A 144,179-nucleotide genomic window follows, 5' to 3' on the forward strand; every position below is an offset into this window, starting at 1 on the left:
GGTGCACCAACATCTCCCCAAGAGGAGAAGGGACTAGGATTTCCTCCAAGGGGAACTCCTTGGTTGGTCGACTCCATTTTTATCAACCTAAGACCAACGTAGGAAAGGTGGTGTTTGTTCCGATTAAAATAAATTTTAGATGCTTTGACACAACTTGTTTTTTCAATTTTTAAGAGTCGAGAAAAAACAAAAGATGACTCTAGTCGCCTTCGATTTTTAATGAGCCTGAAGTGACAAGTGCTCAGATGGACCTTTTCCTTTAAGGAGTCTGAAAAGGAACGAAAGGGACTGCTCTGGAAATCTAGATAGAGGGATTACCAAACCAATTGCAATACTGCAGAATACTTTTTATGATACGGCAGTCAATCTTCCCAAATGTTGTGTTCAGTGCATTGCGATCAATAGGGTGACAGACACGGCTTCCTATGGATAGAGGATAAAGCCTATTGTGGTCTCCCAATATATACTTGACAGTACGTGGGAGCACAAGTCTGTACTGGCACTTATTGTCTCAGAGTGGAGGAATCACCCAACCAACAGTGAAAACAACAGTTACCAAGCTTTACGACGCCGGAATACGTCTCTAGCCTAGACTTCTAAATGTTGTGTGTTAGGTTCCAAAGCGTTTTTAGATTCATTAAATTTATCTTATAGTTGATCTTGCTTAAGAAATTTTCCTTCCAAGTTCACCGTGTGATGTAGATGTACAATTCCTAAAACGTAATCTAAGATGATAAACAATCGTTTAATCTTCTTTTTGCAATGAAAATCCTAGCTACTAAGGAAAGAGAGATGGCATTATTTCAACAAAGAGTAGAGAGCACACACTATATGCACTTGTCCTAAATCAAACCAACAAACAGTCTAAATGCAAATGCACATGCATGTATTTGTTTTCAGCCTTCTTAATGTGTGAATGATAAAAATAAAGCTAAGCGCAAATCTGAATTATTTTTCAAAGCGACATTACTAACAAGTTTCTTTTCAAGACAAAATGAGGACAATGACGACACTTTGCTATTCGGAATTGAAAACTTGCTTTCGACACTTGAAAAACTACTAATTCAAATCAAATACAAGAGTAACAGTGTAATCGACTATCAAGAACAATCAGATTCTCTCCTATGACTGAAAATGACACTTGCAACACTTTCAAATCAAGAAATGACAGTTCAATTACGCTACTTCTTTGTAAAGGAGAACTGAAAATGACTCAAAATCACATAAAAACATTTACAGTTGTTTGCACAATGGAGGTGGAATAATGACAAGGAAGGGGGTTTCAATAGAGGTGTACTGGCTACAGGCAGCAAAACTCCTGAATAGAGCTAAAAAGAATGAACACAGAAGCCAAAATCTAAGAGCAGAAGAGGTTTGATCAGCACACCTGTAGCATAGGGAAATTGAAATGCAACACACCTACTACACTCGGGAAGTGCGATGCATTCAGGTTTCAAAGAAGACACAGTACGATGAACTAGGGATGAGACTTTAGCTGGGTTCCCGGTCACAGTTTGCAGCTCAGTTCAGGGATTTAGGCCGGGCAAGTGGTAATCAGTAAATCAATCACAGGGGTAGATCTAAGGAGGTTACTAGAGCCACCACAAGGGCAATTAGAGAGCTTGTAAATCAACTGTTTAATTCATAAACAAAACCTAGAGATAGACTGAAGTAGCATTGATCTACTTTGCACTTGCATAGAAAATGCAGTTTGAAGGCTAGCTGGCTTGACTTCAGGCTCCATCTGTAAGTTTATAAAGTAAACAAATGTAGATAAATAAACAATCTATTTTCTCCCCAGTCGAGTCTCCATTTTCTTATCGGGAAAACTAGTGTCTATGCAGAGCTGCTAGTCCCACTAAGGCTGGTAGCTACCTTAGAAACAAACCAACTAAAAATACTTTCGTTTTCCTTTATGAGAAATAGATAAGAGGGGAATAAGGAGACCAACCTCTGTCTTGCGCTTGGTTCCTTGCTCGATTCCTCTCCCTTCTGATAGATCTTTGCTACTCGCTTCCTTGTCTACTCAGCTTCAAAGAGCACCTGTAGAATCAAAGCAGCATAATACTATCCAGGAACATAGATCTATTATCATAAACAATATAGGACCAGATATATATTGACCACACAAATGCATATAACATCAATCATGCAAGAATGTGGAGGAAAACTTGAATAGCTTTATTAATAATCAAGAAAGAGCAAAGAGGATTACAACCAATTATTCTGACCCAACATCATCCTCTCAACAAGAAAGCCCTTCTTCACCTCATGAAAAGCTTAGATCACCCAGCACTATGATGTTGCACCAAGAAACCAACAACACTTCCTTACAAGATACAAAATTCCAGCCTCTGGATCTCTGGGATGAGGGATCCATATATAGATGTTTGCAAGGGTAATGAGTCAGCTTTTGAGATTTTATTAATGTCCTCTCTCTGATAGTTCTTGATTCCACTTGGAGACTGATGATCTCTTACTCATCTCTGGGCGAATGCAGAGAGGCAAGTGTCACAGGAGAAGTTTCTGGAAGATTCCATGATCCTCCACCTTGCGGATTGACCCTGCCATTTGTCTACTCTCGCCCATCACACCCCATAGAAGGGCTTTTCAACATGCATCGCACCTACTGTGTGTATTCAGGTGGGATGCAACGCACTTTGACCATGGAGCAAGTGAAATGGTCCAGTTTTGACCAGTTCTGAGTAGTTTTTCATGGAGAACTTCTAGGAGATGCTATAATCAATGACCTTGTTCTTTTAGGGGTTGGAACAACACCTTTAGGGACTTATGAGCCCTTGTTTTATGGACATTTATGATCGGGGTTACAGTGCCCAAAAATGTTTATAACACCCCCTCCTGTTGCCTTAATGTGAAACATTGGAGGGGATATGAAACCTCTCCCTGTCATTGATCTATGCGGGGAGTAGATCAACCTTCAGATCATGCACCTTGGTTATTCGAACCTACGAGCTCTTTTGTCGTTTATTGCTAGGGTCAAATCAAACTTTCACATTACAATATAATTGAAATGCCAAAGTTTTTTAATCAAATAATTAATCTCGGTTAAGGAACTAATTATATATTAACATAATTTGACATTTTCTAATGTGGTGCATTTTGACTAGTAGCCTTCGCATTTATAAAAATATGAAATGAAGCCTTTCTTTTCTTTTTGTTTCCCTAACATTTTATCTTTCTTTTGCCTTCTTTGTCTAGGGAAGCTAAAATCTATCATTGTATTGATATGGATGCCTATAAAACATTAAATTGTCCTATTATTTTAACTTTTCTTTCTTTTACATCCATATCCTAACTTATCATTTTAAAATTATTTTTTACTAATATACTAACTTACCAAAACCAAATTATGTTACAACAAGAACTAAAAGTGCTAGATAACAATGTTGTCAAGAGTGCCAACAAGTCCTCCACTATCAAAAAAACATCTCCACAAGCTACAACACCTCTGCCAGACATGAAATACTCTGTAGCCCATCTCCATCATCAACCATAAGGCCATTACACTGCAAAAATTCATCTCCATGAGCATAATCATGAAGACCTATATGAAGTCCTAATTTCCAACTCGACAAGTTTGTCAACCCAAAAATATGGACACCACTAGCACATGATAAACCATCTACCACACCAATGCCATCAAGGACCATCATTAAAGAGGATAAAATCAAGAGTTTATATCAATGCCAACATAACCATCTCAATTCCAACTCAACTAGATGTAACCATTCTATAATGAAGACATCAAAACATCATCTAGTTTACAAGGGTTAACCTCAATGTCAACATGAGCTAGTTGCCATCATGAACAAATGGCAACATTAGCTAGATGGATCCATGCACACCACAATGCCAACAATTTCTAACTCTAAAAATTTTCAAGTTGTCAAAATTATTGATGAAGAAGTCCTTAAAACCATATGGTCCCTTGATGCTAACAAATCTCCTGGCCCAGACAATTTTCCCATCTGTTACTATCGTTCTTGTTGGAATCTCATCAATAGGAATTTACTTTGAATGACAAAATCATCCAAAGATAAAGGGAAGTGAGGTTGGAATACCAATTCATATTTTTGATCCCTCATTCTCACATAATCTAAGCAAACCATGTTTTCCTATTTTTAGCCCATCTCACTATGAATCCCCTCCTATAAAATTGTGACCAAAGTCATCGCCAACAAGATGAAATCCATTATCCCTTTTATTATGTCAGAAAATCAGGGGAGTTTCCTAAATAACAAAAAAATTATGGATAACATCATTCTCGTTCAAGAAGAAATTCACTTGAGCAAGAATTCTGGTGAAACTGACATGGTTATTAAGCTAGTGATGGTTAATTCTTTTGATGTTTACCACTCTTTTTTGCTTGAAATTATGGAGAATTTTGATTTTGGAAAGGAATTCATAATTGGGTGAAATCCTTCTTTGCAAATCCCTATATTTCCCCTCTCATCAATGGTCACCCCTATCATTTCTTCCCTTCCTCTAAACGGTTGTGATAGTGATGCCCCTTATCTCCCCTTCTATATATCCTGGTGGTGGAAAACCTTAGCAGAAGTTTAGAAATTTCTAGATCTAAAGGAACACTAAAGGCCTCCATATTTCTCTAAACATTAATGAAATCAACCATTCTCAGTTTGTTGGTGACACTCTCTTAATGGGTGGTGCCTCAAAGCATATAGCGATAATATTCAAAAGGATCTTTGACCACTACCTAGATTTATTGAGGGGTCTCATCAATAAATAAAAAAAGAGTCAATTATATGGTTGGAACTATCCTCTACTAACCTTACATGAGATTAGATAAGTATTGGAGTATTCTCTGGAGCAAGAATGAAATTTTTTCCAATCCCTTGTGGTCCCAATTTACTTGGGGAAATCCAATTTGGAATGCTGGGAAGACATCCAGAATAAGTTCAAAAAGAAAATCAATGCTTGGAGCACCCAATGGCACTCTCTAGCTAGAAGGGGTATTTTTTAAATCAATTATTTCTTCTCTCCCCCTATATCTATGTTCACGAAAACTTTCTCCAAAGTTGGTTATCATACAAATGAGTCTCGTTATTAGAAGATTCCTCTGGCAGGTGGGGAAATAATTAAAGGAAGTTTCATCTTGTTCAGTGGAACTGTTGGGTTGTTTTATATTCTTTCCATGACTAGCACACCTATATTAGGTTGGGTGGACCTACCTATGGTTTTGTGCATGGTTTTCACATATGGTTTTGGGCGCGGTAGTTTTTGTTCCATAGTATTGGATGCTTCAGCATGTATATATATGTATTGTAACATTGAAAGGAATATAATGAAAAATCAATATGGTAGTCCCAGTTTTTGGATCTATGGGAAAATATTTGCGTATATGTGTTTTATGTGTTATGCTCTCGCATTGTTTATTTTTTTTGTTTTAGAATTCGTATGTAGGTAATTTTTGTACGGGGTTAAAATCTACAGGAACATCATTCGATTACCCAAATTTAATGGTGGTGTGGTTGTTAGGGATCCATTGTATATGAATTTGGACCTTGGAGCTAAAATTATTTGGAGGCTTATCTCATATTCCTCTTAATTGTGGAAAACAATATTTATTCACAAATATTTCAAGAGAATCTTGTTATTAAGGGAAGAATTTATTTTTTGGGCAGTCCCTAGCTCAAAAATATGGCCTCTATATAAGTATTTTGTGCCCCTTATTGTTAAGAACCTCAGTTGGAGTGCTGGAAATGGAGTGCAAATAAATAGATGGACTGATAATGTTTCCCCTTAGAGCCCCCTTGGGGAATTGGAATCTCTTAGCGAATTAGCCCCTTGGATGAAGGAAAAAGGTCTCTGAAAGTTGAATAGTATTTCAAAGTGGGAAAATGGGATTCGTTGGCTAGGTTGGTTTAGGCCTAACCTTCTGCCCGACCTTGAAAAATAATGGAATATTTTAATTTACTCTATGAAAGGAATGGCCCCTAAATCAATGGACATAAAATATCATCTGATTTGGAATGTGAGTAAAAAAAAAGTATTATACAATTAGGTTGGAATATTATTTACTTGCTGAGAGTATTCCTCACCCCCCTATTAGCAAGGTTTGGGAAATATGTTGGGGCATCGATGGTATCCTAAGGGTCAATTTTTTTGGTTGGTCCTTAGTCCATGGGAATATCCCAACAACAAAGAATCTGGAAAAGACAAATATCACAGGTGTGTCAAGATGTGTATTACACTGCAAAAAAGAATAATATATTTCTCATCTATTTTGGTTTTTCCCCTTTGTTATGGAGACTTGGAAATTTTCCTTTTTCCACATCCTCAACATTGTTTCCATTCCTATTTCCTTGGAGGATATGTTGGCTTTATGGAGGACGAGATATGCATAGCTCAGGAAATCCTCCTCGGTGAAAATTGGATATTCGATATCCTTACCAAAGTTTCTATCTCTATCGATATGGATAGATCAAAACAAAATCATCTTTAAGAATGGATCCTCCACTCCTTTCCAAGTTACAACCAAAGCCAAGTCATTTCTCTCTGAGGCAATATCTGCATGCAATTTCAATCCAAATGAGGTTAATAATATAATTTTAAAGGAGAAGGAATGGATCAAAGAAGGACTAGTTTATCACTCTCTTACCAAGCAAAATTATCATCCTGATATCAGCAGGACCCCTTGAATTCATATGAATCAAGTGTATTTTAAGACTTCGACACAGGGTATTCCCAGCTATCACTTATTTTTTACGGAGAATCTAGAGGAAATCCTAAGGAGGTAGGATGGGGAGGGGTCATATTTGACCCTGGAAGAAAAAAGATGTTGTAATATGTGTGGGGCCTTAGAAAAGAAAAAAACAACTACGTGGAGTACCTTTCTCTCTGGAAAGGCCTGGAGATTGCTTTAGAATAATGAATTATGTAGGTTATAATCTTTGGGAACTCTCAATTAGTCATTTTCCAATTCTCTTTGGCAAAGGAAAACTACTAATTCCCTATCTTCTCCCTTGATCCTTACGGTTCATGCTTCTTTAAAAAAAAATGAACATTTGAAATTCTATCACATATATAGAGACCTAAATTCCAATGTGACGATATACCATAAAGAGGAGCCAATATGAGTCAAGGGATATTAGATGTCAATGAAAAAATATGCCCATCTCTAGTTCCATAAATGTGTCCAAATGATTACATTCTAAGGTTTGTTGGGGAGTGATCTATAATCTTCATTCCCCAAGTTTTGAACATGCTTATATTCTCCAAAAGATCTTACCTTTGCATCAGTTGAAATCGTTGGGCCCATCTCTGACATCTCCCTTGCATGGTTTTTCATACCTATATATTTGCGGCAAATATGTGGCTCGTGCTCTTAGCTATTCTCACTCTCTACTATCATTTATATTTATTTCTCCCTACCTTTGCATTATTTTTGTCCCTCTAAACTATGCCATCCTCCTTGGAAAGTATGAGGATGGAGTTAATACCTCTATCCCACGTGATATTTTCAATACGATGCCAGATTAAGGACCTTAGTTCGGCTCGTTCCATGGTTTGATTTTCAATTACATATGGTTACTCAAAGGTATTTTACATCATTAAGGGAATTCCCAAGTCTTAGGAATTAGTAATTGGAATTCCATCCCCATTGATTTTGCCGCTTTGTTGTTTCCTTCTTCCAGTCCTCCTATGAAGTTTGGCACTCTTCTACTCTCCTCCTTTTGTGTTCTATGGATGGAATGGATAATAGTGCAGATATGCACACTAATATATGTGCCTCATAGATTATAGATAATCTTCTGGACTCCACACAGGCTTTGGTTTCCATAATTAACAACCTAGAAAATCACATTGAGGTACAACATTGTTCTTTTTCAGTTATTTGTGGAAGCTAAACTCTTGGTCAAGCATGCAGACATGGAGGAATCATTGGACATTCTCAGTGAGGATGTTCAAAAACTCAATGCCTAGGTGGCAGTTCTAGAAATATCGTCTTCTCATATGGGACTAGTTGGTGAGGAGACAACATAGGTGGGTCTTGTGTTGGGCATTAGAGGTCTCGTCAAGTTCACGACTTGAGATAAAATGGTCATGGTATGTCTTGATTCTCCCTCTCAATTGAAGAGGTAGTTTTTCTTGGTCTATAGTTTATGCTAACCTTGTTCAATCTCATCATTTCAGTCTCACACTAGTACAAAATGCCTAATTAGTTACTAAAAAAACAACTAATATTTGCATATAAATGACCATTTTTCAGTTGGTGACCATTAGTAGTTAATTTACACTATCTTATAACGCAACCAAATCTTAGTAATTTTTAGCCTAGCCATTAATTGGTTTCTTCAATTTTACCATCTAGTAGTATATTTAGTTATAACTTTGGTCATTAATTATCGCAATTAATGACCAAATATACAACAAAAATATATTACTAGATGAATCCTCGATAAAACCAATTAATGACCAAAGAAATATGACCAAAATGTTGGTTGTGTTATAAGATACTGTAAATTAGCTACTAACAGTCATATATTTGTAAATTTAGTTATCATTTAAAACCAATTAATGACCAAAGAAATATGACTAAATTTTAGTCATGCTATAAGATAGTGTAAATTAGCTACTAATAGTCATATATATGCAAAAGTTAGTCATCATTTTAATAAAAAATTTATCATTTGCAGTAGTCATTTATCGTTTTTTTGGTATTTTCATATTCATTATATAAACGACTAATTTAGTAGTTTCTATTCATTTCATTTAATTTCATTCATAATCATTATAAACAACTAATTTAGTCATATATTCATGTTCATCATTAATTAATGTAAACTACTAATTTAGTAGTTTTAGATTGATTTTATGTCTTTATTATTAATCAACATAAATTAATTAGTATGATTTTACGAATAAATTTAAAAAAATGTCATACAATGTGCATGTTTATCTAATATGATAATGCAAATTTACATATGTTAATTACAAGACTAAATAATATCAAGTGCAAATAAAAATAATTTCAACCATATAAATTTTATTATATAAAATATCAAGTATCACAATATGATTTTCCAACTTAATACAGTTGGACTAGAATTTACACATGGAATATTGTTTCATCATTTCAAAACATTATCACTGTTTTTCCAAAGCATTGAAAGTGAATTCACCAACTCTGAAGGCTTGACCATAAGTCTCTATGAGTGTGTCTTATGCAAGATATTCTAAGGGTATCACTTGATAGATTCTCTTCTCTCTCTCATTTTGCATCTGTCCCTCTAGTTTTATTATTCTCTTCTTTCTTCAATTACTACTTACCATTAATATTGAGTTCCTCTCCTGAAAATGAAAGATACGCAATGAAGAGTATAAGACATGAAATATGATGAATACTTAAATATAAAATAAAGTAGACTATAAAATATTTATACGTCATATACCTCAACATTTAATAGTGGCAACTATGCGGCTAGATGACTTGCATAAACAGAGCAAATAAAACATCATCATAGAAAATAACACCTTAGGAACATAGTATTCAAACTTCAAGAAAACCTTAGGCACAATCATGCCAACTAAGTTACATGTTAAAAATATTAGGCAATAGATAACTTGTGAAAATAAAAGGAAGAAAAAAAATCAATGTAAAAAATATCCTTATTGCTTGTTCTAAAAGAGTCATGTTCCTTAAATTTGGATATTCTTTTGCCCATAGTAAAAGTTCCTCGCTATTATGACCTTTGTTGTTAGGATCATGAGATTGATCCAACATAATATTGGATTGTGGAGACAAAATGATTCAACTTTCCAAGATGAGTACCTCACTTGGTTGAATGAAGGTGCTAGTTGGGAGTAGTGTCAAAACCTTAGGGAAGTAGGACACTAATGCCTAAGAAAATATATCACCACATTTCCACTGAAATAAAAAATTTCAATCCCACAATGGTCATTGGGAGTACATTTCGTTGGATGGATACCACACTATGAGAGATTATTGTGTAATACAATGAGAAGTGTACATATATTGTCACAATGCCCCTCACAGTTAGACCCTATAGTTGTGTCCTATAATATTGATCATAATATACTATTTAATTATAAATTATGACTATCAAATAATTATTAGTTTGAATAATTAGTCTAAAATTGTGTTTTTAGTATTTATTTATACATGAAAATAATCAGAACAAAAAAAAGGTACTTTTTGTGACTAGTTAATTTCGAGTGAAACTAAATACACAAGAAATTATGGTGCCTCAGTGTTTCTATAGTAGTTATCTGCTCATTGCAACAATTGCTCCCATGTCCTCTACTGCTTTTGGTGAATTCCTCTTTGATGATGTTCAATGCCAATGCAGTGGACATTTATCCTCAATGTTTTTCTAAGCCAAAGGGAAGCTCCACAAGTAACAACCAAAACATAGCCACAAATATATTATTGGGGGCCAAAATGCAGTAATTATATGACAAGCCAAGAAAGACTACATGTTAATCATCACCCATTTAATATTGATTAATAATTTTTTTGCAGGATCATGTAATACTATAGTGTCAAGTAGGGACATTTAAAGTCATTCATCCATCGATATCACCTTGGAGAGTGCTTAGTAGTTAATACTTCCTATTACACAGACGTTAGATCACCAAATTCAATGATAGCAATATAAACACAACAAAAATGAAATTAAAAGAAATGCTAGGAAGTCAAATGCAACTAACCTTGAGTCAAGAAAATACCAAGCCCTTCACATTAGCAAGGCATTCTTAGGCACTAAAACAGAAAATCCTTCCATTGCATCATTTTCACCTTTTCTTTAATTTCTTTAATTGAGAACAGAACTTTCAGAAAATAACTATCAAAATAATAAAAAATGCTTGAGTGATTGTCGTATAAATTAATTAGAAAGGCAATCATTTCATATGTTAACTTGTTGAATATGTTGAAGAATATGAAACTTTCTCATCCCTTGCTCCTAATCAAATTGTAACATGTGGGTTCCAATCAAGTAATCAATTTCCCTCCAAGATTGTTTAAGATATCACTTTGGAGAAGGACTTCTAGAAGCATTGGGATAGTAGAAATGGAATTAACTAGGAGGAAAATGAAGCACTTTAGTGGGTGCTCCAAAATATTTGAATGCAACTGAAAATTATTTTACACTCAATCCACACATTTTAAAACATAAACCATTTAGCTGCATCTCATTTATTTTCCACCTTTCTGTAATACATAATTCTTTGAGCAAGAATAGAGCATTCATAAATATTTTCATGAAAGAGGACTCTTCATAATCCTAATAAGTTGGTCTCTAACAAATAACAATTTCATGTAGTGAATAAATATTGCATGGTAGATTTCAGTGATTAAAATGACAACTTTGTTCTTAATCTCATTCCAAAAGCAATAAATTCAACCATAACTAGTTGGGATCTAACAAATCAAGAATTCCATGTAGTAAAGTAAACTTACATGGTAGATCCCAATTATTTCCAATGACAACTTTATTCTTGATCTTATTACAACATAGATAAATTCAAGAGTACATACAAATTTCCTTATCTAAGACAAACCTTGAAAAAATTATGACATTTCGTAGAAACATAATGATATGATTTACCTGTAAGACATGCGAAAACTATCTAGATCTAGCACCGGTCACTGGACAATAGTGTTATTGAGACACCATCTCATGGCAGTAGAATCATGTGGATAGATAGTGTTATGGAGATACCTTGCAACACCTATTCAACACTACCTTCAATATTTAAATTCATCAATTGATTTACTTCTGTAGCAAATTATAGTGGGATTTCATTAAATACAACCCGACAAAATCCATTTATGATAGCTGTCATTTTCTTCTCTGGATCTATCCCCCTCTGGAAATAGAATAATTGATATTCCCAAATTTTTTAGGTACTTGCTTCATGTTCAACATGGGCTATTTGGTTCTTCGCATGGAAAAGGTTGCAAATATTAGACATATAATGGAAACAAGCATACAATTGAAGGTTGATCCTAAAGTCCCTTGGGTGAATTATAAAACACCATGTACTTAAAACATGATATATGGTAGTAATGAAAACGTACCCAAGATCGCACTTAAGAATTCAAAATGTCTTAAACAACATCAACTATTTAATTGTATATTGACACTAAAATAAACAAATCTTTAAAATGTTGAAAAGTATGAAAATCATGAAGTTGGAATATTATAGTTAAGTCAGGGTAGATATAGATATGTAAAATGTAACTTCTATCTAAAACACGTAAATGTAAATTCTGTAGCTACATAAAATGTAACTTCTATATTAGAAAATTTGAGTTGGAATATTATAGTTATGTCAAGGTAGATATAGCTACATGAAATGTGACTTCTATATAACATTCTAAATATCCTTTTTTAGTCATTTAAGAGACTAACATTTTTTTTTATCTTCAGCTAATAACATAATACTCCACCAAAAATAACATTGAATTGGTTCTTAAGCAACCAAGGGGAAATTTTAAAATAATATGAAAATGCTTACTCATTCCCCTGCCATATTTCTGATATTTTATTTGTGTGTGGATTTAAGTTATATAATTAACATATCCATAATAAGATACATTATGCATGAATTATAAGTAATATGATGTTTACATGTTATATCAAGACAAACTTTTTCTCATCTCATTAACTCTTATCTTATAGTTGGTGATGGATATAGCCTTTAAAATTATGAACCATCCTTGTCATATCTTATATTTAATGAAGGATATAGGTTTTAAAAGCATCAACCTTGTTTGTTATACTATCTACGATCAATTTAAATGGAAGTGCTCATAATTTTATTCGATATTATCTTGTACAACTGGAAATAAAATGATGTGGGGATGGTTTTTCTATTGATTTTCAAACTTGTTTTAATTACCTAAATTTATCTTTTTAAAAATAAATAGGGTTGTTGTTTCTTGTGATTTTCCAACTTGTTTTAATTACCTAAATTTAGCCTATTTAAAGTAAATAGTTGCATTGACCATCTTATCTTCAAGTCAGTGACTTTTCTTGAGGGAATCTTCATGGAATCCACTATGTCTCAAAAATTATGAAATATTAGTAGTATCTTTCACTAAATAGACAACGTTGGCATATAATATTTTATTGTCTTTTTTACTCAATGTCACACATTTATTGCTATTTTATGATTCCTGGTTTCGATTTCCATGCTAGGACTAGATTTATCATGAATGCTAGGATTTTTAGTTGTGCACACATCATATTTCTCACTTCTAATTGTATCAAAAACAGAGATTATGCACAATGACATGTAGTGTCATGTGGGTGTCTATTTTACTCAATGATATGTTTGATTTTTTAACCCATTCAAATTCTACCACAATGAAATTAAGAGAGGTAAGGACACAAGAAGGACTATCAATAAATGAAATTAGAGACATTAGAATGCAACTCAATTATACCTGAATCTAACGCAAAGTATTTTCATCTTCCTAGTCATCGATGAGCATCGAATCAGACTGTGAAAATTTCCTTGCATTATGAGGATTTGTTTGCACTAGAACTAATCCTTTGTAGTAGTTCCTTAACTTGCCTATAGATATAATTTTAGAAACAGTCCTACTCAAACAATTCTTCCCTATATGGATCATCTTTCTCCCCCCTGTTGATAATTATTTTTCAAGGCAACATAATAGAACTCTCCAATTGCATCATCACCTTTCAAAACAATGCATGAGTATTTCCAGGTGATTGTTGAACCAACCTCTACTCAAGTCCAAGAAATCCTTGATTTTTCTCCATCGCACAAACCTCTTTTCGTAATAAAATTATAAATCCCACATCTTCATTCCTCATCCCCAAAATACCAATTATTTATAGTGGAATACTTTATCATTGCTCCCTCAGTGCAATAAAGATCCACTACTCTGGCATGGAGATGATTGGTGTCATAAAATGGTGCAGTTTGTCCTTAAATATATGTCACATAACTCCTCTCACCTCATAGAACTCCTGTCATCTACAACAATAAGAATCCTCTGAAATTGTCTATTCTCCATCTCATTCATCCTAAATTAAGTGGATATTTCCAAGGGTGACAAAGTGTGCTTGCGGATTTAATAGAAGGAGCTATCACTAAAAAAATTACAATGCAACATAATAGTTATCAGCAAGAGGAACAACCTTGCTAAGCTACTTCCTAACTAGATAAAGATAATCTCGAATTACCTCTTATAATGAACAAAAGATATGTTGGCATTATGGCACAGGTTTGGCACTATGGCATAGGTGTTGTCCTTGATGGCAACTCACTCAAAGGGCAGATCACAGTTCAAGCTCTTAGAATGAAATAAAATGAGCTATACGCAGGTTCATCTTAACAAAATCGCATATACACACGGGTGTACCGATCAAAAGGCGCGTATATGTATGCACACACTTTCATGCAAAGAAAAGCGTGTACATGTGGGAAAACTTATGGTTGGTCCATGGTATTTAGTCTGTCATATTTGAACCTATGGTTTTGGTCCTTGGTATTGCATCCAAAGTGTTGAACCTAGGTATTGAGTCCCTAGTATTAGATCTCTATGGTTTTGGACCATGGTGTGAGTAAGGCCTAAGTCTATAAAAAGGGAAGGAGATCATTTGGCATGAGATGAACTGAAGTATTGAATATCTTATGAAGAGCAAGATCGAGAATACTGTCATTGGGTTATGGTGCATAACTAGATCTAAATCAAGGAGGAACCTGAGCGCAAGGAGAAGGATAAGTTCTATTGATGGGTCAAGATCTTAAGGCAGTTTGAAGAGAAGTATCTTTGTGAAATCTTTGATCTGTTATATTTGACGCATGACGTGATCTATAAATATGATAATCTGGGTATAACTAATGTCTGAATAAGTAAAAAGATAAATTATCTTTTATAGATCTGTACGCAGGTTCAGCGCAGTAGAGGTGCATATACATGCCAGTTCGCTAACATAAAACAATGTATATGCTGGATGGCCTTGATACAGAAGCGTATGCACGCAGGTTCCATATATTGAAGTAGCGTATATCTCATGAAATATGTTTTAGCTGCTTCTGTTTATTGCTGCAGTATTCTGGGTTTAGGATTGGTGTTTGGTTACTGGTACTGTTTTTTGGTTACAACATCCTAAAAAGTTATTGGTTGATTCAGTATTTGTTTGTACAAAGGAGGTTGGTTAATGCAGATATACTTGATGTTTGATTGATATACATGGATCCAGTCTGAAAATTTATGAAACGAGGTCCTTGGAAGAAAAGAAAAGGTTGTAGCCTTCTGTAGGTTAGCACCTACGTACTAGTACCTCAGCTAGTACAAGAGCTAAGGGGGTTGTAGCTCCCTTCCAGGAGGAGCTGGAGAATGAGAGAAGGTTGTAGCCTTCTGCAGGTAGCAGCCTGTGTACTGGTATGATACTGCACCAGTACAAAAAAATTGTAAAAAGAAGTTTCTAATTGAAAGAAGATAGAGACGAATTGCAGCAGGTGGTTTTCACCCACATTGGGTTACCACCTTATATCTTGTGTTCTTATGTGTGATTGCCTGTTTTGTTTTACTGTACCTGGTTATTATTCATATGGTTTGATGCACAGATTAATGATCAACATCTGAAGAATAATTTAAATTACAAGTATGCTCATATACGCTTGTTTTCTTAACTGAAGTTGCGTACATCTGCGGTATTTACTAATTGAAGTAGCGTATACAAATCTGATTGTAAAATGAAAAATAATTGACCTGATAATACTGATTCACCCCCCCTCTCAGTATTATTTCCAACAATTGGTATCAGAGCAAGTCCTTTAGAAGAAGCTTGATCACTTGAAGGAAGATTTATCATCATGAGCAACTACGAAAAAGAAGCATCAATCAAGCCACCAATTTTTGATGGAAGAAACTTCGTCTATTGGAAGGTAAGAATCAATGCCTATCTTCAATCTCTTGGTATAGAAGTTTGGGATATTGTGGAAACAGGATACACTTTTCCATCAGCAACTCCTATAGATACAGTTGGTACGAAGTAGTATGAAACAAATGCAAAGGGTGTCAATACTCTATTAGGGAGCCTATCTCAATCAGAATTCGTCAAGGTTATGCAGCTAAAAACCGCAAAAGAAATATGGGACAAGATTGTTCAGAGCTATGAAGGAGATGAACAGGTAAAACGAGAAAAACTACAAACTCTCAGAATTCAATATGAAAATATCAGAATGTACAATGATGAAAGTGTGGCTAACTATTTCCTACGTATAGATGAGATTGTTAATTGTATGAAAAGTTTGGGTGAAGAAATAAAAGAATTTGTTTTGGTTGAAAAGGTTCTAAGATCTTTGTCTTCTAAGTTTGAATCAAAAGTTTTTTCCATAGAAGAAAAACAGAATCTACAGAGCCTTACCATGTCATAGCTACATGGAATCCTAACCTCTTATGAAATGAGAAAAGGGGGACCATCAGACAAGAGAGAAGCCGCATTCAAAGCCTCAGGAAAACGAGATTACAATGACTCGGGACATATGTCGGAAGAAGAGGAAGAATCAAATTTTGTCAAGAACCTTCAACGGGGTTCTGGAAGATTCAGAGATAAGCTATCTTTCAAATGTTTTTCTTGTGGAAGAGTCGGTCACTACGCTGCCAAGTGTCCTCATAAAGATAAGCTTGACAAAGGTAAGGAACCAGTTAGATGGAACAGAAAACAGAATGTAAGTAAGAAGAGCTATTACACACATGAAGATAGTGATGGACTTTCAAATAGCGATGAAGATGAACAAGGTAATGATTATAGACTTTTGATGGCTTTTGAAGATGATGATTTCTTGGATGCTATAGATGAAGAAAGTCTTTATGAAGAAATTTCTAAACTCAAAATTTGCTTAGAAGAGAAAAATATGATTATAGATACTCTGACATTCCAACTTGCTGAAATGGAGAAACACAATGAAAAGTTAGAATGTGAAATTGTGGGACTTAGAAAGGACATTGAGAAAACGAAAGCTCTTAATCTTAGATTTGCTAAAGGATTTGAAACTTTAGATGAGATTATCAAAGTGCAACATTCTCCTCTAATCAAGACAGGTCTTGGGTATACTAAAGAAACATCTCAAGCACAGAAGCCATCTACCTCCAAAAGTTATCTTGAAGCTGCAAGGAAAAGTGAGCAGGTTGACAATCGACAGCAAAGGCCCAATGGAGATCACCAGGTAAATCAGGGACAATTTACTTCAAGAATGAACAGAAATCACCAAGTAAATCGAGGGCAATCTATTTCAAGGATGAACAAAAGCTACAACCAACCACAGGTAAATCATTCTCAGTTTACTTCAAGAATGAATGGCTATTACAATGGAAAGTTTGATGATCGCAGGAATTTCTTCAATGGCCAATGTTTCTCTTGTCATAACTTTGGACATAAAGCAACTCAATGTGTTTCCTACAAGACCATCATGACTAGAGAAGCACAAAATCAAAGGAGTGTGACTGGAATCATGAAAAGAACCTACAACAACTTTTCTGCTCTTGAAAATGAAATAGAATGTTCTATCTGTAACAACTTTGGTCATGAAGATTCTAAATGCAGGAGTAGGTTTCGGCAAACAACTCAAAAGGAGCAAGCTTCATTGATCCCCAAAACATGGAGGAAGAAAGAACCAGAAAGATGTGGTATAGCCTTATATGGGGAAGGATAGGAAAATCAATGGTACATCGACAGTGGATGCTCGAAACATATGACAAGTGATAAAGAAAAACTTCAATCATATAGCGCCTTAGAAAAGGAAAAGAAGGTCTCATTTGGAAATGACACCCCTACATTCATAAAAGGTAAAGGTTCAGTTCTTTTAAAAGAAAAGGTCAAAGCTGGAAATGTTGTGTATGTTGATGGCTTAAATCATAATCTATTAAGTGTCAGTCGAATGTGTGATCAAGGAAATGAGGTAATATTTTGATCAAATGGATGTATTGTTCGTGAGCCTGATACAGGAGAAACAATGATCAAAGGCATAAGAACTCCAAATAATTTATACATACTCAAGGGAGGACAACAACAATTCTATCTTAGCAAGAATAATGAACATTGGCTATGGCATAGAATATTGGGGCATCTAAGCTTCTCTCAGATAAGGAAAGCATGTAAATATCAGGCGGTTTGTGATCTCCCTGACATCAGAATTCTAGACAATACAATATGCAAATCATGTCAGTTTGGTAACCAAAACAGAACTAATTTCCTAGAGAAGGAAGGATTGGCTAGCAGGCCACTTGAACTTGTCCATACTGATGTATGTGGACCATCCAAGAAAAGGTCACCTCGAGGAGAAGAATACTTTATATTGCTCATTGACGACTTTTCCAGGATGTGTTGGTTAGGACTTATGAAGCATAAAGACGAAGCTTTCAAAAAGTTCAAAGCATTCAAAGCCTTAGTTGAAAACGAATCAGATTGCAGAATCAAATGCCTCAGGTCTGATAGAGGTGGGGAATTTACCTTGAATGAGTTTTTCAATTTTTGTGAAGAACATGGACTAAGAAGGGAATTCTCTACTGCAAGGACTCCTCAACAAAATGGAGTAGTGGAAAGGATGAATAGAACGATTCAACAAATGGCTCGTGCTATGCTTGATGAGTCTGGAACTCCTGCAACCTTTTGGGGTGAAGCTGCATTTGCTGCAGTTACTATTCTCAACAATACAAATGTCTGGGTAAATAGCACTCAGACTCCTCACGAACTTTGGTATGGTAAGACTCCCACGGTAAAATACTTCAAAATTTTTGGGAGCAAATGCTACATCAAAAGGACCGATGAAAACCTTGGCAAGTTTGAATGTAGAGTAGATGAAGGCATTCTCCTTGGTTACTCTCCCCACAGCAAAGCATATAAGTGTTACAATAAAAGACTTGGAAAAATTGTTGAAAGTATTGATGTAGTGGTTGATGAAGAAGGCAACATTCCAAGGCAAGTAAAATTTGAAGAGTTCGAAGATGATGAGGACTATCCTTCTACAACAAATTAGACTAATGATGAAGAAGAAATCCATGAGGCACTAGAAGAATAGATAAGGATAGAAGAAAATGCTCCATCCAGATACATTCAGAAGAATCATCCAGAAACTCAAATTTTGGGGCAAAAGGAGGCAGTTGTACAAACAATAAGAACCATTTCAGAAGCTTCAAGTTATCTAGCATTACTCTCCTCCACTGAACCACAAAATGTAAGAGAGGCATGCAAAGATGAATGCTGGGTAAAGGCCATGGAGGAAGAACTTGAGCAGATTGAAAAGAATAACACTTGGGAGTTGGTCCCTAGATACAAAAGATAAGAATGTCATAGGAACAAAATGGATATTCAAAAATAAGCTAAATGAAAATGGAGATGTGATTAGAAATAAGGCTAGACTTTTTTGTAAAGGGTATGCTCAACAGGAAGGCATAGACTTTGAAGAAACTTTTGCACCAGTTGCCAGACTTGAGGCCATAAGGATGTTCCTTGCTCTTTCTAGCTTTCAGAAGTTCAAAGTATTTCAAATGGACGTGAAGTCTGTTTTTCTTAATGGAGACTTGGATGAAGAAGTGTATATTGAGCAACCAAATGGGTTTATCTTTGGAAATGATCCAAAGCTTGTATGCATACTCAAAAAGGCTCTCTATGGCCTTAAACAGGCTCCAAGGGCTTGGTATTATCACTTGGATAAGTACCTCCATCAACAAGGTTTTACAAAAGGTTCCACAGATATAGCAATCTATACATAAAATTTGACAATGATAAGTTGCTAATAATTGTTTTGTATGTTTATGATATCATCTTTGGTAGCAACGAAGAAGACATGAGTCAAAATTTTGCCTTGGTAATGCAAAAAGAGTTTGAAATGTCCATGCTTGGTGAGTTCACATATTTTCTTGGTTTACAAGTCCAACAAAACAAAGACGACATTTTTCTATCACAAACCAAGTATCTCAAGCAGATCTTGAAGAAATATGGGATGGAGGATTCGAAACCAGTATGTACCCCTATGGTAACAGGATGCAGCCTCAATGCAAATTATGAATCAGCAATAGTGCATCAACCAACCTATAGATCTATGATTGGTAGTTTTCTCTATCTAACAGGTACCCAACCAGATATTATGCATGCAGTGGGAATAGTTGGAAGGTTTCAGTCAAATCCAAAGGAAACTCATCTTCAGGCAGTTAAGAGAATTTTTAAGTATCTTCAAGGAACTCAAAACTATGGCTTATGGTATCCTAGAAGTACAGATCTCACACTTCATGCATATACAGATGCAGATTGGGCAGGAAGTGTGGATGACAGAAAAAGCACTATTGGTGGTGCATTCTTCATGGATCCTAGGTTAGTATCTTGGTTCAGCAAGAAACAGAGTTCAATTGCATTATCTACAGCTAAAGCAGAATATGTAGCTGCTGCATATTGCTGCACACAACTCCTCTGGATGATGCAAACATTACAAGACATGCAAATCACTTGTAATCCACCTATCCCCATTATATGTGATAATACAAGTGCAATCAGCATTTCAAAAAATCCAGTCATGCATTCTAAGACCAAGAACATACCTATCAAATATCATTTTCTCCGAGAACAAGTGCTTGAACAAAAGGTCAAGTTGGAGTATGTTCCCTCTAAGGAATAGGTTGTTGATATACTCACCAAACCACTGCCCAGGGATACATTTGAATACCTCAAACAGAAGCTGGGAGTAGTTGATGCATCATCTTGCTTTTGAAACTTGTTTGTTCTAGAGAAAAGTGCTTGTACGCGAGTTTAATGAGGAGGATCCACGTACATATGCTGGTTTATGTGAATACAGTCATGTATATGATTGTTTGAAGGAAAGCAGTGTGGTCAGACTCAGGTTGGAAAGAGTTTGATATAGGTCTGGCAGAGACTTTCTGGCACAGGTTCAGGGGGAGCATATATTCTTCTAATAATGCATTGTTGGCATTATCTTAGAAGATCTTGGTTTACATTCTTAGTTGTTTTGGTTTCAGGTGGAGAGGGAGATTATGGTTGCTAATCTAAATGATGATTGACAGATGCTGCTAATGACTTTCATAGAATTGTTATAGATATTTCGTCTCTATGTCATGTATATCTTTTCTTATCAAGGTCATGTAACGACCTATTTTGGTTTCCCCACTATGCTTAGGATGAATGATGTAATGTACTTATCTGTCATGTGTAAACTTCTGGTGTATCCCCACTTGGTTGGTTGGATGAGTCAATTTTGTTATATCCCCACTTGGTTGGGAAATGGATGTATGTATGAGTCTTTGGTGATAGGAAGGTCTTTTATAATGTATAAAGTCATGTTTCTTGTGTAGATCATCTTCTTGCAGACCTTGCCTATAGTCAGCGGGAGCTTGGACAGCACAGCAGAATAGAGGATTCAGCATGTATTCAAGGGGAGCATAACCCTTTTCCCTTGATGTCAAAGCGGGAGAATGTTTTTGAGTGACTTGGGGTTGCCATCAAGTTGAAAGGGGGAGATTGTTGGCATTATGGCATAGGTTTGACACTATGGCACAGGTGTTGTCCTTGATGGAAACTCACTCAAAAGGCAGATCATAGTTCAGGCTCTCACAATGAAAGAAAATGAGGCATACACAGGTTGATCTAAACAAAATCACGTATACGCGTGGGTGTACCGATCAAAAGGCACGTATACATATGCACGCTCTTTCATGCAAAGAAAAGCGCATACATGTGGGAAAACTTACAGTTGGTCCATGGTATTTAGTCCATCATATTTGAACCTATGGTTTTGGTCCTTGGTATTGCATCCAAAGTGTTGAACCCAGGTATTGAGTCCCTAGTATTGGATCTCTATGGTTTTGGACCATGGTGTGAGTAAGGCCTAAGTCTATAAAAAGGGAAGGAGATCATTTGGCATGAGATGAACTGAAGTATTAAATATCTTATGAAGAGCAAGATCGAGAATACTGTCATTAGGTTATGGTGCATAACTAGATCTGAATCAAGGAGGAACCTGAGCGCAAGGAGAAGGATAAGTTCTATTGATGGGTCAAGATCTTAAGGCGGTTTGAAGAGAAGCATCTTTGCGAAATCTTTGATCTGTTATATTTGATGCATGACGTGATCTATAAATATGATAATCTAGGTATAACTAATTTTTGAATAAGTAAGAAGATAAATTATCTTTTATAGATATGTACGCAAGTTCAGCGCAGCAGAGGTGCGTATACACGTCGGTTCGCTAACATAAAATAGCGTATACGCTGGATGTCCTTGATACAAAAGCGTATGCACGCAGGTTCCATATATTGAAGTAGTGTATATCTCATGAAATATGTTTTAGCTGCTTCTGTTTATTGCTACAGTATTATGGGTTCAAGATTGGTGTTTGGTTACTAGTACTATTTTCTGGTTACAACATTCTGAGAAGTTGTTCTTTGATTAAGCATTTTTTTGTACAAAAGAGGTTGGTTAGTGCAGATATACTTGATGTTTGATTGATATACATGGATCTAGTTTGAAAATTTATGAAATGATGTCCCTAGAAGAAAATAAAAGGTTGTAGCCTTCTGTAGGTCAGCACCTATGTACTAGTAACTCAGCTAGTACAAGAGCTAAGGGGGTTGTAGCTCCCTTCCAGGAGAAGCTGGAGAACGAGGGAAGGTTGTAGCCTTCTGTAGGTAGCAACTTGCGTACTAGTATAAGACTGCACCAGTACAGAAACATTGTAAAAATAAGTTTCTAATTGAAAGAAGATAGAGACGAATTGTAGCAGGTGGTTTTCACCCACATTGGGTTTCCACCTTATATCTTGTGTTCTTATGTGTGATTGCCTGTTCTGTTTTACTGTACCTGGTTACTGTTCATATGGTTTGATGCGCAGATTAATGATCAACATATTATGAATAATTTAAATTACAAGTCTGCTCATATACGCTTGTTTTCTTAACTAAAGTTGCGTACATGCGCAGTATTTACTAACTGAAGTAGTGTATACAAATATGATTGTGAAATGAAAAATAATTGACCTGATAATACTGATTCACCCCCCCTCTCAGTATTATTTCCAACAAGATAACCTCAACTACCTATAGAGTCTAACTATGCATGGTAAGAATGAAAACACTGTAAAAAACAACATCTACAACAATGTTGGTCAATCTCTTCTTCTAGTCAACGGCATGCTCAACTTTTGAAAAGTATCAAGAAAGTTAGGGTCCACCCCATCTAGACTCCTCTGTTGGCATTAGGATGAATGTGTTGTACTTGATGGCAACCCTCTTGTAGCAGAAAAACTCACTTATACATGGTAACTAGATGAATCTACATAAGAGATACTAGATGTGACAGAATGCATGACAGTAGTATTTGCAAGGCAGCTTCAAGGAATCGGTTTAGATGACAACTCACTCAGATGATAGTTCAGGCTCTCAGAATGAAGGAAAAGATATATACACAGGTTACCCTTGACCAAGCCGCATATACACGCAGGTTAGCAATACAGAAAGCGTGTATGTGTATACATGCACTTTCATGTAAGGAAAGGCGCGTACATTTGGCTTTGGTCAATGGTATTGGTTTTGGACTGTGGTATTTGGACCATGGTATTGTGATCCATGGTATTGGTCCAAGGTATCTTGTCCGAGGTGTTGACCCCAAGTATTTGGTCCAAGGTATTAGTTCTAAGTGGTTTTGGACCATGGTATTGAGTAAGGTCTAAGACTATAAAAGGAGGAGAAGATCATTAGGCAAAGGAACTCAAAAAGTCTAAAATATCTGATGAAGTGTGAGATCCAGTATGCAGGTTATGGGTTTATAATGCTTTACTTGATTTGAGCCAAGGAGGAATCTCAGCAGTTGATGGAGGACAAGATCTAATGATGGATCAGGATCTTATGGCTTGGAATGAATCATCTCTATATGGTTTGATCATGCTTATTCTAGATTTGTATACTGACGCATGTAATGTTCTGTAAATATTATGATCTAGGTATAACTCAAGTTTGGAATAGCTGCAAATCATGAATGAATGTATGCATTGGTTGACTTTGATAAAAGCGTGTACATATGCAAGTTAGATACATCTAAATAGCATATACCATATAAACTATGATTTTTGAAGTTATAGGTGGTTCTGGCTGTTGATTGAAAGTTCTGAGTTTTGGTGACTGATTACTGGTGTTGGTATTCTGCATATTCAGATTGGTTGACTGTGTTTAGCTTCAGTGTTGATGGATGAGATCTAATAATGGATCAGGATCATAATGACTTATCTTTATGTGATCTAATGGACTAGATCTGGTTGCTAACACACATATTATCCTTTTGTATGTAATGATATGGGTATGTCTAAAGTCTGGAAGTGCAGCGAAGTTATAAGTAAGTATTTGATCACATATACGTTGGTTCACCTTGGTGAAGTTGCGTATACACACTGGTTCAGCTCTTCCAAGTAGTGTACGCATTCTGATGCATGATTTCTGATGATACAGTTGGCTCTAAATATTGTTGCAGAGATCTGTGTTCTGCTCTATGTTTCGGTGACTGTATTTTGTTGATAGGGTATTGATTGATGATGCAAGTGGTGATTGATTTTGTGCTTCAATGATATTGATGGGTCCAATATGAAAATTGGATGAAACGTGGCCTTCAGATTATGATGTTGTGTTCCATGAGTATCCAGTCTGAAAATTTATGAAACATGGTACCTGGAGGGAGAAAGAAGGTTGTAGCCTTCTATACGCCAGCACCTACATACTAGTACATCAGCTAATACAAGAGCTAAGGGGGGTGTAACTCCCTTCCAGGAGAAGTTGGAGAACGAGAGAAGGTTGTAACCTTTTGCAGGTAGAAGCCTGCGTACTGGTATAAGATTGCACTAGTACAGAAATATTGTAAAAAGTTTCTTGTTAAAAGATGATAGAGATGAATTGCAGCAGATGGTTTTCACCCACATTGGGTTTCCAGCTTACATCATGGTGTTCATGTGTGCTTCTTATGTGTGATGATCTATTCTATTTTACTACACCTGTTTACTGTTCATATAATGAAGTTCTGATGCACTGAGTAAATATCAACATTTAATGGATTAATTGAATCATAATTTTACTAGACATATGCTAGTTGCATTAAACAAAGTTGCATGTACATGTAGGTTCCCTTAACTGAAGTAGCGTACATGAATATAAGTATAAAAAAGAAAAAGATTGTTGATTTGCTAATACTGATTCACCCCCCCCTCTCAATATTATTTCCAACATCATCTTGCTCTTCTACTCTCTTTGTTTCATTTCAGAATAATAGCAAAGGTCTTGGAAATTGATGAGCAGGTAAAAGTTATAAGACCATTTGGGTTCTTCCATTTTTAATCATTATCTGTGAGCATTGAATCTAAATTGCAAAATCCATTTAGGTTCCTTCTTTTTAGTTGAAAGTAACCTAAGCTTTGGAGAGTTCTAAGGTTTAATGGATCTAAGTATATTTTACTTAAAATATAGTAACATGGTTTTAAATTGTAGCCATTGAGATTAAAATCTAATGATGAAACAAAAATGGTTTTATGTTCATGATTACAAAAAAAATAATTTCTAGCATTTTGCATCCTACCAGAAAATTATCATGCATCACTCGAGCCCTTTGAATTTGGGCATGGTAGTTTCCATTACAAAAATAATCAACCACTAAAAAAACATAAAAGAAAAAATAAAATTTCATGCATTCTGACCCTAGAAATGTTAGGGAGCATCGAACTGATCTGTAAAATAAGGACATGAAAAATGATTACTTGTCCATTGCCTTTTGATGAATTGTTGGCCGCAATCAAGGTCTACATTATCATGATCATTAAACCCTCAAATCTAGATAAAATTTATGCTTTGATCATATAAACCCTCGAAATTGTTTACCCATAAGAAAAAAATCATCTTTAGTAAAAGGGAAGAACTCTTGAGAGTCCAAATTCATAGCCATGTACAAATTACCAAAATCTCCACACCCAATGACCTTTCCCTTCCTCCATCCCTCCTAAGGTGCTTTCCATGAAAACTCCATTTTCGGTTTGAATCCCACTCCTAATGTGTTTCCCATTCAAAATATATCTCGGGTTCGAATCCCATGAAATCCATAGATCACGTTGATGGTCATTCTTCTTCTGGGATTTCCACGCAGATATAGACAAGGCAAAGAAAAGTGCACTGCTACAATGTGACATTTTAATCTCTGAATATTTTATTTGAACCTAGGGCTAAACTAGAAATGAAAAAGAAAAGAAATATTAATAATGGAAAAAATAAAACAAAAATTAATAGAATAAAATAAAGTATATAAATTGTAATTGGGTTAAATGATTTACTTTTAATAAGAATTTGTTATTTTTGCGTAACACAAAGAATAAGAAGAAGTTAAAAATGATATTGGGATGAGTGTAAACATTTAAATATGACCTCAATTAATAATAAAAAGTTAAATTAATAAAAATAATAAAATTCAATTTGTTATATTTTGATTTTGTTATTAAATTGTGAATAGGCTTTGTTACAATACCATGGCTTATCAATACTACAAGTCCAAAAACCATAACTTATTTCACAACCAAAATATTTTATAACAATATGACAAGATTCTTAATGGTGGATATTCACCCCCACTTTATGGTAGATATTATTAACTTGTAAAAAAATAGCCTTTGTTAGAATACCATGGGTCAATACCATGGATTATCAATACCACATGCCCAAAAAACACAAATGATTTCACAATCAAAATATTTTATAACAATATGACAAGATTGTTAGCCATGGATATTCACGCTCACTTTACCATGGATATTAACTTATAAATCAGCGTTGTTACAATACCATGGGGCAATACCATGGCTCATCAATACTGCATGCCAAAAAACCATAACTTATTTCATAGTAAAAATATTTTAATTTAATTTAATTTTACAACATTTTTTTAATTGAATCTAAAAGGAAAAATGTTACAATTTGAGATATATCTAAACCCTCTATCCTCACGACTACTAAAAATATTCCCATAGAAATTAAATTAAGGTTTTAATAAAATTAATTTAAGATGGATCTATGTAGGTTCTATATATATCTATATATATATATATATATATATATATATATATATATATATAAAGAACCAACATAGATCCATCTTAGCTAAGGATCCAAGGGATGAGAGCAAGCAAATTGACTAATTATAATAGGTTAAATATAATGCATGATTTTTTAAAGTTCATCATTATTTTATTTTATTTGACATGATTGATCCAAAACATAGGTTTAGTATTTTATAACCAATTAAGCTTTTTAATTTAGATAATTTCTTAAACACAATACAATGTGATCAAATTTAAGATAGAGTTAGGGAGGGGGTGGAGATAGGGAGGGAGATAGTGAAAAAGTTAAAGGATAGGGAGAGAGAGAAAGAGAGGGCGATGGGGGAAGAGAGAGGGAGTGAGAGGAAGGAAGAGAGAGGAGATAGAGAAAGAGAGATGGAGTTGGAGTGGGAGAGAGAGGGATGAAAGAACAAATACATAGAGAAATAGAGGTGGAGAGAGAGAGGAGTGAGAAGGGAGGGATGGAGAGAGAGCTAGGGAGAGAGGAGAAGAGGGAAGAGAAATAAGAGGAGAGGATAGAGATAGGGAGAGAAGGGGAAGGGAGAGAGATGGAGACATAGAGATGGAGAAGGACAAGGAGGGGGGGAGATAGTGATAGAGTTGGAAGGAAGAGAGAGAGAGAGGGAGAGTGGTTTGGGAGGGCTAGATAGAGGGAGGTGGGCGATAATGGATAGAGAGGAAAGAAGATAGAGATCACGATAGAAAGATGTAATTGGAGGGGGCAGGATAGGGAGGGAACAAGAAAAAAATAGAGGGAGAAAGGTGGAGAGAGAAAGGGGGTGACAAGGGAGTCATTGAGAGGGAGTGAGGGGGAGAGGAGAGAAGGAGGGAATAGATAGAAGGATATAGATAGAGAGGGAGAGGAGGGGAAGAGAGAGATAGAAAGAGAAGGGGAAGAGAGGGAGAGACAGTGTGTGTATGTTTGGGGGGTGAGATAGAGAGGGGAAAACAAAGAGACACAAATAAAAACAGATAATAAAAACAATGTTTACCCTTTAGAAAATCTCTTTTGTTAATGATGCAAGATGTAAGGGTACTGGCCCAGAATTTGAACTTTTATTAATGTAAATCTATCTATCCATTTTTTTTAAAGAAAGATAATAGCCATTAAATATAAGAAATTAGAGAATGGGGATACAAAAACTCCAGGATCTATAGTGAAAAATACATAAGTATGTATAAAGGATTGTGTATGAGATTTGAGTTTAGTTAGGTTATGTACATATGAAACGAGCTTTCAGAACCAATGTAACCATGATCATCGCTTCAACAATACTACCTTATAAGTGATGTGAGTACATCTTTGTTTGCTACACCAATTACTTAGAGAAAATTATATTGAATATAGTAAAACATTAACTATTATTTGTCCAAAGTGCATGAATTATGTGCATTGTTCGTATTGCATCCAATCTAGTTACTACCTAATAATTTGTATATTTGTATTTGTGTCAATATTGAAATTTGTGTACATTATAGAAATATAACAGTTATGTATTAATTGTTCTTTTTTCATTGCAATTCTTCCTAGAACTATTGAAATAAATGCAATTCGCAAACCATGTAGATTTATTATGCATACTCTACCTTGAAAATAGAAAATTAGTAAAACAAGTTGAATTTTGTTATTGGATTTTAGCAAATTGAAAGGAATGCCAAAATGTGCGAATGAATGCATAAATAGTTTTAAAAACACCTTTATTTCCATATTCAAATAAATCTATTTACTTAAAGAAAAAATAATTTGATAAATTGTATTATTAATCTTTGTGAAAAACCAAAAACATCTAAATGATATGTCAGGCAATGCGTGGATCGCAACTTGTAATGTGACACATAACCATTACATTAGTAAATATGGGAAGGAAGCTTTAATTGTGCAAAAGAATATTTCATTGTGCACATGAAGTTTTCATGATGTAGAGTGAGGAGTACAAAGGTGCCAAAGAAATTTCTCAACATTTATTCGATATGAATTTAAGGGCTCCACACAATGTATGAATCCACAACTTCTTTCTTAACAGAATGTATCAACGATAGCAGTGGCAAGTGATGATATGAAAATCTTAATATTTCGTTTGGATTTTTGGGAAGCCACATGTGGAGTGCAGGAGTGTGGATATTGCATTCATTATGCACAATGTGAAATTGCAGAGGCAAAAATAACAATAGATGATGAAAATGATTATCGAAATGAAGCATTTTCAAATAAGAACAAAACACAAACATCATATTTCCTTAATCAATTAATCCTGCATCTCCACACTCTGAACTTTACAATGTGAGACATAACCATTTCATTATTATCCATTAAGCTACAAAAATATATATGTTAATCATAATATTAAGCGTTAACTAATTTTTTAATAAATGTAAATCCATGCTCTGGGAAGTTGATATGTGTGGACGGGTAATGTACGAGGAGGTGTAAGAAATAGTAACAATGGTTTAGCCACACATATCATTCTTTTGTATAGTCTTCTAGTCTACTAGAATGGATACTAGTTATGGAGCCATGTTTATGCATGCATTTGTTGAATAAATGCCGAAAATACTATTTTATAATAAAGGTCAATTTGTTAAAATGTAGTAGTCATTCTACAATGCGTTAGATTAAATTAAATTGATCATGTAAGTGATATTCTTATTATGCGTTGATTCACCAAATAAACGCTTACATTAACTAGAAAGGGAAATAGAGAAATAGACAAAATAAATTAGGGAAATGTTTTTTGGCTTGCGAAAAGATGGGGAAAATACGTTTTTACACTTGTTGGTGGGTAACACTTAAATTAGTGATGATATACATTGACATAGGGTATAACCAACGAATTAAATAGAGGTATCAAAATACATGTTACCCATGGGAATTAAACGTTATTTATTCAAAAAATATAATAAAATGTTATTTTGTTGTTTTTGAACTCCATAATGAGGTAACGTGCAATGCTTCTATGTTTTGATTTCTTTTGATAATTGTTGTTGTATTTCAAGGGTTGTTTTAATATTTTCTATTATTATTGATTGGCATTCTATAAAGTTTCTTTTGTGGTTTGTGACTATTGATTTAAACTGTTTCTTTTGGGACTATGTCTTGGTTCACTATAGTGCAAGTCTAGGTGGGTTGTTGTTGTCTTCAACTGAGTTATTCTATTTAATGTAAAAGCTTTTTTTAGTTTAGTCGGTCTATAGAATTATTGTATTCAAGTCTTTTATTTTTTCTGGTGAAATACAAGATGTCACGTGAACGAGGTAGAGAAAGTAACAAAATTGGTGAACAAGGAGAGTCAAGTACTCATTACCTGCAGAGAATTGGTCATAAGGGGGCTATAGATCATAGACCTATCAATATAGCTATTTTTAACAACCCTTAATTTGATCAACAAAACTTTGGTAACGAGCTTGCATATATCAAGATACTTCTAGAACAACACATAAGAAATAGATGTGATGACTGAAATATGATTATCTCATACAAGAATTATCTCTAACACAAATAGTGGTAGATGTAGGATAAATTAGCAAATCTGTAAAGGGGTCAAGAGAATTTAGAGGAAAAACTAGATCACTTTGAAGGAAGATTGGCTCACATGATGAAACATGTATAGAATCAGTTTCAACTTCCATCATCAATAGGTTCAAGAACAGAGAATTGTGTTTGATAACTACCCCTCATAGTTAATAGCTTTTGGGTGTGTGCTAATCCAGAAACTTTTATGGATCTATGTTTATTTTATTTTTTTAGTAGTCAAGCAATTTTTTTCTAGTTGTTCTGACATTGTTGTTGCTACAATGCCCTCCAAAATTTTCCTACATTCAAATTTTGGAGCCTACCTCTTATCATGTGAAGTGTCTCTTTCTGTCAACGAGTGTCATTGCATGTTTTCACACATGCTTCAAGTGTCCATATTCCTTCCTAAGTGTAATTGGAACATTAGAGGTGGAAATTTCACACTTTGGAGTCATAGTACACTTTGTAGGCACAAAATGATGCTTCTGTGTAGAAACTACTCATACCTTGTCTGTTGTACTTGGAGAAGTTTGTGAACTAGAATTTTGATGTATAATTCTTATACTTGGGTCCTATATAAGTTTTACTGATGAGTTGAGATGTGTCGCGCTTGATTTTTCTCCTAACTTGGTGTGCTTTTCCATGTGTTATCCTTCCATACTTGGACAATTTTATGACATTGCAAACCTACCATCTAGGAAATGAAGAGTGAAAAATATAGTTCTATGGCCCAATAGACACCCTCCATATTAGTTGGAACTATGCCCTATGCGCAAAAGCCTCCTCTCTAGAACACAACACATTCCCAATCATCAGAACCTCCTTCTTAATTCTTTTCTTTGCACCCTATGTCAGCCATAACCTATGTCTCCCAGTTGAGAACACTACACACTTGCAGTTGGAAATGATGCCTTCCCTTGTGCCTTGTTCCTGCACCCTACACCCTCCCTATGGCTCTGACTCTCCCTCCCAACACATAATGAATCCTTAGTGGACATCCATGTTGCTTTATCCCTTAGAACTATGCCTTGTACCCTTCATCACTGATCCTAACTTAAATAAGAATGAAACAAATTATAGATATAACCATAAATACAAAGATGCAAAAAAAATAACACTTCATTTCATTAATATCAAATACTGAAATATGGTTACAAACAAAATGGAAATAAAATAGCTTAGCCGATGGTATCTTGTCTCTGAGAAGAAATGTGGAGGCTACATGCCTATGAACTATGTTGCAATGAGACTCAAGGGCTTATTTAATATTGAACATCAAGGGAAAAAACCTAAAAAACCAAAACCATAACTCCAGGAGATGAAACGCTAAGAGTTTTCAGGCCTTGTTCAGGTTAGTTAAGCAACCAACTTCCGGGGGTCGTAACTTGGTCATATTATCTCTGTTTGGCATGTACGATACTTTTTTGGAATGATTTCTTTAAGTATTACAGAATTTGAAGTAGGCATTTTACTATGGATATAGGCCTTCTTCAGACCTCCAAAAAATGTCGTTTAGGGGATCAAAACTGCTCTTGAAGTTCAGGGCCTGAAAAAATGCTAAAAATAGTAAATGTTGCAATAAATAAGGAAATGGATGAAACTGACTGGAGGTCAAGTGGAATAGGTGGGTGGCCACCAATATCCACCTAGATCATTCCTCCATCCTTAGGAAGCAATGGCCCCCATTATGTGCAGAGCCTCCATGAGGTGAGGAAATGCTTGTTGAACATGCTCCTTAGTGAACCACTTGCCTTAGTGAAGGAGTTGGCCTGATTTGACAACTTGAAATAGCTAGATCCTCTATTGGTGATTTTTATTGATCTACATGTCCATGATCTAATTATTTGTGACCTATTCCATGTATTCTGGGTTTATCTCTTTTGGTGTGAGTTGTTCTTCTATGTCGGATGTGTCCAACATTGGTATAAATTATGGCCAATGGTTGTCTACATTGAACACTAGGTGCAGACCAAGGAATGGTGGAATGTTCAGCTTGAAGGAATTGTCCCTTATAGCCTTGGTGATGGTGTGTGGCCCATATTGGAGTGGGTGAAGCTTGCTGTGGGGTCCAGTTGGTCTCTCCTTCTGCAAATGTAGCCAAACTTTGTCTCCTACTTAGAACTTATGCAGCACTTTGTGTTGATCATGATGCTACTTGTACTTAGCATTGGCTTTGTCCAATATATCATGGACCCACTGGAGGATGTGCTGAATTTTCTTAATGAAGTCCTTAGCCCTATCAACTTCAAGCTGGACATGAGTCGAATTACCCAAAGTAGTTGCAAATGGTATGGCCACATCAATGGGACATAATGGGTCAAATCCCAACCCTACCTGAAAGGGGTTGTAGCCAATTGAGCTATGGAGAGCTCTGATGTAGTTGTGCTAGACATAGGGGAGGCTTTCATCCCATGTGCGTGGATGCTTCGAGTTGTACATGTGTAAAATTTGCACAATCATCCTGTTGACAACCTCTATTTGGGCATCAGTTTTGGGGTGGAAAGTCATGGACTTAGTAATTTTGGTATCTAGCATGGACCATAGACTTGACCAAAATGCACTCAAGAATATTATATCCTGATTTGAGACAATGGAATTTGGGATCCCAAAGTTTACCCACAATCGCTCAAAGAAGATCTTAGCAGAAGCCTCTGTTGTGATACTCTTCTTGCAGGCCACCATAGTGGCCATCTTAGAGAATCTATCAACGACCATGAAAACAAAGTCATTATCGTGCTGAGTATAAGGAAGGTGTAATGTGTAATCCATGGAGATGGATTCCCAAGGTCAACTAGGAGTAGGTAGAGGAGTATATAGGCCTTGATTCTTGATGGTTGGTTTGGGAATGGCATAGACAGTGCAGGATCTAATGTAATTCCCAACATCTTGATGAAGGCTCGGCAAATAATTTTTTTTTTTCAATACTGTTACTTTTTTCTCTACTCTAAATTGATTAGTGACCTGACTATAGTGCTCCTCCAAAATCATATTGAAACACACTTGAAGGAACATAGATGTGTCCCAAGTGGCATAACAGTGCATCCTGGAGGTGAAAATTTGGAACTTGTTTTCCTTCCAAGAGTGTCTGGCATGTGCTACTAAATTTTAGATCACCCTTCTAAATATCTTACCACCTCAAAGTCTCATTCCCACAGAAGTCAATCATAGTGATTAGTGCCATGAATGGTAGTCGGCTGATGTAGTCTTCAAAATTATTGGTGCTACCCTTCTTGTACTTAATGTTCAAAAGGATATGTTGTAGGTATGTAGACCATTTCTAATGGTGATCACTTTGCAACTTCCCTTGTGTCTATATGAACTGTAGGGGTCGATGGTTTACGTGGATCACTCTTTCCTTCCTCAGAATGTAATGCTTCCATTAATGGAAGACCTCAATATTGGAATACATTTCTTTGTTGTAGGTGGGATACTTTCAGATTGTGTCTGAAGGTGTCTCACTATGGTAAGCCATCGTATGCCCCTACTAAGTAAGAACTGCACCAATGGCATAGTTAGAGCCATCTGCCTCAATCTCAAATGCTTTTTGTAGCTTTGTTAATGTGAACACTGGTGCAGAGTGTTAGCCTCCTGTTGCAACAGGTTTCATATTTCATGATTGACATTTTTACAGGCCAAATATGTCATCTTTCTTGCAGCAAGGTTCCATATTTCCAGAGAAGAAAACCAGAGAAGAAGTAATAAAGTATGCCAATTCAAATGTTACTGCTGTTTCCAATTTTGATGAGTTGTTCCAGTTTTGAAGAAGTTCTTAAAGGGAGGTCCAGACCGTTTAACCCTGGCTTCCCTAGGTTTCAATTTCCTATTTTAGAATATAGAGAATGACATCTGTCCAAACAGCTTAATCTTGGCAGATTTGTAGATAGGTAGAGAATCAAAGGGACCCAACTGTTTAATCTGGGCCCTGGCAGAAATAAGTGCAGATCTAGATAGGAAAATTCAAAAGAAAAATTGTGAATCTGGGTCTGCAAGTCTAAGTGCACCCAAAACAAAAAGAAGAAAAAATGTTAGGACAGTAGGCTGGGTAGGTAGCTTTGGTGTGGCAGAATCATGACTAGTGATCAATTTTGTATTCCACAATGTCTTATCTTTTCTGATCACAGTTATCAGGCAGTTTTGCAGTTTCATGAAGGTACTCAGGCTGAGATTCACTAACCTCCCCTTTCTTCTCATCACCCCAAAGTCACTTACTAACATCCCCCAAGAGGTCAAGATCTGCTTGAGCCTCTCAGTTTCATCATCCCCATGACATTTGCCTTAGTGAGGATCTCCTTCACTCAAGGATTGCTCACTCATCATCTGTGAGCCTTCTTTTCCCAGAAATGGCATAAGGTCTCACACCTTAGCGCCCTCTCTTCATCTCCATATTAACTTTTAACTTTATTATATAACTCCCTTTCGGTTTTCCTTTCCCCTATTAAAATCATGTATATAACACTCCCCTATGTAAATATCCCATCCCTGGCATTATAGCCATAATTCTACTAAGTCAGGGAAATCACAGTCCATCTGGGACTGTTTTTAGCCCATCCGAGTCATTGAGGAACTAGTTTGACATCTGGTCAGCTAGTAACCTCTCCCTTAACCCTAAAGACCCCCAAAAAACCCATGATTTCACCTTTCCCCGTGAAAAATTTCACCCCACCGCTGTAAAAACCCACATTCCGCCCCTAACCCAAAGTTCCTGTGCATAAATATTAACCCGCGCCTTTATTTAACCCCGTAAACCCATTTTCCTAAGTTTATAACCCATCCGCCACGCATATTAAATTCAGAATATTCCTGCGAATATTCCCACCCGTTAACCCCCTATCCCGCCGCGTCCGCCGCCAGCTGTCCGATCCACAGCCCCGCAGATCTACGGCTGGCGGGCATCCTCATCCCCGACGCGCCTGGCCTTTAACATCCGGGAGTTCGGCGGTTTTGCCGCCGTACTCCCGCCACGCGTCAGGCGCCGGGCTGTGGCGGAGCCCCTCCCTCCGAAACCGCCATCCCCCATAAGCGGTGCGCCACATACCACTTACCGCCCTGCCCAGTGACGTCATGCCTACGTCACCCCTTGCACAGTCATGCCCATGTCACCCCTTGCCCAGTCACCCGATGAGTCACCTGCCTGCGTGGCCTCCTGCCACGTCACTGCTACGTGTCCCCGCCACTGTACCTGCCACGTCATCGACTGTATGTGATGATGTCATGCTGACATCATCTTGCCACGTTGCCATGCTGACGTCACCTGCCGTACAATGCTGATGTCACGCTGACGTCATCAACATTTTTTGGGCACAAAGGCGCAAAAATCGCACTTCGGAGCCCCGGAATCGAATTCTGAGGCAGTTTAGAATCTTTAGGGAATCTTTAAGGAATCTTCGCTCCATGCAGCCCCAGGAAGCCCGAAAAGGCGCAGAAATGATCCGTTTTCTTCACAGAGCATGCCGAAAGGATCAGAAAACAATTTCAAAGGTGCAGAGGCCGAACAGCGGCCATTAATTCGTGATTAGACCCGCAGTACATCAGATCAGCAGCCCAGATTTTGTCAAAGAGTATCAGCCGAAGATATTTTAGTGGCTCGAAGCAGCTAAGAATTAATGAGCCCATCAGGAAGTCAAATCAGGCAGCTAGGGCCCATTCCTGCACTCAAATCACAGCTTAAACTTAAATGCAGGCAGACTTCGAGGAACAGGAACCCATGCATATTTATTTCAGAAGACACTACAGCAAGCCACCAAGGACCACATCATTCACTTATTTCTGATACGGCGACCCTCAGCGCCGCTCAAGAGATTTTTGCATTTAATGCCAGATAGAGTTAGGTCAATAAATGATGTTTTATGACCTGATTAGGTCAAGATGTAATAAAAGCAGTAGATAGAAAGTTTTTCCCTATATATACCACCCTCTGTATAGTTTTAAGGGTGGGTCAATTGAGAATTTCAGTGGAGACTCGCATTGTATACCTGAGTTTTTCCATAATCAAAGATTGCTGAAAGCTCGGAGAACGAACTGTCTGTTGTTGATGAATGGTTTGAAGAGTTGAGGATGGAATTCCTGCACTGCGGCCTGAAGCAATAAGTGCCTCTTATCTCTGTTTATGTGTTTGCCATTATCTAAATAGCAGGAAGAAAGAATAGCCTAGAATTAGTTTAAATACTCTCTATGCTCAATTCTTGTTGTTTCTTGATGTTTTCTTCTGAATGAATTGGTTATGAACATTGAATTCCTTCTGGCTCATGTTTGCCCCAGTTCACCTGTGCTGGCCAATTACTTAGGGATTCTTAACTGCCCCTAGGTAGCGCCTTGTTGTCTCCTCTGCTAATCTGTTGGAGAGATTCTTAACTGCCTCTCTTTCTTTAGCATTCTTGCCATCCCTTGAACCTGAAAGTTGCTTCTGCTTCAGTTATCTTGCTCCATTTTCCCCTCACTGTTATTAAGGAAAGACACCAGCAGTTCCCCTCCTTGACTCTACGCCCAATGGTTCGAGAAACTTAGACTATGCACTGCCTCTCCACCTGAAGAATCAATTTTCCCACCAAAACAAAACAAAGAACCCCCTGAGCCCAAGACCTAGCCTAAAATCACCCCCTTCAACAAAGTTAAATCTAAAAGAGAGAGCCCTCTCTGATTGCAAGTTGGCTAGAACCTGCAATCCAAAGTTGGTTTGTGGTTACCTCGGCCGTATCCCTTTCTTAACCTTCAGGGACAACCTGAGTGATAACATAATGGCGACTCCACTGGGGAAATTCCTCAGTTAATTTTACAAAGTTTCACGAAAAAGGTTAAAAAATCCCTTGTAGAAATTGATTTTCTAATTGTTGTATATTTCCTAAAACTACAGATGAAGCCTGAATGTCAGCCAGGAAGCCTTTGAAACTGTTTTTGTTTTACATTAACAGGTTTAGATAAAAGCTGCTTCAGTGAATCTTCATGCTAGTTTTAATATATATACAGTCATTCCAAAATCTTATCTGGCCCCTGTAAATACAAAAATATTCCAAAAATATACCCAAAAAACAAGTTCGGAAGCTGGCTCCCAAGAAAAATCCGCGATATACAAGGTCAAACCCAGACCCAGATCCTCCAACTGTTCTTCAAAACCCTAACATAATCCCTAAAATCCTTAGGAAGCAACAAGGACAGGAAAATTTTGCTGATTTGAGTCCCGAAACAACTTACCCTAGCTCTGTTCCAACTCCTGTCAAGGTTTTATTCCGGTCCACCCCTGCTTCCCCTAGTTCATCATCTACATCTCAAAGCCCTCCCTTCACACCTTCATTCACTGCACATATTCCCATTACAACCACTGTTGTTTCTACCGTTCCTATCACCCCTGTTGTACCAGTCGTTCCTGTTGTCCCGGTAATCCCTGTTGTTCCTATTATCCCCACCAATATGGCTAATAGATATGCACCCCTGCAGTTGCCTACTAACGCTGCAGCTTTACCTCAGGACTACCAATCCAAAATCACATATTTTGATTCCACTGGCCCTTTCACAGCTATTCAGCATGCCAAAAAGATGCAAGACCATTTTGAGAACTATGAAATAGATGATGACAGCGTGAGAATGAGAATTTTTGTTCAGAGCCTGACAGGTGATGTAAGAACTTGGTTCAGATCACTTGCTGCAAATTCCATAACCACTCCTGATGAGCTTTACCTAGCCTTTATCAACAGATGGGAGAAAAAGAAAGATCCTTTGCACATACTAGCTGAATATGATACAATCAAACGAGGTCCTCAAGAGACCGTTTTGGAGTACTGTGCAAGATTCAACAATGTATATAACGCGATACCACAGAATTTAAGACCTCCACCCGATTTAGCCTTGTACAAATTTCCCGACGGTTTTGACCCTGATATGGCATATCAGTTGAAAGAAAGAGCTCCCGCAACCCTTGAAGACGCGCAAAAGGTTGCTGTCACGGTAGAAGCCAACTTAATTGCCAAAAGAAACAGAGCGAGAATGGAAAAGAGAACCACCTTTAAGGAAGAACCCTCAGCCTTTGACCAGAAACTTGACGCTATCATTAATGGCCTGCAAAGACTAGGAGAAAGAGTAGAACATGTTGAGAGAAAAGCATCATGGGAAGGGCAGCAGTCCAACACTATAAGAAACCCGAATTTTAGGAAAACACAGAACATAAATGCTGGTAGGCCTAACCAAGACCAAGATATTAGACCCCATTTTCAAGATAACTACGTAGAAGGATCCACATCCAGTCAGCCCATAGAAGACGATCACATAAATGTAATGGATCTAAAGGGTGAACATCAAACTTTCCTGACACAAGAAGACCAAAATGAACATGATGGTAGTCAATTTCAAACTAAAACTGGCGAATCTTTTGATTTTAAACAAGGTTATGATACTGTTGTATATGAAGTACACAAACAGTATAAGCTCAGAACTAGGACCATCGACATCTCTGAGCCCAGCAAGACAAAGGAAACCAAACAGCCCAACAAGATTAAAAACACAGCTGTTATAACCCAACCAGCCGACACGACTGCCTCAAACTCAAGTCAAGTGACTGTAGAGGACATAACAGACATGCAGCCTACTGTTGAGCAGCCTTTGACACCTCCTTTCTCAAAACAAAACTCAAACAGCGTCCCAAAAAGTACTCCTAAAATTGCCAAACCGCAAGCAAATACATCCCATAGCATTGATAAACAAGAGCAAGTTGCTGAGAATTCAAATGAAGAGGGAAAAACTGCCAATGCCAATACCAAGACTCCCCTGGAGAAGCCTTTTAGTTTAGAAACAGAGATTGGAAAACTCAAGATAGCCATTCCTCTTTCAGAATTGGCTAAACACGATGTGTATAGGCAACAAATTCAAAGATCATTGCAAATGCCAGAAAATAAAGATGATGTAAATGTTTTGGATGATTCCCCTGAACTGCTATTTGGCCCAGAAGTTAATGGAAAATCTACCTATGGACCTGTCCCACCCTTTTATGTCAGCTTGCATATACATGACAAAGTTTTGCACAACGCTATGTTTGACTCAGGGGCATCACACAATCTTATGCCCAAAGCAGTGATGGAAAAACTGAACCTCGACATTACAAGACCTTACAAAGATTTATACTCATTTGACTCAAGTCAAGTGAAATGTCTAGGTCTCATCAAAGATCTATGTGTTTCCCTAGTCCAATATCCGAACAAGACCATTCTCATGGATGTAGTGGTCGCTGATATTCCTCCCAAGTACGGTATGCTCCTGTCAAGATCATGGGGAGCGAAGCTTCAAGGATCCCTTCAACTAGACCTTTCCTATGCTACCATTTCAGTCTTTGGGCAACCAAAGAGACTGTACAGAGAAACGCTCATGAAATATGTAGTGAGTAGTGAAAGCAAGCCTGAAAATTTTCCCATTTATTCAATCCATTCCGATATGGATTCTTTCATTTTATTTAATGATGATTTGGATCTGCCCACCAATAAGGAGCCTTTCGCTCTAGAACAACAAGTGCACCTCAATGAAGAAGCGGTTACCCACAATAAAAAGATTGCCAAAACAGTAAATGCAACCAGCATGTTACAAGAACCTCCCCAAACAGAAATTCTAAATATGCCCAATCCTAAAAAAGCTCAATCCCTTGATACTGATCACAAGCAAGAAATCACATGGTTTTTAGAGTTTGATGGCTCTGTTAACAAGTTAGGAGCAGGGGCAGGTGTTTAGATTCACAATACATATGATAACCATGCAGAAGGACATGCCTATAGACTGAATTTCAAATGCACAAATAACATGGCAGAGTATGAGGCTCTGCTATTAGGCCTTAAACTGCTGAAAACTCTAGGTGCTGTAAAAATATCTATCTTAGGTGACTCTGATCTAGTCATACAACAGATAAAAGGTAATTTTGTTACCAATGACAATAGAATGAGAGCCTACAGAACAGCTGCTACTGACATACTCCAGTCATTCACTGAATTCAAGCTTGACAAGATTTCCAGAAATCACAACATTCATGCACACAGCCTAGCCACCTTCGCGAGTACATGCAAGCTCCCTTTTGACCCAAATCATCACTTCACAGCCGAAATAAAACATAGACCCACCGTCCCAAATAATGTAAGAGATTGGCAAGTATTCGAGAATGATGCCCAGATTAACAATTTCCTTACCCTTGCGCACGAATTCTCAAATATCCGTATTGACACGGATGCCATAACAGATTCTGAACAGCAGAGAAATGAAAGTCAGCAAGCTTTAGATGCTGCAACAGCCAAACTGATTCTGAAGCCAACCATTTTTTACAATGAAAACATCGAATAGCTAAGACAAACACAGGCAGAAGAAATAGACAAAACAGAAGTAGAAATCATTGACCTAAAGGATAATTTTATGCCTGTTGGGCTCACCCCACTAGAAGACATGTTTGACTCTAATGACGTTCCCAGAAAACCAAAATTGCAACCAATAAACACGGAAATTGAAGAACACAACATTGGGACACCAGAGAATCCAAAAATGATCAAACTGTCCAAAAACTTGCCACCCGATCAAAAGCCCAAGTACATTGACTTATTCAAAGAATTTCAAGATGTATTTGCTTGGAGCTATGAGGATTTGAAGTCCTATGATACATCAGTGATTCAACACACAATCCCATTGAAGCCCAATCAGAAGCCCTTCAAACAGAAATTGAGAAGAATCAACCCCGTGCTGCTTCCCCCGATTGAAAAAGAAGTAAAAAGGATGTGGGAAGCAGGCATTATAGCACCTATCAGATTCTCTGAGTGGGTGTCCAATCTTGTTCCTACAAGAAAAAAGACAGGAGAAATCAGACTTTGTGTAGACCTCATAAATTTAAATCAAGTCTCCTTAAAAGACCACTGCCCTTTGCCCAAAATGGACCACATATTACAGAGAGTAGTGGGATAATCTAGAATCTCTTTACTAGATGGATTTTCGGGTTTTAACCAGATACTTGTTCACCCAGATGACCAAGACAAAACAGCTTTTACCACACCCTGGGGAACATTTAAGTATGTAAAAATGCCATTCGGACTTAAAAACGCAGGTGCTACTTTTCAACGAGCAATGGATATTGCATTTGCAAAAGAAATACACGATTTTTTAGTTGTGTACCTCGATGACTTAACCCCATTTTCCAAATCTGATGAAGAACATCTCAAGCATCTTAGGCAAATTTTCATAACATGCAGAAAATATGGAATTTCTTTAAATCCTAAGAAGTCCCTGTTTGGCCTGGAAGAAGGAAAATTACTTGGCCACATCATATCAAAAGACGGGATCAGAATTGATCCTGAGAGAATACAAGCCATCCTCCAAATCCCATACCCCAGAAACATAAAAGAGTTACAAGCATTCCTTGGTAAAATCAACTTCTTGAGAAGATTCATTCCAAATCTGGCTGAATTAATAAGACTGTTAAGCAACATGTTAAAGAAAGATGCCAAGGTAAGATGGTCCCTGGAAGCTAAGCAAGCATTTGACAGTATCAAATCTGCCTTAACTCAAACCCCTGTCCTAACCAGTCCACAGTTCGATAAAGATTTCATCATATTTTCGTTTGCATCCGAGCATACGATAGCTGTTGTCCTGCTGCAGAAGGATGAACAGGGAGCTGAAAAGCCAATTGCTTTTTTCAGCCGAGCCTTAAGAGACGCCCCATTGAAGTACCCGATAATGGAAAAACAGGCCTACGCACTTATCAAGGCCATCAAGGATTTTAGAGTGTATATACTGTATTCACACGTGATTGCCTACGTCCCACACGCTGCTGTAAAAGACATACTGACTCAAGACGGATTAGAAGGCAAAAGAGGTAAGTGGATTGCAAGTATCCTCGAATACGACATTGAAATAAAACCAACCAAGCTGATAAAGGGACAAGGTTTAGCTAAACTGATGTCCGAAACAAACTTTCAGGTCTTAGACATTAACCAGCTGGACAATGAACCGGAGCTGGCGACTCCACAGATCAGTGAAATATTTCTGCAATGCCCCTGGTACACTGATATTTGCTTTGTATTGTTAAACCTGTGTGCTCCCCCAGGATTGTCCAGAACAAAGAAAAGATTTTTGAAGATGAAAGCTTTGAGATTTTGTGTTGTTGATGGTGCATTATTTTGGAGAAATCATGAAGGTATATTGTTAAATTGCTTAACCATGAATGAAACCAACAATGTCATGAAAGAATTCCATGCAGGTGATTGTGGAGGACATCTCTACTGGAAGTCCACAGCAGACAAAATCCTGAGGGCTGGTTTCTACTGGCCCACTCTTTTTGCAGATGTTAAAAAATTTTCCACAACATGTCATAAGTGCCAAATTTTTGAAGGCAAGAGAAAATTATTGCCCCTGCCCCTTAAACCAATCTCCACCGAAAAACCTTTTCAACAATGGGGTCTTGACTTCATTGGAGAAATCCATCCCTCTTCCTCAGGCCAACACAAATGGATCCTAACAGCCACAGATTACTTCACCAAGTGGATTGAAGCCATTCCCTGTAGACAAGCCAATGATACCATCATTATCCAATTCCTCGAATGCAACATCCTCTCTAGATTTGGCTGTCCTGAGAAAATCATCACTGATAATGCCGCTGCCTTTAAGTCCAAAAAGATGATCAGTTTCTGCCATAAGTTTCACATTATCCTGGGCCACTCTACAGCATATTATCCTCAAGGCAATGGATTGGCCAAATCATCTAACAAAAGCCTCATCAACATCATAAAGAAGATGCTAGAAGAAAACAAGAAAAACTGGCACAAAAAGCTGGTGAATGCCCTATGGGCAGACAGACTTTCAAACAAAAGATCAATTGGAATGAGCCCTTATGAGCTGGTATATGGCATGGAGGCTAGATTTCCTTCATCCCTGGGCATTCCCACCATCAAGCTGTTACAAGAGATTCAGGCGGAACCAAATGACATTCAAAGAAGAATTAATCAGACGATCCATCTCCAGCAAACCAGAGAACAAGTATATGACAGAGCACAGATTTTGCAAGAAAAGCTCAAAAAGATGTTTGATAAGAGAGCTAAAGCTGAAGATTTCAGAATTGATGACAAAGTTTTAAAGTGGGACTCAAGAAGAGAAGACAAAGGCAAGCATGCGAAGTTTGATTTCCTGTGGAAAGGCCCATTTATTATATCTGCAGTTCAAGGAAACAACACCTATTTTCTCAAATCTATGGAGGACAGCACTGTTGAAGAAGGCCCTGTGAATGGCAGGATGTTGAAACATTATCACGATCCTTGTTGTTAAAACAATGAAAGTCCTGTAAATATCTTTGTACAGTTATATTGTGTATATATGAGCACTGTTTTTAATTCATTTTGATAAGCAGGCCGATTATTGAAGGAACAGTAGTAAATTCATGGAGGCACAGCCGGTGCTGATTGTCCAGTTTTCAAAGACCCATCTCTGTATCAATCTCAGCAAGGCAGCAAGAGTAACAACGTCACAACAGCAATTCGGGTCAGAGAGAAGCTGTTTTGCACTTGCAATTTTCAGGCAAGAAAAGGCTAACAAAAGAGGAAAGATTTCAGCAATTTATTTCACACCTAAGCTGAAGGAAGTACATCAATTTGCAATCCATGTTTTCAAAGATATATTCTCAGGCAGGATTGTACATAGTAATACAGCACGCAGAAGAAAGCAGGCATTGCCGAGCAGTTCACAAAGATTCAATTGAGGAGAAGGTCGTTTTGTCACAAAGTTTCATATTTCTAATAGCCAGAGCAAAGAAGTCTTTTCAGTTTACAGTGACAGCAGAGATCAAGGTAGTCTGACTTGCTGTTCTTGACTTTTCACAAGGAAAAGCCATCCCCAAGTGTTGCCACTGTTAGCCTCCTGTTGCAACAGGTTTCATATTTCATGATTGACATTTTTACAGGCCAAATATGTCATCTTTCTTGCAACAAGGTTCCATATTTCCAGAGAAGAAAACCAGAGAAGAAGTAATAAAGTATGCCAATTCAAATGTTATTGCTATTTCCAATTTTGATGAGTTTTTCTAGTTTTGAAGAAGTTCTTAAAGGGAGGTCCAGACCGTTTAATCCTGGCTTCCCTAGGTTTCAATTTCCTGTTTTAGAATATAGAGAATGACATCTGTCCAAATAGCTTAATCTTGGCAGACTTGTAGATAGGTAGAGAATCAAAGGGACCCAACTGTTTAATCTGGGCCCTAGCAGAAATAAGTGCAGATCTAGATAGGAAAATTCAAAAGAAAAATTGTGAATCTGGGTCTGCAAGTCTAAGTGCACCCAAAACAAAAAGAAGAAAAAATGTTAGGACAGTAGAATGGGTAGGTAGCTTTGGTGTGGCAAAATCATGACTAGTGATCAATTTTGTATTCCACAATGTCTTATCTTTTCTGATCACAGTTATCAGGCAGTTTTGCAGTTTCATGAAGGTACTCAGGCTGATATTCACTAACCTCCCCTTTCTTTTCATCACCCCAAAGTCACTTACTAACATCCCCCAAGAGGTCAAGATCTGCTTGAGCCACTCAGTTTCATCATCCCCGTGACATTTGCCTTAGTAAGGATCTCCTTCACTCAAGGATTGCTCACTCATCATCTGTGAGCCTTCTTTTCCCAGAAATGGCATAAGGTCTCACACCTTAGCGCCCTCTCTTCATCTCCATATTAACTTTTAACTTTATTATATAACTCCCTTTCAGTTTTCCTTTCCCCTATTAAAATCATGTATATAACACTCCCCTATGTAAATATCCCATCCCTGGCATTATAGCCATAATTCTACTAAGTCAGGGAAATCACAGTCCATCTGGGACTGTTTTTAGCCCATCCGAGTCATTGAGGAACTAGTTTGACATCTGGTCAGCTAGTAACCTCTCCCTTAACCCCAAAGACCCCCAAAAATCCCATGATTTCACCTTTCCTCGTGAAAAATTTCACCCCACCGCTGTAAAAACCCACATTCCGCCCCTAACCCAAAGTTCCTGTGCATAAATATTAACCCGCGCCTTTATTTAACCCTGTAAACCCATTTTCCTAAGTTTATAACCCATCCGCCGTGGATATTAAATTCGAAATATTCCTTCGAATATTCCCGCCCGTTAACCCCCTATCCCGCTGCGTCCGCCGCCAGCCGTCCGATCCATAGCCCCGCAGATCTACGGCTGGCGGGCATCCTCATCCCCGACGCGCCTGGCCTTTAACGTCCGGGAGTTCGGCGGTTTTGCCGCCGTACTCCCGCCACGCGTCAGGCGTCGGGCTGTGGCGGAGCCCCTCCCTCCGAAACCGCCATCCCCCATAAGTGGTGCGCCACATACCGCTTACCGCCCTGCCCAGTGACGTCATGCCTACGTCACCCCTTGCACAGTCATGCCCACGTCACCCCTTGCCCAATCACCCAATGAGTCACCTGCCTGCATGGCCTCCTGCCACGTCACTGCTACGTGTCCCCGCCACCGTACCTGCCACGTCATCGATCGTATGTGATGACGTCATCCTGCCACATTGCCATGTTGACGTCATGCTGACGTCACCCGCCGTACAATGCTGACGTCATCAACATTTTTTTGGCACAGAGGTGCAAAAATCGCACTTCGGAGCCCCGGAATCGAATTCTGAGGCAGTTTTTGATGAGCGATTTGCGCCTCATCGTAGGATTTTTTGGGCCAAAATGGAGAATCTTCAGGGAATCTTTAAGGAATCTTCGCTCCATGCAGCCCTAGGAAGCCCGAAAAGGTGCAGAAATGATCCTTTTTCTTCACAGAGCATGCCGAAAGGATCAGAAAACAATTTCAAAGGTGCAGAGGCCGAACAGCGGCCATTAATTCGTGATTAGACCTGCGGTACATCAGATCAGCAGCCCAGATTTTGTCAAAGAGTATCAGCTGAAGATATTTTAGTGGCTCGAAGCAGCTAAGAATTAATGAGCCCATCAGGAAGTCAAATCAGGCAGCTAGGGCCCATTCCTACACTCAAATCACAGCTTAAACTTAAATGCAGGCAGACTTTGAGGAACAGGAACCCATGCATATTTATTTCAGAAGACACTACAGCAAGCCACCAAGGACCACATCATTCACTTATTTCTGATACGGCGACCCTCAGCGTCGCTCAAGAGATTTTTGCATTTAATGCCAGATAGAGTTAGGTCAATAAATGATGTTTTATGACCTGATTAGGTCAAGATGTAATAAAAGCAGTAGATAGAAAGGTTTGCCCTATATATACCACCCTCTGTATAGTTTTAAGGGTGGGTCAATTGAGAATTTCAGTAGAGACTCACATTGTATACCTGAGTTTTTCCATAATCAAAGATTGTTGAAAGCTCGGAGAACGAACTGTCTGTTGTTGATGAATGTTTTGAAGAGTTGAGGATGGAATTCCTGCGCTGCGGCCTAAAGCAATAAGTGCCTCTTATCTCTGTTTATGTGTTTGCCATTATCTAAATAGCAGGAAGAAAGAATAGCCTAGAATTAGTTTATATACTCTCTATGCTCAATTCCTGTTGTTTCTTGATGTTTTCTTCTGAATGAATTGGTTATGAACATTGAATTCCTTCTGGCTCATGTTTGCCCCAGTTCACATGTGCTGGCCAATTACTTAGGGATTCTTAACTGCCCCTGGGTAGCGCCTTTTTGTCTCCTCTACTAATCTGTTGGAGAGATTCTTAACTGCCTCTCTTTCTTTAGCATTCTTGCCATCCCTTGAACCTAAAAGTTGCTTCTGCTTCAGTTATCTTGCTTCATTTTCCCCTCACTGTTATTAAGGAAAGACACCAGCAGTTCCCCTCCTTGACTCCACGCCCAATGGTTCGAGAAACTTAGACTATGCACTGCCTCTCCACCTGAAGAATCAATTTTCCCACCAAAACAAAACAAAGAACCCCCTGAGCCCAAGACCTAGCCTAAAATCACCCCCTTCAACAAAGTTAAATCTAAAAGAGAGAGCCCTCTCTGATTGCGAGTTGGCTAGAACGTGCAATCTAAAGTTGGTTTGTGGTTACCTCGGCCGTATCCCTTTCTTAACCTTCAGGGACAACCTGAGTGATAACACAGAGCAGAGGTGATGCTTCAACTCAACAAACACATTCTATTGGGTTTCAGACCAAAAGAACTTGTATTTCTCTTCACCCTTGGTGACTTGACTTAAAGGTGAAGTGATATGAGAGAACCCCAACACAAAGGTCCTACAGTAGAAACTGGAAAGACCCAAAAAGTTGAAGAACTTTATTAGAGTGGTTGGGGTTTCCCAATCCCAAATGACTTGTATCTTTGGGTCAATTAACTATCTTATTCATTGTAAGATAGCCAAGGAATTGAATTGCTTCCTATATCCAACACCATAGTGTCAAGCGATGGTTGCAAGTCGAGGAGCCATAATTTTTTTTGGAAAGTGCCATAATATCAAGTTATCCATTGGAGAACATGTTTTGAATATTCCAATGCTTTCCATTCTAATGGGTGGTGTTGATGTTGTACTAGGAGTCCAATGGCTACAATCTTTGGGCACAATAACTTTTAAGTTTCAAGAACTCTTCTTGAAATATTTTTCAAAAGGAAAGGAAGTTGAATTAAGGGGTATCAGATGGAAACCGGGAAAGATAATCATCTTTGACAACATGACAAAGCTTGTAAAGGAAGAACAACATGGCGTAATTGCACAATTATGTTCGCTAGAGGTTCCCACATGAAATCATCTATTTCTCTAGAGCACCAAAAAGTCTTGGAAAATCATTCCAAGGTATTGGAGACTCCCAAAGGCCTCCCACCTATTTGTGATCATGATCATTCTATTGATTTTCTAGGAAGTTTTCCTCCAAACATTAGGCTTTACAGATATCCCTTTGCAAAAAAAAGAGTGAAATTGAACATATGGTTGTAGAAATGCTAGACGTTGGTATAATTCAACCTAGTCAAAGTTCTTTCTCTGCTCGAGTAGTATTGGTGCACTAGAAGGATGTATCATGGTGCATGTTTCTAGATTATAGGGAGCTCAATGAGCTCACTATTAGAGATAAATTTCCCATTTCTCTCATTGATGAATTATTTGATGAATTGCATGGAGAAATTTACTTTAGCAAGTTGGACCTTCATGCAGGATGTCATCAAATCATAACGAAGATTGAAGACATTACGGAAACAAAATTTATAACTCATGAGCATCATTATGAAATTTTGGTTGTGCCTTTTGGCCTTACCAATGCACCTTCTACATTTCAACATTTGATGAATTCCATTTTGAAACCCTTCCTTACAAAATTTGTGTTAGTATTTTTTGATGATATACTAATCTACAACAAGTCTTGGAAGGATCATGTTCAACATGTTGATAGATTGCTCATATTATTCTAGGAGAAACAATTATATGCCAAAACCTCCAAATGATTCTTTGGACTACAAGAGCTAGAATACTTGGCTCATATTGTATCTCATGATGGTGTTAAGGTAGACCCTCAACAAAAACAAGTACTCCAACTCTTAAAGGGTAAGCTCACTTTGGCACATAATATAATGAAAAACCAGGCATATCAACATTGCAACGAAATAAGTTTTCATGTAGGCAACTGGTTATTTCTATAGCTACAACCATAAAAGAAAATGTCCCTCAAGCAAGCTAAGAAGGATAATAAATTCTCACCAAAGTATTATGGTCCTTACAAGGTGTTGCAAAATATTGGTATTATGGCATATATATTGTAGCTTCATCCATCTTCCCAGGTGCCTCCAGCTCTTGATGTTTCATGCTTAAAGAAGGTTATAGGTGACAAGCTCCCAATTCAAACAATATTTCCAAAACTTGACGAGGAAGGAAAAATCATATTGGAACCTGAAGAAATCATGAAAACAAGAACCTGACAGCTATGAAATCAATCAATTTCAAAGTATCTCATAAAGTGGAAGAACTTACCCACTAAAGATTCCACATGGGAGGTGATAATTTTATACAGAAACATCCAGAACTATTGAAGCATTGAGGACAACACTTTTTGGAGTGGGGCATGTTAGGTCCCTATACTACTAGTGTAGCCCCTTATTGTTATTAGTGAAACACCCTTATTGTATTGGTGTGCCCATGTAGTCCCCATGTTTTTATTATTGTGCCCCATAGAAGCCCACTATTGTTATTGTTGTGCCCCTACAATATTATTGTTATGCAGGCTCTGACTATATTTGGACCACTTAGACTCCTATATATAGAAAGGAGTTATTTTCATTTGATAATCCAAGAATTGTTCATTTGTATAATGTAAAGGAGGTTGCCCCCTCGAAGAGGCTGATTTATAAGGTGTTGACCTATCTTCTCTATATTTTTGTGAGCTAGTTTCCTAACAGTCAATTTTAGGAGCGCTTAGAGCTTTGGGTGCCTCAAAGGGTTTTGAATGAAGATCCTCTCCTACAACATCATATGTGTTCCCAATCCCTCTAAAACCCTTGGCATTCAATGTTTGATTCTCTCTCTCTTTCCTCAATTTATTTTTCTGTAGGAAATAATGATGGATGGTCCCGAGGTTGTAGCGGCACTTTCCTTCCTTGTCCCATCGTGGTCCTTCCACTACACAAAGAGTTGTGGGAAATTAGGGAGCTTATTTACTAGTTGGTTTAACATAAATATGCTTTGCTCGCTAGCATGGACATGTCACTTCTTCCTTGTAACTTCCTTCTCCCACAACATTTCTGATCTCTCATTTGTTTGTGCAAATGTTTATAGGCCCTATGTCGATCAAAAACCTTATTAGAAAAACTTATTCAAGCTACCTTGTTTCGATGTAGAAAAGATTGTTGTTGTTGGTGATTTAAACTTCACAATAGGTCATTCTGAAATTTGAGAACGTTCAACCTGACTAGAGAACTTGGCTTATTTCTTTATGGAGTGTGTTGATTTAGATGGACTGGTCAAACCCCTCCTTATTAAATTCCTCCATACTTGGTCAAATAAGAGGATGGGAGATGACTATGTGGAAAACTGAATGGATAAATATTTGATTTTGGAAAAATTTCTGAAACACCCTTATAGATTGAGCAATGGACCAACTTGAGGGTGTTTATATCATAGGCCCATCATATTGGATTTGGAAGGTCACCCCTCAAATCTAATGTCCCCTTTTGAGCTAAATCACACCAATCTAGAATACCCTCCCTCTTGGAAAATTTGAAAATGGATTGGATCCCCTTAAACATTCATTTTGGAATTTATCCCCCTTTACAATTGTAGGAGAACCTTAAAAAGTAAAAAATGTCATTTCTCAATGGGAAAAAGAGAAAAATACAATGGATGAAAAAAAAATGTATGAGGTTGAAATAAAATTATAATATTTGTTGTTAAACTCAAACCACTCGTCCTTCTCTTAAGACTAAATTTTTTTATCAAAATATATGGAGAAAAAAATAAGGAACATCCTACTTGAGAAAACAAATGGAGACTAAAATGTACAACATTATGGCTATAATTAGGAGATGAGAACACAAATACTTCCACGGGATAACAAATCATAGAAAAGTAGTAAAAGCCATTTGGGAAATCAAGAGGGAGTATGGATGTAGGGCAACAACTTTCAACAATATTGCAAAGGAAGGATGTGTATACTTCCTATATATATTGAAAAAGGAGAACAAAGGAAATATAGATAAATATTGCACATAGTCAGTTTCATTTCCTCACTTTATCAATGAGGAAGAAAATCAGGACCTAATGAGAGAAGAATCCAAGGTTGAACTTGAAATAGTCCTTCAAAGCTTCCAAAAGGACAAAAATTATGGGCCAGATGGCCTCCCTATTGAATTATATCAAGCTTAATATGATTTCATGTTGGATGAATTATTGGATGTCATTGAATATTCTGGAATCCATGTGATAATCTTAGCCCTTTTCAATTCTACTTTTCTAGCCCTTATCCCAAAATCTAATAATCCCTCTAGTTTTGATCAATTTCTTCCCATATTACTCAATAATAGTATTGATAAGACCATTTCGAAGATTATTTCTCTCATATTAAAAGTAATCCTCTCTGAAAATATCTCAGTTGAGTAATTTGGGTTCCTAAGAGATAGATAGATCCATGAGGTCATTGGGCTTTCTCAATAAAGTCTTCATTCTCTTCACACTCAAAATAATAAGGTGATACTATATAAAGTTGATCTATCCAAAGAATTTGATAGAGTGGATTGGATCTATATTAGACTTCTCATTATTCGCTTGGGTTTTAACCCTTCTTTCATGGATTAGATATATAGTTGTAGTAGTTCTTCATTAATGGATTTTCTAATAAATTGTTCTATCTCTTCCTTATTCAACCCCCAATGAGGTCTAAGGCAAGGCTATCCATTGTCCCTCCCCTAATATTTCTTTTAGTTGTTGAGGTTTTAAGTAAGGGTTTTCTTGATGTTAGAAGGAGAATTTCTTTGAAAGGAATTGAAATATACATGACATTCTCTCTATCACATCATTTATTTGTGGTTGATATCATATTTTTTCCCACGCTCGACTATGGAATTATATAGGTATTGAAGTTTATTTTAGACACCTTCTTAGATGCCATGGGCATGATTATAAATCAAGAGAAGTTGTCCTATATGGTAATGTTCTTGACCTTCAAGATTCAAATCTTGTTCAACGAATTCTCCATAATCCCCTCTCCTGTTTAGGGAATCCTTTGAAATTTTTGTGGATTTTTCTAAAACCCAATAACTACAAAAAGGAAGACTCAGCTTAGATTATAGCAAACATTGAGACTAGAATAGATATCTAATAGATGGTTGTCAAGGGTAGGTAGGCTTGTTGTGTGTAAGGTTGTTCTAGAGGCCATTTTGATTTACTAGGCCTTGCTAACCTAGATCCCCAAGGGTATAAAAAAAATACTATAGATAATCTCAATGATATTCCTTTGGATATGAAAATATAGAAGAAACACTTTGCTTTAAATTCTTGGATATCCATTTCTTTTCCAAAATCTTTGGGAGGTTAGGGCTTCAAATACATTTCTTCCTTTTCAAAATCCCTATAAGATAAAGGAGCATGAAAAATAATTAAGGAATAGGGCCTATTGTAACGAACCCCTACTAACCCCAACATATAACAAAGGATAGAAAGAGGTCATTGTTTTTTTGACCTGAGATCTAAGGTAGTGTTATGGAAATGGGGTCTAAAAATTTTGATATTCTATCAACTTCCTCAAACCTCAAGTGGATATATCATCATGTTTGTCTCATCGAGATGATTCCATCGATATAAATTTTGTCTCGATCTGAGATCTAGATCGAAAGAGGTGACCATTTGAAGCTAACAAATAAATAGTGCCAAGTCATCAATTTTCCATGTGGCACCTATGTGTTACAAATGCGGTTCCCACATGGTTGTCTTAGTCAGCCTCCTCATTGCCACCTAGAAATGTTGTATTAGTTCCAAATACTATCTTATTAACCCCCTAATAACCCAACTCATAGGAATTCCATTGTGAAAAGAAACCTTCTCAGAGAAAACAATCTCAAAGGTTTTAGTGGGGAAATGATGCAAGAACTTCCAACATTAGAGATTCTCAGATATTGAAGAAAACCCATCTCAAAGAGGACCCATCTCAAAAAAAAAATCAATCTTGCGAGAAACTCACCTTGGGGAGAAAACCTCTCTGAAAAACTCCATCTTAAAGAAAACTCCTTCTCGGTGAAAACTTCTTCTCCAAGGAAACTCCTTGGAAGAAACTCTGAAAGAATAAGTGCTTACTCAGTGAGGTCAAGAATTGTTTTGTCAACAAATGATGGAATATTTTTTCTTTAGGTAACAAAAATACTTTTGATCTAGGGTTCTTGATGATTTAGATCATGGTGACAAAATATAAAGCACGCCAAATGACAAGAACCCTTTTTTTTCTCTTCTCGGAACATAATTCTTAGAAAAGACAATCTTGGAGGTTTATGAGAAATGACACTACGAGGACTTCCCATATGTAAGATTTACAAGTCTCCGTCACAAGGGAAGGTCATATGAGTTAGATTCTAAAACTTTTTGAGGGATAATACCATAGGGATAGTGCCTGCATAAGTTAATTGTTGCGTTTATAGAGACTTAGTCTATGACTCAACTACGATGGTTCTAAAAATGTTTGATCTTGCTCCAAGGATCGGCCTGATGGCCTTAAGGATATTATATGGCCCACTTGGACCTATCTCTCTTGTGATTTCAACAAGAGTTGTCCCCCCTGAGCTTAGAAATAATGAAAGAATGTCAACATAATATACAAGACAAGAACTTATCCATTCAATTTCAATGAGACCATTAAGAAATTATTGACCCATAACAACTTAGAGGTATAATAGCCTCTTAGGTTAATATTAATAAGACAAAAAGCTCATAAAGACCAATACGATACCACGCAGTACCCAAATTCCTACAAGAAAATCATTGTTTCATGGGCAGATAGGAAACATCATTTCCAATTCAACTCATAGACATAAACCACATGCCTTAGCACTAACATCACCATAGTCCATTAGCCAACATAGTGAACACATTTTATACATTTAAGTGCAAGAGCTATAGAAACACTTATCTTATACATTTCAATAGCGTTTCGACTAAGAGTGGGACTTCAACTCTCCACCCAACCATAGACAAGCTATAGTCACTTTTACTTGTATCTTTCACCCTCGAGCCAAATTCAAAATCTTGAGGTGGAGTGCTTTCAGAGGATTTTTAACCCAAAAAAGAATTAATAAAAGATAACATAAGGAACACTTCCTTTAACCACCATCTACACACATTATCACTTGAACAATCCAAACATACTCACATTCATGCCAGGATTTCACCATGCATGGAACTTTCACTCACTTTTAGGAGAAGAGAGTGCACAATAAGGAAGTTTCATTGTGGATAATTTGTTGATGGTTAAATAAATCATTCTCCAGTTGGTTTATCAGTGACTCAAGCACTAGAGTTTCAACCCCAAGGAAACTCCTTATGGTTCATTAGACCTCACAAGCACCTGAGTGACTCTTCCCAGTCCAATAGATTCATCAATCCACAAGCTTTCAATGGGTTCTTTAGCCTTATAAACAAGAACTACTCTCTGTGATGTATATTCCTAATAATCCTCTAAGATGGCTATTCAGTTAGTTTTTAAATTTCCTCTAGAGCTTAAAAACAATGACTATGGACTCTTTCACAAAAAAAATCTAGATGCTTCTTTTCTACACTCTTCCATAACTTCTATGTGGGATGGAGTTCATTCTCTTTGTGTATGCATGTTTATGTTTTCTAGAAAGAGAGTGAGAGAGAACATGTATCCATGGTTTCACCTGTATGAAGGTCCTCCTTCCCCTTTTTCAAACAAACTAACTTCCCACTCTTTTCCATGATTACATCGGAATCAACCTCATGGAATGTGCAAACCATTATGCCTTAATGTTTATTGTCTTATTCTTGCTTGTGGTTAGATTTAAAGGACATATACCCACATCCCTTCTTCTTTCAATTACTTCATGGAATAGTCAACCCACTCAAACAACCAGGAATGATATTTAAAACAACAATTCCCTCAAGTAATCTCCTTCCTCAAGCAATGGAATATGTGTCCTTCTATTAGCCCTTTTTAAAATAATTACAATTATTTACAATAGTGAAATATTAACCAGGGGATGCCACACCTATGGGAGTAGGTAATGATAAAAAAATACATCTTCCCTCTGTAATGGATTGGATTAGGGAGCCAAGGAAAACATCCAATAATGGCTCTATTGTCAGGAAGCAAATCATTAATTCTATAGAAATAATTATGAGAGGACTTTTATGGAGAATCAAATATGCCTCTAGATTTATTATGTGTAGGGACCTTTGGATAGGCACCAAAGATAAACACTTTCTATCAAGAAACCTTATACAATTCCTCAATCAAAGATGATATTTCTATTTTCAAAAAATTTCCACAAGAAGGGAACTCTTTAGCCCTCAAACATGGTTAAGGTTTAAGTATATTAATTTAGAGGGTGCACATGTCAAGGAATGGAAAATATATATTACAATTTTTATTCAAATATTAGTCTTTATATCACCTACAAAGGACCATCTGATATGGTCTTTAGCTCCCTCTAGTATGTATGGTCCAAGACATGGATACCTCTCCATGAAAATGTCTCCTGATGATTTCCCCCTCCATGGTGGGAAAAGAAATTATGGAAACTCAAAATCCCACAAAAATTATAACTTTTCATGTGGATACTTCTAGGGAATAAGGCCCCCACCTAAGATTTCCACCAAAAGTGACCCTTCTATGGTCCTAGTATATTTTCACTCTATTTTTCAGATAGTGAATCAATGTCACAAATTTTTATTCACTATCCTTTCTCCAAATGCGTATGGAAATAAATTCATAAATGTATTAGACACAACTACAAATGGGATGGTCCCTCAATTGTGGACTATCTAAAGGCTTAGCTTGATAAAAAAAGCCAAACATGTATTAAAAGTTCTCCCCCTAGTCATCTATTAGGGCATATGACTAGAAATAAATGGAGTTGTCTTCAAGGACAAAGAAAAATCATATATTCATGTGGTATGCAATATTTTAGCATTGCAAGACTCCATACCTAGGAAGCTTACACGTCAAGACAACCATTTCCATGTATCACTCTCAATCTCTAAAGATAGACCTTGGGCATTTTTCGATATCACTACTCAACTCACCCCCTCCATAAGGTGAGTATCGGGTATAATTTATCTCTCTCATTCACACTTTTGCTTATTTTCCTGCAATGTTAGGGAAGCAACAAATAATCTCGTTGAGTTATTCACCTTGAAACTTCTTGTGCAATTGGTTGAATACCTTGATATCACAAATCTGAATATATATGGAGATTCTATGAATGTGGTGAAATGGATGAATGGGAAATCAAACTTGAAAAACCACACACTTCTTCCTCTATAGTAAAACATTGTGCACAAATCAAGGAAATTTACTTACATATCTTTCTCTCATGTCTACAAGGAATAAAACCAAGAAGCTTAGGCACTTTTTGAAAAGAGGGTTGGCACTAGCTCAAGGCTAGTGGGAAGTCGAAGAAACCTATAACAACCCCTAGTTGACTTTTCATGTAAATAAACTAAAACAAAGGTCATGGGACACATATTCCAAGTTGAATGGTGGGTAAAAACTGTAGTAGGAATCACCTAAAGTTTATTAATGTCTATGGAAATTGTCAAAGGAATTGGCAAAGGAAAAGAGGCAATAAATGGCATTTGATATAAGAAATCAAATAAAATAGGAGAAAATGGAGATGAAGTGACACAAATATGCATACAAGGGAAATTAGAGAGAACTTAGAGGAAAATTAAAGAAAAAGGAAAAAGGAAAGGAATAGACTAGACACCAATGTTAAAAAGGTATCCAAGAAAAGGTTCAAAACTTTTAATATGTTCATAGATTTTGACATTTTTTGGCTTTTCTCTTGTCCATTCTAGCTCCCTTATACACTTGCAAACTTATAACATTCTTGGTGCATGTCAGCAATCACTTGGACTTGAAGAGGAGCAAGTAAACGACAAGCAAAGGAATTGTGGGCAGTGGAAAAAAGGTTGGATCAAAAGCTAAAGATGGAGTTCATTGCAGGTAACAGGTTGCATGTATGATTTCCTTGCTGAAATTTGGATGCATGGTACATGCATGTGGTTCTTTGGTTATTTTGTTGTTATTGGCATGGGATTTTCCTAGATTAATAGTGGTTTGAGCCTTCACTTGTCATTTCCTGGATACCCATGATGTAGTGGGTTCTCTATTTTTATTAAGCTTTGGATGGCTTGTAGGCTTGGATCTTAGTTAAGGTGATCTCAGGAAAATTTCCAAGGTTCAAGGATGGAGATGGGATTTTTGTTAGAACTATTGATAGATGGGTGGAGATAGGAAAATCCTCTGAAGTTGGTGAAGCAAGATGGAGGCATCCAATCTTGTTTTGATATTTGTGATTTCTAGACTACTTCAGGTGAATCACTATGGTTAAGGGTTGAGGTGTTTGGCCTTTTCAAGCCCTAATTAGTTCTATTTTGGTTTAACCCATATGATCCCACATTCATTTTGGAATATGGCATGGGCGTGATTGACTAAAAGAGAGATTTTGTTTAGCCCAATCTATGGTCGAGTGGTACATGAAAGTCCATAACTTGGTCAACATTTGCATATGATTAATATGTGATATTTTCTTATTATGATTAATGAGCAAATGTACTAGTTATTATATTGATGTTATGGTCAGTTTATCATGAATTTTATTAGAGTTATATGATTGTTATAGTCATGGTTCAATGATGTGCCCTTACTATGGATCTTGTTCATGATTTTATTAGTTATGGAATAGTTAATGTATGCATGTGCTAACAAGTGTTATTGTAGCTAGATTGAGAGGGAATTGATCTTTCTTGATGATTCTCTGATGAAGTTAAGAAGATCATGATCAGATATGCATTGATGACCTACAGCTACTATGTTTACTAAATTTTAATGAAATGTTTAAAATGTTATTGGCGTCTTTGAGTAAGTTCTAGCCTTAGTATTCATTATAAATACTTATTTTCATTCTAGAATGAGTTATGGAAAGTTGTGGGTTTTTATGGGCATTGGCCTATAAGCCAACTCTTAAAAACTCGCGCTAATCACATAGTCACACACTCTAAACTACAGAATTTCAGTTATAACTGCATGCATGAAGGATGATGATTACAGTTGGTGACTTCCACTCACATGCATAATTTATCAAGCCTTTAGTTGGGGTGTAAAGTGTGAGAAGGGAAAGTTTCATCTCAAGGATTGATCACCAGTGGTTCTTGTTAAACACTTGGGTGATCTGATGCCCCTGAGGAGAGCTCATATGTTTCCAGTTAGTAGACCCCACTTCCATAACTAGAACTTGAGGGTTGGTTCAGGTCATAGTAACTCCTATATCATGTTTTATCTATAGAGATTGTAAAAGAGGGTAAATGTGGGATAGAGTGGTTACAAGGTGGTATCAAAGCGAGGTTGCAACACTAGACCTCGAGGTACATGCAGATGGTTATGGTTATCATGTGTGAAATTATTGTTACAGTTTTATATTATTATCATGCATACATCATGATGGTTATATGTGTGTCTATTATAATATATATCATGCTAATATAGACTGAGTTGTGCACATGTCATAGTCTCCCATGAGATACACTGAGGTACAATTTTTTATTATATCTTCTATTTGGTTTATCTAACGTGGTATGTTTGCAAGAAATAGAATATCATAGATGAAGAGTAGAATGGTGGACTAAAGTTCACATGAATCCCCATACAGGCCTGATGTGAAATCAATGGAACGAGAAAACTCAGTTGAGCAGCAAGGAGAAGAGTATTCTCCTTATCTAGTAGGTACACTGAGGAGTCTAAGTGTAGAGATTAGAAGTTGTAAGGTAGATAATAATAGGTTGATTGAGGCATAGGAAAGCCTTGAAATGGTTTAGGAAATGCAAGCCGAGGTTAATGCAGTGATTCTTTAGAGCCTTTTATATTTTCAAAATCAAGGACAGTTGGGGATCAGCCAGGGATAAGAGGAAAAGACAAATGGGGCATATCGTAACAAGGATCAAGGAAGACACATTACGGATATAGATGATTTAGTCAGAGGTGGCAAATATTTGGATACACCTGAGAGGAGGGTTAGTACTCATGGAATTTATTATAGCCCTAATTCTGGGAGACACCATCATCATTACTGCCAACATACTTATAGGAGTAATAGGGGGTACTTTCTAGATGAGTTCAAGAAAGCCAAGCGTCCTATTTTTTATGGGGAAGTGAATAAATCAAAATATGCAAAAGTGTGGCTACATGGGATGAAGAAATCATTCATATTGCATAATTATTTGGAGAACATGAAAGACAATATAATTAGCTTCGGTATCAATGGAAAAGTAGATATCTAGTGCGAAGATGTTAAGCATGTCAGAGGCATTCAGGAAGAAGTACTATCCTGAGTGATATTATAAAGGGAAGTCTAAGGAATTCTATGAGCTCACAATGGGTTCCATAATAGATGAATATTACACAACCAAATTACTAGAGTTGTTGAGGTATGTGCCCTATCTTAAGATGAGAAAAAAAAGGTCCATAAGTTCATTGGTGGATTTCCTTTAGCATTTAAAGATCATATTGAGTATGATGAGCCATGGTTATTAGAAAGTAGAAGCATTTTTATGAGTAGTCTAAGTGTAAGCCTGAGTTTAAGCATGATTAGAAAGGTAATGATAAGACTAAAGGAAAATGTCCTAAGAAGTGAGGAAGACCTCAAGATGAAGGTGACAAGGAAAATGTGGGACCTCATAGGAAGTTCAATGTAGCTAAGGGAGGACATGGATATCAACATGAAGAGAAGCAGAATAAATATGATGGTAGGAAACCTTGAGGTGTTGGATTTTTTTTGTAGAGAATCATATGAGGGATTGTACATTACATCAGGGTGATAGGCCTCAGGTTTAAAATACTGAGGAGGAACAAATAGTTGAATATGTAAGCTAGATTATTTCCTAGGTTTATGTAGTTGTGGGTAATAGGTACGAAAATCACCAGGAATCCATTGTCGAGATGCAAGGTAAGCATTTTGATTAAGATGTTTCTATGTTGATTGATCCTATATCTAATTATAGCTATATTAGTTCTAACTTGGTGGATCAATGTTGGTTGAGTAAATAAGTGCATCAAAAATCTTCGTTGGTGAAATTGGATAAAATAACCAAGAGAATAGTTCATCATTGGGTGAGATCTTGTGCATTTGATCTTAGTGGCATGCCTACATCATCACATCTAAATGGGCTTCCTTTGGGTTCATATAGCATGCTTTTGGGCATAGAATGGTTTTTCATTCACAGGACCAAGGTAGACTATTATGATAAGGTCATTGAGTGTCTGGATGATTATGGGGAAAGGATAATCTTGTATGGAAAGAAGAATCATACATCAATGAGGATGGTTACATCTATGCAGGAAAAGCATAGTCACAGGAAGGGACGTGTATTATTTGCAGTTCATATTTCCAGTGAAAAAAGGAAAGAGGGTGAGGATGATGAAGTCCTAAGGAGGTATCCTATCTTGCATCATTTTTAGGGTGTGTTTCCTATAGATATTCTATAGTTTCCTCCTCATAGAGAGGTGGAATCTTCTATCAAGTTGGTGTCGGGAGTAGCACCAACATCTAAGGCAATGTAAATGGTGCGTATTTTGGAGTTGGTGGAACTGAACTTGCAACTTGAGGAGATGTTGGATAAGGGATACATTAGGCTAAGTGTATCTCCTTGGGGTGCACCAATGTCGTTTGTAAATAAGAAGGATGATACTCTTATATTGTGCATTGACTACAAGTAGTTGAACAAGGTGACTATCAAGAACAGGTACCCATTGTCATGGATTAATGACTTGTTTGATTAGTTGAATGGACCTACAATGCATTTGAAGATTGATCTAAGATCAAGATATCATCAGGTGCCCATCAAAGAATAAGACATCTACAAGACTACATTTCGTACAAGGTATGGGAACTATGAGTTTGTGGTGGTTTCTTTTGGTCTTACGAATGATCCAGTCACATTCATGTGTTAGATGAAAATTGTGTTACACCCTTACCTGGATAAGTTTGTGATAGTATTTGTTACGACATATTGGTATATTCAAAGAATGAGGAGTAGCATGGAGAGCACCTGACATCAGTGATGAGTTGTTGAGAGAGCATCAATTGTATTTCAAGCTAATAAAGTGTAATTTATTTCAAACTCAGATTCATTACTTAGGACATGTTGTTTCCAAGAAAGGGATAGAAATGGACCTGCAAAATATTGAAGCTAACATGGAGTGGATAGATCTAAGGAATTTGGATGAGGTCAGATCATTCATAGGATTAACAAGTTATTACAGACAATTCATTAAGAACCTCACAAAGTGTAACACCCTCCTCCGACATCTAATCAAATAATCGACTAACCAAGGTAAACATGTGACAAGAAGTTACTATGATATGATTCGACCTCCTAAGTCACCTTAAGGAAGTGGAATAGATGGAAGCACTAGATACAGACCTTCCACATCAGTAAAAAGACTCCCAAGAACCATCCCAACCTCTCAAGTAACCAATTGTTGGGTCCCACTGAGTTTTTAGACCATTTAACTCCCGTACACTCCCTTGATATGGGTATGCATGCATCCAAGAGGGTTTAGATGCTCCCAAAACATGGGTATGCATGCATATAGGGATTTTTCTCCTTAGACCTATGCTTGCAACTCTGGAATTTGTGCCACTTTTTAAGGCCTAGAGCCGACATCACTACCTAAAACTCAATGACACTTTCGGAAATCAATTTACACAACAAAATGATGATGCATTTACAAAAGCAATGGCAAGGTCTAGACTAGACCCCTACTAGCTATGACAAGGATTTTGTTAAACATATCACAAATATGTAATCTACAGGTTTAAAGAATGACTCTGTGCATATGGGTCTCATACTTATCTGGGAATCACGAAAAAGAATTGTTCCCTTATATCATTAGCCACTTTATGATCTATCAAGTCATAGATAAATTATCCATTCATTTACAAATCAAAACATAAGGAGATCCATACATCCTCATTGTCATAATACATGCTTGCAACCAGCATAATAACATGGAAATATCAAGGATGCATCATCCATAGAACCCACATATATACTAATACATTTACACATAAGATACCAAGGAAAGAACCTCTTATTAATGAATGAAAAATCCAACTAGGATGGGAATACCACGTTCCATCCAACTAGAGAATGGATGAGCCAATTCTCTCTTCATCCATTCATCCTTGTGCCATATTCCAACCATGAATGTCAGACTTTTTAACATGATGGACCCACCAGCATTCAGGGGATCTCCCTAGTATGAAGTCCCAACTAGACCTCACATCGTTTGGTGTGGGAGTCCCATCCGGCTTGCTGGCCTAGTTACCATTGTCTTAAAGGTTTGCCTTAGCTCTTACTTGTCATCAAGTGAGAGTGGTCTTCTTTGTCTTCGAACAATGAGGTTCTCATACCTATTGAGTGCTTAGTGTTACTTGTGTCAAGGTTCTTTCACCACAGAGGGAGAGGATGGAAGTGAGTCTCAAGTCAAAAGGGAATAGTCCCAACTCTACTAGAGACACACAACATAACAAGACATGCTCAACTTCCGGTGGAGTAGTCCACACAAATGTGGCAGTCACAAGCACACAGTGAATGGATAGCAAATACAACACCCAGCGGAATAGTCCACATGAATGCGACCATCATTATAACAAGTTTATGAGAATGGTCGTGTCAAGTGTTTAGCGGGATATCCCACATCGGTGAGACATCGTTAACAACTTATACAACACATTTTCATAATAATATGTATTAAAACAACCAAAATAGTTCAACTATCTTAATACGGGTTAAAGAAATGTGCATTACAAGTGTCCAAAGAATAGTCTTACAAACAAATACAATACATGTGTGAAAACATGCTAGCCTATTATCAGGCTTTTGAATTAAGCGAAAGTTCCAAGACACATCAGTACACCATTACTTCACTAATGCCGATAGTAGGGTGTTGGAGCCACTGCTCACTCCTCAAAGAAAAGACTATAGACTCTCAAGGCTATGTGGGAGGAGTCAAGGTGAAAAGTCTTTTTCATGTACAAATGAGGGGTATGTTCGCATTATGATACAAGTGTTGTCCTTGATGGCAACTCACTCAGAAGCAGGTATAAGTGATGGCAACTTAATCAGAGGACAGATCTTAGTACAGCAGGACAAGAAAGAGATATACGCAGGTTCATTAAGGAAAATCAGCGTATACACGCAGGTTGGCTTCAGTAAAAGCGCGTACATGTGAAAACGTACCTTTGGTCCGTGGCAGTTAGTCCTTGGAAGTTGTGCCTATGGTTTTTGACCATGGTGTCTCGACAGACGTGTCGATCCCTAGTTTTGAAGTTGATGGTTTTGTGTTACTATGGTTTTGGACCGTGGTATTGTGAAGGGCCTAAGGCTATATAAGGAGAAGATCATTAGGCAAATGGGCAAGCAATGTGTGTCTGATGAAGTGAGAAAATCTGGTATTGCTGGTTATCTGTTCGGGATGCTTGGCAAGGGTCGGATCTGACAGTGAAGGTATAAGTAATTATTTCTAGATCTGCACGTGGGTTGCCTTTGGAGAAAGTGCGTATACACGCGGTTTTGGTATAGCGAAGTAGCGTATGCATAATAAGATTTGATATTTCAGGTTGTTGTTGATTCTGGTGGTTGTTGCAGAGTTCTGGGCTCTGGTTTGTGTTCTGTGTTCTTGATGACAGGGTTTCAGTGATTCAGTATTGGGTGATTATGATGCAAGTATAAGTTGATGATTGTATTGAAGCAATGTTTGTTTTGTACTCATGGATCCAGTCTGAAAATTGATGAAACGTGGTCCCTGAAGGAAAGTAGGTTGTAGCCTTCTGTAGGGTCAGCACCTACGTACTAGTAAATGGATCGGCTAGTACAAGAGCTGAGGGGGTTGTAGATCCCTTCCAGAAGTAGCTGGAAAATGAGAGAGGGTTGTAGCCCTCTGCAGGTTGTAGCCTGCGTACTAGTATAAGGCTGCACCAGTACAAAAGATTGTAAACTAAAGTTTCTTATTAAAGAAAGAAAGAGACGACTTGCAACAGGTGGTTTTCACCCACATTGGGTTTCCACCTTATATCATGGTGTTCATGTGTGTGGTTTTTGTGTGATGATCTGTTCTGTTATACTGCACCTGTTTACTATTAATATGGTTAATAATGTCCTGATGCATTTACTGAAGATAAGCTAACTGAATCATAAGATTTCTGGTTATACGCTGGTTGCTTTAGACACAGTAGTGTGTACATGTTGGTTCACTTAACTGAAGTAGTGTATATGTTTCTGAGTATGAAATTGGAAAGGTTTTACTGATCTGATAATACTAATTCACCCCCCCCTCTCAGTATTATTTCCAACAATTGGTATCAGAGCAGGTCCTTCAGAGGAAGCTTGATCGCTTGAAGGAAAAGATCCATGAGAATGGCTAATCCAGAAAGAGAGGCACACATCAGGCCACCAGTCTTTGATGGGAACAATTTTACCCACTGGAAGATAAGAACCACTGCATATCTACAATCACTTGGAGCAGAAGTTTGGGGAATCGTAGAAGGAGGATACAAATTCCCAATAGCAACTCCTACAGATCCAGCAGAGAAAAAGCAATATGAGCTCAATGCCAAAGCTGTTACTGTCCTATTGAGTAGTTTGACACAATCAGAATTTATGAAGATCATGCATTTCAAATCTGCTAAGGAAATATGGGACAAGATCGTTACAAGCTACGAAGGAGATGATCAGGTAAAAAGAGCAAAGCTTCAAACTCTCAGAATCCGGTATGAAACTCTTAAGATGCATAGTAATGAAAGCATAGCTAATTATTTCCTGCGTATGGATGAGATTGTAAATTGTATGAGGGATCTGAGTGAAGAATTTGAGGAAGTTGTCTTAGTTGAAAAGGTTTTGAGATCTCTGTCTGCTAAATTTGATTCTAAAGTATTTGCCATAGAAGAAAAGGAGAATGTGCAGAAAATCACCATGTCACAGCTTCACGGGATCTTAACTGCTTTTGAAATAAGACAAGAGGTACCATCAGAAGCCGCATTCGAAGCGTCAGAGGAAGAATATGAGGTAAATTTTGTCAAGAATCTTGAACGGGGAACTGGACGGTTCAAAGGTAAGCTACCTTTCAAATGTTTTCTATGTGGTAGAGTTGGTTACTATGCTGCTAGATGCCCTCATAACAAAGGAAAGATATCTGAAGAAGATGGTAGAAGCTATTATACCCATATTAAAATTTCATTCAATGATAGTGAAGATATTAGAAGTCTCATGGCACATGAAAAGAAGAATGCTTCATCCAATAATAGTGAAGATATTAGAAGTCTCATGGCACATGAAAAGGAGAATGCAGAAACTGAAGAAGTTACCAAATTAAATGAACAATTGGAGACAGAAACCAGGGTAAGAGAGCAATTGCAGGATATAGTAAAGGAGTAGAGCATAACAATTCAGAGACTTGAATCAAAGATCCTCTCTCTAAAAGAAGATCTTAAAAAATCAAGAGAACAGAACAGAGAAGCTCTTGAAGATCAAGAACATGAAGTGATCAAACTAAAGCGACAAGTGGAAGAAGGAAGAAAAGTTGAAGAAGACCTAAGGAATCAGTATCTGGAAAAGGAAGAACAACATCAAGTTGAGGTAAATATCTTGAAAGGTAAACTAGAAGAAAAGGATAAGCTTTTACGATTTCAAGATAGTACTAAAGTCTTGGATGATATTCTTAATAGTCAAAGGTCTCCTGCTATCAAAACTGGTCTTGGTTTTCATGAATATGTTGAAGGTGAATCTAGTTCACAAGGTGAGGAAAGAAACTCTAATGAGAAATCTAAAATGCTCAACAAGGAACAACCAAGGAAAGAAATTCCTCAAGGAAGATCCTTTACTCCTAACTATGGACGTGATAGACGATTATTTCCTCCACTGAATAATGTTGAATGTTATGTATGTCATAATCTTGGACATGTTGCAGCCAGATGTAGAAGTAGAATGGTTCAAGACCATTACAAAAGATCATCGCATCCCAGGTATTTCAGAGGATATTGCTTTGCCTGCAATGCATATGGACACAAAGCAATTGATTGCGATAGAAGGAACATGAAATATGTAAGATGTTATACATGCAACAAATATGGGCATAAAGCAAGGGAATGTGGGAGCAGATTTCAAAATTCAAAACAAGATGACCATACATCATCACAGTTCCAGGAATTGAAGAAGATAGAGACAGAAAGGTGTGGCATAACTCAGTCAGCTGACATAACAGACACAGGGGAATCTGAAAGTGATGAATTTCAGTATTCTATCTTGCATACGCTGATATAATGAAGACAAGTCACGTATATACGCGAATTACAGGCTGCAAAGTCACGTATATGTAGAAAGGGCAGCAGAACAGACCCAGGAAATGGTTCAGTCATGGTTGGCTCAAGCTCAGGGGGAGCATAAAGGGCAGCAGAACAGACTCAGGAAATGGTTCAGTCATGGTTGGCTCACGCTCAGGGGGAGCATATAATTCAAATAATTCATTGTTGGCATTATGGTTAGAAGTTGCTGATGAAACTAAATGATACATCTTGTTGTTTGATCAAAGGAATGGTATTGCAGGCTTATGTGTATGGTACAGATCATATATGATAAATGATAGTTATTGCTAGTCTTAGAACCTGCATCTGCTCAGGGGGAGCATGGATGGATTGATACAACTTGGCATATACAAAGGGGAGCCAAATCAGAAACTTCAGCATGTACTCAGGGGGAGTATGGACAGCAGAAGGTATACCAAAGAAGAGAATATCTTGGTCCGCCCTTTGCCCTTGATGTCAAAGGGGGAGAGTGACTTGGTGTGGTGGTTGCCATCAAGTCCAAAGGGGGAGATTGTTGGCATTATGATACAAGTGTTGTCCTTGATGGCAACTCACTCAGAAGCAGGTACAAGTGATGGCAACTTAATCAGAGGACAGATCTTAGTACAGCAGGACAAGAAAGAGATATACGCAGGTTCATTAAGGAAAATCAGCGTATACACACAAGTTGGCTTCAGTAAAAGTGCGTACATGTGAAAACGTACCTTTGGTCCGTGGCGGTTAGTCCTTGGAAGTTGTGCCTATGGTTTTTGACCATGGTGTCTCGACAGACGTGTCGATCCCTAGTTTTGAAGTTGATGGTTTTGTGTTACTATGGTTTTGGACCGTGGTATTGTGAAGGGCCTAAGGCTATATAAGGAGAAGATCATTAGGCAAATGGGCAAGCAATGTGTGTCTGATGAAGTGAGAAGATTTGGTATTGCTGGTTATCTGTTCGAGACGCTTGGCAAGGGTCGGATCTGACAGCGAAGGTATAAGTAATTATTTCTAGATCTGCACGCGGGTTGCCTTTGGAGAAAGTGTGTATACACGCGGTTTTGGTATAGCGAAGTAGCGTATGCATAATAAGATTTGATATTTCAGGTTGCTGTTGATTCTGGTGGTTGTTGCAAAGTTCTGGGCTCTGGTTTGTGTTTTGTGTTCTTGATGACAGGGTTTCAGTGATTCAGTATTGGGTGATTATGATGCAAGTATAAGTTGATGATTGTATTGAAGCAGTGTTTGTTTTGTACTCATGGATCCAGTCTGAAAATTGATGAAACGTGGTCCCTGAAGGAAAGTAGGTTGTAGCCTTCTGTAGGGTCAGCACCTACGTACTAGTAAATGGATCAGCTAGTACAAGAGCTGAGGGGGTTGTAGCTCCCTTCCAGAAGTAGCTGGAAAATGAGAGAGGGTTGTAGCCCTCTGCAGGTTGTAGCCTGTGTACTGGTATAAGGCTGCACCAGTACAAAAGATTGTAAACTGAAGTTTCTTATTAAAGAAAGAAAGAGACGACTTGCAGCAGGTGGTTTTCACCCACATTGGGTTTCCACCTTATATCATGGTGTTCATGTGTGTGGTTTTTGTGTGATGATCTGTTCTGTTATACTGCACCTGTTTACTATTAATATGGTTAATAATGTCCTAATGCATTTACTGAAGATAAGCTAACTGAATCATAAGATTTCTGGTTATACGGTGGTTGCTTTAGACACAGTAGCGTGTACACGCTGGTTCACTTAACTGAAGTAGCGTATATGTTTCTGAGTATGAAATTGGAAAGGTTTTACTGATCTGATAATACTGATTCACCCCCCCCCTCTCAGTATTATTTCCAACAGGGTATATATAGCCAAGGGTGAAACTGACCCTTGTGATTGTTCAACTTTACTAATCACTGTTTGACTTACATGATTCTTCAACCTTACATGTGGGTCCCTTGGACTTCCATGTTATGTTACATTGCTTACAATAGTATGGCCTAGAGTAATGATATGTCCAAGATGACTCATAACATGATTTGACACGACAACATTGGTATGTCCATGTTCTTGATGGTGTCCACAATGAGCTGTAGTTCTATTAAGTGATGAATATGCTCTTGGTGTGTCATAGCTTCACCTCCACATGACATGCTGTGCAGAGTCTTTGATGGTGTTGGTGTTCACTTCATGTTTCACATGCATGTCTCTCCTTCGCTTGTACTTCACATGTTCCATGTGTTCATCCATTCGTGAATAAGTCTCCTAACTTGCACTCCTTGTTCATCATGTTCATCGTCGTGACATGTCTCATCCATGTACCTAGATTTGCAATCACTCATGATGAGACTAAATCAGATCCAAAACTCCCCTTATCTACCATCATGCGTTATCTTTCACTTGCAGGTGCAGGTGACCAAGAGAGAGGACAAGGCTCTGAAAGTTGAAGAGCACATTTTAGGACGGGATGCCACTGCCCATCCAAGTGTCTGACTCAGACACTGGGATGGGGAAAACTTGTGAATTTTTCGAGGGAGACAATGCAGGCGCAAGGGGACACTGATAGTGAAAACAACACAGATTCTCTGAGGAGGCTGGCAGCAAGCTCCGAGAGGCTTCTGGCCAAAACTGCACAGAGCTAGAAGGCTAGCCTGCAGGACATCCCTACATAGTTTCTGGGTTGAGAGGGATGTTGGGAAGCTAGGATACAACCCATGAACACTATGCATTTTTCAGGCGTAGTAGCAGGTCGGCTCACAGGGTGACTGGATGACAAAACTGTGCAATTATTGAGGATAGTGCAGTGATAGGAAGTGGGTGTCTATCCAGCATGTGTACACAATTTCTTTAGTTAGCAGAAGGGGGCATGCTTGGCAGCTTCTGCATACAATGTTTTGGAGGAGTGAGGCCCGACATCACTACCCAGTCAAACTCTCCAGTTGACCAGCTAGAGGCTTGATAGATTTGCTTGCGGGAAACACATATTGAGATGGATTGTTGAGAAATGTCTGCGTTGTTATGGGTGATAGTCAGTGGGGTCGACTCGAGGATTGCATAGTCGAGACTACCTAGGAGGTAGCATCAAGCTCTATGCAGTTATGGGCGGCAGCAAATGATCACTGAGGGCTAATATTGCGTAGTGAAACCTAGTGAACATCTCACTATTGCAGTGTGGTTTGGTCGACAGAGCTTCAGCAAAATGCCTAAGTGTGTCAGCGATTGAAATTATTCATACATGACCTTGCAAACATAGACTCAACATGGCTGGATGACAAGGCACCTCGACTCAACAAGACAACGCACACTTAGTGTGACTAACAGATGGTGTGAGCGAAAAGCGTGACACTTGCGATAGATCATTAAACGACTGTGATGACACTTTCACGACATTTCATACAACTTTGAGTGTTAGTGCGATGGATGCTTACATAGCAAATATAACTTGTGCAGATGAAGATAGTCATGAACATAGCGAGAACACGACTACAAGCATGACATTGTGACCAACATGCTAAAAGATATTCAGTGAACGGTCAACCGAGGAGGGTGCAAAGACTCAACACGAGCTCATGGGATGAGCCCAAGTGCTTGCAAGCTGTTGGGAATGGGTTCCCCCAAGAGCCATTTTTGGGGCTAAAATCCCATGTTTGGGGCAGAATGCCAAAATTTTGTAATAAATATGTAAAGTCTTTATATTTTGTGGTCGCGAAGCATGAGGAGGAAAAAGGCTTGTCCTCGTTTTTTGAAGGGTCATGTTGGCTATAAAGATCTGTCCATGGTCCGCAGACCATGGGATTGTATAAAAAGGGAGTCTTAGGAGAGTCTATGAAAAAAGAAGTAATGGAAAGAAGGGTTTTGGGTAAGAAGTTCTAATTGTTCTCGAGTCTTAGCGTAGGTACAAGCCTAGGGTGGAAGTCCGCAGTTGGGTGTGCGGATCCCTGCAGTTGTGTGTGCAGGGCAGATAGATTCTGTACTGAACTTCAGATATCAATAAAAATAATTATTCTGCAATCACCGTGTATTTTTTATTTGTTTCATGTATCCAATTATATTATGTTACGATCTAGGTTTACATTATAATGCTTATTTGATGCGCAAATGTATCTGATTATATCTGTTAATTTAACGCAAGCAAGAGTAAAGGTTTATGCGAAGGTATCTGTAAATGCAAGGTAGATTAGGGAACCACTTAAGATAACTTGGGAACTTATACAGTAATGCAGTCACACCGGTGCGCAAGTGCCTGGACCTTAGGTTAGGGCTGCGAGAAGATCAATCGAGTAATTTCACAGAGGTACTGAAGGATGGAAGAGAAGGAACACCGATAAGCCCTAAAGACTTATCAATTTGCACGAAGGCAGGATCAAGAAGTATATACGGACATCACAACCATCTCAGGGTACGGAAACTTGGTTCCTGCATCCCTTCATACTGCTTCAAGTGAGACTTCAGTCCAAGCTCCATGGGTTGATGTTGAAAGGGCCAGTAGTGTAGGGATTTGCTTGGTTGGCTAATGTTGAACCTCGGTCAAGGGCCATCAAGCCAAAAAATGGTTCCATTGTCGGGACCGGGATCTACATAACGATATGTGTGATGTCGTATCAATGGAATCCAATGAAGAAAGAAATTGAAACCTGGTTGGATAGAAAGATCCATGAATTCACGGCACAAGAAAACAAGAGCCCATGATTGGCAAAAGAACAGTGGTTGGACAGATATTTGTACATAGAAATACATGAAATCTTCTTATCTTCCTTCACGGTTGAGTTATACGAGTGGATCATGAAGTTGGCAGATGGTTAAGGAAGGTGGAGGCTTGACAAGCCGATTGTTTGGATGTTGGAGCTAGTAAGGAGGTTAGAATCTTCTAAAGATAAGATGATGCATGTTGTCAACCATTGGTTCAACCGCATCATAGGAGGACTTTTGACCAAGTTTGCAGTTGATACCTCTATTAGTTACAACGAAGAAGAGCGCCTCTTCTTCAAAGGATTGTGAGGTAAGTATTTAAAATCACTTAATACTTGGATTACGATGCTCTTGTGTGAACAATGAGTTATGTGATTACCTTGATGTTTGGAGCTACGTGAAGTGGAAACCTTTCAAGGATCGAGGAAGAAAAGGTCCTGAGTATAGCCCACTGATCGGAATCCCTTTAAGTGACGACAAAGGGACACTATAGATCCCTCCCCTTAGCGTTATTTAGTTGATAATACGAGGGTTCTCGTGAATACCTACATCGCATCTACCTTCATTACATCCATCCAAACCACCTCCATCCTCTCCTTCAACACTCACCCCATCACCCACACCACTGCCACCTCCACTATTCAATATGGAAAACTTTATAAAACTTCATGTCTTTAAGGGCATAGGGAATGAGTACGTGGACCAATTTTGGTTCATCATAAAGGCTGTATGGGAAGCTCAGGGCATTGTAGATGATCACATGAAGAAGGCAATGTTAGTTAGTGCTTTGCAGGATCACACACTAACCTGGTACATCAAGTACTCTAATGACAACTAGGCAGCTACACTAGTAGAGATTCAGACCACGTTGAATAAGGAATTCAGTAGGCCTAAGTCTGAAGTGTAGTTGATTGTGGGATTCAAAGAAATCACAATGAAACCAAGTTAGACCCCTTAGGAGTTAGATCAAAGATTGAAGTGTAAAATCCATGAAGCTAATATGAATTTGATGGATGGGCAACATCGCGAGTTGTTCATGGATTCACTCTTGCCTCACTTGAGGGTTGCATTATCACAACATAAGGTTACAACTCAGACGGAAGCCTTAGACATTGCAATGAGACTGCATGAAACGTTTATGTAAGATCTGAATCTAGGGTTTTAGAAGATTCATGCTTAGTTGTAAAACCTCTGTCTCGAAATGCAAAGTCTGAAGCAGGACATAAGTGCTTAGCAAGAGGCACGTGAAGAGGTTTGATGCATGAAATGAAAGGGTAAGGGGCATGACAAGGATCAATGCCTAGTGTTCATGAACTATGTTGCAGCCGGAGGACCAATGCCTCTATGATTGGAGGCCACAGCAGGGCCAAGTGTAGGTCCTGCGCTATGGTGTACTATATATCAGGTAGCAGGGAAACACATGACTAATAATTTCCATTTTCTACAGAAATTTGTTCAAACACCACAACAACTGTTCTTCAATTTTTGTCAATCAGTAGGCCATGACAACCACAATTGCCGAAGTTAAGAGTTGATGATGGATAGGACACCTGCATATAGAATGCAGAGGTAAATGCGGCCTTCAGACCAAGGTGTTGGGGGAACGAGAGGTGAATATTAGGGACGCGGCTGAGGCAGATGTGGAGGAGGGCTTGGGAGAGGTTGAGGATAGCTAATTTGTTATAATTGCGGAGGCCCAGGACACTACGCGAGGCACTGTCTGAATTCGACGCGATTGTCATGTTGCTAAGGATTGCCCAATATGTTGGATAAGATTCACGAAAATAGTGCCGAACCTCCACAATCGATTCCAAACCTCCAGATGATGAGGGCTAAGCCTCATAAGGAAGACCCTAAGCTAAAAATTATGCTGCGGAGTGGAACCATGACTGGGGAGGATAAAGGGAAGTAGCCTGCAGAAGGTGCATGGGTCCGCAAAGCACTAGAAAAGGAGATTGAGTTTGATTTTGAGCGTGCAAAAGAAACATTTATGGAAGTAAAGAAAAGATTCGTTGAGGCCCTTACCTCCGGGAGTGAGGAGAAACTAGTTCAAGAAATGGACCCATCCATGCTTACCATGTTCTTGGAGACCTACATGAAGCTGCTCCATGATAGTAAGGCTGTGAAGGGCCTGTAGGAAATGATCAATATGTGCACTGGTAAGGATGGAGTTATAGGTGAACCACGCATGGTCAGGAAGCTTGGCAAGCACAAGCTAAGGACCGGACGGGAGATGAGACTCACCACACAGGTAGGGGAATACGAGATTGACCAATTTATCTTGGATATGGGGTTCGACGTAAATGTTTTTCCAAAACAGACTTATGAGAGAATGGGGAGAGCTTCGCTCCAGTGGTCTCCTATAAAATTAAGAATGGTGAATCAATAGAAAATTATCACAATGGGGAGGCTGCAAGCGGTCACAGTTGACATTGAGGGTGCAAGCATGCTGGTGGATTTTGAGGTAATAGAGATTGTGGATGATAGAAATACCTACCCTGCACTCCTTGGAATCTATTGGGCCATTGACATGAATGGGGTAATCAACCTAAAGAAGCAGAATATGATATTTGAAAACAATTTGCTCTACGTAGTGGTGCCACTCGATGCTACGGAGGGACCATGCTATACAAAACTAGTCCGAGATTAAGAAAGTGATGATGATCTAGACCAAATTTACAAGATAATGACATGAGACCAGGATTGGGTGAATCCAACAGCGAATGAACACATTGCATGGGATCGTGAAAGCTCCTGCACATCATACTCAGATGAGGAATTGGAGCATTGGCAGAACCAGCTGCATGAAGTCTCGACGTTGCGTTGTAATATGATGACCAAATCGCTTTGTTGTGTGTCATCCAAGGTCAGGAATCTGCCTCATTATGATGGGCTAACTGATGTTGATTGCTTTTTGGATGCATTTGAAAGAGTACTAGAGAAACATCGTTTCCAAGCCTCGAAATGGGTACTACGCGCTATGCCTGCAAGATGGTGTGGTACGCACAAGGATAGTTTTAGTGATTGGTGCAACTATAGGAGGATGATGAGAACACGTTTTGGGTAGCCAAAATTATGGATGACAGATAATTATAATGGATGAGATGACCCGTGCAATCACCTGGCTAAATGGAATAATGATTATGGTGGGGAGCCCCACCCTGAATTGGTGCATCTATTTTGTCATACCCTGGGTGTTGTTAGTGCTCAAATCTGCCTCAGGATGAAGAAGGAAAAACTTGAGGCAACATCAAACCAAGCTCAGCCTCGTAGTTTGCCCTACGAGGACAGGAGAGGGCTCTCTACAGTCAATCTCGATAAAATGAGCAATAGGGTGCGAGATGACTTAAAATGGGAACTGATTTTAGGCTAGTAAATGAAATTGAATGAGGGATATTTGATTTAATGACTAAGTTGCTGGGCTGTATGGGACAAGGACAGCATGAGCAGAGAGATTAAATCCGAGACATAGATTATCTTAGGAGGCAAGACAGACAATAAAATTTAGCATTCAATTTTGAAATTATATGGAATGAAAAGACTCCTGAGAGGTTGACAAGGGCAATAGAGGAATCCTTATCAAACAGAAGAAAACACAGAACATGAATACCTTCCCAGGGCAGAGCAGTAAACTAGATTCTGCCCTTCTCACTTAAAAGTATTCATTTAGAAATGATTATGAAATGAAATGTAAAACATAACAAGCTACATATGAAACAAAAGAAAAGACAAATGCTAAATTCACGCCACGAGAATCTCAAGAGTCAGAGCTGTATCTTTTCATTAAATCCCTATCAAAAACTGTACAGTGAAGTTTTCCTTCACACCTCTCCCAGAACTCAGAACTTCGAACCCTTAACACATAATTTTTCATACAATAAATAGACTCAGGAATGTGAAAACAGATCGATTGAGAATAGGGGTCGTTTCACCTAAAATCATGAGAATAGGAATGGTCTACTCTGAAGAGGAGCAGCATCACATTTTGCTTGTTGATGACCAATTTAAAAGACAGAATCTGGAGCATAGACCCTCCTCATTTGTAACTGAAGCCGAAATAGAACATCGAACCATATTCCTTTGCCACCGTGGATATATACGTTTAAATTCAGCTTTTCGGTTTAGGACTTTTCACCTTCCCTTGGGTAGAAATGCGAGCATAACTGATTTGCACATATCAAGAACATAGTGGTGCGACTGTACATCCAAGAAAAGGGGTGGCACCATGCTCACGGCCTCTTGTCGAGTTAGGTTCCCAACCTCGTTTTCTGGCTTTAAGAATTCATGAATCTTTTCGAGCATTTGGTTTTTCCTTAGTAACCTGCGAGAAAATTTCAAGTACCAAGCAGGTTTGCTATGATACCATAGTAAAGGCTTAATATGTTCAACCACATTGCCAATTCCTCTGCTGCCTACATATTTTTGAATTACTTCACTCAGTACTGGATATTCTGACAATATTGAATTATACCGCCAGACTAGATTCTGAAATTTCTTTGATTCATGGAGACTTTCCTATCTTTGCCCAATGCCTGCTAGATCAGACCAAACTGCTATATCAACGACAAATAAACTATACCCAACCAAAAAATTCCACAGTGACAGATACATGATTTTTCAAATTCAGCTCCAGCCTGAAAAACATTGGCGTATTCCAAATCATTCATCAATCTGAGTTGTTGCAAATGCATCACAGAATACATCTATGGCAATTGCATCGAGATCCTTTCATGATCAATACTTGCACCGAGATTATGACTTCATTTATTTCATCTTCGATATGTCGAGACAGAGTACGCTTGCGCATAAATCATGATTCCATTCCATATGTTTTAAGACACAGTATGTTGCACCAAGATCATGACTTCCTGTATTAAAGTATGCTAAGGTCTACAATATATGGAGTGAAAGATTTTATGCCTTGATAAAATTTCTTGTTTTGGATGGACTTGGTGAATAATGTACACTAGGATTCTATAATCTTCAATATTAAGCCATCAATCCTCATCAATCTCAGTGCAATCTGCTACCATTTGGGCTTAAGTAGAGTGGTTTCCTCTCAAACGTAATTCATCAATTTCTATCCTTAGTAGAGGATCACATATTAGTTGTCAGCTGTAAGCATTTTCGGGCACCCTGCAGCAGCGCATTTGCAACCACGCCTTTTTGCATATATATGCTTGCACTCCGTGCTGCGCATGGGATTTTCAAGTTCAATGACAGGTTTCCCAGTCAATGGACAAGTCATGTTTACCAGGCTGCACTGACTGCTAGTCATAATAATTTCGTCCTGCTCCTCTCCAGGCATTGTCTCATCTGCATGATGAACCCTCCAATGCATTATTGAAAAACGATTTCTGGACTTCGCTCGTTCCCTTATTGAACGTCTCTTTTCTCTGGCAATCAAAGAAACTTGGTCCAATCCCGGTGCTCATAATATATACAAGAGAACACATATGAAACTTGTTCGAGGATTTCTACTGGCTTAATGAAAGATCTAGAGATGATGTATAAAGAGGGGGACGATCCATACAGTTGCTGCCCAATTATTTTCTGTGGCTCTGTGTTGTTTCTGCCATTGAAGACCCGAGTGTAAGCTCTAGTCCCAAATTCCTCTCATATGTCAATTATGTTCTCATGATATTATTATCTACCCAATTATTATCGTTTTGCTGAAATAAATTTTGAAGTCGACATTCACTTATCCCTTCAGATAGGGTCCAGGTCTCTCGATTCTCAATTGGATTACAGTCAGATTTCGCACTCTCAAACGCTGTTTTCAGACGAATTAAATCATTAGAGTCACTGCTGGAATCGGTTGATAAGAAATTGTTCACTGGTTGTGCATTGATTAATTGGAATTCCTTGGGATAACATCTCCTCCAATGTAGATTATAGGCCTGAGACCCCGTTAGAATGTCTGCCGCATTTTCATTTTTCAGTGCATGTATATTGAGATTCTTAATGTCTCTGGAGGGTTTTCTGTACAAATGGCACTTGAATCGACCCTGAGACCTCACATTCCGAAGCTTGTCTGCAACCGCTTCCATTGACTGTGATGCTGCAGCAACAGGAGGCGGTGAAGCAATTTCCAGTGAATTAAGCGGGTGTAAAGGCTGTAAAGGATATCCCTTCAGGACACTCTCTACTGCAGTAGGCATTTTTCGTTTAATTTGGCGCGCTTTGACTTGGCAATTTGCATTTGTTATTTAAATAAAAATTAACCTTTAATAAACATAGCGTTTTGAATGGAGATTTCGCCTTTGATGACGGGAATCAAGATACCGTTTATTTGCCAACAAACTTTGCCTATCATTTTAGCAATGACAAGTGCAGTCTTTGGGTTTGCTTGAGACTTTGCCAAGTTAGTAGCCTTCTTCATCATATCTTGAAGTGTTGTCATTTTATCTGGATCACTGAACACAACCATCAGCTCTAGATCATTCAAGATTTTACTCATATCAACATCACCACGCATTCTGCCTGGGAAGCCACTAGTAGCCCCCCGTGATTTACACGTGGACGTTTTCTCTTGCTTTTTGCTTTTTCATATGCCGCCTAAGATTTCAGTACGTCTGCATTGCCTTTCACGTTCTTTCTTTCTCTCATATTTTACCCTACATAGGTGCGCTTCATTATAAAATCTGTCCATTGGAATATTAACGAAATAAAGGTTCGTTGTTGACAATGGATGCTTGAATCAAGCATGGGGCTACGTTTGTTTGCTCTTCAAGGTGTTTCATCTGTGCTAGCACATCTGCCAATTCATCTTTGAGCTACTGGTTGTCTCCTTGTAATTTGGTATAAGCATGGTGGACATTTTCCAATTCCACTTCCAACTCTTTGACTCGACCATTGTGCTGATTAGATTCGGCCTGCATCTAGCCCCAAGGAATGAATTTGTTTCAGCATTGTCTGGAATCTTCTGTCAAGGTCATTTTGGTCTTCTTTCCAGCAATAAAGTTCTTGCTGTAGTGCATTCCTCTGGTCCACTCGAAATGTGACTTCATTTAACAAACTATTCTTATCTTTTTCCAGTTTATAGACTTCCTTTTCTAAATTATTAATAGAAACAACTACAGATGATGATTTATCGTTAAGATTGCAATTATCTTCTTGTAAATGACTAATCTCTTCCTCTAAAACCTTTATTCGTTTATCATCATCCTTCAGCCTCTCGCTCCTGGCTTTGGAGTTCAATTGACAACATTTTTTGGTGTTCTTGCAATTGACTCATTGACTGTTGGTAGTTTTTAAGAACAGCATCAAACTTCAACATTTGTGCAGACTCATCTTGAAGTTTAATGCCAACATCCTGTTCCTCATTATATTTTGTTATGGGTCCATCTTGTAAAGAAGTTGTCCTCTGAATTCTGTGCCAAATATCCTGTTGAAAAGCATTTTTCTCTTTCTCCAAGTTCTGTGTTCTTTCCTCTTTAATATTCAAGCAAAGAACTCCATCTGCAATTTCATCCTTGATTCTTTTGTTTTCTTCATTTAGATGGGCCATTTTAATCTGCAGGTCCTTTGCCCTATTTTCAACAGACTCATGCAACTTCAGGCTTTGTTGATACTGAAAAATCATGATGTCATTTTCTCTTTGTGATTTTAAAAGAGCCTGCCGCAAGTTCTAGATTTCTTCATCGGCTTTTTGCAACTGCTGGACCCCTGTCATAACCTGTACCTTGAGATTGTGTTTCTCAAGATGAAACTTGAAAAGTTATTCTTGTAAATTAGCAAGGGCTTGCCCATTATTTCTGTGTTCAGGAGTAGAGCATTCATACTGAAGTTCTGTCTGGATGTTTTGTCTCTCTGATTCCAATTTTGCTTCCAAGCTCAGAATTTTTAAGACAATTTTATCATTCTCTTGAGTTTCATATTTTGGCTTTTGACTCAAAGCCTTTCCTTCCTCGATATGTTCATTTTTATGCTTCTTCAGTCTGCACAATTGACCCTCAAGTTCACTGATTCTCTGGACCCCTGTCATAACCTGTACCTTGAGATTGTGTTTCTCAAGATGAAACTTAAAAAGTTATTCTTGTAAATTAGCAAGGGCTTGCCCATTATTTCTGTGTTCAGGAGTAGAGCATTCATACTGAAGTTCTGTCTAGATATTTTGTCTCTCTGATTCCAATTTTGCTTCCAAGCTCAGAATTTTTAAGACAAGTTTATCATTCTCTTGAGTTTCAGATTTTGGCTTTTGACTCAAAGCCTTTCCTTCCTCAATATGTTCATTTTTCTGCTTCTTCAGTATGCACAATTGACCCTCAAGTTCACTGATTCATGCAACATGTGATGATGAATCCTCATCGGGCTTGTGGTTCTCTTCATTTCATCTTCTAACATTCTCGCAGAGTACTTGGTTTAGCTCCTGCAAATCCTCTGTTGTAGCTTGCTCCACTTCCATGCTACAGAGAGGCATAGAGAAGCTTACATCATGTTTCTTTAGAAAAGCTCGAAGCCCACGAGTGGATCTTGTGAGATATGCAGCACATGTATTCTCCATTTTCGCATTTAATTTACCTCCCACAAACATGACTATAAATTTTTGAATGCAAAAATAAAAGATATCATCTGTCTTTTTCCTAAACAGGTAATATACGGAACGAAATGAATCTTCCCAAGCTGATTGTTGTTTTGATAGGAACTCACTCTCTGCAACACTGCCACGAGCAGCGGATAATGCCATAGTAGAAATAAGAGATGATGGTAACATAGATTGTGGGTACACCCACGAGCGCAATGCTTTCCAAAAGGAAATCTCCTTCTGTTGGGAGAACTGTGAGCAAGAATTATAGTTTGCATGTACTTTATCCTGTGAATAATCAAACCGAAACATGAATTCTTTCATCCCCATGTACTTACTAGTATTATTCAACATATGGCACCAGTTAAGTGAAGAGGAAGAAATTAGGTGCATATTAACTTTCAAGCTTAAATCCAAAGGTACTCTATCTCCAGCTATTGGCAAATCATGTCCAAAACTGTTAGCATGAAACCATTGCATCATTGGACTTCTCTCCAGTAATTAGAGCAACAGATGCTTCGTTCGATATCATACGCAAATATTTAAACTGTTCTCCAATCTACTGCTTTATCATGGACCACATCTGCATAGGCAACTCGGTGTTTGAATGCCTGCAAAGCAGACATGAAATGAAGATCGCCTCAGTCATTCACCATGCGATGAAGCAATGGTAATTTCCACTCACATTGTCTGTGAGAAATAGGTAGCGACCTGATCTTCCATAAAACCAGCTTGTAGCAGGAAATTTGAGTCATTTCGGAAATGTGAGAAAGAAATGGTGAAAATTTTCTTTGGAGGCTCTGTGCGCCGTGCACACAACCTAGTGCACTGCACGGGCTATGTGCGTCGTGCCCATGCAATTTTGCACTGCGGAAAAGGCCCCTGTGTGGTACGCGCGCCCATTGCATCGCGCCACTCACCCTAAGCGCTGCGCCGGCAAACTCAAGCACATTTTTTTTTTTTGCATAGTTTACCTCTAATCACTGATTTTGCTCCAGATTCATTTGTCCCCACAATTATCTTTGAGTACATGCTCCTTATTTTCTTTCCCCGATCTGAACCACATGATCATTATCACTAAATGCTCCTTCCATTTCTGCATTTGCAAGTGATGAGTCTTTCCATGTTTGTCGAGGCCATTCATAGTTTCAATTTATGCTATATGGGTAATATCAAAGTTTGCTCCTTTTAGTGTCCTTCTTGATTAAAATGATGACTCTTCTGTTGATTCTTTGCAGGGATAGGAGCTGTTGAACCTAGCAGGATGGGTAAGGCTGCCTAAAGAACTGTAAAATCTTATCAATCATGTATTAAATGAACTTAATAATTTCTTCTTCAAAATAGAGTTTTGAAGAAGAAATGTCCTTCAGCATTATTAATAATGTGAATCTTGAAGTGAAACTTACTGAACCTCCCTCTGGCCTGCAAGTGTTATTTCACACTCTAGGAGACAAAACCCTGGACTCAAGAATTAAAATGACTCTTTTAACCAAAATGGCATTTGATGACTGCAAATGATGAGAAATGAACCTTGGTGAATTTGATTCTGACAGAGGACTGACAAGACTGAGTCTAACATTGGCTCTAATTGGGATGGCAGCTGCCGCTCCGTGGAGGTGCCAAGAACAGCAGATCTCTGGAAGAGCTAGACAATGCCTTCGTCCATTGGGCTATGGAGTCCATTATTCCGACAAGCCAACATGACTCAATTTATTGACTGAAACTTAACTCAAACTGACTCGATGCAAACTGAAATGACTGAAAAACTTGACTCTAACAAACTAACTCAAAATGGCAAAGACCTGGACTTAAAACTTAAAGCTTGGTGGCAGTACATGGCCACCTGTGTTTCTTACAAGACAATATATCATCAAACTATATCAAAATTCCAATGCAACCAATCAAGAATATGGCTTCTTGACTGATTCTTCCTATCAGATCTTCTGGTCAACAGTAGATGCTTGTAACTGGGTCTCCAAAAAGTTGATTTACCATGATGTCCTTCATCACTGAACACTGCAATAATTGACTTCAATGCTGGCTGCAACAAACTTGCCAGAGGATCTTGAAAAACATGAAGATTTGCCATTGCCACCTCCTATTGAGAAAACGAGATGTCTTTTTGTCTTGATTCTGATTTTTCTTCATAAATAAGAGCACGTTCCTGGTCTTCAAAAAATTTTGAACAAGTAGATGAGCAAATTTCCTCTTCAAAGAACGTTTCAAAACACGAAACGTATGAAGAAGAATCTGAAATGGAATCCATAATGGTCTGGTCGGCTATAGTCTGAATATATTTCTGATCATCTTGGCATGATATGACAGCCAGATTCTCATTACATTCATCAATCATGAGAAAAGCAACTTCAAATGATTCTTGAAACTCAAGCATGACATCTCTATCATCTATTATAAATTCATCCAGAGAAACTTTTTCACCTACTTGAACAAAGATATCCTCTTGCTGTTCATGAATTCATTGGATTACCTTGGTAGGAAGGCTGTGTTCTGATGAGATGAGGGCAGTTAGGCCTGTAACTATGTCTTCTTCATTTGAGGTAGCCTCAACAATGCAATTCTCTTCTATGAGATCCAGAACACCATGTTTTTCCTGATCACAATCCATCTCTCGATCTGGTTTATCATCATCATTTTCAGAGATTGGAACATCGTTTTCCTACGTATCCTCATTTATTTCAACTAGATCTGAAATAGTACTTCTTTTTCATCATTTTCAGTCATATGGAAATCTTTAACCTGCTGATTTTGATCCTGCTGCAAAGTTTCCTCTAAGAGTTTTGTAGGTTGCTGAAATGGATTTTCATACAATGCTTCCATGATTTCTTTGTCCATAAAATTATCATCCTCATAGTATTTTTCAAGGCTCTCAATAAAATCATAAGCATGCTTGCAACAATCCTGAACTAAATCTAATGATGGATAAGATTGTTTATACTTCTGAAAGAATATTGAATGAAAATCCTTTAGACAATAAATGGAAGCAGGTGGAAAACTTTCATACCAAGATCAGGCTTCGTCTTCCAGGGTAGCCATAAACATTTTCATCAAACAATCTTTAGGAAAATCGATCTTTAATTTATGCACGTGAATATGAAATTTCACCAGATGAAGAGCAGCATCATTATCTTCCTCATTTCTAAACACAGGAAAATTCTTTGACCAATCTACCTTGGGCATTTTATTTGGAAAACCTGGGATGTGATCTTGGCTCATGGGAGCGTATCTTCTTGCAATCCGATCCATCTTGAAAATCTTACCACTACTGATCTCTCTACAGTGGAGTCACCATGAAGCACCGATTGCTGGATTCTTCAGTGAATGGAGTCGCCAGGTGAATGATTCCAGCCATCTTCTTTATGTCTGATTTTTGTTCACCATCAACAATCAGATCAGAACTTGAGATATGAACTAGGGTAAGACAATCTACAAGTAAACTTCCTCCCTAGTATGGTCGCCACTATGTTAGCACTCGAATCTGCCTCAGGCTGAAGAAGGCAAAACTCAAGGAAACATCAAACCAAGCTCAGCCTCGTAGCTAGCCCTACAAGGACAGGAGAGGGCTCTCTCCAGTCAATCTCGATAAAATGAGCAATAGGGTGCGAGATGACTTAAAATGGGAACTGATTTTAGACTAGTAAATGAATTTGAATGAGGGATATTTGATTTAATGACTAAGTTGCTGGGTTGTATGGGACAAGGACAGCATGAGCAGAGAGATTAAATCCGAGACAAAGATTATCTCAGGACGCAAGACAGGCAATAAAATTTAGCATTCAATTTTGAAATTATATGGAATGAAAACACTGTTGAGAGGTTGACAAGAGCAATAGAGGAATCCTTATCAAACAGAAGAAAACACAGAACATGAATACCTTCCCAGGGCAGAGAAGTAAACTGGATTCTGCCCTTCTTACTTAAAATTATTCATTTAGAAATTATTATGAAATGAAATGTAAAACATAACAAGCTACATATGAAAGAAAAGAAAAGACAAATGCTAAATTCATGCCATGAGAATCTCAGGAGTCGGAGTTGTATCTTTTCATTAAATCCTTGTCAAACACTGTACAGTGAAGTTTTCCTTCACACCTCTCCCAGAACTCATAACTGCGAACCCTTAACACATAATTTTTCATACAATAAATAGACTCAGGAATGGGAAAATAGATCGATTGAGAATAGGGGCCGTTTCACCTAAAATCATGAGAATAGGAACGGTCTGCTCTAAAGAGGAGTATCGTTACATTTTGCTTGTTGATGACCAATTTAAAAGACAGAATCTGGAGCGTAGACCCTCCTGAGTTGTAACTGAAGCCGAAATAGAACATCGAACCATATTCCTTTGCCACTGTGGATATATACGTTTAAATTTAGCTTTTCGTTTTAGTACTTTTCACCTTCTCTTGGGTAGAAATGCGAGCATAACTGATTTGCGCATATCAAGAACATAGTGGTGCGACTATACATCCAAGAAAAGGGGTGGCATCATGCTCACGACATCTTGTCGAGTTAGCTTCCCAACCTCATTTTCTGGCTTTAAGAATTCATGAATCTTTTCGAGCATTTGGTTTTTCCTTAGTAACCTGAGAGAAAATTTCAAGTGCCAAGCAGGTTTGCTAGGATACCATAGTAAAGGCTTAATATGTCCAACCACATTTCCAATTCCTCTACTACCTACATATTTTTGAATTACTTCACTTAGTACTAGATATTCTGACAATATTTGAATTATACCGCCAGACTAGATTCTGAAATTTCTTTGATTCACGGAGACTTTCCTATCTTTGCCCAGTGCCTGCTAGATCAGACCAAACTACTATATCAGCGACAAATAAACTATACCCAACCACAAAAGTCCGCAGTGATAGATACATGATTTTTCAAATTCAGCTCCAGCCTAAAAAACATTTGCGTATTCCAAATCATTCATCAATCTGAGTTGTTGCAAACGCATCATGGAATACATCTATGGCAATTACATTGAGATCCTTTCATGATCAATACTTGCACCGAAATTATGACTTCATTCATTTCATATTCGATATGTCGAGACAGAGTACACTTGTGCAGAAATCATGATTCCATTCCATATGTTTTGAGACATAGTATGTTGCACCAAGATCATGACTTCCTGTATTAAAGTATGCTAAGGTCTATAATATGGAGTAAAAGATTTTATGCCTTGATAAAATTGCTTGTTTTGGATGGACTGGGTGAATAATGTACTCTAGGATTCTATAATCTTCAATATTAAGCCATCAATCCTCATCAATCTCAGTGCAATCTGCTACCATTTGGGCTTAAGTAGAGCGGTTTCCTCTCAAACGTAATTCATCAATTTCTATCCTTAGTAGAGGATCACATATTAGTTGTCAGTTGTAAGCATTTTCGGGCACCCTGCAGCAGTGCATTTGCAACCACACCTTTTTGCATATATATGCTTGCACTCTATGCTATGCATGGGATTTTCAAGTTCAATGACAGGTTTCCCAGTCAATGGACAAGTCATGTTTACCAGGCTGCACTGACTGCTAGTCATAATAATTCCGTCCTGCTCCTCTCTAGGCATTGGCTCATCTGCATGATGAACCCTCCAATGCATTATTGAAAAATGATTTCTGGACTTCGCTCGTTCCCTTATTGAACGTCTCTTTTCTCTGGCAATCAAAGAAACTTGGTACAATCCCGGTGCTCATAATATATACAGGAGAACACATATGAAACTTGTTCGAGGATTTCTACTGGCTTAATGAAAGATCTAGAGATGATGTATAAAGAGGGGGACGATCCATACAGTTGCTGCCCAATTGTTTTCTGTGACTCTGTGTTGTTTCCACCATTGAAGACCCAAGCATCAGCTCTAGTCCCAAATTCCTCTCATCTGTCAATTCTGTTCTCATGATATTATTCTCTACCCAATTATTATCATTCTGCTGAAATAAATTTTGAAGTGGGCATTCACTTATCCCTTCAGATAGGGTCCGGGTCTCTCGATTCTCAATTGGATTACAGTCAGATTTCGCACTCTCAAACCCTATTTTCAGATGAATTAAATCATCAGAGTCACTGCTGGAATTGGTTGATAAGAAATTGTTCACTGGTTGTGCATTGATTAATTGGAATTCCTTGGGATAACATCTCCTCCAACGTAGATTATAGGCTTGAGACCCTGTTAGAATGCCTGCCGCATTTTCATCTTTCAGTGCATGTAGATTGAGATTCTTAACGTCTCTGGAGGGTTTTCTGTACAAACGGCACTTGAATCGACCCTGAGACCTCACATTCTGAAGCTTGTCTGCAACCGCTTCCATTGACTGTGATGTTGCAGCAACAGGAGGCGGTGAAGAAATTTCCAGTGAATTAAGCGGGTGTAAAGGCTGTAAAGGATATCCCTTCAGGACACTCTCTACTGTAGTAGGAATTTTTCATTTAATTTGGCATGATTTGACTTGGCAATTTGCATTTGTTATTTAAATAAAAATTAACCTTTAATAAACACAGCGTTTTGAATGGAGATTTCACCTCTGATGACGGGAATCAAGATACCTTTTATTTGCCAACAAACTTTGCCTATCATTTTCGCAATGACAAGTGCAGTCTTTGGGTTTGCTTGAGACTTTTCCAAGTTAGTAGCCTTCTTCATCATATCCTGAAGTGCTGTCATTATATCTAGATCACTGAACGCAGCCATCAGCTCTGGATCATTCAATATTTTACTCATATCAACATCACCATGCGTTCTGCCTGGGAAGCCACTAGTAGCCCCTCATGATTTACACGTGGAGGTTTTCTCTTGCTTTTTGCTTTTTCATATGCCGCCTAAGCTTTCAGCACATCTGCGTTGCCTTTCACGTTCTTTCTTTCTCTCATCTTTTTCCCTACGTAGACGCGCTTCATCATAAAATCTGTTCATTGGCATATTAACGAAATAAAGGTTTGTTGTTGAAAATGGATGCTTGAATCAAGCATGGGGCTGCATTTGTTTGCTCTTCAAGGTGTTTCATATGTACAAGTGCATCTGCCAATTCGTCTTTGAGCTGCTGGTTGTCTCCTTGTAATTTGGTATAAGCATGGTGGACATTTTCCAATTCCGCTTCCAACTCTTTGACTCGACCATTGTGCTGATTAGATTCGGCCTGCATTTAGCCCCAGGGAATGAATTTGTTTCAGCATTGTCTGAAATATTCTGTCAAGGTCATTTTGGTCTTATTTCCAGCAATAAAGTTCTTGCTGTAGTGCATTCCTCTGGTCCACTCGAAATGTGACCTCATTTAACAAACTATTCTTGTCTTTTTCCAGTCTATAGAATTCCTTTTCTAAATTCTTAATAGAAACAACTACAGATGATGATTTCTCCTTAAGATTGCAATTATCTTATTGTAAATGACTAATCTCTTCCTCTAAAACCTTTATTCATTTATCAACATCCTTCACCCTCTTTCTCCTGCCTTTGGAGTTCAATTGACAACATTTTTTGGTGTTCTTGCAATTGACTCATTGACTGTTGGTAGTTTTTAAGAACAGTATCAAACTTCAACATTTGTGCAGACTCATCTTGAAGTTTAAGGCCAACATCCTGTTCCTCATTATATTTTTTTATGGGTCCATCTTGTAAAGAAGTTGTCCTCTAAATTCTGTGCCAAATATCTTGTTGAAAAGCATTTTTCTCTTTCTCCAAGTTGTGTGTTCTTTCCTCTTTCATATTCAAGCAAAGAACTCCATCAGCAATTTCATCCTTGATTATTTTGTTTTCTTCGTTTAGATGGGCTATTTTAATCTGCAGGTCCTTTGCCCTATTTTCAGTAGACCCATGCAACTTCAGGCTTTGTTGATACTGAAAAATCATGATGTCATTTTCTGCTTGTGATTTTAAAAGAGCCTGCCGTTCTTCATCGGCTTTTTGCAACTGCTGGACCCCTATCATAACCTGTACCTTGAGATTGTGTTTCTCAAGATGAAACTTGAAAAGTTATTCTTGTAAATTAGCAAGGGCTTGCCCATTATTTCTGTGTTCAGGAGTAGAGCATTCATACTGAAGTTCTGTCTGGATGTTTTGTCTCTCTGATTCCAATTTTGCTTCCAAGCTCAGAATTTTTAAGACAAGTTTATCATTCTCTTGAGTTTCAGATTTTGGCTTTTGACTCAAAGCCTTTCCTTCCTCGATATGTTCATTTTTATGCTTCTTTAGTATGCACAATTGACCCTCAAGTTCACTGATTCGTGCAGCATGTGATGATGAATCCTCATTGAGCTTGTGGTTCTCTTCATTTTATCTTCTAACTTCTCTCAGAGTACTTGGTTTAGCTCCTGCAAATCCTCTGTTGTAGCTTGCTCCACTTCCATGCTATAGAGAGGCATAGAGAAGCTTACATCATGTTTCTTTAGGAAAGCTTGAAGCCCACGAGTGGATCTTGTGAGATATGCAACACATCTATTCTCCATTTTCGCATTTAATTTACCTCCCACAAACATGACTATAAATTTTTGAATGCAAAAATAAAAGATATCATCTGTCTTTTTCCTAAACAGGTAATATACAAAATGAAATGAATCTTCCCAAGCTAATTGTTGTTTTGATAGGAACTCACTCTCTGCAACAATGCCACGAGCAGCAGATAATGCCATAGTAGAAATAAGAGATGATGGTAACATAGACTGTGGGTACACCCACGAGCACAATGCTTTCCAAAAGGAAATCTCCTTCTATTGGGAGAACTGTGAGAAAGAATTATAGTTTGCATGTACTTTATCCTGTGAATAATCAAACCGAAACATGAATTCTTTCATCCCCATGTACTTACTAGTATTATTCAACATATGGCACATGTTAAGTGAAGAGGAAGAAATTAGGCACATATTAAATTTCAAGCTTAAATCCAAAGGTACTCTATCTCCAGCTATTGGAAAATCTTGTCCAAAACTGATAGCATGAAACCATTGCATCATTGGAATTCTCTCCAGCAATTAGAGCAACAGATGCTTCGTTCGACATCATACGCAAATATTTAAATTGTTCTCCAATCTACTGTTTTATCGTGGACCACATCTGCATAGGCAACTCGGCGTTTGAATGCCCGCAAAGCAGACATGAAACAAAGATCGCCTCAGTCATTCACCATGCGACAAAGCAATGGTAATTTCCACTCACATTTTCTGTGAGAAACAGGTAGTGACCTGATCTCCCATAAAACTGGCTTGTAGCAGGAAATTTGAGTCATTTCAGAAATGTGAGGAAGAAATGGTGAAAAATTTCTTGGAGGCTATGTGCGCCGCGCACACAACCCAGTGCGCTGCACGGGCTGTGTGCACCGCGCCCATGCAATTTTGCACTGCGGAAAAGGCCCCTATGTGCCGCGTGCGCCCAGTGCGTCGTGCCACTCAGCCTAAGCACCGCACTGGCAAACTCAAGCACGTTTTTTTTTTTGCCCAGTTTACCTCTAATCACTGATTTTGCTCCAGATTCATTTGTCTCCACAATTATCTTTGAGTGCATGCTCCTTATTTTCTTTCCCTGATCTGAACCACATGATCATTGTCACTAAATGCTCCTTCCATTTTTGCATTTGCAAGTGATGAGTCTTTCCATGTTTGTGGAGGCCATTCATAGTTTCAATTTATGCCATATGGGTAATATCGAAGTTTGCTCTTTTTAGTGTCCTGCTTGATTAAAATGATGACTCTTCTGTTGATTTATGCAGGGATAGGAGCTGTTGAACCTAGCAGGATGGGCAGGGTTGCCTAAAGAATTGTAAAATCTTATCAATCATGTATTAAACGAACTTAATAATTTCTTCTTCAAAACAAAGTTTTGAAGAAGAAATGTCCTTCAGCATTATTAATAATGTGAATCTTTAAGTGAGACTTACTGAACCTCCCTCTGGCCTACAAGCATTATTTCACACTCTAGGAGACAAAACCCTGGACTCAAGAATTAAAATGACTCTTTTTGACCAAAATTGCATTTGATGACTGCAAATGACGAGAAATGAACCTTGGTGAATTTGACTCTGACAGAGGACTGACAAGACTAAGTCTAATAGCTGTCATACTAATGAATTGGTACTTGGAAACTGAGCTCCACCATGGCATGGAGGAATGGGATATCCTGCGCCAGGGATTTTTAATAATGTTTAGCTTTGAGGATGGGTTTGATTGTATTGACGCAGTGCTACAAAAGGTTAAAGCAACGATATTTAGGATACCACAAGATCCTTTGGACCTAATCCAACCTGATTGGACTACCTAGCTAAGTCATGCACTAGAATGCTATAACGTCACCATTGAAGAAGAAGATGAGGATCCCTAAAAGGTTAATACACCAAAAAATGAGGGTCACCGCGAGGTTGAGGGTCCGCAGATAGAGGATCCTGATATACTGTGCCACTAAAAACCAAGCAGGTCAAAATTGGCACAGAGGTGGAACCAAAATTTACAAAAATTGGGGACTATTAGGATGATGCGACAGTAGATAAGGTTGCTAACCTCCTCCACGAATATCCAGATTTATTCCCCACAAAGTTCTCTGATATAAAAGCGATAATAGGAGACCTAGGTGTCATGAATACCAACCTAAATCTAGAAGCGAAAATTGTAAAACAAAGACCTTACTGCCTTAATCTTAAGTATAAGAAAAGGGTCCACACTGAATTAGATAAGATGCTCGTGGAAGGAATTATTGAACTAGTCGAAGAGTCTGATTATGTAAGCCCAATAGTGGTTGAGGAAAATAAACAAAAGGAAGAAATAAGGATATGCATGAATCTTCGGAAGTTTAATTATGCGTGTGTGCATGACCCCTTCCCGACCTCGTTAACTGATGAATTCCTAGATAATGTAGGTGGCCAAGAAGCATACTCTTTCACTTATGGGTTCTCTTGGTATCATCAGATCAAAATTGTGCCTAAAGATAGAAGCAAGATGACCTTTGTGATGGAATGGGGATGTTTTCAGTATAATGTAATGCCTTTTGGGCTGAAGAATGTGCCAACAATATTTTCACACGTAGTCATTGTGGCATTCAATTACTTCATTCATAAGTTCCTAGAAGTGTACTTTGACAATTGGAGAGTGTTTGGATTGGTCAAACGTCATGTGGCAAGTCTGCGCTTAATGTTAGATATGTATCGAAGATACCAGATCATGCTCAATCTGAAGAAGTGTCTGTTTTGTGTCCTTCTTGGGATCTCGCTAGGGTATGTTGTGTGCATACAAGGATTGATGGTAGACCCTGCGGAGATCGCAGTGATAATCAACTTGGAGGCCCCAAATAATGTGAAACAGTTGCACGCAACCCTGGGGCATATTGGATAATATAGGAATTTCCTCAAGAGTTATTCCCAAATCACCGTGCCCATGGAGAAGTTGTTGAAAAATGATGCTACATTTTGTTGGAGTGATGAATGCCAGAAGAGCTTAGATGTGTTGAAAGAGAAAATGGTCACCACGCTGATCCTAGTCTTTCTAGACTGGAAGAAGGAATTTCATGTGTAAGTGGATGCCTCATGTATCGTGTTGGAGGTTGTGCTAACACATGAGGGTGAGGGGGAATTAGACCATCCTATAGCATTTGTGAGCAGGAAGCTATCCAAGGCTAAGAAGAATTATTCCACTACAGAGCGTGAAGGACTAGCCATTGTATATGCACTCCAAAAGTTCAGGCACTATTTGCTGGGTGAACATTTTAAGATGTATACAAATCATTCTGTAATAAAGTACCTAGTTAATAAGCCTATGTTTGGGGGGAAGATCTACAGATGGTTGTTATTATTTCAGGAGTATGATTTTGACGTTATTGTGAAGCCTGGATGATTGAACGTAGTACCAGATCACCTGTCGCGCATGGAGACAAGAGAGGATCCCACTAATTTCGGGGACGGATTGCCTGACATGCAGCTCTTTGCGGTACGTGTCACCAACATTCACTTTAAGGATATGATAATTCCTAACAACAGCGACTCCTCCAGAAGGGTATACAAGCAAACGGAGGAAGGAGTTAGTAGCGCGCATAGCAAAGTTTTCTATCATTGCAAGACATCTGTACAAAATGGGGTCTGATGAAAAATTGTGATGCTATGTACCTGAATTTGAGTGGAGCAGCATCCTCGTAAAGGCTCATGGAGGAGTTGCAGGAGGATATTATGCAGGAAAAGTGGCAACACAGAAGGTTCTACATGCTAGATTGTGGTGGCCAACTCTGCATAAGGACGTGAAAGCTTATTGTAGGGCCTGTGATGCATGTTAGAGGATTGGTAGGCCATTACGAAGGGATGAATTTCCATTGACACTGTAGGTGACATTAAAACCATTTGAGAAATGGACGATTCACTTTTTGGGACCAATTTAGTCTCCGAGGAAGAAAACAGATGTGTAGTACATCATCACCGTGGCAGAGTACTTGACCAGATGGGTAGAGGCGCAGCCTATGAAGGACTATACCAGTGCGACAACAAAAAAATTTCTTTTTGAATATGTATTGAAAAGATTTGGCTGTCCAAAAATCTTGATGAGCAATCATGGTACGCACTTTCTTAACGAAACAATTAGCGCATTGACAGAAGAATTTCAGGTGTATCATCAGAAAAGTATGCCTAATCATCTGCAGTCTAATGGGATGGTGGAAGCATTCAATAAGATACTAGAGAGCACACTGATGAAGGTTTGCAACACTTAGAGAAATGAATGGGATGTGCACGTACCCGCAGTGCTGTGGGCCTATAGAATGACTTGCAAGATGCTGACTGGGCAAACGCCTTTCAGACTCATGTATGGCATAAAAGCTATGATTCCAATGGAATACATTGTACCTAGTCTGCACATAGTGACACTCACAAGAATGGCTAATCACGGAGACCTGGAAGAGAGGCTCAGGCAACTATAAAAGCTTGAAGAGGAGAGATTTCTAGCTAGATTTCATCAACAAGTTCAAAAGGAGCACGAAAAGGCATCGCACGATCGGCACATTAAACTGCACACCTTCCAAGTAAATGATCTCATTTTGCTATATGACAACAAGTTTGATAAATTTCCAGGAAAATTTAGGATGCACTGGCTGGGACCCTATGTCATCAAAGAGATTACCAACGATGGAGCAGTTCAGTTGGTTCAGTTAAATGGGGAGCCCTTCCCAGGAAAAGTGAATGGTAGCCGATTGAACCCATACATTGGTGATACAACTAGATGACTATTTGAAGGAGTTACAGTCTTAACACTCAAGGCAGCTAAAAGGAGGTGCGGAACTATAAACTACACTATTCGAGTCAGGGAACTAGGTGAAATGAGATGTCACAAACGCCACATGAGTGTGCAGAAGGTTGCACTACCTGGGATAAAACTATGTAGGTCATTAGAAAAGTGATCGTTAAAGCCATTGTTCATGATTTGATTACGAAAAAACATTCAAATGGAGGGGGGGCAACATTTAAGGCGAAATTTATGGGCGAGATCCTTGAAAATTTGCTGCCAATCTAGCATTAATGAACCAATTTTGGGGGGAATGGTCCGATTTGAATTCAAAATGGTCTATAAGTTACATGTGGCTACCTAGCGAAGAACACTTGGCATTTTGAGCATTGAGTTATTGAACTCTCAGATGCGTATGAATTGTGAATTCTTTTAAGCTCTGATAGCAAGTTCGGCATTTGAGAAATTACCGAAGGAGACCCAACAACTGTTGGACAGCGTTATGGTGACACCAGCAGAAACCGTAGATATTGGGGAAGCAATGACAACCAAAAGGGTTGTGCCAAAGGTTGCTATGGAAGTAGAGGGATATACTCTTGAGATTGTAGAGATAACCAAGTTGCCACAGTTGCCTAGACCAAGGCCTACCCAGACCCAGGAAGGCATGAAAGAGAAGAAAGGAAAGCAGGACATGACACCACTGGTGCATGCCTCACCTAGGAGAAACCCACTGAAGGACAAGCCCAGTGCTTAGGGAAAGGGAAAAATCATTAACCTAGAACTAGAGGAGGAAGAAATTGGGGATATCCCAATGGACGATGAGGATCTTGGGATTGACACAGAGGATGTTGAAGTTGAGTAGTCTGACCCCATTACTAAATTTCCTGAGTACATCCCTCCATGTAGGTGCAAGGTCAAGGTGCCTAAGGACATTGACGAGAGCAAGGTCACCTTGTTCAAACCTCCACTACCGGATAATATTGTTTTTGAAGGACCACACTTGGCGCGGATTCCAATGTTTAAATTGGAGGACTGGGACTTAGCTGATACCAAATGATTCCCTCACTTAGAAACCAACCATCTAATGCACCGCATCCTCCATAAGACCACCGGGGTTATTGTGTTGGAACCACAGAAGTGGCTCAAAGGAGTGGATAAGGCAGGCCTGCTCAACCAGCTATGGGTTCTGCACTATAATCGCACACCCATTACCTTGTTGGTAATCAAGTAGCTGTTGTGCTTGGTACATGATGGGTGTCTCTAGCTGGAGGAGCCAATACCCATCAATGATAGACTGATCCATAGAATCACGAGGCTTCCATATTCAGGGGAGAATTTGGCTATGATGTTTGGTGGAAAGGCAGGTGAACTGGCCCTCATGGAGGCCATGAAGAAGAAGTTCAGACTAGTAAAGAAGTCACGCAGCTATGTGATTACAAGTATTTCTGACCCTACGGTCAAAGTGGCCACACAAATATTGGTAGGAAAGGTCATGCAGAAGTGTTGCTCTGATGAAGTACCAGCACCTATCGTAGCTCTAGCAGCCCAATGCGTAGAGGGGGTTCAGTTTAATTGGGAGCACTACCTCTGCGGTGAGTTCCTCGTAAACTATCGCGAGGCACAATATCTCAGCAAGACATTCCACTATGCGTGGCTCTTACTGTCCATCGTGCTAGTAGCCTGGGAGCTACCTAAAGATGAATAATTTCCCTCGGTCATGCTAGACCTGCCTGAGGCTGTGAAGTATGCTTCGCTGTGGTTGACTAAGGATCCTCCGCAGATCAAGGAAAGCAAGATCTTTTGGATCTTGATGGAGATGAATGTGCACATGGCCATCAACCACAAGCTACAGTTGTCGCCTTATATCTTTCATAAATTACAGCCGTAAGTGGAGTTTAAGGCTGATTTGCACCATGTATCCATAAGGCCACAAAAGGACCCTGAGCAGAAGTGGCATGACTTTCCCTACTTAGCTATGAATGATGCGATTGAGGTGGTTATTAGCAGCTGGTTGACAGAATGGCACACTACCCCAAATTTAACGGCGGGATCTAGCAAGACAACCGCACAATGGCAGAAGGATGAAGCCAAGCTTAAGATGGAACAGTTGGCTAAGACAAGGAGGAAGGAGGCTGAGGATAAGGCTAGGGTAGACTATGTTGCCACACAGGAGACAGGTGGACAGGCATGAGGAGAGGAGTGTGACTGCGACAAAGAGAAGTCGCCCTCCCCAGAGGAAGAGGAAGAAGAGGACGATCCAACAGAGTAGGGAGGAGCCGACCCGCAAAAATCTCCATTCCATATCAAGCATCCAAGGGGATAAGAAAAAGTAGGGCCGCAAAAGAATTCCAAGGCCATCAAGACGTCCATGGACCCGATCACCTTGACAGAGGGGCGTCTGAATGACATTGGGGATACAATACAGGATGCCACCATAGAAGTTCTCTAACAGTTTGAGTAGTAGTAGTAGCAGGCATTGTGGGCCACTCAAGCAAATTTGTGAGAGCTTCAGATTCAGACAACACATACCAGCGCGACATCCACCAGTTTGGCCATTGGTACTTCAAAAGTCCTCACGATGTTGCATGCGAAGCACTCTTGAGCCATAGTGCTGCCAGATGGGGCACTGATGGTCAAGGCTGACAGGCCCGTTGTCAGCACACTCAAGGGAGTAGGGCTGAACTTGGCACCACTTCCTAGTGAGGCACTCCACCCACTAAAGGATGGGGTGATCACGAAGCTGACGGCCTGCGAATAATGTGCTTTCCAAGTGATCAGCGATCAGAAGATCAACAATACTTAGATTGGCATGCAGTGAGACTCTGTCCTAGCATCCATGATGGAACTCACTAACATGAATTAGCGCATGACTAAGGCTATGGAGGAAGAATTTTGAATGCTCCCAGAGTTGGCCATTCTCGTAGATGAGCTAGTAGACGTGCATGTTCGCAAACTCTATATGGGGGTGTGCAACGCCCGCACAGAATTGGAAAAGGTTTAGTTGGAGCTGAACCTTCAAATTGCATTATTGGAGTTGAGGGCCTAGCCTTGTACTCCACTGGAAGTCAAGGAGCAACGTGCAGCTGCTATCATAGAGGTAATAATAGTAGTAAAAAGTGCAATGGTGGATTTCACTATGCTTTTTGAACAGTTGTTGAAGTACTAACTAGCCTACAAGAATAACCTATTGTGTATAGGCTAGAAAAGGTGCCTGCAATACTGCTTGCTTCTATTTACTCTTGTTCTGTGGCTTTAAAGCCAATTTGTGTTGCCCATTCGTTTTAGATTCTCGACTTTCTATCTCCCTTACCTTTGTCTGCTCAAACCCCTTTCTGAGTGTTAGCAATCATTGCTAAACACTTCCAGGGATGGTGGCCACCTATACTGTAACGGAATAGGTCATCGGGCCTTCAAAATCATTTGAAATCCCAAAAGTAGTCATTCTCTATTAACACAAGAAAATGAATTTAAAACTGTGAAATTCTGCCAAAACACTGTTCATTTCGGACTTCAAAAGTTCTTAAATCTCGTCTATTTTCCTATCGGGTCTGTCCTCAATCGCTATCGCAAGTCGCTTCATCCTTTTCCATTTGTATTTAAAAAATATGTTAAAACTGTGAAAATAACTCAAAAATGGCTTTGGGCAGATTTGAAATGATATACATTTTCATTCCCAAACCCGTTCGGGTCCGAGTTCCATTGCATCAGCGCTATTTCTTTGTATTTTGTGAAATAACGAGATATGTGAAAATGCATTGAAAATGCCTTTCGGTAGATCTCAAATCTCATGTAATAATGTTTATATATCCATCAGGTCTGACTGATCGCATCACATACATATATATGTATAAGTCTTGCTCCTCTGTGTAACTCCAATTGCGATATCGCGATGCGATTGATCACAATCGCATATCACAATAACCCCAGTCCGTTGTAAGCACTCTATTGTGGTTTCCGATTGTGATGTTACAACACAACCTGGGCCATCGATCTGCATGCTTGATTAACGATCCTTGTTGACTTCGTTGATCACCATTGCAACTCATATATGATATGCGCCAATATCCTCTGTCTACCCATGCCGATTGCGATTTGTCAATCAGATCTAGACCGTTGATCAGCCAAATCTGACGGCTGTTATGCATTCATTGTTCAAGCCTCCACTACTCTATTTTTCAATGTTTTCTCTATGTTTTCATTTCCTGATAGTGTTTTTCTGCCTTTTGGAGGGTTCCCCTTATGCGATGGTTTTGATCTTTCAAGAATTTTTAAGAGATTTTGAAGACTTAGAGAGTATTCTAGGATCCATTTGGATCATGCCTTCCCACTGAAAAGGCTTTTGGACCACCAAAAGTTGGTTTTCAAGCATCGCTCAAGTGAGGATACAGCTTCCTCACTTGTCCAATCTCTATCCATTTTGCACTGCTGAGTTTTGAAGCTTTGAGTCCAATTCTAAGGTACTCAGCATCCCCTCTGCACGTGGTTCTCACCTTCCTGTCCAAAACTGTATCTTCCTGCAACTCATTGAGATATTCAGGCAATAGATCATCAATAGAAGGCAATTGACTTTTCTCTTCAGGATCTTCAATTAATGAAGGTTCAAACAGTCTTAAATTTTCTGCATTTACCATTGAATAGATGTGCATGTAAGTTGGCAAATCAAGGTGGAAAGCATTCTCACCAATTTTTTCGAGTATCTTGAAAGGTCCATACCTTATTTGCTTCAGCTTCTTTCCTTCACCTTGCATTCAGTCTTTGCTGATATACAGCCAGACTTGATCACCAAATTGGAAGCTATGTTCCCTCCGATGCTTATCATGCCTTGCCTTGTACTTGTCTTGGCTCTTTTCCAGTTTTTCCTGCACTGCCTGGTGAATTTCTTGGATTTGTTTAATGAACCTGGTTTCTTTTTCGACATCACTGTGTCTAGCAACTACTATGTCTTTTTCAAAGACAAAATCCAAAGGAGTCCTTGGTATAAAACCAAAACAAGTCTCAAAAGGAGACCTCTGTGTAGAAGAACACTTAGCATGGTTGTAAGCACGTTGCACATAACATAAATGTTCATCCCAAAGCTTGGGATGCTTGCTACAATAACCCTTTAGCAAATGGATCACTGTTCTGTTGACCACCTCTATTTGGCCATCTATTTATGGATGAAAGGTTGTGCTCTTCTTTAGTCTGGTGTCCATTAATTCCCACATACTTGACCAAAACTACCCAAAAAATTGGGAATATCGATCAAATACTATGGAAGTGGGTAACCCAAAATGCACCCAGACATGTTGAAAGAATAATTTCCTTGTTTGTTCAGCTGTAATCTATTTGTTACAAGGTATTCAAATACACATTTTGCTGAACCTGTCCACAATAACATACAAATAGTCATGACCTTTTCTAGATTTTGGCAATCCCCCAACAAAATCCATGGAAACACTTTCCCAAGGATGAGAGGGAATTGAAAGTGGAGTGTACAAGCCTAGTTTTCTATTGATGGGCTTGGTTTTAGCACACATGGTACACCCTTTAATATATCTAGAAACTGTTTCATGCATTCTTGGCCAATAGCAGAATCTTTACAGTTGTGCAACTATTTTGCTTACAAAAAAATGACCTGATATCAAAGTATATGCTTCCCTAATTATGTTAACTCTTTCAGTTTGTGGAATGCATAGCTTTCCCAATTGATACAAGAGTTGGTCCTTAACATAATAGTCCAATTCTTCTAATTTTTTGCCATGACATAAATTTGCATATACATCTTCAAAATCTATATCTTGAGCATATTGTTCAATGTAGCTTTCATGCATTACTGATTTATGCTTAAGTATAATTGATGCATTTATAATTGGTCTAGACAACATATCTGCAACTTTATTGTGTTTTCCCTTCTTATATATGATGACTGGATGAAACTGTTGTAGGAAACCCATCCACCTATAGTGTCTTGATTGTTGCAATTTAGTTTGTGAGTGCAAATACTAAAGTGGCTGATGATCAGTATGTATAATTGTTTCTTTTCCCATTAAGTAATGTTTCCACTTTTTTACACTCTGTACTAATGCATACAATTCTTTATCATATGTGGGATAATTAACTACTACAGGATTAAATGTCTCATAATGGTAGCAAATGGGTTTACCATGTTGCATCAACACTACTCCCATGGCATAGTCACTGGCATTTGTTTCAATCTCAAATGGTCTTTGAAGATCTGGCAATGCTAGTACTGGTGTTGTACTAATTTTTTCTTTCAAGGTGTTGAAGGCTTTCTGTTGTTTGCCTCCCAACTGAATCACCTTGTTCAATCTTGTCAAAGCATTTAAGGGAGCTGCAATTAAGGAAAAGTTAGCAATAAAATTTCTCCAATATTGTGCTTATCATAGGAAGCTTCTAACTTTTGTAGCAGATTTGGGTTTAGGCTAATTTACAATGACTTCAACCTTAGATGGATCTATCTTCAATTCACCACCCCCTACAATATGACACAAATGATTTAAAGATGTTTTGCCAAATTCACACTTTGATAATTTAACATATAGATTTTATTTTTTCAAAACATCTAGAACCTGCTTTACATGATTCAAATGTTCTTCCCATGTTTTACTAAAAACATCTTGATCTCATGTTGAACTATGGATGGATCAATGCCAGGAATTTCTTCATAAGACCAAGCGAATACATCTCGAAACTCAAAAAGGTCGGTGTAAATTTGAATTTTGTCAGGGGAACATTCGGCTTCGATGAAGAGATTGTCAATCATGTTAGGGTTCCTAGAGATGTTTATAGATATCATTTTTGAAATCACCGACATATTACCTTCAGCACAAAAGTGTGCTGGAGCCAAAGAATTTGATACCATACAAACATCACTAGTAAACAACTCGGAGAACCTAGATTCTACTTCCTATAATGAAGGAAGGAAATATGAATGATGGTGTAAGTCTTCCCAAGGTTGATCTACACTCATCATTACTTCTAGGATTGCTTCCTCATATGGTAAACCCATATCTAAGCAGTCCATAGTGGAAGTAGAATCAAGAGTCCAAGCTGGGGCCACATCACCATCTAACTCCTCCTCGGAGAAAGGAGTAGAATGGTTGTCTGCAGAGTTGACGATAAACTGATATCTAAGCTCTGCTGCAGACATAGGAAACGCCATTCCACCCACTTTTCCTTCATCTAATATGGTCATAGGTGAAGGCAAGATCCAAGGGTTTGAAAAATTTTGAGTTCAGAAGAACTCTTCCCATGAAGACTCCTTGGATGATGAAATGACATTGATTCTAGCAATAGGAGAGGGAAAATCAAATGTACCCATCGATGAAGAATACATCCCAACTCCTAGATTCTTAGTAGTCTGACGAGGGTTATCCACTAAGGGAACAGTAGAGTCCGAAGTTTCTCGAGGGTCAACTGGAGAATAATCCAATTGATCAACCTTAACAATTTTCCCCTCATGAGGAAAGCAAATGACATGAAACAGAGTCGAAACCATGGCATCCATTTCATATACCGAGTTCCCTCCTAAGAGGAGATTGTAATATAGGTTAGCATCAGTGACTTCTACTTCGATATTGATGATCTTTCCCCCAACACATATGGGAAAGGCTGGGATAATCCCATGTGGCTTATGAGAATGCCCATCAAATGTTGTCATGAGGGTAGGTGAGGGAACAACCGAAGGCGATCTAATGGCCTTCTAGCATGACATTGACATGACGCACATGGAAGCCCCTTCATCAATAATGGTTTGAAAAATGTTTATTTTCCGGTAGGTAGACTTTATTTGAAAAGCCATGTGATGAGGGATTTGCTTTTTGACATTAAGCATGTCGAAAGTGAGCACTAAAGATTTATTTGGATCAACTGCCCCTATCGCCGAAAGTAAAGCACTTCATTGAGCTGGACATGACTGGAGGACCTCTAAAGCAGACATAGCACATGGACTTTGAGCCAGATCCTCAAAAATGGTGTGATTCTAGGCAGCCCTATCATTAGGATTGATAATCACGCATTTAGCAGAACCTTTCGGTATCCGTGGTATATTCTCGATAGAGGGTTGCTCAATATGAAGGTCGGTAGTTTCGGAAGCAGTTTTTTCCTTGGATGTTTTAGTTTCACCGTAATCACATGACTGAGTGGCCACTTGGACATTAGAACCCATCATGCAAACATTTTATGATTTCTCCCCTTCTTGGTTACCCACCGCAGAGGTACCAGGATTTGAATTCACGCCAGCAAGCATCTATTGTCCTTGGGGAAAAGGGTTAGTTAATACAGCTTGAGAGCTAGAAATCCCTTGCTACCCTAACAAGCACTCAGCATCTTGAATCTTTGGTCAGATATAAGTTAAATGGTCTCCATTGCATAGCTTGCATGGAAACTTGACTTTCTTTCTAAACTCATTTCCACCACCACCAGCATTATTGCGAGGTTTATTTGTGTCATTCCTCCCATCTTAACTCTTTTTCTTAAATCGTCATTTCTTTTTACCATTGAAATTTTGATTTCCTTTGGGGTTGGAAGATTGGACGACATTAACGGAAGAGGGTTGAGAAGACGAAGGGTTAGATGATGTGACCTAATTGGTAGGAGAAGTTTGCAAAGACAACTACTACAATTGGCTCAACAGGTTCACCACATTAGTGTCTACAGATCCAACGATACCATCCACATGGGGACCTGGCTTCAACTTGGTTATATCAACCTTAGTCCCAGGAGCATCAAGCAAGATTTTTTGTAGAATCCCAGACTGAGAGTAAATCAATTCTAACTGTTGGGCCCTAAAAATAGCTTGCTCGAAATAGACTCTGGATAGAGAGACATCCTTAGAGACCTCAGGTTGTAAAGATTTCAAAAACCATTTGAGATGGTATTCAGGAGGAATTTTGCCTTTAATGAGCCTCTTTCTCCGTATGCATTCCTGAATATGATCAGAAATGTGAGTTGTCCTATCCTGACGAAAATTGGCCAGAAGTTCAGTTCTGACATCATAACGAATGGGAAACTAGAAATGATTTAGGAAAATTTAGGCAAATTAGTAAAAGATGTAAAGTTGACCCATGGCAACTCTATATATCACTTGGCCGCATTTCCAGTTTAGGTGCGTTGAAAAAGTTTCAAACTAACCGAGTCATCGATGAGGGATTTTGATGAGCACCACAAATCGAATGTGGTTACATGGTCGCCCAGGTCTTCACCACCCTTCCCCTTGAACTTTGGAATGTCTTAAGGGAGTTTGGTTGGGACCAGAGGCCAGGACGTTTTGTATTTGATTGGATCCTTTATTAATTTCGTGAGATCTGGTAAATTCAATGTTGCTAGAAAAGGAAGCCTAGGAGGACCTTGGGGATTCCACCCAGACTGGGCGGGGTTCCCAAAGTTTTGAAAATATTGGCCTGGATTTTGGAATACACCAGGCTGCCCAAAGTAACCAGCAGAACCAGCTAAACCAAAAGGAAAACCTTGTGATCCAGCAAAACTTGGAGTTTGACCAACTCTGGTCGAAAAACCTCCATAACTAGCGAAGCTCCCTCCTAAAGGATTATAAGGAGTTGATAACCCCTGATAAGGATTCCAAGCAAAAGCTAAGGGAGGAATACTTCAAAACGAACTAACTGTGGAGTACGGCCTATTCCCTTGTTGGCCAAAAAATGGATTCCCAGTTCCTATGCCACTAACCATAGGGTTAGTCCAACCTTGAAAGGGATTGTTGCCTTGTCATGTAGAAGAAAAAGGCATAGATCCTATCATCGGGTTGAATGTGGTATATGACCACTTCCAAAATGAAAACCATGAAATGAAGCCAACCCACCCATCATGGATGTGGAGGGACTAAATGGAACTCACGGAATACCCTGTGAATGGGTGCCAAATGGGAAGAATCCAGAACTAGATGCATTGGCTTGGGAATTTCCACTTGTAGAAGGAATGGAGGTAGACCCAACTAACAATGTGCTAGCAAAAGACCAAAATAAAGATGCAGAGGGGATGGAAATAGTTCCTCCCCCTTGTACTAATGTTGGGGTCTACATGGTTGTAGCGCTTGTGGTAGAAGCCATGCTTCTAGTGGTGGTCATCGAATGTAAGTGCATAATATGACCTGGACTTGACGGTCTATGCATCGGAGTCCCAACGTATTGTAATACGTCTGGCTGATTAGAAGGTAGAGGAGAATACAGAGCCGCTAACGACTCTGGGAGTTCTTCTACCCCAATGTTATCTTTCGATTGAAAGAGAACTCGAGAAAGAACTGGGGTGTTCCTCTCTAGTTCTGTAGAAGTACCAGGCCTATCCTGCACACTAATGCCCCTGGGGGGAGGATCAATCCCCGATGCGTCGGATGCCACAGGATGAAACCCATTGGCAGTATTACCTCTGCGCCTTCTAGGAGAAGGCTCTAAACTTGGTGGTGAAAGACCACGAAGTCTTCGAGACTGTCTAGGTGATCGATCATCCACTTTGAATTTTTTATTAAGATCTAATTAAAGACTCAAGAAAAAATGAAATCTAGGCCAACTAAGAGCAGAGAGCACACACTAAAATGTCCCTAAAAGATGTCAGCCAGTCAAACAACTTTCAAGTATTTCCACTCTGGGTGATGAGGACCGGACACCAAAATACAAGAAAGTGAAGGGGCCTTCTGAAGATAGTCTGGGATAATGACAGCCTAGTCCTACCAACGAAGGTGACAGAGGAAGTTATGCTGACCTCCTAACAACAACCTTTTCCAGTGCAAGCCCCCAAGATTCGCAAGGGTGCCCTCTAGAAGTACCGTTGACAGAGATATAGTGTCAACCTCAGGTGCCACGGGATTCCCCTCTACAGCCACCTATGTAGATCCCTAGGAGAAGCAACTAAAGTTACCAACTTGTGTCAAAATCCAAGCAGAATAGTCTTGAGGTAAGATCTGACAAGTAGGAGAGGGGGTATCTCTCTTCCTTATCTTCAAAAACCGTCGTGCTTAACTCCCAGATCTAGAGCTTTCCTGGTCTTCCTAACGCTACTAGATTTTCACTCACTATTCAGAATTCTATGTTTGACAGTTTTAAAATGGCCTTGGAGAGTTTTCTCTCCACTCACCTAATCCAAGACCCTAAAATATCCTAAAACTTGTTGGTGTGTCTAAATTAACAATATAAAGAAGTTCTAGTATATCTTAATTAGTGCTTGTTTTTAAATGGGCTGTTCTTAAGTCAAGGGATAAGTGGAAATGAAGCTTGTGGTGTTTTGATGCAAAAGAAATTAATAAAAACCAAACTATATGCAAATGCACTCATTTTTTTCTTCGATGAAAGAAATTTCTACTAGGTTCTAAGGAACTTCTAAGAAAGCAATAAATTTCTCTTTTCTTTTCTTTTTAACAAGCTTCACACTCGCAAAAATTAACAAAACTATGGATGCCCTAAAAAGATGCACAAACTATCCTAATGCAATAAGTATATGTTGATACAAAACTAAAGACTACTCTAAAGAAAAGAATGAAAGTAACTTTTTTATCACTTATAATTATCCACTTAAGATGTTTAGATAGAATATAAGTTGCTAATGCTCATTTTCATCCAAACACTAAAAACAAATCACAAGACAAAAAAAAAAATGCACTTTCACTTGCAAAAAGAAACTAAATCAATGTAGAAATTTTGAATAATAAACACTTATTCACAGAGATTATCCCGATTATACACTATTGCGGAATACATGCATAATACATAACCTCCTCTACATTGATCATCAATTTTGCAGAATTAAAAATCAATGAAACATCAATTGCATGCGCACATTAACACAGTATGTAACCCAGGGAAAGCATATAGCTGAAAACCCCACACTATCTGTATATTATAATGATTGAGAACATGTAACAATACATAGTACGATACTCCTCACAAGTACTTAGTACTATCTCCACCTGTTACACACAAAACTATCTCAGATCCGAACAAGTCACAGGTTCAAATCTCCTCTGCTGCTTTGCATGCCTCCATTGCACAATCCAAAGTGAAAATCACATGAGCACAGGCTACAATTGCCTTGAAATTGGCCCAGACTGTGCAATCCTCATTGGCATTACTCAATCCATGCACGTACAAATCTCATGCACAAATGATAGTCACAACTCACCCTTTCACTTACCTCTAACACCTGTCTCTGTTGAATTGTCCATGCAATGAGTTAAATGATGTATTCTTTAGTTTCTTTATGAGTTAATAATTAGTGAATTAATTAATAATTAATTCACACAACTCATCACTAGTGTACTCTTTAGTTATACTAAGTACAACTAGTTCAACGAAGTCAAACTGAACACAACTCCATCAACTCCACATCCAACTCTACAGAACTCACATGCATGAGTTCTAACTGAATTCCTCCATGCAATAGCTCAACTAACACATAAGAAACGACGTGATTCCTTCTATTAGCTGCATGTGCCACATCCGTAGCTCGAACTAAAGTGCTCTAAGAGAATAAGATAATGTTTAGAGTCCAAATATTACTAAGGGCTAATAATATTTGATTGTTTCTATTTTTAGCCTGGCAGTCTAAAAATAGACTCTAATCACTCCACTGTGAACCAAAAATAGAAGTCCATCTATTTTTTCCCAACATGACCAATCATCCATAAACAGCATCTTGCAACTCATAGACCATGATCCATATGTCTAAAAATAGACATAGTCTAAAAATAGACTTTGCGCCAAAAATAGCCTGTGGGCCCACTTAGTGAAGGCGACTCCTTTTCACTAAGATCCATCATCTTGTTGCATTTTCAAAAATCAAAACAAGGCCAAAGAAAGCAAAAACCAAGTTTTCAAGAAGCTTTATTCAAAAGAAAAACAAAAAAAAATGACTTTTCAAAAGTGCTTTAAATGCTATTGAAAACTTTAAGACCAGAGAATAGGCAACAAAAACTCTTTGCAAGTTATCAACTCAAAATTGGCAAAAAATTAACAAAATAGGTGTTTCACGATGCTTTCACTCCACCAAAAAGCAGCAAAAAATCTTGGTCACAATGATCAAAATATCAAGAAATACAACTCTCAAAATCTTCACTCAACAACTTTCAAAAAGCAAGAAAAGTAAATGGCCACAAGGTGCAGCTTTGACACAAAGCAAGAAGATCACAAATATAAAGTTTGTCACAAAAATTGAAAACAATATTTCTACCCTGGAAGACCAGAATAGCCAAGATTCTTAGAGAGAAATATCGTGTGCTCAGACACAGATGATGACACTTGCAACAAAACAAAACAAGACCAAAATTTTCCACAAATAGAGAGAATTTGAAACTGAAAACTTGTTATAAAAACAGAGACTGAAAACCAAACTTGACTACTCAGGAAGTACTCAGACCAGCAAACAAATTTACTGAACAAGAAATATTTGCAAAAATCTTGGAATATTAGGGTATACGCGACTATTTCAATGCACATCTGTGTGTATACACGATTCAGCCCAAAGAAACCTACGTATACACGGGTTCATATGGGGAAACTTGCATACATATGCCTTTGTATCGTGAACAAACTGCGTATATAACAGTTCACAAGAAAAATAAAAAAAAAGGGGTTTGAAGAAATTGTTCAGACTTAAAGTCTAAGTTCCTATAAGAATAGACAACTCAGTTACAACAAGAAAATCAAAGGTTGAGCCTTGATTGGTTTAAATTAACCCAAATTAGGAACAACAATACTGTTATCCCCAGTGGATTCGCCAATTCTGTTGAGGGACAAAGTCCCCTAGGGTCTTGGGTCAATACCCTAGTAGGGTGGGGGTTATCTACAATGAAAAACAATCATTCCACACAACGATGATACTAATATAAGCAAACTACGCGAAGAGAGGTGCACCTGGGGGTCCTTCGTTCGGGTAGATCCAGCCAGGGTCCAAACCCTCTTGGAGTTCCTTTCAATCCTTCAACCTACAAAACAACCAATTCAAAGAAGCATAGCAGTATATGGACCAAGCATCATAAAGAAATCAACTTCATAGCATATTGAAAGGTAGTTAGTTACACAATTGAAACAACTATTCATATGCAAATCATAACATTAACATCATAAGCATGAAGAAGATTAATTTCAGGAACAAGACAAGTGTTTCTTTATTGCAGATAGCTAAAGTAAAACAAGGAATGATATCACTTGAATCTTCCTCTCGCAGGCTCCAAGCGGAACCGTCCTCCAGGTTCATCCAATCCCAAGTCTTCAGAAGGCTCCTTCCATGACTCACACTAGGATATCTCAACTAATGAAAAAACATCATAACTCAAGGAAACAAAGGTTTCCTATAATGGGGGAACTGCTGAAAGCACAAGGATCTTTAGACTTGATCAGGGATAATCTCAGCAGAGTGATTTTTCTCTCTATTCTCTCCTCCTTAGGCCTTCCCATTGAAGCATTTTTATACTTCTCCCAAGGTAGGTTTTTAGTTGGGAATTCGTTGGGAACAGTTGGGCGACAAGCACTAATAGGTAATCGACAGGTAAAACTAGTGATCTCCACCGGAGATTAAGGATATTTAATTTTTTTAAGTGTTTTAAGATATATATGCGGGTTGGGTATACGCATACCCGCGTACACATGTCTTTGGCTCAAGGAAATGTCGCGTATAGGGAGTAAACCATTGTTTTTTAAGTATTTGGACAAGGTCTGGAAGGAGGGGTTTCCCTAGGCCATGAGTGCAGCATCACAAACATCAAGAGTGAGATTTGGAGCTATAACACAAGAATGTCATCCAAATATACAATTACAAAATCATCATTAAAAGGCCTGAGTGCATCATTCATAACTCTCATAAAAGTGGCAGGAGTATTAGTTAAGCCAAAAGGCATAACTAGCCATTCATACAGCCCTTATTTTATTTTGAAAGCAGCCTTCCATGCATCTTGCTCTACTACTTTGACTAGATGGCAACCACTACATAAGTCCAACTTGGAAAAGTAAACAGCTTCTTTCAGTTGATCCAATAGATCATCAATGTGAGGAAGGGGATAATGATTCTTGATCGTTATTTTATTCAATGTTCGGTAATCAATGCAGATCCTCCATGAACCCTTTTTATTCCTCACCAGCATGATTGGAGATCCACATGGTGATGTGCTTGGTCTTATGAACCCTTTCTCGAGCAACTCCTGTACCTGCTTCTTGATCTCTACATTCTCTAAAGAGGATAACCTGTACATTCCGATGTTAGGAAATGGAGCATCTTGCTGCGAATTAATATCATGTACAATTTCCCTTTTGGTTGGCAGACCTTTAGATTCTTGAAATAGGATATCATATTCTGAAGCAAATTTTTCTAAATCAGCTTACTGTTTAGCATCAAAACCTTCAAATACGTTGGCTTTATGAGGTTTCTTTTCCTTTACAACCATCGGTAAAAATTGCTTACATGAATTTACAATTCTTTTCATCTGCCCTGAGTTTATGAGAGTATAATTATTCTTCAGTTTATGAGCTCTTACAATATATTCTATTCCATGTTTAATGAGTTGATACTTATTTTCAGCTCTATAGAAAATGGATTTTCTATCATAAAAGTAAGGACTTCCTAAAACAATTCCACATATATCCAAGGGAATGATATCTAACTCAACCTCATCTAGTCACATGTAGCTTTGCTTTATCACATACCCAACCTAATGGATATCGCTTCTTGTGAGGTGTGGTTAGTCCCAATTTCTTTACAATTGCTTCAGAAATCAAGTTTACTTATGAGTCACTATCAAATAAAGTATCAATATTTTGATGCTTGGAAATAACTCTAATATGAAAAATATCATGTCATTTCCTCTCATTTTCTTCACTCTCAACAGTTTGTACAAAATTACTAGTAGATGCTTCAGAATTTTTACCTTTTATACCTGTGGCTGTGATTGTTGTTTCATCGCCTGAGTCTGACCCCAAATCTTTCTGTATAGTAGCAACAGTCTTCTTCTTCTTGCCATTCAACTTCTTGGGTTTCAGCTCTGGATGCAAAGACTAGTAATGTTCATCATCACATCCATCCTTCTTGCAATGAGTGCATGAAGGTTTGGCCTTCTGTACAACATTTGCCTTCTTCTCTTTCCATTTCTGCTTCTTCTTTTCCTTGTTCTTTCTTACAGTGAGTTTTGATGATCCCCCAATCTCTGGGTTCACATTCTTGCCTCTAGCCTCTAGATGTGTAGCTTGAACAGATACCTCATCTATGCTAGTAGGGTTAAACATGAGAATGGTGTGCCTCAAATAGCTATGTAGACCACCTATATACTTTAGCAAAGTTTCAGGTGAGTCTAAAGAAATGCCTAGAATTAAAGCTCTTTTTCTAAATTCTTGGGTATAGCTTTGTACACTTTTCCCTTTTAATTGGTGAAGAGTTTGCCAACTCATCATAGCTTGCTGCATATAAGCTAGTGGATAGAACTAATTTTTTAATGGCAGAAATAAATTCACTCCAGACAGAAAGAATTTTACCATGCTTCTTAAAGTCAGGCTGTATCCTGCCTTCCCACCATGCCAAGGCAGTTCCTCCAAGGCATAGGCTGGCCAACTGAATTTTACTCCTGTCTAAATCAATATTCTGCACCCTGCAATACACATCAATCTATCTAATCCAGTTATCTAGCTTTTCTGCATTTAATTCTCCATCATATATTGGCAAATCAAATTTAACATCTAATTTAATCAAAGATGTTTTCTTATTTTTATTTTTAGGGCTATCTGGAGGTGTGGATAGAGGAGCCTCTTTTCCCTTCCCTTTGCCTTTAGAATGGTCATCTAGAAAAGATTCCTCTATTCATTTATCTTGATTGGAGGTTGAAGACTCTTCACCTCTACCTTTCGTAAACTCTTGATACATCTCTTATACCATGGCTCTCATGGTCGTGAAATTGTCCATGAACTGAGAGTGTGATTCCAATGGAATTTATTCTGCCATTTTCCTCCTAGGATAGACTCTTCCTATTTCTGAGTTAGCTTAAACTAGTTCTCCTTCTCCTAATTTGAGCTTTGACCTAGTTATCATTCACCAATCCAGCACAAGCTTGTCTAACCTTAGCAACCTAAAGCTCTGATACCACTTGATCTAATAATTAGATCTAAGACAATTAATAAGGTATTACAGACTCATGTGCATGGATTTGCCTATGTTATTTTATGCAATGGATCGATAATATTGTGAAATACACAGACAATGAAGCAGTAAAGAAGCATAATAGACAACACACATAAACACCGCAAATTTAATAAGGAGTTCACCCAATACTCCTAGGCTACATCTCCTGGTCTAGCCTTCAGTGGTGACCTCTCTATTATGTCTTCAGAATAGAGTTTTACAACAATGTGAGCTCAACTTGAGTCTCAACACACAACAAATACAACAACAAGAGTTTGCTTGAACCTCTCAAGATTCTTTGAGTACACAAACTATCTCAATCACTCTCTGTCTCTGTCTTGGCACTGCTTGCAATATTACTTGCTTCTGTTTGCTCTCTCTCTGTGGCTTTAAAGCCAATCTACGCTGCCTGTTCATTTCAACTTCTCGGCTTTCTTTCTCCTCGACCTCTATCTGCTCAGACCCCTTTCTAAGCATTATCAATCATTGCTAAATGCTTCCATGGATGATGGCCACTTGTACTGTAATGGAATAGGTCATGGGGCCTTCAAAATCCTTTGAAATCCCAAAAGCGGTCATTCTCTATTAACACAGGAAAATGCATTCAAAATTGTGAAATTCCACCAAAACACTGTTCATTTCAAACTTCAAAAGTCCTTAAATCCCATTTATTTTCCTATCGGGTCCATCCTTAATCACTATCACAAGTCGCTTTGGCCTTGTCCCTTTGTATTTTAAAAATATGTTAAAACTATGAAAATAATGCAAAAATGGCTTTGGGTGACTTTGAAATGATATGCATTTTCATTCCTAAACCCCTTTGGGTCTGGGTTCCATCGCATCGATGTTGTTTCTTTGTATTTCGTTAAATAACGAGATATGCGAAAATGCATTGAAAATGCCTTTCAGCGGATCTCAAATCTCATGCAATAATGTTTATATATCCATCGGGTCTGGCTGATCGCATCGCATAAATATATATGTATAAGTCTCACTACTCTGTGTAGCTCTAATTGCGATATCGCAATGTGATTGATCGCAATTGCATATCGCGATAACCCTGGTCTATTGTAAGCACTCTATTGTGGTTGTCGATTGTGATGTTGTGATGCAACATGGGTAATCAATCTGCATGCTTGATCGATGGTCCTCATTGACTCCGCCGATCGCCATCGCAACTCATATATGATATACACCGATATCCTCCGTCTGCCCGTGCCGATTGTGATTTGCTGATCAGATCTGGACCGTTGATCAGCCAGATCTGATGGCTGTTGTGCATTCATTGTTCAAGCCTCTGCTGACTATTTTTCAGTGTTTTCTCTATGTTTTCATTTCTTGATAGTGTTTTTCTGCCTTTTGGAGGGTTCCCCTTATGTGATGGTTTTGATCTTTCAAGCATTTTTAAGAGATTTTGAAGACTTAGAGAGTATTCTAGGATCCATTTGCATCAAATGCAAGCAAGAGTAAAGCTTTACATGAAGGTAAATGTAAATGCGTGGTAGATTAGGGAAACACATAAGATAACTTTGGAACTTATACAGTAACTTAGTTACAGCAGCGTGTAAGTGGTTGGACCTTAGGTTAGGTCTGCAAGAAGATCAGTCGAGTACCTTCACGGAGGTACTGAAGGATGGAAGAGAAGGAACACCGATAAGCCCTAAAGAATTATTGATCTACATGAAGGAAGGATCAGGAAGTATAGATCGACATCATGACCATCTCAGGGTGCAGAAACTTGGTTCCTGCATCCCCCCATACTGCTTCGAGTGAGACTTCGGTCCACACTCCACAGGCTGATTCGGAAAGGGCCAGTGGTGTAGGGATTTCTTTAGCTAGCTAACATTGAACCTAGGTTAGGGACCGTCAAGCCAACAAAACATTGAGGAAAACCCAAGGAAGGCTCCAAAATTGGATGCATACCAAAATTTTGGAGGGTGTTGTAGCTACTACAACACTTGGTGACACACTGGTTAAATTCCAACTTCTCTATTTTGGTCCATTGACATCACAGGGCCTTGGTCTTTCAGGGAGTATTGAATCATTGTGCGGGTTACTTCGGCTTCACCACTTACCCCATGGACAGACATGGTTCACCTTTTCCCAACTCAGTTAAACACAACAACAAGTTTCATCTTGATCACAATGTTTCAAAATCAGGATGATAGTTTGGCTCGCAAGGTAAAAATATTCAAAGTATAAGTTTTCATCTCTAGTGTTGCTCTGTTGTCAGTAGGCCTAGATAGTACCCTAACAGAGTCACGCAAGAACACACACATTGCTCCACTTCTAGTGAGCCTAGTCAGTATCGCGATGGAGTCACATACTTCACCTCTTTGCGGAGAAATCCTTTCTCTTCTTTCGCCTTTGTATTTTTTAAGATGATTGTGCATAGGCACTTATTTATTTTTTTGGGCAGAAGAGGGATCCCAACTTATTAAGAGTAGAAGTGGTTGTTCCTTCAGAGAAGCATGCAATACCTCTGACATAGGTTTGCTCATTTAGGTTTTCCCCTTCTTTGTTTCTACTAGTTGGATGAGCTTGAACACACAGTGTAGAAGGTTGAGTCTAGGCATGGGGTTTCCCAGTGTGGACATAGGTTCATGGTTGGACCCAAGCTTCCCTAGTAAATATCTCATATTGTAAGTCAAGACTTCATCAGCTGAAGGTTATTGTAGTGTTGTTTTAATCAATCTTAATTGACTGAGACTACAACAATTAATTTTCAACCCAGGGTAGGTCTTACTGTTTCAATGGAGTTCACATTGTTTGTGCTAATACACTCTAGCCAAGAATAAGGAAATGCAGAAAATAGTAAAAGATGTCATTGATCTAAATTACTAAATCAAACCATGCATGTAGAGATAAAAACAATCTATAGAATTCAATCACACTTCACAACTATCAAAATAAAGACGCACACAGGAAATAATATATACTCCCACTGGTTACTACCATTCTGTTGATTAACTCAGTGTAACAACATAATATAAATGGAAACAACAGTGAATGTAATCCATGATTTGTACAACAATAGTGAGAAACCATAAATTAATTAACTAAACTAGAATGTACAATACCTCTATCAATGCAATCCCTGCCAAAGAGGAGGGCCCTTCCTCCTCAGCACGGCATAGGAATAACACAAATGTGATTAATGAATCCGTTGAAGAACAATAAAAACATCACCATGCTGATTAATTTTAAAAATAAACTTAGAATTATAGAAGCAGAGTAACGGTACTTTTCTATATCTCTTGTCCTTGTACATGAAAAATTGAGTTCCTTTATAGTCATTACAACCCAAAATAAGAAACAAATCAGCCATGAGAATCTCACGATTCTCATGCTGATCAAAAATAAAAGTAGTTACAACCTATTGCTAAATACAAATATACGTCATTTATGATTGAAACCACTTGGGTATTGTTGCTTCCAAAATAAACAATCCCCACTGTTGATAGTTGTTATGTGGAATAGTACCCACATTTCCCAGCTTCGGCGCAACAACATAGAGTGAATGGCAGTTCGGGATGTCATGGCATCACTAGTGACAACACTTTTGTTGCGACAGTGGATGCTTGTATTAGAGCGTAGTGTAACAACATCCTGTAACAGAACCCAATATGTAATAACAACCTGTAACGTCATCCAATGTGTAACATAAACCTGTAACAACATCCAGGGTGTAACAACGAACCGTTCCACCCTTTTCTGCAATTAATCCACACTGCCTGTCTTCTTCATAGCTTTGTCTTTGCAAGCCAGCACTTGAAAAGAGGAGCTTCCCAAAATATTTCTTCAATACTCTCCCAGTTAGCCACAAAAAGGAATAAAGCCTCGTATTATTTCATAAAATACAACAAAGTAACGTGACAGTAGGATAGGTTTAAAAGGTGAGGAAACAAGGAATTTTATCATGTAAATTCATAGGCCTAGAGGACAGAAAGGTCAAAACTGGGGAAAGAATGTGCAGAAAATAGGTAAAAAACAACACCCAACATCTCCCCCCAACTGAAGCAACTGCATGTCCCCATGCAGAGTCTCAGTTCCTTCCACTGTACCTCTGATGCAAGTATGTGAAATTTTAGGCACCAACAGTGTCTTTGCCTAGAGATCTAAACCCTTGAATTTCCATCAACTAATGTGGCCAAGATTCCTCTTCATAGTCACATAGGTGGTAATCTAGCTGATACTCCTCCACTAGCAACCATATCAAGGAAATTTGAATTTGAGGCCAATCTAGAATGCCCCCAGTGTTTGTACAATCCACGCATATTCTGGCACCCATGTAACAACAGCCAAAAAGTTCTTGTACTCAAAAGGATCCCGTTCTTGTAATTCAATGCTATAGGCCTCAGTGCGCTTGAGACATCCTGCTAGAGCTCAAATTTTCATCTCTGTATACAGGTTGAGGTAGATCCTCATGATCCTTTTCCTATAGGTGGCCAATTGTTCTTTGATTTCTGGAGTGCTCAGGAATAGCTTAAACTCATGCCTGAGTTCGTAAGCCATCCCTGGTTCAACTCTGACCCATAATGTTGTCCTCTCCTCATTGGCTTCTACTGATTTCTTGGCCTAGTGCCACTCAATTTGGTTCCACATGAATGAAAGGAAGGCCTGCAACTATAAATCTCCCATGTAGGAGAGGACACTCACCACCATCTTTGTGCTAACATATTCACACATGATATTGTGCAAGAATAGCTCACACAGCAAGCTCTGCTCATCAAAGTCACAGGAGAAATATTTTTCCAAAAAGGTACGGGTTAAAGAACCCAAGTAGGAACTATTCTCAAAAACTTCCTTTAATTGAAATAAGTAATAACATTCCCAAAGGAACAATGGGTATAAAGGGGATAGTCGCCTGCATGCAAGCAACTTTAGGGCAAGGTCAGGGAGTTTGGTCTTATCGTCCATTAGGTCCAAGACTTGTCGATTCAGCGCATACAACTATTCATCCTTCTTCTTTATAACTTTTTTGTGCCTCCGTGCTTCTTCTTCTCTTTCCCATTATTCTTTTAGCCATTTTTCTCTCAGGGAGTCCATCATTATTTTATGTACTTTGAGTGAGATCACTCCTTCCTGCAGAGAGAGTGCCAGCTACTTCCACTTTTGCAGCTCTGGGATCAACAACATCTTCTCAGAACACCATCCTTCATTAGGATCTAATGTTCTTCCACCTTCACTATTAATTGAGGGTGTAACAGCCTCCTGAGGGTGAAACTGTTCCACCTCAGCTGCTAGTTCTTGTGTAACAGCACCTTCATCAGTGGATTTTGTCATAGTTTCTTTATCTTCCTGGCAGCTTCCATTTTCATTGTTGGTTCTTATGTAGCAGTAGCATTGTCCGTGGACTTCTATACATGGTTTTTCTCAAGATCAACTTTTGTTTTCACTGCTGGTTCTTATGTAACAGTAGTGTTGGTCGTAGGCTCATGGATGTTAGCTTCCTCTTCCTTCCCTTAGCTTACTTCCTCCTCCACTTCTTATTCTGATGAAATAGTAGTGTCAGCCAAGGGCTCCTATGTATCCATTACCCAATCACTTCCTATGGATTGTGCTATTTCAGTTGTTGGTTCTTATGTAACCGAAACTTCCTCAACAAGTTTTGGTGTAACAGCTTCCCAGATTTCAGTTTGAGTCTCCCTTGAGGTGGTGTCTGTTGCACAAACTTTAAATCCTACTGCCACCAACTTCTCAGCACAAGCTACAGACACAGTGCCCAAGACATCTCCCCTTCTGGGCCTGTCCACAGCCTCTGACAAAGTATCTAGCCCTCGAGCTCTTGGCTCTGCCTTTCCTTCTTCTATCTATTTTCCTTCTCTATAATGTCAATTTATGATAGCAAGGATTGGGTTTTTCGCTTACTAGGTTCTGCTTTGTTGCTTCTTTGTTATTCCTTGTAATGGATGGGGACTTTGGGTGCCTACTAACCCTTATCCTCTACTTTGGCCACCTATCACTAATTGGTTTATAAATCGGGCTCTTTCTAACCCTTACTGTCGAGGGTTGGGGTTGCTCCTTTTTCACCTCTAGAGTTTCCTCAGATGTCTCGGTTTGCCTCTTGTGGGTGGCCTTGGGCCTCTTCCTGATGAATTCTTACCAATTCTTGTCCTGTCGGTTGAAAGCGTCCAGCACAAAGAGTTTGATAATGCCATGGTTGGTTATGCACATTTCTGGATGCACATTTGTTTTCATAGCTGTGGCCATATGGCTAATGTTTCCCAACAAGAAGTAAGGAAGGTTGACCAGCTGTTGATGCTGGAGGCGGTTTAGTAATGGAAAGTGGTAATTAAACACAATTGTTGTCCTTCCCTCGCAAGTAATGTACTTAATGAGGTAGAGGGAAACATCAACCCATGGCTGGGGGAGTGAGAGTCTATTAATTCCCCTTCCTTTCTTTACCAGCGACTCTTCTTCTTGGAGGAAATCCCCTTTCAGTGAGGGGTCATTGACCTTCCTATTGAACCACCTCTTCCCTTCCACTGGTAATCATGTTACTCTAGAAATCACCCCTTTTATGACCTCCAACTTCAACCCTCTAACCTATGTCTAGTTTCTTTCCAAATTCTTTGCAAATTCCATGGAAACACCACCATCTAATCCTTCTAACCTCTAGAAGAATTCAAACCAGCCTGCATCCTTGAAAATCTAGCATGATTCTGGGCAATCCTCCAAGGCTTCTATGGACCCTAGCTCATGCTGTATTGTTGCTCCACCCATTGCTTATGCAAATTCAGTGTTGTTTCACCTCCTTCTCCCTTCCTCTAGACGCTCTGGGGTCGTCGACACACAACTTAGTTGTTTCAGCCTCCACTATTATCTTCCAATTATCTGAGCACTTTGAATGGGGATTTAGCATTGCCAACATGGGTAAATGGTAGGGTGGTAGGGTGGCATAGGTGAGGATTTTGAATTGGGATTTTGCACTTATGATTCATACTGCACAATGAATTTGCCTTAATGGTGAGTCATGGGGAGGTCTCGTCGATGGTACAATTAACCTTTTTGGCATGATCAACATTGAGTAATAATAACTACTAGGTCATAATGCCTTAATTGTAGGATTGTTCGAATAATCACAAATCATGCGACAGTCATGTCGCAATATGATTCGTTCCCCCCCGGCTTAAATATGACAGTTGTCCTCGGCTTGCAAAAGTCATGTTAAGTTGCCATAATTACCAAATAAAGCGAATTCAATATTACCTTTTGATGACATACTTGGGTGACATGGGGAGAAGTAATGGGCGACGTGACACACGAACCAAGCTCTGGCAGTGAGACGCGCGAACTTAATTCTGATGACGAGGATCATGGTGATGTCTACTACTTATTACAATAAAATATTTCGTTTATTCCTGAAAAGTCATCGTATATTACAGGTGTAACAGCTAAGACAACTGATATATATTATTTCAATTTCTACAAAAAAAATAAAGAGGAAAACATCATGTAACAACACTTTTCATAAAATATGCTTTGAAATAATAGATGTTGTTACAGAGTGTGTAACAATTGCCACAAGGTGGTTTTCAACTGCTAAAAAAAGTGTTTATCTGCACCCAGGAAAGGTTTTCACAGCCAGATTATTATCATTATATATATATATATATATATATATATATATATACATATATAATGATAATAATTTGGCTGTGAAAACCTTTCCTGGGTGCAGATAAACACTTTTTTTTAGATATATATATAAGTTTTAGGGTGTAACAGTCACCAACCAAAGTTGATTTTCAATTGTTACACTTAATGGAAAAATTAGAATTTTTGCAGCACAGGGGGCCTTTCCCATGTTCCTGTAATCTGTAGATCCAAATTTGTGACAATGTTGACAAATGAATCCATTGAAGTAGGTTTGTCATATAATCGAAGACGTTTCCAATTTGGAAGCAATGGTGTTCTCGCACTATCAATGGTCACCAGATTTATAATCCCATTGTCAAAGACTACATCTACCTCATAAGGAACTAGCCATCTAGTGCAGAGATTACCCTTGAAGTCTTTAAATCTTGTTTCATATAAGAGAGCTCAATCTCATTTCTGGAAATTCTTTTTCTTTATGAATCCATCATGCCACTTAGCTCTCTGCTGCTAGATAATTTTTGTTTGCTAGATAGCAACTAACCGTTTCTCCTCCAATTCATTGAGCTGGTTCAATTTCTACTTTTGTGTTGTAGCCAAATCCAAATTGACCTGCAATGTTGTTCTTAGTGTCTTGATTTCAAATTCAATGGGGAATAAAGGGTTCTTACCATACACAAGTTCATATGGTGAGAATCTAGTGGTATTCCTCCATATAGTCTTGTATGCCAAAAACACTTTTGGAAGTTTGTCAGCCCAATTTCTTCGGTGACTGGCCACAGTCTTAGTAAGGATCCCCTCAATGACTTTGTTAGTGCTTTCCACTAGGCCATTTTCTTGTGGATGATAAGGCGTTGTGATTATGTGATGGATTTTATATTTTTCAACCAACTCTTGGATCTTATGAGATGTGAATTGGGGCCCTCTGTCTGTGAATATCTCCCTGGGTATGCCAAATCGGACGAAGATGTCTTCAAACAAAAATTTTGATACATCTTGCTATGTGGCTCTAGTTAATTCCTTCCCCTCAACCTATGTTGTGACGTAGTTATTGCAGACCAAGATGTAGGATCTCTGTCTAGATGAAGGATTAATTGGTCCCACAAAATCTGAAGCACAATTATCAAACAATTCTAAGATGATTTGGGGTTGCAACAACATCTCATATGATTGCAGTGGTTGGACCATCCTTTAACAACTATCAACTCCCTTCACAAACTTCTTGGCATCCTAAAATATTGTTGGCTAATAACACCCTTTTTAAAGGACTTTGTATCCTCTCAGTTTGTCTATGAAGTTTCCTCCACAAGGTTCCTCATGACAGGCTTTAAGGATATCAAAGACCTCATCTTATCTAACACAACGTCTAATTTGGAAATCTGGTCGAGTGTGATAGAGGTTCCCATCTATCCAGCTATATGTAGCAATTTTCTGTATGATCTTTCTTTTCTCTTTGGAGGACAAATACTGTGGAAACTTCTTTGCAGCAAGATAATTGGCTATATCTGCATACCAAGGTGAGTAAGTAGAAATAGAAAAAAGATATTCATCAGGGAAAGAATCTTCAGTGGGAATGCAGTTTTCATCAATAGTTAGCCTAGAAATAAAGTCAGCTACTACATTATCTTTTCCAGGCTTATCTACAATAGTGATATCAAATTATTGTAATAGCAAAAACCAGCATGTAATCCTACCATTGGTAATTGGCTTATTCATTAAAAAACAAATGGCAGAATGGTCATTATGTACAAATACTTGATACCTGGTGAGGTAATGTCGGAATTTATTGATGGCATGCATGACTACTAAGAACTCCTTGTCGGTCATTGTGTAAATGAGCTTAGCCAGGGTTAGATTTTTTCTTCTTTAGTAAATAGCATAAGGTTTCTTATCCTCCAGTTGGCCCAAAACAACACCTACTGCAATATCCAATGCATCCATAGTTATGTGAAACGACAGTTCCCAATTAGGTCCTATCAAAATCGAAGCTGTTGATACACAACATTTTAGCTTTAAAATGGCCTGCTCACACTTCCCTATCCACAAGAAATCAACATCATTCATCAGCAAGGAAAATAATGGCAATGCAAATTTTGAAATTTTTTCTATAAATCTCCTGTAATACCCTGCATGCCCCAAAAAACTATGTACCTCTTTTTGCGTTTTGGGGGTTGGAATTTTTAGAATTACCTCTATTTTTACACGGTCTACCTTGATTTTGTCAGTAGAAATGTGGTGTCCAAGCATGATCCTTTCAGTCATCATCATGTGACATTTTTCAGTGCTTAAGGCAACATTATTCTGTACACATCTTTCCATCACTTTTTCTAGATTGACTAATGCTATTTCAAAAGCATCTTCATAAGGTGTAAAAGCATTCATGAAGATTTCCAGGCAGTCATTCAACAAGTCAGGAAAAATTCCTGGTATTGCCCTTTGAAAGGTTGCTGGCGCATTCCAGAGTCCAAAAGGAAGTACACTATATGCGTAGGTTCCCCATGGAAAAGTAAAGGTCATTTTATCTTGATCTTCTCGGGAAATCTGTATCTGATTGTAGCCACTAAATCCATCCAAAAATGATAATAGTTTCTTCTCGAAGAGGGTATCGAGGACCTAATCTATAAATGGTAAGGGAAAATGGCCATTCTGAGTGGCATTATTGAGTTCTCTGTAATCAACAGAGACTGCACACTTGCCATTCTTTTTAGGAACAATGGCAAGTGGTCACACCCACTGACTGTCCAATATTGGATAAATAAAATTAGCACTTAGGAGTTTTTGTAGTTATTCTTTCACCACCTCCTTGAGTGCAGGGTTCATGAGGCACTGTGGCTATCTGAATGGTTTGCAACCATCCTTCAAATAAATACAGTGAGTGCATAGTTTATGGTGGATCCCTTTCATATCCGTATAGTCCCATGCAAACGCCTTTTTGTATTTCTGTAACAGTCGTTGTTTCTCTTAGCGGTCAGGTTGGGGTTAACATTCAAAAACTTTTCAGATTCTATCTCAATTGGATTGCTTTCAATATTTGGAGCGGTTCTCATTTGTTCAAAATATATATCTTTCCACCTCTTCTTCCCATTCACATTCTTAACAGAAGCGACAAAAAGTGAGTTACTAATAAAACCATGAATGACATCATCTTCTATCTCATTTTTGAAATACTTGGCTTTCCCCAGAGTGAGGAGTAGAAAGGAAAGATCTGACGCAGGCTCAAACTCATCCCACCAAGGGTTGTACACATGCACATTTGGTTTTGGGTGGTAAATATTAAGGTTTTGTGTTGCCTGGCCATCCGAGATCACCATAGATCCTAACCTGCAGCCTATAAATGCATCCGCAGTGGCCAGCCAATGTCTCCCTAGGATCAAAGGATGCCCCCCAAATTGGATTTGGGTTGTAAGATAAGAAACTCAGCTAGATACCTCCATGAAGCTATTGTAATCACTATACTCTCTAACATCCCCTCAAGTTTAACACGAGACCTATCTGCTAATTTAAGCATAGTAGGAGTCTGTCTGAGTCCTTGTAGCTTGAGAGTGATAAAGAGGTCTTTTGTCATTACATTAATGGCAGCCTTGAGATCGACCAATGTGTTGGCTATGTGTTGATCATTAGTGTAGATAGTGACTGTAGGATTTCCTGGATCACTATACTTAGTTAGGAGAGGTAGAGAAGACATTAATTTTGATAATTTCCCCATCACATGTATGGTGGCAGGGTCTTTAGGCTTCCTCCCAGGTTTCCTTATGCACAAATCTCTCATTATTTTAGCATAAATAGATACTTATTAAAGGGTTTGTAATAGAGGGATTTGTACATACAAATTTTGCAACTCCCAAAGAAAATCAGATTCGTCTTGTGAAGTCATCCTAGGTTTGGCCAATCTTTGAGGATACGGAGGGTCTTGCATTACAATATTCAAATCCATTGTTACAGGTGTATCAGCCTTCCCCGAGTTATTTGTTACAACAGTAACAATTCTTCGCGGGTTGGCTATTACAGATGTAACAACTTCCTATATATCAGTTGTTGTAGGCGTAATAGCCACCTCAGAGCCTCCGACATCTCCTCTGGTTGGTTCATAGTCCTCCTCTGTAATGATAGGGGAGTGACTTGGGTTAATTACCCTGCCCAATCACAATTGTATTTCATTAAGTCCCACGGGGGTAATAAGGTAGGTCTGGAAGGTAGTCAGAGCCTCTATGCCCTGAGCTGCTTTATTGTTTGGGTGTGGGTTAGGTTGCACAGGTAGTTGGGGTCGCACAAGTGGTGGAGGAGCAGGAGCTTGGAAATGAGGTAACTGCAACTGTTGTTCCATGGGTAGTCTGAGTAGAGTTGAATTCTAGGAATTTCCTCTCCAATTATGGTTCCAAGGATAAGGTTGAGATTGAGGATATTGAATAGGAGGAGATGGAGACCACTGGATCTAAGGTGAAGGAAATTGTGTTGAAGGAGGGGTAGAATATTTCCACAGATATTATTGAGTATTATATGCATTGTTCCATGAATTGAAAGAGGAAAAGTCTTAAGACATACCTGGAGGTCGCGGTTGTCACGGCCTCCTTGGTGTGATGAAATAAGAGGACTACACATCCTTGCTTGATTCTTTGAGTACTGCCTTTAGCCTAGGAAGCTCCGTACATTTCCCTGTCGAATGCTCCAACTCACAAATATTACAGAGGCTAGTGTTGTTCAATTTGCATTCCCTGAAAGGATGTTTCTTCCAACAATTCAGATAGAACATAGCTAGGGGTGTGTCATCTTTGGCTTGTGTCTTCTTGATCTGTGTTGTCGTTATCTAGGCAGAGAGAGTACTGAGGATATCGGTTTTGAAGTTTTCAAACAAATTCCTGATTTCTTCTCTGGTTACTCCCACTTTGGCAGACTTTTGTATCCGAGTGTAGGCATATCGAATTGTACTCCTCCCTTTGGATGATCCTCTAGAGCATCTTAGGCAGAGCTTTACAATTTCAGTGAATGGCTCTTGCAATATATCTCTTTTCCCTAATAGTTTCAGGGTGTCAAGTCAGTCATCCCTCATTCCTATGATAAATATAGTCTTCAATAATTCTTGGTCTAAATCATTGTGTTTAGACCTCTACAGATTATAGTGGAACCATTCCACATAATATTCCTCAATTTCATCCTCCTTCTGTGTCATTCTAAATATCTCCTCCCTTAATTCCCTAGTTCTACAATAGTCCTGGAATTTTGTTAGGAACATCTCCTTCATATCATTCCATGTTCGAATAGAAGCGGAGCCCAATCCCATGAACCATCTCAAGGCTGCCCCTTTTAAAGTAGCAAGAAATAGTTTTAATTTCTGAGCATCTGTGGTATAATCATAAATTCCGCATAAGACATCAAACTCAAATACAAAGGTGTCTGGATCTTCCACAGTCATCCCCTGAAAGGATGGTCAGGATGATAGAGGAATATTCTTCATAGGAGCTTCCCCTTTGATATCCTCGATTGGGAACTCAAAGGTGGTGATAGTAGCATTTGTTTTAGTGTTGTTGTCATTATTGTCCCCCATGACTAATTGTTCTAACCCTTGTCGTAGCAGACATCCTTCAAACTATTCTTGTGATGGCCTTGTAGATGTGATTAGTGCCTCAAATACCCCTAGTGCTAGATGTTTCACACATTACCTGTATTTGGATATTGATAAAACAACAAGTGATTTTCCGTCTCAAGTGTTGGATACGCCCCTCGGTTTCTCCTTGCCCCTCGATCCTTAAGTTCTAGCTACTCGCTTCCCCTTCTTATTCATGAATAAAATTCTTGTTCTTGGGGGTATGGGCGCTAGCTTTAGAATGATACAGTCCTGAGATGGAGGAATCAGAGGTTTCTACTTTTGCTATTGGAGTAACAACTTTCTGCGGCCCTATTTTCCTTGCATTCCTTTGAGAGCTGGACTGTTCTTTTTCTGCCTTAGAGATTAGTTCCTAGATAAATGTCTTCCTTCCCAAGTCTACACTCTTCCTTTCCTTTTTACAACCCATTTTTCTTATCACTTATTAGATTGGGGGTGATTTCAGTATCTCTGTAACTCCTACAATTTCACACATGGACCCTATGTATATTAAATCACACATTAAGTGTCTCAGTCTTCAACAGTGGTGAGCTCACCTAGGTATGTTAGAGCGATGTGCAGGTTCTTACCTCTCGTCTTACTGCCCAACAACTATGGAGCTGAAGATGGTCCAAGCTAAAAAAAAACATCGAAATGTCCTAAATTCCCTAGTAATCACAATGGTGAGCCCGCCTAGGTATGTTAGAGTGATGCGTAGGATCTTACCTCTCGTCTTACCGCCCAGAAACTGTGGACTAGGAACACTCTATATCAAGAAAATAACTTGGTTGACTGTATCATCAATTGCCATCCCTGGCAATGATGCCAAAATATCGTTCTGTTTTAATCAATCTTAATTGACTAAGGCTGCAACATTTAGTTGTCAACCCAGGGTAGGTCTTGCTGTTTTAGTGGATTTTGCATTGTCTATGCCAATACACTCCAGCTAAGAATAAGGAAATCTAGAAAACAATAAAAGATGTCGTTGATCTAAATTTCTAAATCAAACCATGTATATAGACATAAAAACACTATAGAATTCAATCACACTTCGCAGGTATCAAAATACTCCATTTGGTTACTACCATTCTGTTGATTAACTTGGTGTAACAGCATAATATAAATGGAAACATCAGCAAATGTAATCTACAATTTGTACAGCAACAATGAGAAACCATAAATTAATTAGCTAAACTAGAATGCACACTACCTCTATCACTACAATCCCTTCCAAAGAGGAGGGTCCTTCCTCCTCAGCAAGGCACAAGAATAACACAAAAATGATTAATGAATCATATGAATAATAGTAACAACATCACCGTGCTGATTAATATTAAAAATAAACTCAAAATTACAGAAGCAAAGTAACAATACTTTTCTATATGTCGTGTCCTTGTACATGAAAAATCAAGTTCCTTTATAGTCATTACAACCCAAAATTAGAAACAGACCAGTCATGAGAATCTCATGATTCTCATGCTGATGAAAAATAAAAGTAATTACAACCTATTGTTAAATACAAATGTACATCAGCTATGATTGCAACCGCTTGGGTATTGTTGCTTCCAAAACAAGAAATCCCTACTACTAACAGTTGTTATGTGGAATAGTACCTACATTTCCCACCTTCGGTGCAACAACATTGAGTGAATGGCAGTTTGGGATTCCACAGCATCACTGGCGACAACACTTTTGGTGTGATGGCAGACTCTTGTATTAGCACATAGTGTAACAACATCCAATGTGTAACAGCAACCTGTAACAACATCCAATGTGTAACAACAACCTGTAACAGTATCCAAGGTGTAACTTGTCTTCACAAGCCATCAACTAAAAAGAAGAGCTTCCCAAAATACTTCTTTAGTACTCTCCCAGTTAGCCACAAAAAGGACTAAGCCGCGTATTATTCGGTAAAATATAGAAAAGTAACATGACAGTAAAATAGGTTAAAAGGGTGAGGAAACAAGGAATTTTATCATGTAAAGTCATAGGCCTGGAGGACAGAAAGGTCAAAACTGGGGAAAGAATGTGTAGAAAATAGGTAAAAAACCACACCCAATAGTTATAACCAAGCATAGAGAAGATGAATGCAAGACTGGCCAAGTGTTCTAGTGTTACAAGACACTTTGGATCTCAGCCACATACTCATTCCAAAGCCAGAACTCAGTAGAGGGAAGAACTTATTTACAAAGAAAAAATAGCATGATACTAAACAAACAAAATGAATCAAAAATAGTAAGCAAAGAGAAGAAACAAAAAGTAGTAAACAGACTCTGTACATGGTGCAAGGTGTGACCCCGACTTACTAAGAGTCATGTTCAAGATCTTGGATGTTGACAGGAAGGTTGTAAAACCTCCCTTTAAGTGATTGCAAATCGTATGTGTGTGGGCCAAGCTTATCCTAAACCGGTATCAAACTACCAAGTTTCGCTACCAGAACCTGGTTGTATCCCGAAAGACCATTAAGAAAAGAAAACATTCCTACTCCATATACTACGTGTAACATAGGTTGTGTTGATGGCATGGGTCAAGTTTCATAAATCAATGCATAGGCAAATTCCCCCAGACTTCTTACATGCAAAACTTAAATTAGAAACCCATCTAAAATGACTAACTCTGTAAGTGATCTAAGCATCCAACAACTTAGTTAGTTCTTTCTCTATAAGGGGTTCAAGTTACAGATGTACTTTCCTCATTTTTTACTACAATGCCTTGACCCCTCCTTTAATTGAAATCATGTGTTGGACTATTCATGTGTCATATGTTCTTAGATCATCATATGTCCACGTGAACACATCCAGGTACTGTTTCAACAAGCGAACAAAAGCTCATCACTCCTACAATGTGCTACATGTTCTGAGACTAATGAACTTTGGCTCGTGGTCTGTTCCTAGGTTGATTTGTTCATACATCGTGGTGGAACTGTGGGTTTTGCTATTTCTTGACCCTTGAAAGTGGTTCTGTAAATCATAGAGCCTTTTGACAGATACCACACCTTTCGGAATGAGATTTCCTTTCTTGTCATCAGCCCTAGCTTGCAGAAACTGCTCATGCTCATCCTCGTCAATCATTGCGTATTTGAAGACATCAGTGTTGGCCATGAATTGCAGTATCTGTTGATGATCATCAAAGACATGTGGAATAGTTATGTTATCTAGGATAGAAGGCTTTTACAAAATTTCAACAATAAATCTATCCCTAAGTGGTGACATCCTAGAAGTTGTGTTTACTAAAGCATTGGAAATTGCATTATGTGTTCTTGGCACAACAGTGATATTGAATGCTTGGAAGTTAGAGATTAATCACCATACCTCTTGCTCGTAACATTCAAGATGAGGTGATAAATAGTGTATGGTGTTAGGTACCTTCCATGCCACGATCTTTGAATCACCTACCACTTTGAGAGCAACAACGTTGAGGCCAATGGCCTTTTGCAAGCCCAACACGAGTGCTTCGTATTCAGCAGTGTTCTTCAAGCACTCGAACTCCAAGCGGCTTGAGATCAAATGTTTCCTACACTTTGTGTCAATCAAGACACACCTAACTCCAAATTCGTCCTGTGTCTTTTATCCATCAAAATACATGGTCCATAACTCATCTATACATGGACCGTTCGATGTGCTTGTACTACTATTTCTACTGCTACTGCTACAGCTATTATTGTTACAATGTGTTGTATAGGTTTCATTTCCATCAATTGGGCAAGGAAGGAGACCCAAATGTGTGTCTGGTGGAGTTGGAGTCAGTTGTGTGAGATAACACCCCAGCTTTGTTTCAAAGAGGTAGTTGTTGAACATGATCTCTTTGAAAGCCAACAGTTCATTCTCATATTTAATCGGAGTGATGTTGTGTCACATGTATCTCTTGGATAACACTCGGATCTGATTTCGTTTTCCCTGGTACAAAAGACACAAGTGTGACCAGTCTATAGCAAACTACCTGTTCAACTTGTTGGACCAGTCTCTGCTGAGTAGTAATCCGTATGATAGAGTTCAGGCTTCTGTGATCCATATCAAGTTAAGAAAGATTCTTCGGCGAAAATCACATGGAATATCATTTGTCGACGCGTTTCGAACCAACTAGTGTGGTTCATCGTCAGGACAAGTTGAAGAAACAGATCCAGCTTAGCATGATAAATAGTCTGAGCAGAGTCTCCACCGGCTAAATTAACGGCTAATTTTGACCTTAGGACCCAGGTCAAAATCTTATTTACTAATTTAATGATATTATTATAATTATTATTATTATTATCTTTCTTATGGAAATAAGTTAAATTAGGTAAAAAGGTTGGTTTTAAAAAGGGAATCTATTTATTTATTTAAATTAAAATATATATATATATATATATATTTTAGGTTATAAAGGTAGGATTAATAATTTTAATGGTTGGTTAGATAATTTATTTATTTATTTATTTTTTATTCAAATTATTAAATAATTATTATTGGTATAATTATTATTGGTATTCTACATATATATATATATATATATATATATATATATATATATATATATATTTAATTAAAATCATAAGTTGACTAGTATTTTTATTCATATTATAAGTTGACTAGATATTATAATAATAGAACACCTAAAAATAAATATAGAAATAATAATTTTATTTAAATTATATTAATATAAAAAAATAATAATAATTTTATTTAATTTTTATTAATAGATAAAAGGTAATTAAGCTAGAAAATCAAAGATAACTATTATAAGTTAATGGGAAAATTAGTAAATGCCTCAATAGAATATATAAATAAAATAATGTTAATTAAAAGAATCATTTGATTAATAATTTAAAGTTAGTTAAATAAATGACCTAAAATAATAATTTTATTTCCATTTTATTAATATAAAAATAATAATTTAATTTAAATTTCATTGGTAAATAAAAGGAAATTATTACCATAAGTTAAAGGAAAAAGATATAATAAAATAAATTAATATTATTTAGAAGAATCATACAGAAAAGGTAAAAAAGGACCTTATAAGAACAACAATGCCAAAATTGGTTAAAAATCTAAGGGACAAAATTAGTTAAAAGAAGGACATCAAAATAAGAGGGCTACAAAAGAAGACATAGAAAGAAAGGAGAAAACAAAAAATAGAAACGACACTAAAATTAAAATAAAAATAAATTAGTTAAAAATAAAAATAGAAATGATAAAGAAATGAATTAAAAAAAAAATAAAATAAAAATAAAGAAAATAAAATAAAATAAAAATAAAAATAAATAAATAAATAATAAATAAATAAATAAATAAATAATAAATAAATAAATAAAATAATTATATATATATAAAAAATAAAATAATAGTAACGAAAAATGACAAAAACAAAGAGGATGAAAAAACGACTAGGACGAGAGGGCAGGGACCCAACACCTACTGACTTTCCATCCATCATCCCTATTGAGATTTCTTGGTCTCTTTTCAATCTCAAGCGCTTCCCTGAATTTCCGATGGTGGAAATGCAGAACCTTAGCAATAACACTGGCCTCTTCAATACAAACATGATGATTGGTTTTCTCAGCATGTTCAGCCAAAGCGGAAGACTTAGCTCTCCTTAAAGTAATCCGTATGCTTCTGGTATGCCCACAACAACAATGTTGATGCACTGGTGAATTTGATCCTCATGAGATAAAGAGATGATCACATCTTGAAGTTCACCAATCGTTGGTATTCCTGTTTGATCAAGTTGGATGATCTGTGCAAATGTCTTGTTCCATTGCGCATTGATCTTCTTGGCAATGGAGAGTGGCATGACGTTGGTTGATGCGCTAGAACCAACCAAATGGTTTTCAACATTGTACTTAAAGATTTCAAATGAAAACAAGAAGGGAGAGAAAACTGAGTTTCCTTCTTCCATCCAAAGTGTGTTAATCATAGTTGTGAGTGAACTGGGAGATGTGCTTGGTCCCTTCCTAGTAGAGGTTGCATTTTTTGCAGATGTTTTCCCCAGTGTGTGCAGTAGAATATCCTGCTGACTTTGAATCTTAGCTAACTCAAATAAAGATATGTTTCGCGATTTTTCTTAAATGCCTTCCACAATGTTAATCTAGGTGGATATTGGTGGTCACCCACCAATACCACTTGGACCCCCACCATTGCTTCTTTCAGTTTTTCAGTTTCCTTAATTATAGCACAATTTACTATTTTTAGCAGTTTTTCAGGTCCTAAACTTCCGGAGCCATTTTGAGGCCCTAAACGACGTTTTTTTGGGAAATCTACCACCAACAATTTTCTATCTAAAATCATCTTTTCTGTCATAGTCCTTGGAGATATCTTTCCAACGGGCTATCATGCGCATCAAACGGAGATAATATGACCAAGTCGCGACCCCAGGAAGTTGGTTGTCCAACTCACCCCAACGGGGCCCATAAACTCTTGGTGTTACATCTACTCGAGTTAGGGTTTTGGTTGTTTAGGTTTTTCTCTTATTTTTAAATAATAAAAAGGCCCTTGAGCCTCATTGTAAGACAGTTTAGAGGCATGTAGCCGCCACATCTCTTCTCAGAGATAAGCTACCATAGCCCTAGCTGGTTTATTTCCATTCCTATTTGTAAGCATATTTCATTATTTTACATTAATGAAATGAAGTATTATTTCCACTACATCTCTATGTTTACGGTTATCTCTATAATTTTTTGTGTTCCTGTTTAAATCTAGATCAAATTTTGTAGTCAAGAGCGGGTAGAATCACCAATATGTTCGAGGTCAAACTCATGTTTGTACTATCTGGTTGAGTGTTCTGCAATTTTCTGCTCATGGACATACTCTTGTCTACCACCGTCTTCCCGGGCTTGTTTTGTGTTTTCTTGTTTTGGATGGATCATGGATCAACCCTCCTCAACAATTCAAGTTTTTCTCACATTTCCCCAAATGTAAGGGTAGCCCGTTGACTTTTGAGATTGTATCGACCATCTTTTTTTTGTGGCTGCTTCTTGGTGTTTTTTTTCTGTGCTTCTTGCGAGCACTAATACATGTTGATCACCTACCTAGTGTTGGGTGCCTCATCAGGTGAAAAATCATTGTCATCGTCTATGTCTCTAGGTTGGCACTGCATACTGCTTACTAAATTCAGTGCGCGGTTGCATATTGTGCCTGCAACTCATTTCTAATCCATAAAAGACCCTTCCAGGTGATCATCTTCATGGAATGATCAAAATTCATCATTTTCACACAGTTATATATGGAACACTAAGCTGGAGCTCTACATAGTTTTAGCCTAGAAGTGGTTCCTTCCTGATGACATGCTTCCTTTCTGATGTCTAGGAGGTCAAATTCTCACAGATGTGTTGATTGTTCTTTGTTTTAGCTCAGACACTTTCGTTGTCAAGTTCTTGACAAGTTGAGTAAAGGTTACAATGTCACTTTCTTCCTGGTCTTTACCCTTGCTCGTCGCAGCCTCGGGCTTCTCACTTGCATCTCTAGTCCTTTTTTGGTTCATCATCCTTGAGGACTCTAATGCATGTAGGTATTTCTCTAGAGTGATTGCCTCTTCATAATTTTCTAGTAGTGTTGGTTTCATAACTCGCTTGATGAATTGTGAAATGTTGGTTGGCAGTGTAGACATATGGTAGTCAATAGTGATGGGGTCATGAGGTTTCGTCTCCTCTGCAAAATTGTTCAATATGTGCAAAAACCTTTGATTTAAATCTTTTACCTTTTCTTTCGACTCCATCTTAAGGTAGCGCAACTCTTTAATCAACATGGTCTGGGTCTTGTCATCAACAAATTTTTCCAAAAACATCTATTTGAACATGACCCAGTTATGGATGGAGTTGATAGGAAGATTGTGATAGCATACTGTTGTGTGGCCATCCAGGTTACATGGAAAAAATTTGCATGCAACATCGTCGTACTGTACCTCGAGTGTCTGCTACTGCAGGTATTATTTTTCCAAGTGGTATTCTTCCTTCACTATGCTATCAAGGTCATTCTTTGTGAGAATTCTCTCCGAATGCTTGGGAATCCTATGCAAAGCACCGAGGAGAGCCAATCGTCCTTGAGTCATCCATTCCAATTTTTGGTCAGCCATATCTTCTTCTTCTTTTTCCTCCTCCTCTTCTTCAAAGTCTAATGGTTCTGGCTAAGAGTCTATTGGTTCGTCTCCCCCTCTTGCTCCTCCACTACCTTCCCCTCCACCTCTTGTACCGGAATCTGAGCCCAAGATCACAAACGTGTCATGTTCTCCCTATTGAAATACTGGAGGTTCGTCTCCATTTTCAACACCTTCCGTCAGACCTTCGAGTGTGGCAATAATTTCTTCTTCCATCGATGATACAACAACTCTTGTGGGAGTGGTCATTGTCTTTCTTAATGTGCATGGAAGATCTTGTATTTCTTGGATCAGTCTTACTGCTTTTACAAATTGACGAGTGATGGGTTGGAAAGAGCAGAGGTGCTAATATGAAATTTCATGTTCACGTCTAGGAGATGAGGAGTAACCAACTTTAGATTTGTGCGTGGGTGAGAGGGAGTGTGAGTTACTACCTTGACCAAATGATAATGGGTGGGGGTGAGAGGACATTCAGGCATAAACAACTAGAGGCCCTCCTTCTAATTCCATAAATGTTGATGGTGCTAGACCCTCCAACATTCAAGGGATCTCCCTGGTATGAAGTCCCAACTCGACCTCACGCCATTTAGTGTAGGAGTCCCATCTGATATGATGGCCTAGTTTCCATTATGTTAAAGGTTTGCTTAGCTCTTGCTTGTCAACAAATGAAAGTGTTCTGCTTTGTCTTTGAACATGGAAGTTCACATGCCTGGTGAGTGCTTAGTGTTACTTGTGTCAAGGTTCTTTCACCGTAGAGGGAGAGGGTGGAAGTGAGTCTCAAGTCAAAAGGGAATAGTCTCAATTTTTTTAGAGACACACAACACAACAAGACATGTGCAACTTCCGGTGGAGTAATCCACACAGATGCAGTAGTGACACACACATAGTGAACAGATAGCACATACAACACCCAATGGAATAGTCCACATGATTGCAACGGTCGTTATAACATGTTTATGAGAATGGTTCTGTCAAGTGTCCAGCAGGATAGCCCACATGGGAAAGACAATGTTAACAACTTATACAACACATTTTCACAAGCATGTGTATTAGAATAACCAAAATAGCCCAAATTTCTTAATACAGGTTAAAGCAACATGCATTACAAGTTTCCAAAGAATAGTCTTACAAACAAATACAATACATGTGTGAAAACATGATGGCCTATTATCAGGCTTCTGAATTAAGAAAAAGTTCCAAGACACATTGGTACACTATTACATCACTAACCCTGATAGCAAGGTGTTAGAGCCACTGCTCACTCCTCAATGAAAAGACTATAGAAACTCAAGGATATGTGGGAGGAGCCAAGGTGAAAATTATTTTGCTTGTACAAATAACAGGTATATATAGCGAAGGGTGAAACAGACCCTTGGGATTGTTCAACTTCCCTCATGACTATTTGACTTACATGACTCTTCAACTTTACATGTGGGTCTTGGACCCCCATGTTAGATTACATCGATTATAATAGTATGGCCCATAGTAGTGATGTGGCCGAGATGACTCGTGACATGACTCGACACAAACGTGCTGGTATGTTCATGCTGTTGATGGTGTTCATGTTGAGCTGCAGTGCTGCTAACTGATGAATGTGCTCTTGTCCTATCATAGCTTCATCTCCACATGACACATTGTGCAGAGTCTTTGATGGTCTTGGGGTTCGCTTGATGTTGCATGTGCATGTCTCTCCTTCATTTTTACTTGGCATACTCCATGTGTTCATTCATTTGCGAAAAAGTCTCCTAGCATGCGCTCCTTGTTCATCTTGTTCATCGTCGCACCATGTCTCATCCATGTACCTATATCTGCAATCACTCATGATGAGCCACCATCAAATATAGAAATATCCTAGTCTACCATGATGCATTATCTTTCACTTTTGGGTGCAGGTGACCGAGAGAGAGGACGAGGATCTGAAACTACATAGAACACATTTTAGGCTGGGATGTAGGCTCCAAGAATAGCCAATGAAAATTACGCGGATTCTTTGAGGAGGCTGGAAAAGGGTTGCGGGAGACTGTTGGCCAAAACTGCGCAGAGATGGGAGGTTGGCCTGCAGGAAATCCCTGCATAGTTTCTAGGCTGAGCGGGATGTTGGGTAGTTGTGATGTAATCCATGAAAACTGTGTAATTTTTAGGAGGAGTAGCAGGTCGACTGACAAGCTGACTGACCGACAAAACTACACAATTTCTTAGGACAGTGTAGTGACGTGCAACGTGTGTCTATCCAGCATGTCCATGCAATTTTTTCAGTCAGTGGAAGTGGGCATGCTTGGCAGCTTCTGCGCAATTTTTTTGACAAGTGAGGCTCAGGGTCACTGCCAGGTTAAAATCTCTAGTTGACCAGTTGGAGGCTTCATAGATTTTCTTGTGAGAAACACATATTGAGATGAATTTCTAGGAAACTTCTCCATTGTTATGGGTGACATTCAGTCGGGTCAACTCTAGGATTGCGCAGTGCAGACTTCCTGGGAGGCATCCTCAAGCTCTTCGCAATTCTGGGAAGAAGTAAATGATCACTAAGGGCTGAGACTATGCAGAGATGCTTAGTGAAGGTATGGCTATTTAGGGGTGGTCTGGTCGATAGAGCTTCAGCATTGACTAAGTGTGTGAGCGATTGAACTTGTGCATACACGATCTTGCGAACACACGCTCAACATGACTCAATGGCAAGACACCTCTACTAAACAAGACAAAATACACTCAGTGTGACTGACCGATGGTGTGAGTGACAACCATGACACTTGTGACAAATCGTCGAACAACCATGATGACACTTGCACAACATTGCATACAACTCTATGTGTGAGTGCAACAGATGCTTACATAGCGAATACAAATTGTACACATGAAGACAATTGTTAATATAACCAGAACACAACTCCAAGCATGACATTGTGACCAACATGCTAAAATATGCCTGGTGAATGATCAAGCGAGGAGGATGCAAAGACTTAACATGAGCTCATGAGATGAGTCTGAGTGCTTGCAAAAATCAAGGAAAAATGCAAGGAAGGCTCTGAAATTAGATGCAGACCAACATTTTGAAGGGTGTTCCAGCCGCTACAATAGGACTCAAACCAAAAGGACCAACCAAGGCATCCTAAGGCTAAACCACCTCACCCTCATCAATAGAAAATAAGATCTACCGTAATCCATATGAGATCACTACATCAAATAATAAACATGTAATAACAGGCTTTTCCACGATCTCTACTAGATCACTAGGCTAAGAAAGTATGGATGCCACCAAATTTCGCCACCTACACCGTGAGGAATTTTCCCATCCCCTAGTCTTTGAGGCTTTAACGCAATCCACACCAAATCACTAGGCCCTATACCAAGACCCACTCTCCAAGTTTTATTGCGTATCCCATCCCAGGATTACTAGGCCTGATGGAGAGCGTCCACCCATAGGCTTTACCATACATCCTACCATTCACCAATCGAGGATTCCTAGGCCTACCAAGGCAACACAAAATCCATCCTTACCTCAACCCACAGTCCAGTTCAGGGGTTACTAGGCCATGTGTTCTATTATTCATAGATCCACCTCACTCAGCTTCAAATCCATATGGAAATCCAGATCAACCAAAACATGGGAACCGCATCACACCATAACTATCCATAAATGGCAAGGCTAGGCTAAAAAACACTGTCACACCTGGCAAAACCCATATCATAACAGCAATAAAAACTACATGCAATACCATGCATGCCAAATATAGCAAGGAAAACACACATACAAATCAATACTTGCAAAGAAGCTTGTTAAAGCTGCTTCATCCTGCTCTTCCTTTGCTTACTCCTTCCTTCCTCTTTCCTTCACTTCCTTTCTTGATCCAAGGACAAACTGCTTCGAGACAACTCTAAGTGTCCAAGAGTGTGTGAGAGAGAGACAATAATGAGAGAGCTCCAAAAGTTGAATTGACAAAAGGTACCAACAGATCCTCAGAATCCTTCTTATCAATTAGGCCTCTATTTTCTTCATTTTCAATTATTTTCCTTCATTTTCGTCCCCACATGCAACCTATGACCTTTCACCTTCCTTTTCTCCTAATTTCCATTATTTTCATAAATAAATGTGCCAAATTTTGACATTTTCCTTTTCAAAGCCTTAGTCATTTCCCTTTCCAATTTCCTTAGCCATAATAAACCAAATGAACACCCACTAGGATGTTCTGCCCAACATTTAGCTTGGAATAAGTGTCCCATCAACCATGGTTATTATTTTTCCTTTACTAACTTTTATTACAAGGAATTTTCATGAGGGTTGTTACAGAAATATTAGTTATCCTATTACATCATTAAAGAGGAAAGGGAAGAAGTTTGAATGGACTGAAGAGTGTGCATTTATATTTGAGCAGTTTAAGCAATTCTTTACAAATGCTTTGGTTTTGAAGATTGTGGATCCTAATAAGGAATTTATGGTTTTCGCGTATGCTTGCAAGGAATGACTTGATGGATCCTGATGCAAGAAGGACAGGCGGTTTTCTCTGAATCAAGGAAGTTGAATGACTATGAGAAAAACTATGTGACCCGTGATATTGAGTTGGCAATTATCATTCATGCATTGAAGATGTGGAGGCATTATCTACTTTCCAGGAGGTTAGTCTTGATGAGTGATCATAGTGGGATGAGGTGTTTGTTTGACCAACCCAATTTGAATGCTACGCAATCTAGATGTTTGACTACCCTTAGTGAGTTTGATTTAGAGATCAGGTAAATGAAGGGAAAGGAGAATCGGATTACATATGCTCTCAGTAGAAGAGTGTAGGTAAATCATATTTTAGTTGTGATCACTTATGGGACATATTTACAAGAGTGAATCTTGCATGCAGGGAAGCATGATGATATGTATCGACAACTAAAAAAAAGGTTGCAACAACAAGGTGAAGGTGATAGGGATGAGGATTATCACCTCATGGTAGATAGCTCAGTTAGATTTAGGAGCAAGATCTATGTGCTTAACAATAGTGAGTTGAAGAAGCTTATCTTGAAGGAGTTTAATGTCTAGCCATATTTAGTCCATCCGAGATACGAAAATACTTTGACAGTGGTTAAGAAGTTATACTATTGGACAAATTTGAAGAAAGTAGAGGTAGAGTTTATTGCAAAGTGCTTGGACTGTCAACATGTGAAAGCTAAATGAAAGCATCTAGCTGGTTTATTGCAGCCTATTCTGATTTCATAATGGAAATGGGAGGTCATTTCCATGTACTCCATTACAATATTTCTATGGATATTGAGACAACATTATTCCATCATGATTGTGGTTGAAAGGTTAAGAAAGGTGCCTCACTTCACTGCAGTGAAGTCTACTAATTCAGCTAGTGAGTTAGCTCAGATCTTCATCAAGGATATATTGAGGTTTCATGGAGTTCCCAAAAATATTATATTTAATAGAGATGCCAAGTTAACTTCTAGGTTTTGGAAGGATTTTTTGTAGGCATGGGGACATAGTTAGCATTCAGTACAACCTATCATCCACAGACAAATGGATAGATAGAGAAGGTTAACATGATTCTTGAGGACATGTTAAGAATGTATGTAATGCATCAACAAAGGAGGTTGGAGGGGTATCTTCCACTGATGTAGTTTTCTTATAATAATGGGCATCATGAATCATTGAAGATGAGTCCATTTGAGGCTCTCTATGATCAAAGTTGTAATACTCCTATTAACTAGAGTGATCCAACGAACAAGGTGTTGATTGTACTAGATATGTTGGATGATATGAAGTAAGAGATGTAGGTTATTAGAAGCAATTTGAAGGCAACACGGGACATGTAGAAGAGTTATGCAGATAAACATAGAGCATTCAAGGAGTTTCATTTTGGGGAGCATGTGTATTTGCGCATCAAGCCTAAGAGGAGCTCCTTGAGGATTGGGTCATGTGCTAAGTTGGGACCTCAGTATTGCAAGTCTTTTGATATCTTTGAGAGGATTGGACTAGTGGCCTATACACTTACACTATCATCAATAGTGAAATTCCGTGATGGTTTCCATGTTTCATTGCTTAATATATATGTATAGGATGTTGATCATGTGATTGATTGGTATGTATTGTAGGTGGACCGAAAGTAATAGTTCCATCTAGAGCCAAAACATATTGCAATGGAAAAAACGCATGCTTTGGAATGAAGTAATAAAGCAGCTTAAGATGAAGTGGAAGCACTTTGGGCCCAATGAAGCTACATGGGAGATGGTTGATCAGATGTGGAGTTTGTATCCTTCCTTTTTTCTGGTTGAGCATATGTGTTTGGTATATGTGTTTTGGGTACATGTGTGTGTGTGTGTGTGTTGTAAATATTTCATGAGTTCTGTTATAAAGCTCCAATAAGAAGTATGTTGTGAATACTACAATGATCTATGTTATAAAAATCCATAGGTAGTATGTTTTGTTGGTTATATCCTCATATAACACCAAGGACGGTGTTCCCCTAAGGGGGAGGGTTTTGTAACAACACCTAGTTGATTTTTCATGTAAATAAAATAAAACCAAGGTCATGGGACATGTATTCCAAGGTGAATGGTGGGTAACCATTGTAGTGGGCATCACTTGTGGTTTATTAATGGCTATGGAAGTTGGAAAAGGGAAAGAGGTAATAAATGGCCTCTAATATAAGAAATAAGGGAAAATAGGAGAAAAGGGAGATGAAGAGATAAAAATATGCATGCAAGGGAAATTAGAGAGAAATTATAGGAAAATAAAAGAAAAAAGGAAAAAGGAAAGGACGAGACTAGACATCAATGATAAAAAGGCATCAGAGAAACAGTTCACATCTTTTGATAGTTTTTTGCTCAGCTTTTGTTCATTCTAGCTCTCATACAGTGTTACACACTTAGAACATTCTTGGAGCATCCTAAAATTCACTTGGACATGGAGAGAAGAAAGAAAAGGACAAGCAAAGGAGTTGCAGACAATCGAAAATAAGGTTGGATCAATAACTAAAACTAGAGTTCATTGCAGGTAATGAGTTATATGTATGATTTCCTTGTTAAAATTCGGATGCGTGGTACATGCATGTGGTTCTTTGGCTAGTTTATATCATTGGTATGGGATTTTCGTGGATTGACAGTGGTTTTAGCCTTGCCTTGTCATTTTCGGGATAGCCATGATGTAGTGGGTTCTATATTTTGATCAAGCTTTGGATGGTTGGTAGGCTTGCACCTTGATTGAGTTGGTCTGCAAAAAATTCCCAAGGGTCAAGGGTGTGATGGGCTCTCTCTTGGAACTCTTGACAGATGGGTGGAGATAGGGAAATTCCTCTAAAACTGATTAAGGGAGTCGAAGGCATGCAAGATTGTTTTAATGTTAGTGATTTTTGGACCGATTTAGGTGAAATCATTGTGGTTGAGGGTTGAGGTGGTTTGATCTAGGTGGATGTTGTTGGCCACCTACCTATCCCACTTACACCCCCACAACTATTTATTTCAATTTTTCAACTTCCTCAATTGTAGCATAGTTTACTATTTTTAGCAACTTTTCAGGTCCTGAACTTCCAGAGCCATTTTGAGGCCCTAAACAACATTTTTTGGGAAACCTAGGAGCAACATGGATCTAAGGATTCATGTTGCACATCCCAAAGTTGTAGTCCTCGGATAGATCTTTCTAACGAGGTATTGTGTGCGTCAAGCAAAGATTGTATGCCAAAGTTACAACCCTGGGAAGTTTATGTACCAATTTATCCAAAACGGGGCCCATAGTCTGGCACTTCATCTACTAGGGTTAGGTTTTCGGATGTTTAGGATTTTCTAGTGTTTCTTAACAATAAATGTGCCTTCGGGCCTCATTGTAAGATAGTTCAGAGGCATGTAGCTGCCACATCTCTCCTCAGATATAAGCTACCATCGCCCAAGCTAGTTTATTTCCAGTTCTGTTTGTAAGAATATTTCAGTATTTTACATTAACGAAATGAAGTATTATTTCTACTGCATCTTTGTATTTATGGTTAGCTCTATAATTTGTTACATTTTTTTTAAAATCTAGATCAGTGGTATTAGAGCGGTCCGCTTTTTCTCTATTTTTCTTTGCATGTCCCTAACGAGGTCAAGATATAAGGAGTTAGGGCGTGAACTAGTCGAACATTTGCAAGACCAACCTCATAAATCCCGACAACCTCCAATGGCGGATGAAAATAAAGACGAGGGGGCAGGAGATCCTATCAAAATATTTCTCGAAGAAGCCCTTGAGTGAGAAAGGAATGCGATGATGGAAAACTTTGCTCAGATCCTTCAGTGGCTACCCAGGAGCAACACATCTGCTTCCAACAACTACTCTGGAAATGCCACACCCTTTAAAGTACAAGTTAAATTTGAAATCCCCATATTCAAGGGTTAGATAGATGCAGATGTCATAGATAAATTGTTAAATCTGCTAAATGCTTATTTTTCTGTTCATATTTTTCCAGTCGGGAAAAGATCACTTTTGTACTTCTCAAAGTAGCCCCCCACGTCAAAGGCTGGTGGGAAACCTACTGTGAATAGAAGGATGAATGTACAGGCTCGTTATTTTCATTTGCACCAACTTGGAATTCATTCTGGGATGCCATCGAGGAGCAGTAAAACCCTGTCAAGAGCTATGAGGACAAATAAATAAAGTGGACCACGCTGCGGCAAGGAAGGGACCAAAATGTGTCAGAGTTCAAAAATATTTTTCATACCCTTCACACAAAGTTGGGTATTATGGATTATGGGCTACATTTGGTACTCAAATATCATGTCTGCCTACACAGGTACATCCAAGACGAGATGGACTTCCTGAACATCTCCTCACTTGGCACATCATATTGATACGCTGTCCAGATCAAGAAAAATTTTAAACAAAAGAAGCGAGACTTTGGATCTATGAATTTGAAGAACAAAGGACAAAGCCAAGGTGGGGTGACCCAAGACAACCTGTTGAAGCCATGAGAAAATAACAACACCACGAATTCAAGGAAGGACACAAGAAAGGGGTGTGAGTTCCATAAGAGCCCCACTTATAACACAAGTGAGTGTCGGACCAAGCAGTGGCTGGTGGTCGAGTTGAAGGCTTCAGAACTAGATGCATGTTCTGACCCTGAGTCAGAACCCAACAAGCGGTAATGACAAAGGGAAGCAAATCATTGATGTGGAGCCCAGTGCCACTGTTGCCACCACGAAGGTCCAAAAGAATGAGCCTGAAGATCCAAAGGAGGGGGAGCATCTTTTCCACTCAAAGATGTGGGTGAAGGGTTCGCCGCTTCAATTCATTATTGACAGTGGGAGCCAAAAGAGCCTCATTTCAACAAAGGTTGTGAAGCGGCTGGGACTACCAACCATACCACACCTACAACCATACAACATCTGGTAGCTTCACGAAGGACGAGATCTCTGAGTCCATCAGCAGTGTCGCCTTCCCTACAACATCAAGCCCTTCACACATGAGGTATTGTGTGGTGTTGCATTGTTTCATGCTTGTGATGTATTATTAGGCCAACCATACTTATGGAAGCGACATGCTATGTATGAGTCAAGGCCCCGTGCTGTTATTATTCCTGTGTGTAAAACATTATACAGGACACTGGAGGTAGCCCCATCTATCGCCACTTCTTTGATCTCTGCTAAGAAAGGCAGTAAGATCATCTCCCACACTAGGAGATTTAATTTTTGTCTCGTTCACTATCAAAGTAAGGGGAAGATCGTAGCCACATCCATGGCCCCTGGGAAGGGTTCCTCTATGCAGTAGAAGCAGGTGGATATAGTCATGAAAGAATACAAGGACATCTTCTCCTCACCCACAGGGGTATCGTTGTGTTGTCAGGTCAAGCATTCGTCTGATCTGACTTCCAGAGCACTTCTAACCAATGAGCTGATCTATTGCCACTCCATTATGGAAAATGCTAAGTACAAATAGTGAAATGATCAGCATCAGGTACCACACAAGTTTCAAGTGGGTGATAAAGTCTGGTTGCATCTGCAGAAAAAATGCCTTACAAGAGCCCATCAGAAGCTCAGACCACTCTGATATGGCCCTTACACCATTACCAAGGCTATGGGAAACAATTATTTGGAGCACAACATTCCCCCATTCGTTTGCTTGCAATGAGTATTCAATGTGGAATGCCCTCAACCATGCTTCCCACCATTACTGGAGACATTAGAGGTTGTAGAATAGCACACCAGGGACCAAGTTCAGCAGAAGTTTCCTCATCTCATGGAGGAACTCAATGCAATGGGGACCATTGCTTCCTAAGGGGGGAGGAAAGATCCAGGTGGATGTTGGTGGCCACCCGCCTATCCCACATGGACCCCCACAATTGTTTCTTTCATACTTTTAGCTTCCTTAATTGTAGCACAATTTACTATTTTTAGCAGTTTTTCGGGTCCTAAACTTTCGGAGCCTTTCTGAGGCCCTAAATGACGTTTTTTGGTAAAACTAATAGCAAAATGGGCCCATGGATCGATGTTGCTCATCCCAAAATTGTATTCCTCAGATAGATCTTTTTAATGATGTATTTTGTGCGTCAAATGGAGATTGTGTGCCAAAGTTACCGCCCCGAAAAGTTGATGTACTAATTTATCCAAAATGGGGTCCATAGATTGGTGCTTCATCGCCTAGGGTTAGGTTTTTGGATGTTTAGGGTTTTCCATTTTTTCTCAACAATAAATAGCCCTTTGAGCCTCATTGTAAGACAGTTCAGAGGCATGTAGCCACCACATCTCTCCTCAGAGATAAGCTACCATCACCCGAGCTAGTTTATTTTCATTTCTGTTTGTAAGCATATTTCAGTATTTTACATTAATGAAATGAAGTCTTATTTCTACTGCATCTCTGTATTTACGGTTATCTCTGTAATTTGTTGCATTCCTATTTGAATCTGGATCATGGTTTGGCCTTTAGCAGACCTAATTGGTTCTATTTTATTTTAACACATATGATCCCACATTCATGCTTGGAATATGGCACATGGGTGATTGGCTTAAAGAGTGATTTGGTTCAACCCAATCTATGTTCAGGTGGTACATGGAAGTCCTTGACCTGGTTGGCATTTGCATATGATTAATATGAGTTGTTTTCTTATTATGGTTGATGAACACATGTACTAGTTATTATGTTGATCTTATGGCTAGTTTACCATGGATACTATTCAGGTTATATGCTAGTTATTGGCATGGTTAAATGATGTGTCCTTACTATGGATCTTGCTCATGATTTGATTAGTTATGGACTAGTTAATGTATGCATGCGCTAACAAGTGTTTTTGTAACTATCTTGAGAGAGCATTGAGACCATTTTATGATTCTCTAATGAAGTTAAGAAGATCGTGATCAGATAGGCATTCATGACCTATAGCTACTATGTTTACTACATGTTTGATGAAAATTTTATCATGTGACTGGCACGTTTGAGCAAGTTCTAGCCTTACTATTCATTCTACATACTTTTGATTCTAGAATGAATTCTAGAAAGTTCTGAGTTGTTCTTGGTAGTGGCATGTAAGCCAACCCTGAAAAAGTGGCACTGATCTTGCAACAACACCCTCTAAATTGGAGAATTTCGGTTATAACTACATGCTGGAAGGCTCATGAGTGTGATTAGATCCTTCAAATTGTATGCACAGTGTGTAAAGCCTGTGGTTGGGTTGTAAAATGTGAGAGGTGAAAGTTCCAGCACAAGGATTGATCACCAGTGGTTGTTGTTAGACACTTGGGTGATCTGATGGACCTGAGGAGAGGCAATATGTTTCCCGTTAGTAGACCCCACTTCGATAATTGGAACTTGGAGGTCGGGTGATGTCATAGTAACTCTGAACTCATGTTTCCCTGGAGAGCTTTTAAAAGCAGGTAAATGTGGGACATAGTGGTTACAAAACCAAAGAGGGCATGATCAACTTTCTCCATTTATGCCCCTCGGAATAACCAGCCACAACTAGAGGACTTAGATATCAATATCAAATTGTATTATTCAGTTTTTTTGGACAACAATTATGGGATATTTATTTTCTATGATAAGAAAATTTTGAAGGACAAATATTTTCAGTGGACTATACAAGGACATTTTTCGTCTAATCTCTACTATAGTAATAGGTCTTCTTGAATTATATATAAGTGCCCCCCATTATACATCTATGGATATGACATATACAACTAATTTCAAAGAACTGTCAACATTTTTTCAAAATCTATTTTTGTGATATAAACCTGGGCAAGAAACATTCACAAAATTTTTTTGAACTTTTTTGTAGATCAAAATCTAATTAGGGATAATTTGATGACAGATAGCAATGAATTTTTTTTATATATAGATCCATGTAATTCTGTTAAACTTCAATAATAAAATTCACATACATCTACAAAATATATTTTATTTACTCTATAAATGAAATACAAATGTTCTTTTTCTTAGAAAAATAAATAAACCATACTCAGAAAATAAAATTTTAATGAAATAATAAATTTAACAAATTTAAAACTTGATTAAAAACTTTAAATCAGAAAAATTCATTTTGTTAATACACATCACTTGTAAAATCCTTGGTACATTGGGAAGACACTCACAAATGCTCATAAAATGTGACAATGCTTTGAAAAATTCGGATACGTAATTAGACGCTCAAAAACTAAAATAGGAAGAGAGAAATACAATACAATATTTAAAAAAATATATTAATTTTCCATAGTACAATTTCATTAAAGTCATAAAGAATTATAATATGTAACAAATCTTTGGAAAAGTTATTTATAATTTATGGAAAACATCAATACAACAACGTGAAAGAAATGCCATAGACTTTGTACAGTCCATTGGCATTAACCAACATCAGGAATACTACAAAGGCAAT

General features: G+C 38.4%; 1 pseudogene; it reads right to left on the reverse strand.

The window, feature by feature from the left end:
- Positions 1-13,486: 13,486 nt before the first annotated feature.
- Positions 13,487-77,451, reverse strand: LOC149170899 (iron-sulfur cluster assembly SufBD family protein ycf24 pseudogene; annotated as a pseudogene).
- Positions 77,452-144,179: the final 66,728 nt, after the last annotated feature.

The sequence above is a fragment of the Pinus tabuliformis genome, chromosome 4_2, assembly GCF_031772625.1.
Source record: "Pinus tabuliformis cultivar Carrire ecotype Pingquan chromosome 4_2, CPIR1, whole genome shotgun sequence".
Lineage (NCBI taxonomy): Eukaryota > Viridiplantae > Streptophyta > Pinopsida > Pinales > Pinaceae > Pinus > Pinus tabuliformis.